The sequence below is a fragment of the Rattus norvegicus genome, chromosome 6, assembly GCF_021556685.1.
Source record: "Rattus norvegicus strain SHRSP/BbbUtx chromosome 6, alternate assembly SHRSP_T2T, whole genome shotgun sequence".
NCBI classification, from domain to species: domain Eukaryota; kingdom Metazoa; phylum Chordata; class Mammalia; order Rodentia; family Muridae; genus Rattus; species Rattus norvegicus.
This window is the reverse complement of record NC_141539.1, coordinates 83,143,550-83,268,974: the sequence shown is the minus strand read 5'-3', so window position 1 is coordinate 83,268,974 and position 125,425 is coordinate 83,143,550. Positions and strand designations below refer to the sequence as shown.

Sequence of the window (125,425 nt, the reverse complement as noted above, 5' to 3'; positions counted from 1 at the left end):
GAGACCTTGTCAAAAGAAAGCGAAAAGATACCGAACTGGTTAACAAAATCCCATGGTCCTATGCCTTTAGCATATGTTATTGATACTGCAAACTTCCTATTTTTAAAAGTTGCTTTATTAAGTGCAGAAATAATTGCCCCTGTTAAATACACTTGCTTAAGCCCCTATTATTGCTGTCTTAATTTAATCTCCATTCTTGGTCCTTGAACAGCGTTCATTCAAGGGAAAATAGTCTCTTTCTCTTTTCCATCCTCCTTTTATTGTTGTGGGCACTGACTCTTTGAGAACTGATCCCTCTTGGAGTCATCTAGTGTCCTTTGAGTCTTTTTCTTGAACATACCTGATGCCTATGAATCACTCAGCGTGTTTGTCTACATGGACCCGGGCGTGTGCAGAGAGAGTGACTTAGGAGCGATGATCAGCATCCCAGTGAAGAGTCAGGTGCTGACCTCAGAGGCTCTCGAGTTGTGGCTCTGCCTGCTTCAACACAAGCTGCCCTTTGTCAGTGTCCATATCTCTTGAGTAAGAAGGGAATTTGGTGTTGTATGCCTTTAATCCTAGCAGGCAGATCTCTGAGCTCCAGTCCAACCTGCTTTACAGAGCTTCCAGGACAGACCGCACTACACAGAGACATGCCGTTTCAATAAACCAAAAGAAAATAACAGGCAGAAATAGAGTAGGACTCGGTTATCTCATACTGCCCTTCCCTTTTTGAAAATCCCAGCTGCTTTTAGCTTGACAGCTTATAGACAAATAAGATCATCTTTAAAAAAATAAATATTGAAAATTTCAATATGGTACCCTGTTTCTTATTGGGCCGAGAATAAACCCTGTCGTGTGCAAAGGCCCTGCCTTCCGTCCCCAGCACCGCCAAAGGACAGTAACAACAGAGTGAATAAAGTCATTTTCCCACCATCCTGGGAATAAAGAAGTCAGGGAGCCACTGGGAAGTGAGGGTGGCTGGGAAAGACCTTGTGCTCATGGTTGAACACAAAGATGCAGAAACCAGCTTGCTTGGGCTTGTTACATGAATCAGTGGCTCTTTATGAAGCCAAGAACAACTGTGTTCCTGGAGTAGTATACAGACATGAATAATATGCAGGTACCACCCTACACTGTCACTGCTTCCCAAACTTTTTACACACTCTCACACAGAAAATACTATACAGGAAACTGATAAACACCGGAAAGAACTGGAATCCCTGCCCGCCCCCCATTAGCCTGTAACATTTGCATTTTCTTTATAATGACTAAATAAAATGTAATCTTTTTCTATACAACTTTTTTTGACATTAACTCTGTGCACCCGCCACCGGAAATGTGTGGAGGTCAGAGGACAATTTTCCCTGTGGGTCCCAAGGATCAAGCTCACATTGGAAGGCCTAGCAGCAGGTACCTTTAGCTTATACACTGAGAAATCTCCTGGCTCTGTAGATCTTTCAGATATAATCATGTCCATGGTCAACCTCTTCAGAAATTCAGTGCTGCCACCATGTCTGCTGCTGTCTCAGCTCACAGTCAGAGTGGAAGGTTATACCTAGTTAGCTGAGTCCCTCAATGATACCACCCTGAAGAGGCATTCCTACTTCCCTTTAGCTCGTAATTCAGATAAGCCTGTTAATTGTTCCTCAGTCTGCAGTGGATGAGAGCAGAGACTGGCATAGGGCCATGCACCTACAAGTAAGCACACACTGTTCATCGGTCCACTTCTGCAGAGCCCTGGAAGACTCCAGCATGCCTGCACCAAGGCTGAAATAAAGGGCCATGTGTGGTGCTTAAATCAGTAGAGAAATACTGCATTGTCTCTGATACCTTTTCACCCCTGTGACTTCAATACCCAACAGAAACAATGTGGTCTGGCCCACCGAAGTGCCTACTTCTGCCAACTAAGCCCCACTCTACCAAGTCCACACCCTCAGCTGGGGAATCGCTCTTCGGATCATTGGGCCACAGGCAGCTCGGTGGCAGTGCACTTAGCAAAGGCATGTGAGGCCCAGGTCCTATTCCTAGTACTACAACAAAAAATTCAAACATGAGCCTGTGGGGGATATTCAGATTTAAACCACAACAAAGAAACATTTACACACACGATGGCTTGAGTTTGTGTTTAAAAGAATGCCCTTAAGAATGAAGAAATTCTGGTAAGATTGACTAGAAGTGTCCTGGACGCCCACGCATTGTTTACTGTGTGTGAAGCACTGCTTTAAGTGCTGGAGTAAGTGTTTGCTTACTTAATTCTCACAGCAACCCTGGAGTCACTACCATCTCATCTCCATTGAATTAGGAAACTGAAACAATAATCTTGTCCAATTCCAAGGCCAATGAATTTCATTAATAAGAATGAGAACGTGCGCAGTCAGACGGGCCCCTATGTTATATGATCCCATCCTACCACTCAGTGTCTCACTGTGTAGCCCTGGCTAGCCTGAAACTTGCTGTGTAAACCCAAGCTGGCCTCCAACTCAGAGATCAGCTTGCCTCTGCCTCCTTGGTAATAAATCCTGCTGGGATTAAAGGCTTATGTACTCATGACACACACTCCTGGCCCCTTTCCGTCACTCTCCAGGCCTGCCATTACATCCCTGGTGAGAAGATTTTCCTGTCTTTCCACTTACTAAGTGTTAAACCGCACCTGTGTTCATATGCCAGTGTTCTCCAAGTGTCCTGAAGTGCATTGTCTGTGCCTGGTGTGATTGTATCGGTCTACTGAACTGCACGGCAAGAGAATGACTGTAGGGTGCATTAACTCAGCCCTACTACAGAGTGTTTATGAAGACAAAGTAGAAATGTAAATAGACTATATAGGCTTATAAACTTATTCTGGTTTTAATAAGAAAAGTCACGGCTGGTGTGTGGTCTGCCTGCTGGTAGGCAGCTGTAAAATTAGAAGGACAATACTTTGTAGTTGTTTTTCTGCACACTAAGAAGTATGCTCACCTGTGATGATGTCTTGTTGAAGATCGTTTCCCAGTACTGAAATAAAATGGAGGTTTATACTTTATGAGCATTTTCTTATATATACTTGGAAACCAGATAGATGGAAGCTATTTATCAAAAGCTGGCTGATCAAATTTGTTAACATACTAACATACTGCTCTTGTTCCCTTCTAAATTATTAAATAAATAAACTGTTCTGGCACCTTATGAGCTGTAGGCCATTATGTGACCCATTTCTCCAAAATAAGGAAATTAAATTCTTTTGACTTAGTGTAGTCCTTGACAACATGTTAATAACTAGACTTTAGTTTTCATTAAAATACTACATGGAGAAGTGAGACTTTGAGATTTCTTTGAGTTAATGCTAAAATAAAACAGTCTTGTGGGCAAACTATTTGAAAATGTAAGGTTGACACATTTAGGAGTTGGAGAAGTAATCAAGAGGGACTCAAATGCCAGGTCAGTAAAATGGGAATAGCCAATTGCTTCTGATGAATGGATTCGACGAGCTAGAGGAGGGAATGTGTCTGCTACTGAAAGCCCAGTCAGAAGACCACAGATGCTCATTCCACAAGAGTGAGTTCAAATCCGGTGCAGAAAACATGGCAGAAATCCGAAAGTCAGACATCCTAGGAATCAACTGTTATTCTGCTCAGTGGATCTTTGCCACACGAACATCAAACTGCTTTCCAGATAGTTATGTTTATATCCGTAGATTAGCACTGCTCTCTGCTCTGCTTAACGCGTCTCCCGTTTACCATGAGTAGCAGTAACTACAGAGACTCATAACCTGTCAGAGTGGTAAATGGACTGCCGAATGCTCAACCATTTATATCACCTCTTCCAAAACTTGGAACCTCATAGAAGGGTGGGAGGGGTAAGAGGCAGAGCGAGGAGTGGAATCAGGTGGAACGCTGTCTTCAGATCATGGCTGTCCTACCTAATCCTGACTTGAACTGAACTCACTTCGAGAGGTCTTCGAACTTTTCAGAGCTGATGATATAACACCGTACAAATTCCACATACATGAGACTACACGCCATGCCATCTGTTAGAGGGCAAAGCAGCCCGAATTCAGACAAATTAAGAGGTCATCTTAAGGCCTGTAGTCCCAAGCACTGCCTGGCCCCCATACTTTAGAGCATGCAGGTCATACGCAGCAACACTGATATTAATATTCTGGCTCACTGGAGAATTTTTTACAGCCTTCAAACTCGATATTTTTTTTTATTAACTTGAGTATTTCTTATATACATTTCGAGTGTTATTCCCTTTCCCGGTTTCCGGGCAAACATCCCCTTTCCCCCTCCCCTTTTTTATGGGTGTTCCCCTCCCCATCCTCTCCCCATTGCCGCCCTCCCCCCTTGCCGCCCTCCCCCCAACAGTCTAGTTCACTGGGGGTTCAGTCTTAGCAGGATCCAGGGCTTCCCCTTCCACTGGTGCTCTTACTAGGATATTCATTGCTACCTATGAGGTCAGAGTCCAGGGTCAGTCCATGTATAGTCTTTAGGTAGTGGCTTAGTCCCTGGAAGCTCTGGTTGCTTGGCATTGTTGTTCATATGGGGTCTCGAGCCCCTTCAAGCTCTTCCAGTTCTTTCTCTGATTCCTTCCACGGGGGTCCTATTCTCAGTTCAGTGGTTTGCTGCTGGCATTCGCCTCTGTATTTTCTGTATTCTGGCTGTGTCTCTCAGGAGAGATCTACATCCAGCTCCTGTCGGCCTGCACTTCTTTGCTTCATCCATCCTGTCTAATTGGATGGCTGTATGTGTATGGGCCACATGTCGGGCAGGCTCTGAATGGGTGTTCCTTCTGTGTCTGTTTTAATCTTTGCCTCTCTATTCCCTGCCAAGGGTATTCTTGTTCCCCTTTTAAAGAAGGAGTGAAGCATTCGCATTTTGATCATCCGTCTTGAGTTTCATTTGTTCTATGCATCTAGGGTAATTCAAGCATTTGGGCTAATAGCCACTTATCAATGAGTGCATACCATGCAAACACGATATTTTTAAGTAGTAACAAATGTGATCTTGCGGTTTTCAGTGGTTTGTGGTATTCCCCACATCCCCAGTTACCTTTGCCTCATGCTTATAAATCTAGCTGAAACAATGAAGTGGCTTTGGTTCAAGGTCAAGTACATCCTCTCGAGCTTCACTTTTGGTTCTAAAAAGCAGATTACAAGGCCCTGCTTCCTAAGGCTGAATCTAAAACAGAAACGAAAGCACCAGCTGTAACTGCTTTACAGAGTTATTTTGAAACATCAGATGCAAAGATGAGTCTCTCCTAACACCCAGAGGCCTAGAGGAGTCACCACCCCAGCTGTTACCACCCCAGCCTCCTGTTAAGCTTCTCTCCACAGTTAACCAGTGCCCCTGTGACCTCTGAGCTCCAGCAGGAAGAGGGCCGCTTCCCACTGCTGACTATTTGGATACAAAACAAACTCTCTAAAAGATCAACATCCATTTTCTCTAATTCATCAATACCTCTGCTTCACAGGTATGTGCATAAAGGAGCTACATCCTTTTCAGTACACTTGTAACCTACGATTTTCCCATGTTTTTCCAAATAAAGACTTTCTGATTTCCCCCCACTCCCCAAATAAAACGAATCACAAGGCTGGAGAGCTGACTCAGCATTTAAGAGCTCTCCCAGCTCTGGTAGGGAACTCCAGTTTGATTCCCAGCAGCCTTGTGACTCATAAATGCCTACAACTCCAGTTCCAGAGGATCCAACACCCTCTGGCCTCTGCAAGCACCAGCACATTCATGGTACACAAATCCACTCAAACAGATGTACACAGAAATAAAAAAATGTAAACAATAGTACTGTCAGTCACCGTGTGCATTTAACTGTCCTTTGGGGAAGAGTCCTAGGTCTGCCCAGTCACTCTACCCATTTATACATCCAAATACTGCCAGGAAAGCCAGAGCCAACCCTAGGCCTGCTAAAATTTAAAATAAAAATAAATGCTGGTGCTTGACATTATACAGACTAAATGCTGTGTGGCCTGAAGATGTGGTCCCTTCTTGAGAAAATAAGAAGCTTGAGGAGAGGACTTACAGAGGAGAACACGGTGAGGAGCTACCCAGGAGAGACCAGCTTCCGGTAATACACTTCATGCCACTACACACTGGAAAGCTTTGAAATTCTTATACAAAGTAATACTCCATTTATTTTTCTCAGACAAGGCTGAATCACATTTCTGTCTTACAATCAAGAGCTCCCTCCCTTCCCCCTCATCATAACACAGAGTAAGTTTACAGTCTTCAAAGCTTGTTTGGGGTGGGGGGTCTCTCAAATTAAAAAAAAAAAAACAATCCCCCCCAAAAGTTTTCTAAAACTCCTACCAAGTTCTACGAAAATAGCTATGAAAAAAACAGGTGGTTTAAGTTGCGAAAACTGAGTCTAAAGTTGTTTGTAAACAGGCTTATGGCGATCCTGGAACTACTACTGCAAATACAATTATCACCCAACAGACAGCTTTATAGTTTCCTAACCCTGTCTGTTGCAGGGTATTTGATTACACTGTGACCCCTGGGAATGTTTCTAGTTGTGTTCTATCTCAGCCTTGGCACACACCTTTAATCCCTCTGGCTGGAATACAGACTCACCCTTAGTAAACACCTTAAATCCCAAACAATGGAGGTAAAGTTAGTTTGTAAAAGGAAGCACCCATGCTTGAAAGTGATGTCTAATTGAGTGTCAGACAAAGTGATGAATCAGAGAAAGATTTGACAGAACAGGATATCCCCAACTCTCAAGAAGAGAGAGAAAAGAGGGGCTACTTAGGAGAAAAGAGCACAGAGAAAGAAAGGGAGAGAAGGCTATTTCACGGGCAAAGTTTTATAGAGACAGGTCACAGAGAGGACAGGCTAGGCACAGGTGAAAGACAGAAGGAGCCAGAGAATGAGAAGGCGCCAGAAGATCAGAACAGAGTGCCAGGGTTAGTTTGAGGCCAAGCAGAGCAAAGTCGGAGATTGAAAGAGAAGCCAGATTCAACCAGTCAGCTTTGAGAGGAGTTTGAGCCAGAGAAGCTGAGCTGAACCAGCCAGCCAGAGAACAGAAAGAACAAGAAAAGGAGGTCTCAGAGACCAAAAGCATCCTTAGCCTAGACAAGATAATACTGAGATTAGAAGGGCTGGGGATTTAGCTCAGTGGTAGAGCGCTTACCTAGGAAGCGCAAGGCCTGGGTTCGGTCCCCAGCTCCGAAAAAAAGAACCAAAAAAAAAAAAATGTAAATAAATAAGATTAGAAGCATCCCAGGCCAGCCCTAGTCAGCAGATTGCGGCAATAAGATTGGTTGTAGGTAAGCTGACATGGGCACTGAGAACCTAATTCAGGCTGTCTGCAAGTGCAGACTGCACCTTTAATACTTGAGCCATCTCTCCAGCCCTAGCTCCAAGAAAGGTTAGTTACAACTGCCTTCACAAACTAATGCCACACAACATGAAGCTTGTAAAGACTGTAGCAAAAACAATGTGCTAGACTATTTATACAAAAATATGTATTGATCTATATAAATATGTAATATGGATCTAAATACATGGATCTATATTCAAAATACATTTGAGCCTTCTGGTTTCTGTCTGCGCCCTCTTCTGAACCGGTCCCACAGCTCTCTGCACCCAAAACCCTTGGGGGAGAGAGCTGAACTCTCAGAAGTGTGCACAGGGGAGACCACCACTTCTGCTCACATTCCTGGCCCAAGAGGAACCCTCTGAACAGGATGGGTTTAGTGCAGAATTCTATCAGACCTTCAAAGAAGACCTAATACCAATATTGCTCAAACTATTTCACAAAATAAAAACAGATGGAGCACTACCCAATTCCTTCTACGATGCCCCAATTACTCTTATACCTTAAACCTCACAAAGACACAACAAAGAAAGAGAACTTCTGACCAATTTCCCTTATGAGTATCGACGCAAACATACTTAATAAAATTCTTGCAAACTGAACCCAAGAACACATCAAACCATCATCCATCATGATCAAGGTGGCTTCATCCCAGGGATGTAGGGATGGTTCAACATACAGAAATCCAACAACGTGATCCACTATATAAACAAACTCAAAGAAAAAAAAAAACACATGATCATCTCATTAGATGCTGAGAAAGCATTTGGCAAAATTCAACACCCCTTCATGTTCAAGTCTTGGAAAGATCAGGAATTCAAGGCCCATAACTAAACATAGTAACAGCCATATACAGCAAACCAGTGGGTAACATCAAACTAAATGGAGAGAAACTTGAAGAAATCCCACTAAAGTCAGGGACTAGACAAGGCTGCCCACTCTCCCTACTTATTCAATATAGTACTCAAATTTCTAGCCAGAGCAATTAGACAACAAAGGGAGGCAAAGGGGATACAAATTGGAAAGGAAGAAGTCAAAATATCACTATTTGCAGATGATATGATAGTACACTTAAGTGACCCCAAAAGTTCCACCAGAGAACTACTAAGCCTGATAAACAACTTCAGCAAAGTGGGCCAGGTATAAAATTAACTCAAACAAATTAACTCAAGCCTTCCTCTACTCAAAGGATAAACAGGCTGAGAAAGAAATTAGGGAAACAATACCCTTCACAATAGTCACAAATAACATAAAATACCATGGGAAGTCTTTCCATCTTCTGAGAGTTTCTTTAATTTCTTCCTTCAGAGACTTAAAGTTCTTGTCATACCAACTCAATTCTTCACAGAGTTAGAAAGGGTAAGCTGCAAATTAATTTGGAATAACAAAAAACCCACGAAAGCAAAAAACTATACTCAACAATAAAAGAACTTCTGGGGAAATCACCATCCCTGACTTCAAGCTGTATTACAGAGCAATAGTGATTTAAAAAAAAACAAAAAAACAAAAAACACTGTATGGTAGTAGCACAGAGACAGGCAGGTAGATCAATGGAATAGAATTGAAGACCCAGAAATGAACCCACACAACTATGATCCCATGATCTGTGACAATGGAGCTAAAACCATTTGTGGAAAAAAGATAGCATTTTCAACAAATGGCACTGGCTCAACTGGAGGTCAGCATGAAGAATGCAAATTGATCCATTCTTATTGCCCTGTACAAAGCTCAAGTCCAAGTGGATATAGAACCTCCACATAAAACCAGATACACTCAAACTAATGGAAGAAAATGTGGGAAAGAGCCTTGAACACATGGGCACTGGGGAAAATTTCCTGAACAAAACACCAATGGTTTATGCTCTAAGATCAAGATTCAACAAATGGGACCTCCTTTGCAACGCTTCTGTAAGGTAAAGGACACTGTCATTAGGACAAAATGGCAACCAACAGATTGGGAAAAGATCTTTACCAATCCTACATCTAATAGAGAGCTAATATCCAACATATACAAAGAACTCAAGAAGTTAGACTGCAGGGAGACAAATAACCCTATTAAAAAATGGGGTATAGAGCTAAACAAAGAATTATCAACTGAGGAATATAGAATGGCTGAGAAGTACCTAAAGAAATGTTCAACATCCTTAGTCATCAAGGAAATGCAAATCAAAACAAGCCTAAGATTCCACCTCACGCCAGTCAGAATGGCTAAGATTAAAAACTCAGGTGACAACAGATGCTGGCGAGGATGTGGAGAAAGAGGAACACTCCTCCATTGTTGGTGGGATTGCAAGCTGGTACAACCACTCTGGAAATCAGTCTGGAAGTTCCTCAGAATATTGAATATAGTACAACCTGAGGACCCAGCTATACCACTCCTGGGCATATACTCAAAAGATGCTCCAATATATAACATGGATACATACTCCACTATGTTCATAGCAGCCTTATTTATAATAGTCAGAAGCTGGAAAGAACCCAAATGTCCCTCAATAGAGGAATGGATACAAAAAATGTGGTACATCTACACAATGGAGTACTTACTACTCAACTACCCAAAACAATGTCTTCATGAAATTCATAGGCAAATGGATAAAAGTAGAAAATATCATCCTGAGTGAGGTAACCCAATCACAAAAATACACACATGGTATGCACTCACTCCTAAGTAGATATTAGCCCAAAACTCAGAGTACCCAAGATACAATCCATAGGCCACATGAAGCTCAAGAAGAACGACCAAAGTGCAGGTGCTTCATTCCTTAAAAGTGGGAACAAAAATATTCATAAGAGGAGATATGGAAAGAAAGTTTGGAGTAGAGACTGAAAGAATGGCCATTCAGAGCCTGCCCAACCTGGGGATCTAGTCCATATACATACAGCCACCAAACCCAGACAATATTGCTGATGCCAAGAAGTACATGCTGACAGGAGCCTGATATAGCTGTCTCCTGAGAGGCTCTGCCAGAGCATGACAAATACAGAGGGGAATGCTAGCAGCCAACCATTGAACTGAGAATGGGGTCCCCATTGGAGGAGTTAGAGAAAGGATTGAAGGAGCTGAAGGGGTTTCCAAATCCATAAGAACAATACCAACCAACCAGAGCTCCCAGGGACTAAACCACTATCCAAAGGGTACACATGGGCAGACCCATAGCTCCAGCTCCATATGTAGCAGAGGATGGCCTTGTTGGACACCAATGGGAGGAGAAGTCCTTGGTCTTGCCAAAGCTGGACCCCCCCACACCATTGTAGGGGAATCTTAGGGCAGGGAGGCAGGAAGGAGTAGGTGGTTGGGTGGGGGCAACACCCTCATAGAAGAAGGGTGAGGGGGCATGGGATAGGGGGGTTATGGATGAGAAACTGGGAAATAGTTTACATTTGAAATATAAATAAAAATATATCCAATAAAAAAATACATTTGAAGGATGAATGCCAGAAGGGAACATCACCTGAAGGGACAGAAATGCCACTTCCTAACAAATGCTTCAGTTGTTTCAGCCATTGTCTACCATTCTGCAAGGACAAATACATTCATTTTCGGTTTTGTTTTTCAGAGCAAAATTAATCAGAGAATTACACATGTAATTATACATTTACACTGGTCAAAATCATGCCTAATTCAATTTCTTGAGCTTTATCACTTCAATTAGTCTATGGATAAAGGAAACTAAAATGTGTCACTGTTTTAGGCTCTTGATGCTTAAGAACAAACAGGATTGGACGGAAAATTGTGTGTCACTGCGAGTCACAGAGAAGGGAACAGAAAATCATGCGTTTACTACTGTGCTGAATTAGCACTTACATGATAAATTTGATTTGACTTGCAAATTTTAGGTAAAATATAGAACTATGCATATATTTATATGCACAATAAAATTAATATCATATGTGAAAATATAAATGCATAGCTAACTGGTCCTGGGAGAGAAAGAAGAAAAGTAGGTTTAAACAGATTCAAAGATATTAAGATTACTAAGGTATCAATGTAAACCTTAAATGTGGCCAGGCAGTGGAATGTGATGGAGAGGTGGGAAAATGGAACAGCAGAACTGTGCATACACTATGGAGATGTGACAGCAGTGGCAGCTGTGGGTCTCCAGGTGGCTTGCAGTAGCCTGGAACTTATGCAGATTCACCCCACCCCCACTGTGCCCCAATACACTGCAACACCACAGGATCGCCCTGGCTCTGGGCAAGTACAAAGGCCTTTGATGAGGAAGGTTCACTTTCTGGATTTGATCACCTCGAAGGACCACCATGATCTGAGGTGCCACCAGAGGCCATGTTGGTGGTCCACGCTGCTGCTTCAGGCCGAGATGAAGCCCAAGATCCATATGGCCAGTAGTGACTGAAGCCTTGCTGATGTCCAGGGGGTAGGAGGGGATGTTGATGTGAGTGGCCTATGTAGCCACCCGAGGCCATGCTCAGGCACAAAATCCATGCTGCTGCTGCTGGATATGAGTCAGTCAGTAGTCCTGATAGATAGCCAGGAGCCATGCTGGTGTCTGTGGCTCTTGTTACTATCACACCATGGGGAGTCCATGATCTATTCCTCAGCATGAAGCCATGTTGATGCCCTTGGGCCATGCTGCTATATTGATCTGAGTGGCCTGCGCTGGCACCTAAGCCCATGTTAATGACCGCTGTCAGTCAGGGCTGTCTCTGAGAGCCTTGCCTTGGTTCACAGTCCTGCTGCAGCTGGGGGTTATTTTTGAGGTCTACAGTGTTGTCAGGAACCGTGTGACAGCCCATGGTCCATGCTGCCACTGACTATAAAGTACAAGGAAGCTACTTTTGCAGTGATATGGGTGACTGAAGATGGAAGGCTTCTGTGACAACCCTTATTTCACTCCACCCCACTCCCCAACAACCTAAACAGGAAACCATGGAAGTCTTAAAAAGTGTGGTAAGGGTGCTGAAGTGTAGCTCTCCACAATAGGTGGCAAGCCACTGAGAGTTTGAGCACCCTAAGGTGAGTATATAGATAAGACAAATTGGACTTGTTTCTGTTGGGAGGGGTCACAAGAGGGGGCAGATGTGGACTTGGAAGTGCTGTGATGAGGTGTGCATTGTAAAATTCAAAGTTGTACATTCTTACTTCACAGAAACAACACACAAACTGGTGAGTGTGCTCAATCACATAATAAAATGAGAATAATCACATAATAAAATGAGTAATAAAATGAGAATGAAGAGGAAGAAGTGTATGTTCTAACTAGAATCTGAATAGGGGAAATAGACACTCCATGCAAAGTCTTTCTCTCCAGTCCAGAGAGAACATTTGTGTTTCCAATAACACATGGGAATGTTCCAATCACGATCACACTGCTGTATTAGAGAATGTTTAAAGTGCTGACCTTTGACCCTGAAAGAGAAACCTAACTAAGTGAAAAGCACAGCTGACCACACCCCGTGTTAGGTCCCACTCTCCTTTCACTGGCATTCAAAGACTAAGAACTCAAACACAGAGCGTCTGAAGACACTTGAACCCCAGCTCAAAGTGCAGACAGATTGCCTCAACAGTAGTTACACTGTGGCAACTCTCTTAACACTACCCTCAGAAAAGTCACCATCTTACAAGTTAAGAGTAAAATGAGAGCCTGGCCCTTGCCTCTATTCCAGGATGCCTTTATTCGCATTCTAAAGCAAGAAGTAGGCATTATCTCTTATATTCAAGGCCAGTCTGGTCTACAGGCCAAGTTCCAAGGCAGTCAGTGCTGTTCAGAAACCCTCTCAAACTCACTAATGAAATAGTTATAGAGTGACAGAAAGACAAATTATATAAGAAAGTCAGTCAGTAGGGCCCACAAGGTACAGGGGAGAAAGTGCTTGCTCTGTGAGCCTGACAACCTGAGCTGTCTCCGGAACCTACAGTCGAAAGAGGTTAACCGTCCAGTGATCCTCTCACCATCTTCCATGCCCACGAGTGGATGCCTGTATACTGTCCCCCCCCACACATTGTTTTCAAACTGATAAAAAAGAAAATTAGTCAGTGGAGTAAGTTAAAAAAAAATTGAAATTCACCATTAGACAATATCTGGGCTTTTAAAAAAAGTAATCCATATTTTAAGTCTTTAATTTGTTTTGGGTCATTCATATCTAACTATAAGAACTAGGGTACATACTTTGCAAGATAATCAAATCAGAAAGACCATAAAATGCTTTACTTTTTAAAATGTAATTTCATGTGTGCAAGCATTTTCTCTATATGCATGTTCACATACTATAAGCATCCCTGGCCGTGTGGAGGTCAGAAGAGGCCACTGAGCCCCTGGAGCTGGAGTTACAGAGCGTTGTGAACTCCCCAACTCCCCAACTCGTGACCCAAACCCAAATCCTCTGGAAGAGCAGCCAGTGTTCTTAACCGTTGAGCCACCATCTCCCCAGCCTCAAATGCTTTACTTCTGAACCACTGACTTATTGGTACAGGTCAAAAGACTAATTTATGGAACCATACTATGGAAGACTAGTTTTATTATTATCAATACAAAACAAGACTTTAAATCAATTAAAATTTTATTTGATTAAACATAGTTACTTTTACATTGTCTACAACCATGGTGAACACATTCCCGGTATAAAGACACAGCCTTTCGAGTTTGAGATGTCCCCAACTATGAGATTACATATATAAAACCGCATAACTATAGATGAGGTAATCAAAGTAAGATAGTTACTATCTAAAATAAAATAAAATGGAAATAATTTACTCATAAGATTCATATTTAAATCATCTTTATTTACAAAATACTATCCTGAGAATTATAATTCCATTAAGCTTCAATTTGAGCAAAAATATAATCAGGTAAGTAACGGCAGTTACTTAAACTGAAAGTGAGAAGGCAATGACTGCCGACAGACCCAACACGGTCAGGTCTCCTGTGTTTCTGGAGGGTCAGCTGCAGGTTCTTTCGAAGGCGGACTCATGTCTGGCGGGAGCTCACTCCGATTTTCATGATGTGGAGGTGGGGGGAAGAACCCAGCTCTTGGGGGAAGGAAAGGTGGAAAGCCCCTTGGTGCGTACACAGTTCTCCCTGTTCAAAGAGATCAGTAAATTGGAAGTTTAAACTGAGTACCGCACACTTGTTAAACTACCAGCTCCAGTAGCTATTATGATATTCAGTCATTCATACCAGAATACTTGATCTCAAGAATTAATTTTGTCACTGAAAAATGTACTTCTTCAAAAACACAGGATTAATAAGAATATCATTAATTTCGGGTATGTTTGTCCTATCTTAGCAGCTATACAAGATTTTGATACACTCAAGACTTAAAACCTTGATATTCTACTAAAAATATTTCCTATATACCAAGGACCACCTTAAAACTTCCCAAACAAAATTCATTTTGATTCGCCTTAAACCTGAACTTTAAAACCAGTGATGAGGTCAGAGTGACTATCTAGGACACCTAAGCTGATTCTTGTCTAGTACTTGAAAACACGATTTACTGTGTAGAAATCTGGGGTTCCAAATGTTAAAGTATGCTGTAAAAGCAATAAATTACTTTTATTTTTAAAATGTAAGGGTATTAAGGAATTTCAGTAGGTTCTACAAATAGCCAAACATGATCACAGATTTTAAATAAATATGATCACTTAGGAACTGTTATGAAAAAGATCTTACAACATTTTAGTCGGCCACAATACATGTCTAACAAATGAAATACACATAATTTTAATCTTAAAACTGCTTGTAAATTCAGCGGTTTTCTGAACTATCACAATACAGTAAAATTAAAAGTTAGCTAAGGTGGATCGAGCCCTGGCTCCGTCTGATGTTGGGCTATAACCTGTGCGCTACAAACCCTTCCCTTCCCCCGAGGTGGCTCTGGTTAGTGTGTATCATAGCAGCAGGGACCAAACTAGAAGTAAAGCCCAGATAAACTGTCATATGCACAGACTATTAAAAAAGCCTACCTGGGAACGGAGGAAGTGGTGGTCCAGGGAAGTCCCTTGGTGGAAAATAATCTCGAGGAGCTGTATAGATGTTTCCTGGAGGAGGTGGGGGAAAAGAGGGGCCCCTTCTCATGAACTGGCTCCTTGGATCCACTGGAAACAATGGGGCTCTGACTGGGGGAAATGGTGGTGGGATGAAGCCTCGGCCAGCTGCTTCACTTTCAGTGGGGTGAGGAGAATCAGGCACATTAGAGTTCTGTAACAGAGTGACAACCAGCAGTCAGTAACGTGGCGCAATTCACAGCTCCTTTCCTGGGAACATTAGGCATAAAAGAGAGCTTGTAGGCACCTATGCCGAAAGTGGTCCATGACTCTAGAAAGCTGCACAGCAGACTCAGTTTCCACACCGGCATATGAGCTATGTGCTAACATGTCTTTACTAACTCAACAGAAAACTTTAATCATGGTAGTTAATAGTCTACCTAGCTCACCTAAAACTCAAGCATGGGTCAAGCATATCAAAACAGACACTTAAAAAGTTTAAAGACACTACTGTCAAACACATGTTAAAAGAAAAGGTTAAGATACTGATATTTTGGAGATGAGAAGGGGAACAAAGGGAGGATTGGGTGTAAGGAGAACCAGCCGAGTGAACAGAAATGGGGCTGGGAGAGCATCTCCAGGACCTGCCAGGGACCTGGGATAGAGATAGAGGAGGCTCCAGGGAGTCATGAAGATGACTCTAGCCGAGACTCCTAGCAGTGGAGGATACGGAGCCTGAAGTGGCCACTTCCTGTAGCCAGCCAGGACTCCCAGTGGAGGGATAAGGACATAAACCCACCCACAAAGCCTCTGACACAAAATGTGTCCTGCCTACAAGAAGTGCAGGGATTAAAATGGAGCAGAGGCTGAGGGAATGGTCAACTGATGACCAGTCCAACCTGAGACCCACCCATGGGCAAGCACCAACCCCTGACATTATTATTATTATTATTTTTTTTTTTGGTTCTTTTTTTTTCGGAGCTGGGGACCGAACCAACCCCTGTCATTATTAATGATACTTTGGTAGGTTTGCAGACAGGAACCGAGCATAACTGTCCTTGAGGGGCTCCACTCAACAGTGACTGAAACAGATGCAGAGATCCACAGCCAAACATTAGATGGAGCTCAAGAAGTCTTGTGGAAGAGTTGAAGGAAGGATTGAGGGACCCGGAGAGGATAGGGACTCCACAAGTGAACCAACCGAATCAACCAACCTGGACCCTTGAAGGCTCTCAGAAACTGATCCACCAACCAAAGAGCATGCCTGGGCTAGACCTACGCCTCCTCACACATGTGGCAGATGTGAGCTTGGACGTCACGTGGGTCGGAGTCAGGGCTTACCTGTCTCCTTCAGCCTGTCTGTGGATCCTGTACCCCTAACTGAACTGTCCTGTCTGGCCTCAATAAGAGAAGATGTACCTAGGTACCAGGGTGGGTTGGTGTCCAGTGGTGATCTCCACTTTCTCAGAGATGGGGGAGGGGGAGGACTAGGAGGAGAGGGGAGCTAGGTGATCAGGACATAAAGTGAATAAACTAATGGGAAAAAAAGATGCTGATAGTTTCAAAATGATCAAAATCAATGTTATGTTTTAAAACTAAAACATACTTTAAGATTCAAATAAGACTTTGTTCAGCAGTAAGGTGGCTTTAAAACCCATCTGAAATTCATGCTATTTTTTAAGGAGGGAGCTGTCAGGTCTCTTCTTGTTTGTTTTTTTAAAAATGTTTTGTTTATCACATGTGTATGAGTATTTTACCTGCATTCCATACATAGCCATGTACAATTATTGGAGGATAAGAATGGGGCTTCAGATCCCCTGGGACTGGAGTGGAGGATGGTTGTAAGCCATCATGCAGTTGGAAACCCAGGCCCTCTAGGAGAGCAGTCAGTGCTCCTAGCCTGTAAGCCATTTCTCCAGCCCATTATCTGGCTTTTTGAGACAACATCTCCTTATATAGCCCACACTGACTTTGGACTCACTATCCTCTTGCCTCGGTCTTCCAAAATGACAGGATTACATACACCACCAAAACCCGGCTTGTGATTTGTAATATTTCACCATAGGTGAAAGAAAACCATAGCTAGGAAGGAAACAGTGTTAATCCTAAGTAGAAGTATGTTTTAATAATATATTGATATCACAAAGTAGAATAGTTCTAGCCTTGTTCTAGTAAAACCAAGAAACTGGTTATGATACATGGGTAGGGTAGAATTTAATTTTCAATACTTACACCAAGATTATCTTTGGTATCGTTTCTACTGGATTCCATTTCTGAGGATACTGGCCCATCTAGACAGACAAAAAAAGGAAAAAAATTCATGAGTTCTTGCTTCCATTCCTGGACTATTTACAGAACCGGATGACACTGATGTGTTCCCCGCCCCTGCTGGCTCAAGAGAAGAACTTGACATGATTATTCCATATTAGGGTCCCAAGAGCAGCCTGAGGCCTGTGGAAATTTCAATAAAACAGACATTCTTTCGCAGTGTTGTGATGACCTTTCCGGCTAGTTCCTAAGCAATCTTCCTCAGGGAACTTCTTGGGGGACAGTACCTCAACTTCCCATCCTTCCTGTTTGCCCTCCATCCCCTTAGTATACAATATAAACTTTTGTTGTAAAAGTTCCTTATGGAACCCCATGACTGCACAATGAAAACTGAAATTTCTGAATTTTGTTCTTTCTTAATGTTGTGTGCTTTCTGCTACAGTAAATACACACATTTCCCACCTTCAGTGGGTGGTTCAGTGGTAGTCAAAGAGGTCCCAACAAACATCCATTGTCGTGTGGCCACCTAACATCCCTGAATGCAAAACAAGCTATATGTAAATGGACTGAAAACAATGAGACCTTAGCTATGGAACAGAGAAAAGTCTGTATCACAGGGAGAGGTAGCAAAACCCTTATCATGGTACCCAAACTAACCTTCAACACATACTTTTTTCTGCTTGCTATTTATTTTTAATTTAATTTTATTTTTTTTAACCTTTTCATTTATATGACATGCCTGTAATATGATACAACAAAGAAGGACTGGAAAGATGGCCAGCTGCTCTTCTACAGGACCTAGGTTCGATTCCTAGCACCCACAGCAGCATTCATCCATCTGTAACTCTAGTTCAGGGGAATCTGACGGCTTGTTCTGGCCTCCACGGGCATCAGGCATGCATGTGATGCACAGAAATAAATGCAGGCCAAACACCCTCACATAGAGCATAAAACTTTTTTTTTTTAAAAGACAATAAGAAATACAAACACAGGAAATCAGGAAATTCAGGAAAGAGATTTTGGCCTTCAGAGCTCTTTGACATAGTAACTGTATCAGCCTTCTGCTCAATTCCCAGTCCTCTAGACCATCACAATTTAATCATACACAAGCATACATTCACCCACACTCACAAGCAAACACACACGTAGTATTTCTTACCCACTTTATCCAAGGAAGGCATGTTATAGCTTCTGAGCTCCGCTGGCCCAGAGAGTCTACCAGAATTGGAATAAAATCTATCTTGCCTTTGTGGCACTGGATCAGAATATGGTTGGCCTAAAAAATAATTTTTTAAATGTCTTCATTAATTACTTATGCTTAGACATTTCCTCTACATCCAAAAATTAAAAACAAAAACTGTGAACCTATATTACAGGTAAGCACCTGTAATATATTAATTCTTAACAATTTAAGAAGTTATCCTGGCATACTCTGACATGTTAGAATTTGAATATTTCAATTACTGAATAAATGGAAGTTGAATCTGCACATGAAATGCTGAACAAGACAGAATCTGTGGAAACAACTTACTCATTTCACCTTCAAATTATTAACTACCTCAAGGAAACCACACCAACATGTCAAAGAAAGTGCTGAGCAGACCCTCAGTGAGAAGGAAGAGCAGAGTAGGAAATTCAGCACGAGAGTCACATTTGCCACCATGGCAAAAATACTGCAGACATCACGTGTGCTCAAACCTTCACTAACTTGAGAAATCTGGTTTCGCATTCTGTTGGATGGTTTTGTGCATTGTGTGTGTTTGCAGTCCAGGAAGATGGCATGGCCAAGTCTTAAAGTTATGTAAAAACTGCTTTCCATCACCTCTAATTGGTTACTAAAGAGCTGATCAGCCACTTAGCTGGGCAGAAGAGACAGAGTGGGACTTCTGATTCTAGTCAGGGTGCCCCAACGACGACGACCACAGAGTAGAAAAGGACCAGAGCTAAAAAAAGGGAAGAGAGCTGGACCTGGGGGATTTGCCATGAGGTCTGGATGAGAGAGCAGCCTGGGGACACACATGGAGCAGAACCAACCAGGGCAAACAGAGGGCATATAACAGGGCATTCTGCTGGGTGGTAGCAGCCTCGTTGGGTTAGCTCAGAACCTGCTCAGCTTAACGCCTGAAGCTTGTTAATAAAAAATAACAAGTCTTTCGTGTCTTTTATTCAGGAGCTAAAATGGACTACAATGGCATAAAACACCCCGGGGCGAAGGTAATCCCCTCAAAATTACATTTACAGCATTTATTCCAAACTGAAGGAAGGTGTGTCTCAACGGGTAGGCAGAAGGTGTCCGCTCAGACGAAGGGCATCTGCACACACGTTTGTGCACTAACTATAAAACGAGGGCCTCTGCGGCCAACTCTCCTTCAGTCACAGTCATGGTCACTGAAAGGGGAAATGAACCTCTTCATTCCTAGTGGAATTCAGCACTCTGGAAGAAACTACAAGGAGTCTTGGCAGGTGATGGGAGACTTACTGAGAATGCTATGAAGATATCAACTCCATACTCTTGAAACAAAGAAAGTGGGCTATGTAGTTCTCAGTTTGTGCCTGGTAATCTTGTGCCACCTTGACACAGCTAAAGTCATCTGAGGGGAGGGAACCTCAGTCAAGAAAATGCTTCCATAAGCTCTGACTGAAGGCAAAGCTTCAGGGCATTTTCTTAATTCTGTGATCAATGGAGGAGGGCCTAGACCACCATGTGTGCTGCCAACCCTGGCAGGTGTCCTGGAGAGCAAGCCAGTAAGCAGCACTCCTCCATGGCAGGGGTTCATAATGTGAAGTGCTAAACTCAGCATTAGTGTCACTCTTCTTCTGATGTCACCACATGAGACGACCTGGAACATCTCTCCTGCACAAAGCCAAGGAGAGCACTTAGATGAAACAGAGCCAATGGAGAAAACGGTATTTAATGAGCTCCCAAGAGTAAGGGGATGTGACTAAGGAGAAGCTCTAAAACTCACTTACACTACCTTTCAGATCTTAGCAAAGAGCTAATAGACAGCCTCATATGTAAACACAACACCCCCTTTTTCTTCAAACATGGGATTAATGAGACAGAAGAATTAAGTGGAGAAACCTGAAACAACTCGTTCTTAATCAGGTCTCAAGAGAACACATTAGTGTTTTGCTTCTAAGGTACATCAAAATATCAGAAACTCAGACTTTATTCCTTAACAAAATATAAACATTTTGCCCTCCATTAAGAAAAGCAATGTGTTCCTTAAATCTGGGGCCTATTGTGCGGCAATACATAGGTCTTAGTATACGCTCTTAGAGTTTAACTGCAATAGAAACCAATAAATATAATGTGGCTGATTACTTAAAACATTCATTATATTGTGTGTGCACGTGTGTACATATGCCATGGCATGAGTGTGGAGGTTCAAAAGACAGCTTTCAGGAGTCAGTTCTCGCCTTCTACCATGTGGGGTCCAAGGAATGAACTTGGGTTTTTCAGGCTTGTTGGCAAGCACCCTTACCTCCTGAGCCATGTCACTGCCTGTGTGATTGGTGTTTTAAGAAAGGTATATGCAAGGAACAAGAAAAGCCGATTATCAATTATAATGGGAGTAAAAATTAAGTGGGGTCAAAGGGCTTTACTGAACTTTGTTGCTATAGTAACAGCTAGGTCGCTGAAGAACACAGTTCTGCTGTGGGAAAGAGAGAACTCAAACTGACCTAGAAGCTTCTTCCCACAGGCTGGCTTTCACAGTGCCAGAAGGTGCCATGTAGTCCACTGGAGAAGAAAAGTCACCAATATAAGATGGCTTTTGCAGGCTACAGGAACAGCCGTCCAGGGAAGACACACCACTGGCCAAATAGCACCATAACTCTTTTGGGAATGACCAACCATTTCCTGATTGAACTTGAGGCCTGCTTTACAGAAGGGAATTAATGCAATGTACTGCTCAAAAGTTTGTGGCTGGGAAGTTCACGGTCCCTAGAGGGGAACCTACAGGTTGTTTTGCTAAATGGATAAGTTATCAAAAAGAAGCCAAGCCAAACATGGTTCCAGTCATATGGCTCTGGCAGGGTAAGGGAAGCAGAAGCTTCATCCAAAAGATTAGCCAGGTATCCCAGGTAAGAGGGGACTGACCATCTTAAATTAGGGCAGACCCACAGTGTTCACAAGACTCAAACAGAAATGCAGGTTTTGGGGAGTGATTCTTAAGCAGAAGTCGGCACTAGAAAGCAATCCTATCCTGTTCCTCTCTAATAATTTGGAGGGTGAAGGCTGAGCATTGTCTTGAAAGGGAAGCTATGTAAAACAGCTAACTGGGGGGCCAGAGATCAACCACAAATCGAGAAGCCTGGATTCAACCAGCCACAACCAGTGTTAGAAACCCCTAGGAAACAGCTCTGACAGCTGAACAGTGCAGAGAGCAAGAAGCTCGGTCGGGGAGGGCCACAGCAGAGGAAGATGAGGCTCTGGAACCCAGTCTGCTGTCACAGCTCTGTCCTTGCCATCCACAGACGACCCTGTCTACAGACAAGCCATACTTGGGATCTGCTCATATCTCAGTAAGGTGGTTGCTTCCCTCCTTCCCAAGTAGGAGACCCCTGCCCACCAGAACACCAGTCGCCTCAGAGAGTATCTTCTGGGCACCTTTCCAGGATGCAGAACTGAGAGTTCAAGCAGCAGCAGTAAGAGAATTTCAACAGCTATGTTTGTGGGGGGAAAAATATATGTATATATATTTTTTAATATAAATAAATATATATTTTTTTCATTCATTCATTCATTCATTCATTCATTCATTCATTCTGGGCAAGATGGTTAAGATTACAATGGAAACTTTTACTTTTTTTTTTTTCTTTTTTTTGGAGCTGGGGACCGAACCCAGGGCCTCTACCGCTGAGCTAAATCTCCAACCCCAAAATTTTTACTTTTTAGCTATACATCCCTACACTACTCATATTTTCAAAAATAAGCGTTATTACTTTTATAAGCAACAAAAACAATAAGGAAAAGCTTCTTCTAATGTAAACCATCACCTCCTAATATTCTTTTTTCTAGACTTATTCTTATTCCCAAAATGTATCTTGACTTTAAGATAGGACTGTTGTTTCACACACCTGGTGGTGGATGGGCTGTCATCCTGCGTTCTTGTTCCCATGGAGGTGACAGGGACCTGTCAGAAGGTGCTCTAGGAGCATCAGATAACCTGTCATAGCTTGAGTCTCCTCTTTCAGTGTTCATCTGATGGTCCAGAAGGTTCTCAGGGCCTCGTGAGCCTAAATAAAGAAAACACAAATCTAGTTTATCTCAAGAAGTGTCACAAAGGTGTCATAAAATCAAGACAGTTTTTAAAAGTAAATACTAATTCAAACAAAGCTTCTACCAAAACCATTTCTAAGAAACAGGAAAAATAATTTTACAATGTACATAAACAAATACTTGCTTATGAGCTGGTGTATAGCTCAGAGATTAGAGCATTGCTTAGCTAACACAAGGCTCTGGGGTCAACCCATGCATAAAACACATAAGTAAATAAATATCTAGCAACACTTGCCTATAAAATGCATCTTTAAGCATTATCACCATCAGCACTTTATAATTACATCCGGTGGTTAAATAAATAAATACTAAATCTGAAAAATAAGGCATGGAGAGTAAACTGTAAAAACTTGCACTAAGCAAAATGGCAGCAGTGAATGAGGAGGTTCTGTAGCTCAGGCCTGATGTGAACCAGCTGTCCTAGACCTCACACCTCCCAGCCACTCTGCTACTAATCATGCACTTTCAGACTTTGCAAGTATATTACACTGACATTAAGAGGCCAAAACTTGTACCACAAGTTGTAATCGAATTTCTAATTCTAACCTACTATGATTATACATTCTAGAAAATTCCCACATCTTTCCTTCTAGCTTTCTCCCCCTCATTGGTTCATGAGAAGACTAGGAAGGGAGAACACTCAGGAGTCCACTGGGCGGAGCGCATCTCCAATGAAGTGCACAGGCCTTAATGAAAGACTTCAAACGGCTCTCCTCAGCACTTGCTACCAGAGAACCAGAGTCACAGACTACCAGGTACACTGCAAACCTAAAAGTACAAGAGCTAAAGGGTTTTAAGAACAAGTTATATATAATCCACTCTCTAAAAATCCTTGTTTTCGTTATATACAATCTTATTCAAGCTTTCAAATTTCAAGATAACAAAAGGAAGTAGAAGGAGCCACTCTTTCCTTTCACTGGTCATAGGAAAAGTGATCCAAATCAAGATTTTAAGCCTGAAGGTACTTACCAAGAGCTTCTGTAACTTTTTGAATAGATAAGAAACAACCTTGCGAATAATCTAAACACACTGTCACTTAAAAGCGATTAAATAGAAAAGTACTTAAACAGGAAAGGAGAAAGGAAATGTAATTTTTACTCTAATTTCAAACAAGCATTTGACTACAAGCAATCCTTGACTTATACAATTCAGCTTCCAGTGAGTTACTTTAGCCAATTAGCCCTATTTCTAGGATAATATGCTGATAATAGCTAGCTGCTACCCATGTGTGCTATGCAAAATTAACTTTGTCTTAATGACTATTCTATTAATGAAATGTGGCAACATTGTACAGAAACATCACAAATCACTAAAGTGCAATGGCAAATATGTTATGTGGCAGCTATGTTGCTATAGGTATATAATGTGACATGACTTAGTTCTATAAGTTGAAGTGGAAACGGTGGTGGCACTGACTAACAGCCCTAAGCCCAAAGTTTAATGTAGACATGTAAACTTCAAAACAAAACCCCATTCTGAAGTATTCAATACAACCCCCTAGGGCTCTATGTCTGTGGCATAATCGCTTTCCCTCGAAGTTTCCAGTTCAAAACCCACACAAGCAAAGAAAGCTCTTTCTGAGGTGAGCCAGGGCTGGCACCCAACTCAGGAGCTGGGATGTGAAAACAACTCAGAAGAGCAAACTGAGGGCCAAGAAGGTAACAAAGAGGAAACACGCTGCTTCACCTGCAACAGTGAACCCCGGGGAGCCTGGGAAACTCATATCCTCACTGTGTGAAGCCAACTCCAAAGACTAAGGTTGGAAGAGACGTACAGTGGTGTTGGGTTCAACAGAAGGACCTGCTGCCTGGGAGACTCAGGAGAGGAGTGGACTCAGCGTGAGGTGTCTGCTTCATTTAGCTGGCTGTTTTACAGTCGCCTTTGTTTCTGCCTCACATTTAGTTTGTTAAATCACTTACATAAATGGTTAGAGACAGTCATTAGCAGTTCATGTACTTAATGTAGCTATGGAAATACAGAAAAAGCAAGCAACCCTGGCTTAGTTTCTCAAAGTATAAGTAAAAGTTAGGCCTCCTGAAATGGCCACATCAAAACTCTGTAGGAAACAACGCTTCTGACGTCTTTCATGATTCAAAAAGGAGAGTAAGGATTTCATGTTTTGATTTTCTACAATTAAAGAATGTTAATTTATATAATATGTATTATATATATTTAGATATATATTTAGAAAATTCTATATTCTGATCCTGTTTCATAAAAGCACATTTTATGCTGGTTACACTGCTATATAGTATGGGTTTTTTTGTTTTTTGTTTTTGTTTTTTTTTTTTTTTTTGACTTGTGACTACAAACCTTCAGGGATGACCATCATAAATCTAAAATCTGCAATATAAGATGCTTTAAAATTCACAACTTCTTAAGTACTATATACCCAAAGAGTCTGGCATTCAGAGCACTCTACAGAGTTGGGATGGCCACCTGTGCTACACTGCTTGTTAGAGTTGGGATGGTCACCTGCACTGAACTGCATGTCAGAGTTGAGAGGGCCACCTGCATTACACTGTGTGCCACAGTTGGGATGGCCACTGTAGTAGTTTGGGTATGCTTGGTCCAGGGAGAGGCACTATTAGGAGGTGCAGCCTTATCGGAGTGGGTGCAGCCTTGTTAGAGGAAGTATTTCACTGCTGGCACGGGCTTTCAGACCCGCTTCCTAGCTGCCTGGAAGACAGTCTTCTCCTGGCTGCTTTGGAGCAAGATGTAGAACTCTCAGCTCCTTCCCCAGCACCATGCCCGTACGGACGCTTCCCTGCTGCCACCTTGATGATAATGGACTGAACCTCTGAACTTGTAAGCCAGCCCTGATTAAATGTCCTTCAAAGACTTGCTTTGGTCATGGTGTCTGTTCACAGCAACAGAAACCCTAAGACAGCCACATGCAGTACACTGTAGTCAGAGTTGGGATGGTCACCTGCACTATACTGTGTACGAGAAAACATCAGAACAAGGTGCTACAGAGCCATGCTTTTGTTTGTTTTTTGAAGCAGAATCTTACTATGCAGAATTACTATTCTGAATCACTAATCTTACTATTCTGAATGGCCTGGAAACTACTATGTGTGCCATGCTGGTCTCAAACTCACAGAGATCCTCCTGCTTCTGCCTCCCAACTGCTAGGATTAAAGGTGTGTGCCACAATATCTGGTCAAATATCTTAGTTTAAAAAAAAAAGCAAATCTCTGATAAGTACAAGGAATGCCTGTATTTTCCAAATGTCTATTTACAGATTATTTCAAAGGTAAGATGAGATGAAAATATAAAGGAAGGAAGGAATTTATAGTAGTAAAAATGTTGAAACAAATATACCTCTTCCTCCTCCCCCTGGAAGCAAAGGGGAGAGTCTGAGTGGACCCTCCAACAACGTTGGAGGAGAGAGAAAAGCTCTCGTTTCAGATGGAGGTCGGCCCAATGGTGAGGGACCATATGGGGAGTGCTCTGGAATAATTAAAACAGCAGATATAAATGCATATCCAGTCAGCTGCATGGAAACATCAGCATCTTATTGAGCAACTGTCACCAGGTTACCCTCCTGTCAGCTTAAGTCTAATCTGTGCCCTGAACACTGCACAGGATTAAATAAATAGGAGGCCTGGTGCTTTTACAGCTTTTCAACAAATTAGATATTAGACAATTCAAAACATTAGATTGTATATATGAACACCCAGAACTTGAATTCTGTCACCTTTACACTTATATATACAGCTAAACATTATTCTGATGTTTTTAAAGGTAGTATTTTATTTTTAACTTTGCACATATGTGTTTGTCTATGTGTGGGTATGTACATGTAAGTGGCAGTAGTCTACAAGGCCAGAGGCAGTGGATCCCCTGGATGTGAAGTTAACAGGAACCATGAACTAGCTAGTTGACATGAGTGCTAGGAAGCAAACCCAAGTCCTCTGGAAGAGTTATCTGTGCAATGCTGAGGGCATGCCACAACTCCCAGAAAAACATTATGTGGTTAAATAAATGCAATTTTCAGAACACATGGTACATAAAAACCAACCAACAGACAAAAAAGTTCCAAACAAAACAAAAACATTAGCTTATAGTTAAGTAACAACATGGGTTAAACAAGGATGCGGGTGGTACTTAGGAGTTACAGAGTTAGGGAGCATGACATTGGTTTGCGTTTTTTGTTTGTTTTGTTGTTGTTTTGTTTTTTGAAACAGTCTCATTATGTGGCACTAGAATTGGATATGTAGAGCAGTTAGCCTCAGAGACCAGCCTGTCCTCTCCTCAGAGCACTAAAGGTGACTACACGCAGAGGGCTCAGGATTTTGATATTCCTTCCCAATATTTCAAATGGGAAGGTTTATAATACAGAAGTGCATGATTTATGTCAGAGCCAGACAGGCCATGTTAAACCATGAGAGGTTTTAGTCAGAGTCAGAATTTGAAAGTAAATAAATACATAAAATATTCCAAAGAATCAGAGCCAGATTTGTATCCGTGTAAGTGAAAGATTCAATTACACACTCTCATGGATCCAATAAATTTCTCTGTAACCTACATGACCAAGAGCTTAACCTTAATCATTTCCAATTTGTGGTTATGCTTCCAAAGGTCAAAAAACAGCGACACAAAAATGAACTTAAACCCCAAGAACGTCACACTTCAAGCACAGTAAGTCTTATAAGTGTACTTGTTACACCCAATAGTTTACAGAAAGATCACAGCATGGTTTATCCTCCTCAGACTCCTACACTGGGTCTATATTCAAATCCCCTCATACACTTGTCCACTCCAAACTCTGCTACTACCTCAAATCTACAATAATCTGATATTTTAGCTTGTAAGACATATTTACATTTTAATGAAAGTGGACTCTGAAAAGTGATTTGATGACTCCCAGAGGTTATTAAAGTAGATTCCACCTATAAAGATTCCTTTTTATAACAACAGGAGTTTAATTCTACTTCAACTAACATTACTCTGAAAATGTTTAACTCAGAAGTAAACGGGCAGAGATACCGACTGCGTCTTTAAAGGATCAGCCCTCCCTGGGGTATTATAGTAATGACACATTACACTAAGGTTGCCCTGACTCTAAGTCAATACCTAGGAATTTCTTGAAGAACTATGCTAATTCTCACTTTAACCAAACAAATTTCCAAGTATTAATAATATGTAAAGTCACATGCTATTCCACTTAAATATTTCTCATTCATTGTCTCAAAAATTAGCAAGCTGGAATTTTTATTAAGAGCACTGGGCTTTTCAAGGAATTGAGGACACTAAATCTCTGTCTTGAGATCTACTGAAAGGGGAAATACCAATCATTTTCATTGTTGCTAGGAAAACAAAACCGTGAAGCATAAGAGTTAATGAAATAGTTTCAAATAGAATACTGTCTACAAAATCCAAACTACTGTTAAATGGAAATGGTAACTTACACTAATGTATACTATACATACAATATATATAAGTTATATAATATGTATTTCAAACAAGGGGTTTAAAAAAAAAAAAGACTACCTCTGCCAAATGCTGTATTTGGAACATCAAGTGCATAAGGATCTTTTTCTAAAAGTTCAAATTTAAACTCTGTTTCAGTTAATCTGCAAACAAAGAACAAACATCTCTAAGTTACTTATCCAAGAGAAACACATTTTTAAAGCAAAGGCCACTTCCAAACCAGCTACTCTCACAAGCTCAACATCTGCAGAAAGAGAGGGCCTGACAGTGCTCTGGGCAGATGCCTGCCATAGCCCCACACTGACTTGGGATGACTGGCTTCTTGTTAGAGCACTGGTGTTTGGAATTATTTGGCTCTTTAAAATTAGACTGGTGAGTGCTACCTCACAGAGTCCACATTTCTGAAATAGGAGAACCATTCAAGATGAAACAATGCAAATATATCATTTGTTAACTGAGGAAACCGAGGCAGGCAGTTTAACCAACTCATTCTAAATAAAAAGACCAGGGCTACAACGCAGAACCCCTGCCCTGAATTACTATACTGCCCTTGTGAAATGAAAATCCCACTAAATGACTCTACTACTTTATTTCTAAACTTTGTATCTTTAAATGTCACATTTTAAAACAAATGTTATTTAGTTCCTGAGCCTTATACCTAGAATAAGACAACTGTTTGACTTTAATTTCTGACTACAAGCCAGCAGACAAAAACTAAGTTTCTAATGATGCTAAAAGTACAGTTTGGCAAGCAAGTCCAATACTCCAGAAGACTGCTACCACCTTGAGAAAAGCATTTACTTGTCCCTTTTCTTCTTCCTTTCACGTTCTTCCTGTTCAACCTGACACCCAACAACAGCAAGCTAGGGGCTGAGACAATAAACACTATCTCCCTGGCAGTGAAAATGGAGGGGTTCTAAGCATCACTGTGCCCAGGAGACACAGTCTTTCTTTCACCCACTATCTTTTCTGTCCACTCGTACTAGTTTACATTTTTTTTAAGTTACACTTTTTACAGTACAATTTGTAAAAGCTTCTTTAAAGTGCCACTGGAGTAGCCTAAGAAAACTATTTCAAACAAACAAAAAATAAATACAACTTCTCACCTAGTAAAACTAACTAGATATTTCCTAATAGATTCTGTGGGAACTACATTTTTATTTATTTTTATTCAAATATTATATAATGAAGAAAGTATTTCTGGCTTTTAAAGTATTCCCACAAAGACACTTACTTTTGTCTGTTGTGGGCATTCTCTTTTCTTAAATCATTGAGATTTCTTTCAAGAGTCCGAGCTGCCAGCTTGAAGAAAATAAAACACTTGAAAAATCTATCTAATTAAACTTAAATGAAAGAGCAGCATAAACATCAGCATATAGTGACAGCATATAATATCATAACTGAAACAGATACAAGTCCACATCTATTAAATTCAATGTAAAACATTTTAAATTTGGGGAATTAATTCAAAAGAGGAATGAGTTTCATGCCAGTCAAAAGCATAAGCCTAGAGTCTAACAGGTCCTTGTTAATGAACATTGCTATTTAGATAAAAGTCAGGGCCTACAATTATTTGAAGATGTGCGTATCCAATCATAAGAGGCATGCTGGCAGACAAGCTTAGGGCAAAGTCACTGGAAACACATGGCCATCATGTTTCCTGTCATTTCCCAGAATGCCAACAGAGGTCATGTTTCTAATAACTAAGTACCATCCATGCACACTGCACATCTATTAAGTACAGAACAATGTACAGATACTAAAGTATGGCGTGTGTGTGTGTGTGTGTGTGTGTGTGTGTGTGTGTGTTGGTAGGATATACATTAACAAAGGCTAGGTATATGCTGTTCTGCATGCTTTTCAGCCATTCTATGAACGCTACAGTTTAGCCACAGAATACCTAAAACATGAAATGGATCAAATGCAAACAGTGGCTTACCCAAATACAGGGTATAAAATAAGCTAATAGTCTATACCATCATCCATTTACAAGTAAATGAAACTCTTTCCATTTTGCTTTTACTTAAAACTGTGAATCATACATAAGAATTGATGTTAGCCAATGACAAACTAAACAGTCACAGGAAACAAAGCTAAAATATATTTAGTACTATCAAAGATTTTTGTGTAAATTATTTTCCAATATGTGATCATAAAATCAATTTTGAACAGAAACGATTACACCAATGTTACACCAATAACAACATTAGCTAGTAAATTGTAACAATTCACTTAGCTGTTTTTAAATTTTATTTAGTTCTATGTGCAGGAATATTCCGGTTGAAGGTGACAGAAGTGGAATTACTAGAATTACGCTCTGCTTGCTATGTGTGTGCACGCACGTAAGTGGACGTGCACAGAGAGCAGAAGAGGGCACTGGATCACCTGGACTAGCATTGCGGGCACTTGCGAGCCAGCTGACATGCTCAGAACCAAATGCAGCTCAGGCCCTCTGGGAGAGCAGCCGTGCTCTTAACTGCCGAGCCATCTCTCCAGCCCCCTGGGTTCCATTAAAAGAAATTTATAACTAAGTGCATTCAGAAAGAAAAGTACAAATAAAGTACAAATAAAAGATAATCACTTCTCAGCACAACCTGTGGTCTCTAATACTATTTTATCACTGGTAAAATTAATAAAATTAATAGGAAGTAATTATATTTTAAATACTGTCTGTATTTTTCCCTAATCTAAAATGCTAGTATATTCTCTGAAAGGAATTTAACAAAGGGCTTTAGGAGGACTTAAAACTTACCCAATTATCATGTGCTTTTTTTTCATGAGAAATAACCTAAAAAATAAAGTTATTAAAAAAATTTTAAGTTAAAAAAAAATTCATTCCCAACACTAAAATTTAGTGCACAAGCTATAAACTCAAGCTGCCCCAACATCCCTGAAGAAGCAGTTCAAGTATCTGAAAATACGCTTTCATACATACACGATCTATTCTGCTACTCTTAAACAAAAACTGAACGTAAGTTTTTGTAATGCCAACAAACCACATGTGATAACCTGAGCTCCCAAGGAGCAGATAATGGACCCAGCTGGGGCTGCAAAGGTGACATTTATTTTGACTGCATAATCCTCATACCCAAAGAAAGGAAAAAAGGTTCATAATCTTGATTTCAGAATCATTAGCTCCCTGGAACTGCATCAGCCTCTGACCTCCTCCATCAGTTACAGCCCTCCATCAGTTCTAGAGACTCAAACTGTTTTCATTGTGTACACAACAGAAGTCACACACGTACCTGCCCCTGGTAAGAATGAATTGTTCTCTCCAGTTCTTCTTCAAGGTCCTTGGCACGCTGCCTGTAAGGAACAATTATTATTCCACTAAGGTAACACGCAGTAAGAAATGAGAACACATGACTACGAAAGTATAAACAGAGATGGCAGTGCATGCCTTTGATCCCAGCCCTGGGGAGGCTGGCCTAGAACTAGAGATTCAATTGCTTCTGCCTCCCTTGGGCTGGGATCAAAGACATATGCCACCCCCAAAGCAAATTCCCTGCCTTAATTTTAACCTCAATTAAACCTATGAGTACCACTGCCTGGGTGTGGCTAAAACAAACTCACACAAAGATTTATACAACAAGCAAGGTCTCACCATGTATCCCTGCCTGACCTTGAGCAAATTTATACTTTCCTCTCTCTCCATCCCAAGTGCTGTAGTCACAGACACCATCCTGGTCCTCGGGTTTTTATTTTCAGGATGTAGAATACTGAGAGATTAATTCAGATGCCTGTAATCTTATTAGAGTCCCAGGATAGGAACTCTTAGAAGGCAAAATATGACTTACTGCCTTTATGAAACAGAGGTAATTTCTCTGTTAGACAAAATGCAAACTCTTCCCGGAGTAAAGAGAAGCCCCACTATGATTCGGAGCGCCACTTTGCTAGCCTCTTTCTGACTGACATCCTATGATTTCCTTAGATCCACTGAGGCCTGAACCAAAAACTACAGCTAAGCACTTGCTCAAATGCCGAGTGTGACCGGCTGGTTTCGTGGCACACTTACTGAATGTTATCTGTGTACATTCTCCCCATCTGAACAAAGCCATGTGAGCTTAAATTAACTGCTCTCTCCATTTTCCTTTTGCAAGACAGGGTCTCATGTAGGCCAAGCTGGCCTCAAACTCACTATTTAGCCAAGGCTGGCCTTGACCTTGTGACCCCAGGTGCTAGGACTGCAGGTGGGATTGCAGAACAGGATAATGTGCATGCCACCACACTCAGCATTAATAACTATTTACAAACTTCTCGACATTCACAGAAAATGTCTATATTCAATGTGAGACTTAAGTATCAAATCCTTGAAAAGAAAGATTTCTCTTCTTATATTTTCTGAATATTTGCAAAATACAAAGAAATCGGAATGAAAAGAAATGAAATAAAAATATAAGCCACTTTGCTGCTGCTGGTGGTGCCTGCATGTGGTACCAGCACTTGGGAGGCAGAGAAAGGCGAATCTCTGAGTTAGAGGTCAGCCTGGTGTATACGATGAATTCCAAGAAAGCCAGGGCTACAGAGAGAAACCCTGTCTCAAACAAACAAACGAACCAGCACCATCACTTTAGTTACTGCTTCCTGCTTCTGAGTTTGCCAACGAGAAGGAGCACTTCATACCTGTAGGTCTCCAGTTCCTCGGCCGCATGGCTGATTCTCTCATCTACTTTGGAAAGTTTTTCTTCTTTCTCTAATCGGTAATTTTCCTCTACTGTTAATTTCCTTAAAACAAAGTAAAACCAAAAATTATCAAATGAGATGGGGAAGAACACTGCATATTCATCAAAGAAAAAATCCACCAAGAGGAGGTCCAATTCTGAAAATCTATGCCCTAAATGCAAGGGCACCCATATTTGTAATAGAAACTTTACTAAAGAACAAAACATACATTGAGCCTCACACATTAATAGTGAAAGACTTTAACACCCCATTCTCAACCAACAGACAGATCATTGAAATAAAAAATAAACAGAGACACAGTGAAACTAACAGGAGTGATGGACCAAATGGATTGAACAGATATCCACAGAATATTTCACCCCAAAACAAGAGAATATGGAACCTCATGGAACTTTCTCCAAAAGTGTCCATATAATCAGACATGAAACAGGCCTCAACAGATACAAAAAGATTGGAATAATCCTATGCAATCTATCAGATCAACACGGACTAAGGCTGGTCTTCAATAACAACAAAAACGACAGAAAGCCCACACAGTCATGGAAACTGGGTAACTCTCTACTCAATGATAACTTGGTCAGGGAAGAAAGAAAGAAATCAAAGACTTTCTAAAATTCAATGAAAATGAAGACAGAACTTAGCCAAACGTATGGGACACAATGAAAGCATTCATAAAGAAGTGGAGAAATCCCATACAAACGACTTAATAGCACACCTGAAAGCTCTACAACAGAAAGAAGCAAATTCACCCAAGAGGAGTAGATGGCAGGAAACAGTCAAACTCAGGGCTGAAATCAACCAGTTAGAACCAAAGAGAACAATACAAAGAATCAACAAAACCAAGAACTGATTCTTTGAGAAAATCAACAAGATAGATAAACCCTTAGTCAAACTAAGTAAAGAAACAGGATACAAATTAACAAAATCAGAAATGAAAAGGGAGATATAACAGCAGAAACTGAGAAAAATGCAAAAAAAAAAATTATCAGATCCTACTACTAAAGCGTATATTCAACAAAACTGGAAAAATCTAGATGAAATGTATGATTTCATCTAGAAGGGGAAGGAGGAATGGGATGAGGAACTGTGGGAGGGAGGACTGGAAAGAGGGCAATGGCTGGAATGTAAATAAAATAATTTAAAAAACAAAAACCAAAGAGTATTTTATTTCTTTTAATGTATGTAATACATAAAACCACAACATTTTAGAAAAAAAATCATACCAGAACTGATGCATCCCGGAAAGCAATTGCCATACACTACTGCAAAGGTCACAAGCAAAAGGGTCTGTGTATTTCTGACATAAAATTTAATATTATAAAGCACTGTACTTTGCTCATTACAGTGCTACTGCTATTAACAGTCTCAAGTGTTTTATCCAATATAAATATTACTAAACACTTTTAGCAAGAGTCCCTGTGGTAAAGCATTACGTTGGCTAATAAGGAGCTAACAACTAAAACTATGGCTTTCAGTTTTGGTTTTTGTTGTTGTTTTTTAAGACAGGGTCTGAAACTCACTAGCTGGCCAGGAACTCACTGTGGAGACCTGGCCGGCCTCTGAATTCACACAGATCAGCGTGTCTCTGCTCCTGGGAGAGAGGATTAAAGGTCTGTGCACTCACACCTGCCCCTATATTTTTATTGGTAGATAAAAATGAAGAATTTGGTCTTATAATTATGCTAATAGAACAAAGATCACCAGCACAAGTACTAATTCTGTCACTCCTTATTTCTTCTACTAATAGTGGGTAACAGGTAACTCACACATTAGTGTGTGCCAAAAACTGTTGTTTGACTTTTCAGGGCCTTTAAGAAGTCAGCAGCTATACAGAAAGGACTATGTTTCCTGTGACAGAAAAAGGAAAACACAACACAGAGAAAACTAATACAGTCATATGCTCTGTGTCAACAGAGCTCTGAAACATGTACCAAGAAGCCACTTCCTTACTCTGTGGACATCAGGGTGTTCTTACACAGCCCAAGAGGACCAACAATCAGTGGGGTAGCAGTGTCATAAAAGCATTATTATATCTATGATTCACAGCTGGCCAACATGCCACCAAGTGTCACGTGACTGTCACCGGGAACAGGCCTTGGGAGCCTCTCCCTACTTCAGTATTCGCTGTCCTCACGCTTAGGACAGGACTACCCAGTTTCTGTGTTCCCCTTACCATCACAAGCTCTCCATGCCACCAGCCGCCCTGAGCACAATATTTTGTTTTTTGCTATGTTTTGTTTAGCATTTCAGTCATGGTGTTTTATCACAGCAACAGAAAAGTAACTAATACAGCCTTAAAGTTGAAAATGGCATTGTCAAATTTCCACTGGTAGAACTTTAAAGAATCATGTATTTAAAATAGTATACCAACTCCTAGGTTCTAATATTTTACTTCCCAATATTAACTTCAAAAAGTACAATCAACAAATGAATGTCATGAAAGACATCAAGAAAATACATTTTTTAAAATCACATCAGAATTGATGCATCCCACAAAGCAATTTCCGTACACTACTGCAAAGGTCGCATCCAAAAAGGGTCTGTATATTAAATCTGAATCTAAAAAAAGAAATCTAGAAAATTACTGAGCCTGTATTATATCCTATACAGGCAACAATCGAATCTAGCATTTTAACAGTTCCACCAACTTTCTCTTTCCTCCCTTGAAGAACCAGTGGTATAATCACCTTGAATAGTGAGTATCTTCAGAACAGAATTATAATATTTGGGGATACAAAAAGTTGTGCTAGTTAGGTTTTTGGTAACTTCTCACGAACTACAGACATTTGGGAAAAAGAACCTCACTTGAGAAAACACTTCCACAAGAGTAGGCTGTAGACAAGCCTGTGAGGCATCTTCTTGCTCAGTGATAGATGGGTCCATGTGAGTAAGTGCTGGAGTTGGGAGGGAATGAGAGTAACCAACAATCCACAGTCATAACTCAACAGAGCAGTAATATTCTCTACTCTTTTTTCAAATACAGAGAGTGGATTTTTGTTATCTGAACTCATTCTATTCGAAGTGACCATAAACTGTTAATTAGCAAATACGGGGGCCACTTTTCCTGGGAATAATGCAAGCTTACTGTTCTGTTAACCCCTCTTCACAATACTTACCAACTAAACAGTACACAACTTTGCTTTATGTATATTGTGTGATATTTAAAACTTGCCAGGGGCTAGAGATGGCTCGCTGCTCTTGCATAGGCCCAGGTTGTCCCCAGCACCCACATGGCGGCTCACGAACGTCTGTAACTCTAGTTTCAAGGGACCCAATGCCATCCTCTGCCCTTGGAGGGCACCAGGCACACATGTGTCCCATAGACACACATGTAGGAATTCACACATACACAGAAAATAGAAATAAATACTTATGGGCTAGAGAGAGAGTTCAGCAGGTTAAGAAAGCCCACACTGAACCCATGTCTACTGACTCATAACTGTATGTATCTGTCGTTCCAGGGGGAATCCAACATTTCTGGCTTCTGCAGGCACCAGTACCCACACACATATATACATAATTTAAAATAATACATTCTGTAAGAATAAATAAAAAACTACAATGGTGGCAAACACCTGTAATCTAAGCACTTGGGAGTGAAAGCAGGAAGATTAGGAGTTGAAGGTCATCGTTGACTATATATCAAGGTCAAGCCGGCATGAGTTACATGAAATAATCTCACAAAATAAAAAATGTCTTATTTTATATATATTGTAGATTTCCTAACATTAAACTCATAGACAACAGCACTGTAAGTTATGCCCAAACAAAATTAATCTGATACGAGGTTATTTCTGCACAAACTACATCGTGGTCTTCTTACCATGAGGAACCCTCACCAGCACTCAAGCATCGGCCTGGTCTGTGTGAACAGTTAAATCACCACACAAAACAGTTAAACCATCCAATAAACGCTCTCAATGCTGTGGCACTCGGTAACTGCAAGAAGGGTACTTGTTTACAGACAGAGAACGGAAAGAGGCTGCTGATTCGTCCTCCACTGGGAGGGCTCATGCTGGGAAACTCAAACCCTTTACCATTCTCCGAGTATTTATGAAAGGCCATGAAGGCTCTGTAAGACCAGGCCTTTAAGGTTACAAACAAACTGTTTTTTTTTTGTTTTGTTTTTTTTTTTTTTTTGGTTCTTTTTTTCGGAGCTGGGGACCGAACCCAGGGCCTTGCGCTTCCTAGGTAAGCGCTCTACCACTGAGCTAAATCCCCAGCCCCACAAACAAACTTTGTTAACAGACTAACTTTCCATCCAGAATGTACGAAGGATAAGAACTTCCAACTTTCATTAACTTCCTAAAAAGAAATGAAAGTCTGCTAGGTTTCATAAAAAAAATCTATGCTATAGTTTGTACTTGAAGATCTGCAGTCTCTGGGTCAGTACCTCGAGGTCTGCTCTCTATCTGGGTATCACTACGCGTAAGCACAGCCTAATGTCAACAGGTAAGCGCACTGAGGATCCGCATCTGTACGTTCAACAAACACTGACAGGAAACCTACCATTTCCTCCCAGTTTAGGCACTGGGCATGTAAACAAAAATTTCCCAGAGTTTAAATTTATTAGCAGGTGGAGGACACACTTGATGTTCAGGTATTGTTTTAGTTGGAGCACTCAAAAAGCATTTTAAGATAACACCCGGGTTGGGGATTTAGCTCAGTGGTAGAGCGCTTGCCTAGCAAGCGCAAGGCCCTGGGTTCACTCCCCAGCTCCGGAAAAAAAAAAAAAAGATAACACCCAAACCTAGACCCAAATAAATAAAGGATCAAACCATACAAACACAGACGGGGAACACCAACCACTGAAGGCAAAAGAAACATGCATAAAAGACCTTAAGATAAAGATATATTGGGGCTGGGGATTTAGCTCAGTGGTAGAGCGCTTACCTAGGAAGCGCAAGGCCCTGGGTTCTGTCCCCAGCTCCGAAAAAAAAAGAACCAAAAAAAAAAAAAAAAAAAAAAAGATAAAGATATATTTGACACATCAAAACTCAAGAAAGCCAGTGTCCACAGACAGCAACAAAGAAAAGAGAAATAGAAAAAGCTACAGAGATAGCAAGAAGGCAGGTTACAGAGGGCACTGATGGCAAGATAAAGTTTTGCATTAAATCTATTTAAATATACTTGGGGGGGTGGGGATCCAAGGACAAGAATATGGAACCACAATTCATGTTTTCACAGTTATTCTGTGATCACAGAGGAAAGACAGTGCAGGAAGTTAAGGTATAAAGATGACATTCATGAGACAAGCCAACTACTGCCAATGGCGCTTTAACCAGAGCAGTGACAGAGGTAAAATACCATCACACTCAGGACAGAAAGGCTGACAGGATGAATATGGGCTACAAGGAGGCACGTTAGGATGACCTGAGTAGCTGCCTTGAACACAAGAAAGAACACTGTCATTTGTTCACTAGGACAAGGAACACTGAGCAAGACTAATTTGCACAGGAGAAAGCAATCAGTTTTACAACACACATCAGATTCCCTGAACCCACTTATTAGTATTAGTCCAAGGCAATAAATAATCTGATAACTGTTTAGCAGACATTAAGGAAGAGCGTGTGAGGTAGCTTGGAAATTCAAACATCATTTACACTTTCTTCCATGAAGAAAAACGTGTCTCAAGATCAAATAACACTCTTAAAAGTGATAGTGCAGGGGTTGGGGATTTAGCTCAGTGGTAGAGCGCTTGCCTAGCAAACGCAAGGCCCTGGGTTCGGTCCCCAGCTCCGAAAAAAAGAAAAAAAAAAGTGATAGTGCAATACAGCGGATAACTTCCAATAATTGTAAGCCTTAATGTCATGAGTATAGAACCTTTAAGATTTATTTATTTTATATACAGCATTCTGCCTGCATATGTGACTACAGGCCAGAAGAGGGCACCAGATCTCATTACAGATGGTTGTGAGCCACCATGTGGTTGCTGGGAATTGAACTCATGACCTCTGGAAGAGCAGTCAGTGCTCTTAACTGCTGAGCCATCTCTCCAGCCCATAACCTTTATTTTAAAGCAGCAGTTCTCAACATGTGGACCATGACCCCATCTGGGGCCACTTATCAGAAACTTACATTATGATTCACAACAGTAGCCAAATGACAGTTATGAAGTAGAACAAACTAATTTGATGGCTGGGCTCAGCACACATGAGAACTGTATTCAAGGCCACGCACTGGGAAGGTTGAGAACCATTACTTTATAGCCATTCCACTTGCCATTCAACGGGACCGGCCAACACTGCTCACCTGTGAAGCTTCATCTCATTTTCTTGGTACAGCTCAGTTATGACTTTCAGTTTCTGCTGAAGTCTCTGGCTCTCACTTTCAAACTCTGTGTTTTCTGACTGCAAGGATGCTTGTTTAGACTCAAGACTTTTGATATGCTCTAAAGAAATTATTGAAAAGTCATTAAGGAATAAAACTAAAGGAATTTCATAAAAATAAAACCTGTTAAAAATAGACAAGACTGGACATTCCCCTGGGTGATTCGGCTGTAGACAATTACTAAAAATAATAACAAATCAAACTTCCTCCAGCAACAATAGAAAACCTATAATATGTTTTCTTTGCCCAATTGCTTTCCACTATTTAACTGAGATGCTACACACACTATTTTAAATAGTTAATACTATTAGTACAAAGATCTCCAAAATCTCTAGCATTCTAATTCTAGAATTTGATTTTCAGTCTGAGATAGTAGCTTCTAAAGGAAGGACGAGAGTTTCTAGGGCAAGCAGTTCCACTCAGCACTCCCTATTTCACTTGCTGAGTATCTGTGACAACCTAGTGAAAACGTCAGTTATACGGTAGCTCAGGCTGCTGCAGAGAGCTGAGTGGCAGAGCACATGCCTAGAATGTACAAAGCTGTGGTGTGTGCAATCACCAGTACCATAAACACCCAGCCCCACCGTTTAAGCCAAATTCTACATATGCCGTAATTCCACCCTAGCTGACAACAAGTGCTCATTTCCAGTGCCGTGAGAGACCGAGTCTCAATCAAGATCAAGCCTGGGAAGAATATAATGACTTTAACTTTGTTTCAACAGCTAAGCTACCTAAAAGAATGACCATGAAAATGGGGAGATGGCACATAGTAAAGTAGTGGCCACACGACCGTGAGGACCAGAGTTTGGATCCCCAGCACCCACATATAAGCAGGGTAACAAAATAAACCTGTAAGCCTTATTACTGTGCAAGGAGGCAAGCAGGATTCCTGGGGCTCACTGGCCGGCTGTTGTAGACAAATTAGCAAGCTCCAGGGTTGGGGAGAGACCCTTTCTTCAACAAACAAGGTGGAAAGCAGCAGAAGAAAACACTGTATGTCACCTTTGTCCTCCCTACGCAGTTGTGTAAATACAGACATACAAGAACATAGGCAAAAATGAAAAGGAACAAGCCAAGTAACTATATGTCCTGTATAAACTAGAACCCTACTATTCTTTCAATATAATTACTTCAACTCTGAACATCTCTAATATTAAGGGACCACGATGAGAACCTCAGTTCTAATCTCATCTAAGATCATTTCCCAAAACATGTGTAAATGTACTAGGCTTCAAAAGGGCAGGTCCAAAACTGTAACAAACATGGCAGTTTAGTAATTAAATGTAATGGTATGTAATTATTCTAAAACACCAGTTAATTGAATATATATACCATAAAACTTTATGTAAATACATTAATAGTAAATGGTACTTGTACCGAAAACTGTGAATTGTTATTTTTCTGAAAGTTTTTATATATCAGAAAAAACATCTCATACCAGAAAGAAAAAAGTCCATCTATGCTGTCAGCCAATTTCAAAAACAGTCACTGAGGAAAGAAATCAAGGTTGGATATTCTCTCTACTATAACTGACTCACAATACCAAAGAAACCTTATAAAACACCCCAAATTCTTTATTTTTATCTACTCTAGTTCATTTGTCTCATACTTTATTTTACTTAAAACTTTTAAAAAATTAGTGTGCTGGGGGTAGGGAGGAGGGAGAGATGTGTCTGCGTGGTCAAGCAGTCAAAGGTCAGAGGTCAACTAGCAGGGGTCAGGTGTCAGTTCTCTTCTTCCACTGGGAACTGCACTCAGTTCATCAGGCTCGGCAGCGAGGATTTTACCATTGAGCTGTCTCAGCAGCCCATATATTTTATTTTATAAGGATACTATACAGGCTAGGCATGGTAGTCATGAGCCTATATACACCCCATCACATGGGAGGCTCGGAGAGAAGGATCAGGACTTCAAGACAGCCTGGGGTTCCATAAAGACACAACTCCAATAGAAAGATTGTTGTAAATTATTTGAGTGAAGTAGAAGACTAGAGAAGGAGGATTAGAAGAAAATGTTTATATACAACAAAAATCAATTTGTGAAAGTTTTTATGATATGAGTAGTTGGATTCAGAGGAATATACACAGACTGTAGGAAACAATGGGATGACGGGTGACCTGGCCTTGCTACACTGGCACTCCCCACTAAGGCACACATATGGTAACATGCACCACAGGGCAAGTACCCCGACAACACCGTGCTTACTCCTCCATGGACCTTTCAGGCTGAGTACTAGTCTTTGCTGATAGCAGCTTTGGTTTACAGTTAGACTACCATTTTTTCAGGTCTAATGAAAATGCAACTACTACAATCATTATGTAGAGCAATGATCATTTCTTAGTAATTTTTTATATCCAGTAGTTCAATCTTTTTATACATTTTACTCATTTAAAAAAGCTTTCGAAAATCAGACAAGGACCCATTTTGTCCCTTCCTCATAAGATCTCCGTGCAAGTCTTGATGGCTGTAAAGGGACAAAAGAGTACACTGACACTGGCTCCCAGCGATGCAGTTTCCTATAGAGCACTGGTCCAGATTCAAACAGGTCTGGCTGCTCTGGGTTAAATAGAATAAGCTGAGAATTAGAGAGAAAAGCTCTGGGCAGCTGTAGCAATGGCTGACTAAAGGCTGGGTATTTCTTTCTTGCCCTCCTTGAGCAGGAGCTTTTGTTTGTTTCTGGTTTGTGCGTTTCCAGCTCTGTAACCAGTAAAGGCCGGTCAGCAATGATTGGTCTACAGTTAGAAACATGCACGAAGAGACCAGGCAGGGAAAGCAAAGCTCTGCAGGGACAAACTCGGCTCGTGCTGCACGATTTACACACATGCGCCTACACCAATAAAGACATTTTCAGCGAGTAAAAAGGAAAGAAAATGTAGATTAGAAGAAATAAAATAAAAAGTGCCTGCATTCAACACAGGTTTCTATATGTAGCCCTGACTGTCCTGGAATCAATTTGATACTTTTTTTTTTTTTTTTTTTTTTGGTTCTTTTTTTCGGAGCTGGGGACTGAACCCAGGGCCTTGCAATTTTTGATACTTTTTTTTTTTCTTTTTTTTTTTTTTTTTTTTTGGAGCTGGGGACCAAACCCAGGGCCTTGCGCTTGCTAGGCAAGCGCTCTACCACTGAGCCAAATCCCCAACCCTTTTGATACTTTTTAACAACTAAAACTATACCAAACATATAACATTATGTAGTGGTTTGAATGAAAATGGCCCCACAGGTCCACAAGCCCATAGAGTGGCACTATTAGGAGCTGTGGCCTTGTTGGAAGAAGTGTGTCACTGAGGGTGGGCTTCGAGGTTTCAAATGCTCAAGCCAATCCCACTGTCTCGGTCTCTTCCTGCTGCCTTCCAATCCAGAAGTAGAACTCTGGTTCTTTCTCCAGCACCATGTCTACCTGTGTGCTGCCATGCTTCTCACAGTGATCACAATGAGTTAAAACTCTGAACTCCAAGCCAGCCCAATTCAATGCTTTCCTTTATAAGAGTTGCCATGGTCATGGTGTCCCTTCACAGCAATGGAACACTGACTAAGACACACTGTAATCCACAATCTTACATGCTTTAAAAATTATTTTATAAGTATAAGAAGCTGAAAAGCCTTTATCAATAACAGAAAAACTCAGGAGTAATGCATTATCTTTAGGAGATACACTCATTGAGAAGAGCCTTACCTGTAAGGTCTTCTTTTATTTGATCCACTTCAGATAACTGAGTATAAATTTGATTTCTTTCTCCTTCCAGAGCTTTTAAAGAAGCATTTAACTTTAAAGAAAGGAAGAAAAAAGCAATAATCAATTACACAACATACACACATCTTCCCATATACCCCGCACTGCTCTTCAGCTGTGTTCATCAGAGCCGACGTAAGGCAGCCTTCACACTACATGATCTGGACTTCTCACACAGGTTACGTAAGAACAGGTACAAGGAATAAACCAGAAGAAAACAAAGCTATTATCTACTTTTCAAAATAGGACCTAGACCTATCAGGGTAAGAAAATAATAAAACCAGAAGAAAAACAAAGCACAAAGGGAACTGTGAAATAACTATGAAACGTTTTTAAATTATTTTTAACTGAAAGAGTTACTATAGAACTTGAAATTTTTTAAATTAAATTATGTGAATTTCTAAAGATAATATAAAAGCAAATGATAAAATTCTAATTTCTCAGATATCCTTATATGGAAAAAAATAAACCCAATCTTTAAATTAGTTAAAAAGGACATACAGATTTAATCCCTGCTATAGGGCCTCTTTCCCATCTTTGTATTTACATAAAAATACAAACCTTAGCTGCATAAATCAGCTTCTTCAAAGCTCCCTTTGGCTGATTATCTAAGTGAAAAACGAAACCATAATTACTGAAGACATCCAAACGGATTCATTATCCCCTCAGCTAATCTTATAACCCCTCTTCTTGCCACAATAAACAATTGGAGCCGAGTACCTCGTGCCTACAATCCCAACACTCCAAAGGCTGAGACAGGAGTCTTATAGTGAGTTTGAGGCCAGCCTAGGCTAACAAAGTTAATTCCAGGCCAGCCTGAGCTACAGTGAGACACTGTCTCAGAACAACATTAACTAAAATAAAAGTAATTCGTATAAGGTAGAGTGACCGTATAGCTTCTCGGGAAGCTAGACCTTAAAAGCAATCAGAGTACCAGCTACAGAGTCCCGACAAGACTCAATATTCACCTAAATGTTGGCCACAGACTTACCCACTCTTGGATACTAACGTATTAGTGAAATTACAGCTCCAAATAAAGTAATATTAAGCATAAATCCTATTAGAAAACTACTTTTCCATGATAAGGTGTACATGAAAAAGTATAAATACAACTTCATTATAGTTCCACTCGTCTGTTTTAGCAGCAGCCTGTGCAAAATTCTATCCACTCTCACCACCTCAAATAGCGACATTTTCTAGTAATCTTTCTTCACCTCTTGCTCCATTACAACTTTACACTACACAGCTATTACATGTCATTGTGAGCAGCATGAAGTCTTACCACTTTCTTCCTGAGACAGGCCACACTGTATCTGTTCATTCTCCCTTTGTAGACAACTCAATTAGACAACCTGTTCCAGCCCTGGGAGTAAGCAAAACCACACTCGTGGCTTCATAACAGTATATTGTCATAACTGTCCTGTTTTGTTATTGCTGCTCCAAGTCTCTTACTGTGGCTATGTAACAGTTAAACTTCTAAAGGTTATCTAAGGACAGGAGAGGGCACAGCAACAAGGTACAGTACAGGCCTCTACTAGACAACTTGAAACTGATCTCTGTGAAGACTACTTTATATAACAGGTTGGGGAGCCAATGGGGCAAATTACATCTGGAGTACATGGGACCTTCTTGTATTATTTTTATCATTATTCTGTAATTTTCTCAAATTAAACTCTAACAAGTCAAGAGAACTGGCTTAAAAATTCAATAAATGGCTAAAGGAACGTGAGTTTTCTGAATACTATAGCAAGCAATGGCAGTCAGTCTGTGGCAAACAAGACTAAAGCACCTTAACCGTCCAAAGCAGAAAGGCGTCGGGAATAAGTTATTCCAACACCTATACAATTAGCAAGAGAGACGGCGGGCATAAGTGGTTATGATCCAAATCCTAACGTGACTCCCAGGACAAAGCAGAAGGGGCTCCAACACTGAAGAGGGTAGGAAAGATTTACTAGGAAATCTAGCTGCATGCGATGGTGAGAGCAGACAGCTTTTCAGGCAGCTGAGCCCCATGTACAAGGAACACAGCACACATGCGCAATGCAGAGGAAGAAAGAAGCCACACCTAAGGAAGCAGTGTCTTCTAGGCCACTCTTCATATCCAGGTCCAGATTTCCATCATCTGCTGTGTCGTCTCCAAGCACAGCAGCCCAATCCTTCATCTTTAGCAGGCTTTTGATCAGAGACTGGACAGGGAACAAATAGGAAAACAAAGAGAGAAGGTATTACAATTTAGAAATGTGCAGCAGTCTAGCAATCAATCCCAGGCCCAAGTAATGGCTCAGCAGATAACAGCATCTGCTCCTACTGATGACATGTTTGAACCGGAGACCCGCCCACAAGGAAGAGAACGGACTCCCAAAGGTTGTCCTCTGAACTCCCCTATCGCACACAAACAAATTCGAAGATGTAATAAAAGAATTTTAAATCAATACACATAAGTAAGTCCTCATGTGCTCTAATTTTCTACCTACCATTAAGATATTTTAATGGTTTTGGGTTGTGTTTAGGGTTGTGTTTTGTTTTGAACTACAGCATTTATTGACTGTTAAACCTTAAAAAATACAAAACAAAACTTGCGGAGCATGGTACTACATCTTTAATACCAGCACTCAGAAGCAGAGGCAGACAGAGCTCAGCAAGCTTTGAGCCAGCCTGGTCTACAAGGTAAGTAGTCTGTTTAGCCAGGGCTATATAATTTAACTTTATATTTTAAAAAAGTGAGAGGGAGGGGAGAAGGGAGGGAGCAATAGGAAGGGGTGGGGGAAGGGAGAGAAAGAACAAAGAAACAAAGGAGAGAGAGAAAACTACTTCCTAAATCAACAGTATTTCACAATGGCCCGTTCTTACTAAACATCCCATATGACTGCAAACAGTAAAATCTTTTCTCCTGTGTGCATCACATGCTTGTGAGTACGCAGCTGCATATGCAGTCTAAGCTTCCTAAGTAGACTGTTTAGAGGGAGAAAAGCATCCACAGGGCACAATTCTCAGACTGGTTGAATTCAGAGAGGTAGAAAAGTTAGTCAACTATACAGCAAAATGTGAATAAAAGTAAACCTAGAGTCTCTCGAAAACATTTTTTCAATTACTTTCCACATTGACTTATTTAGGTAGGGAGCAACATTATGTATATGCGCCATGGCATATACACAAAGGTCAGAGGACAATTTACGAGTTAATTCTCTTTCCACCCTATGAACCCTAAGGAGCAAATGAACTCAGGCTGTCCAGATTGTACATCAAGCACTTCCACCCACGGAGTGCTCTCAATGGCCTATGGGAAGTCAAGCACTTCATTCCTACAATTAGAGTGAAGTTCCAATCAGTTCTGTGTGACCTGAGAGCCATATGTTCCTATGTATAGGATCAGGGACATATACCAAAACAAACCTTTGGAGTCAATCCTTTCCTTCCCAACTTGTTTGAGACAGGGGAAGCCAGGCTAGTTGGCCCTCGAGCTTATGGAAAGTCACTAGAAGCTGCCTCCGTCTCTCTACCACAGAGCACAGGCCTTAGATACTGTGCTACTGTGGCCAGCTTTTGCCTGGGTTCTAGGAATCTGAACTCACATCATCAGGCTTATAAAATACAGGCCTTTATCCAATGAGCCACCTCCCCAGACCAAATTTCAATTTTTTAAAAAGTTTTTATATAAGCGCATCTTCTCCCATTGAGGCCAGACAAAGCAGACCTCTGCTACATATGTGCCAGGGGCCTCAGACAAGCCCGTGTATCTCCTAGTTGGTGGCTCAGTCTCTGGGAGCTCTCTGGGGTCTGGGTTAGTTGAGACTGCTGGTCTTCCTATGGGGTCCTCCTCCCCTTCAGCTTCTTCAATCCTTCCCCTAATTCAACCATAGGGGTCCCTGACTTCAGTCCAAAGTTGGGTTTAAGTATTTGCTTCTGTCTCAGGGAGCTGCTGGTAGGGCCTCTCAGAGGACAGCCATGCCAGGCTCCCATCTGTAAGCACATCATAACATAGTAGTGTCAGGCCTTGAGGCCTCCCCCATGAGATGGATCCCAAGTTGGGCCTCTGATTGGACCTTCTTTCCTTTTCCTTTAGTCTTCATTTTTGTCCCTGCAACTCTTTTAGACAGGAACAATTCTGGGTCAGGAATTTTGAGGCCCCAGAAAAGGGGGAGGCCTAAGGGGGATGGGGGGAAACACCCTCTCAGAGGCAAGGGGAAGGAAGAATAGGATGAGGAATTATGAGAGGAAAGACTGAGGGAACTGATGACTGGAATATAAATAAATATTTTTTTAAAAGTTTTTATATAGATAAAAGCATTACCAACTTGTAGAGATACTAAGAATATTCAGTCAATTCATTAAAATAATAAACCCAATTTATCAAAGTCTTTTCAACATCTTCTTAGCAGGAGATGTCAGAATACTAAGAAAAAATAATACACCATTATTTTCTTATTTTTTTTTTTTTTCCCGGAGCTGAGGACTGAACCCAGGGCCTTGTGCTTGCTAGGCAAGCGCTCTACCACTGAGCTAAATCCCCAACCCCTATTTTCTTCTTTATTGATAAATACCAAGCTAAAACACTGGAGGGACACAGTCAGGGAACGCACATATCTGTGGATCTTCAAGGAGCACTTGAATGGTGACAGAGAAATGACAGCAGTGAAAGCTCCTAAAGTATCTGAATTTCTAAGTATAAAATGGCAGTCAAGCAGTCCCAAAGTGAAAGGCCATTACCTCAATCTGAGTTTCCTTCTCACTCAGAACTTGCTCTGCCTGTGCTCTGGACTCTTCCAATGTCACTTTCTGCTTATCGAGATCACTCACTTGTTCTTTCATTATTTCAGCTTCCTGTAAAAGCTGATGCAAAAACAGTAACAAAAGAGGTAAAAGTCAACATAACATTTAGATTTAAATACTTAGATGTATCATTAAGAGGTAGGGCTGCTACTTTTAAAAGGAAGCCAGGTGTGGCTCCCATTCATAAAGACCTTTTTTGTTTGGTTGGTAGGTTCTGGTTTTTCGAGACAGGGTTTGTCCATGTAGTCCTGGCTTTCCTGGAACTTGCTCTGTAGACCAGGCTGGCCTCAAATTCACAGAGATGAACCTGCCTCAACCTCCCACCCGCCCATAAAGAACTTTCACAACAGAAGAGTGTAAAATAACAAATAATCTTCAAAAGATTGCCAAAGTAAATTGTTATCCAATACGAGGTCTTTGACACATATCTGCTGCATCCAGTCAATTCTTTTTATCATTGAATCCCACAGAACATGCCACATCTCTCACTTACCTTAAGGATATTCTTTTAGTCACCAGGATGTTTTGTCCTGAAGATAGGTAACCTTTAAGAAGACTATTAGATAATTCCAGCCTGAACTACACTGTGAGTTCCAATCCAGCCTGGGCTACATAATAAGACTTTTACAGGGTGTAAGGAGGGGCACTTTTAATTATAGCATGGAAATTTCACAACTGGCATCACCACCATGTTCTCTAAAATCTGAGATGGTAGAACAACAATGAAAAAGGAAAAGACATCAACCCAGAAAGGAGAGAGAAAGAGGAGGAGGAGAAGAGATGAAGAAAAGGAAACTAGAGAAATAGAAAGAAGGCAGAGACGTGTGATAAAAGACTCCAAGGCAATGGAAGAAACCTAAGCAGAAAGGTAAAAAAAGACAATGTGACACAACCCAGAAAGGCTCACGGTTTGAAGGCAGTAATAACAGGAGGATGAGTGGAAACTAAAAGGGGAGACATGGGGGGCTGAAGAGACAGCTGAGCAGTTAAAAGCACTTGGTACTGCTCTAGGAGAGGATCCACACGCAGTTCCCAGCATCTGCACGGGTCCTGTTTTCCCTTCTTCCTTCCTGTTTCTGTTTTCTCCTAGAACATACATATACACATCCTCTCATTTTATGCCATTCATCTCTTATCTTGATTTTACACACACACACACACACACACACACACACACACACACACACACACACACACAGAGTCAAAAACAGTTATTCTTTGGAAAAATGGAACCTGAGGACCTGGGATGACTCGACCAGATGGGAAGTAGGAGTAACACACAGAGAAAATGTAAGTGCTGAGTCAGAAGGGGACTAGCTGAGCAATGAGATGCCGGTTCTCCTGACCTCACTGAGTTGCCAGACTGCTAGAAAAAGCTAACTCCTCTGAATGGAAACTGATGAAAATTACTTCTATGGAAACAATCTTCAAATACAACAACTAGGGAACCTCACAGAAACACCATAGCCATATCGAAATACAGAAAGAAACACCAAGGACACTCTCAAATCTTCCCACTGGATTCGGACTATTTCATAATTAAACAAACAGCCCCAAATATCTGAAAATAAAAAGTAAGCCTTTTAGGTAAAACAGAAAGTGAATGCAAAAGAAACAAGGCAACATAATGAACTGAAAAGCACTTGAAAAAAATTTCAATATCCTCAACAATGGAACGGGAGAAAAGCCTACCAAAACAAAAAATATATTAAGTCAGGCAGGCAGTGGTGATGCACACCTTTGTCCCAGTGCTCGGGAGCCAAATGCAGGTGGATCTCTGTGAGTTCCAGAGCAGCCACAGCTACAAAGAGAGATGGTGAGGGGGGGGCTTAGGGGGCCGTGTTAGTAGTTTGTGAAGCAAAAAGAGCAGGGACCAAAAAAAGCAGAAAAGACCCCATAGTCTACACAGCACTCAATCCTCAAAACCCAAAGTGGAAAGAAGACAACACAGCAATGTCAAACTTGCATAAAAAAGGAAAAGCAGCACTAACGAGGATCACCAAACTATCAGAAATGTGAACGGCAACCAGGAGCTTTGAGCAACTGCACAGTGCTTGAGGCCGCACTCTTCTCCAAGAGGCCCTGAGCTCTGTTCCCAACCCCGCATCGGGCTGCTGACAACTGCACAACTCTAACTCCAGAGGCTCCGACACCTTCTCCTGGTGTCTGAGGACACCCTAATCATGACCACAAATGCACACAAAGACAGGCGCACACATGTAATTAAAACAATAATGAATTTAAAAATAAATTTTTTAAAAGTGAAAGATAAGAATTTTCAGCTATAAATCTCTTAAAAATTACTTCTAGTACCTCTTTATCTGAAAGTTTAATCAAAACAACTACAAGAAAGCAAGTCTTTGATACAGGAAATAAAACATTTAAGACAAGGAAAAACAAGACTTCTTAGCAGCGGAGTGAAGTGATTCCTCAGAACAAAGGTCAGTTGTTCTACAGAACACCTTCTTACTAGACAAGAGGACCTACGCTCCCAAGAACCAGCTCCACAGAGACAATGAGCACAAGAGAGATGGCTCAGGGTTTGAGAGTGCCCTTGAAGGTGAGTGTTCTCACCCAGGACTGAAGCGGGGTTCCCCTCACATTATGTCAGTTGGCTCATAACTGCCTGTAACCCAACTTCTGTGAGGGATCTGATACCTCTGACCTCTTAAGGCCCCTGTACATGTGTGACTACATCCACACTCAAGACACACACATGAGCAAACAGAAGAGGAAGAGAAGAGGTAGCAGCAGGCATAGTACATGCCTATAAAGCCAGCAGTTAGGAGTGAGTTCTAGGCCACCCTAAACTACACTAGGAGACTGTCTCAGAAAAGAAGAGAAGAGAAAAGAAGAGGAGAGGAGAGGAGAGGAGAGGAGAGGAGAGAAGAGAAGAGAAGAGAAGAGAAGAGAAGAGAAGAGAAGAGAAGAGAAGAGAAGAGAAGAGAAGAGGTTGGAGATTTAGCTCAGTGGTAGAGCACTTGCCTAGCAAGTGCAAGGCCCTGGGTTAGGTCCCCAGCTCCGGAAAAAAAAGAAAGAAAGAAAAAGAAAAAAGAGAGAAGAGAGAAGAGAAAAGAGAAAAAGAAAAAAAAAAGAGAGAAGCTTAAATGATCAAATTAGCCAAAGCAGTCAACTGAATGACATTTCCATCTCTCAAACAGCATAGAAGAAAACATTACAAATATGTATTACAGAAAACCAAGCAATTATTAACAATAGGAAAAAGAAAATGTTGGTCAACACAGAATATATAATCAAGTCCCAGCATGTGGCTCAGAGACACTACTACTTAGAGAATGTTTTCACTATGCAGGGGGAGATGAGCAAAGGCACTTGCCATTGAGCATGAAGACCTGAGTTCAATTCCCCAGAACTCACATAAAATCCAGATGAACAACACAATATCTGTAATCCTAGTGCTCCTACGCAGAGATGGAAGGCAGACAAGCTAGAAGCTTGCAAACTAGCTACCGAGGCATATACAAAAGAAAACGGACAGAGACTCTGTCTCAAACAAGGTGAAGGCAAGGTCCAACACCAAGTCATAACATGTGCACACTCACAAACACACACACACACACACACACACACACACGCACATCATATGCATATCATAGAAAAGAAGGGAGAGAGACAGAGAGGGAAAGATTGGTGGAGAAGACAGACAGCAGACAAAACAGACAAGACAAAATTGTTTTAGGAGAACAGAAGAGAGGGTATATATGTAGGAGTACCTGGGGCAGAGGGAGGGGGAAGGTTAGATAAGAATGAAGCTAAATTTTCATTTTATGTGTCCCAGAACTGCTCCTTCCTTTAGGCCCAGACTGCTAATGTGTTAACTCTTACTAGTATTCTCTACTGAGGGTGGGTGTTAACTGCTGTTTCCTATGGTTATCAGAATGCTGACTGCCTTGGCTTATTTCTTTCATGGGAGAAAACAAAGACAAAAATACTTTTCAACCCTTTACCAGAGATACAAAGTATGCATGGGAGACTGCCCTGCCCTTGTGCTCTATAGCAAATGCCCCTCATGAATGTGACTCCATTCATGGATCATCTGAGTTTGCCCAGAACATTCAAAATCTATACCCAATATCTAAAAGAGACTGTACAGGCTACAAACCTGTTTCTGGCTTTCCTGAAGTTGAGAATTTTCATTCAAGGCATCTTTTATTGCTCCCCTGAGTCGCTCTTCATTGATTTCAAATATTCTAAAGGTCGTTTTGGCCTAAACAAAACAAACACACAGTTTATAATAACTCAACAGAACACCTCGGGTTTATACATTCTCCACAGACCACAGAATTTAAGCAAAGGCCAAAACATCTCACTATTAACAGCAGAGGCACATGATGAAGCAAACAAGGCTGGCCAAGACCAAGGACCTGGTCCTAGCCCTACCACTCATTCTCCAAGTAACTCTGGGCAAATTATTGAACTTTCCATATACTGTGCAGTCAATTCTATTACCTACTGAAGTAGAAAAGATAGGAGAATCCAATTATTAATACTGCTTTATTGACTTATTTAGTGTCTTACTTCCAGCATGGTTTGCACTGCCTATTTGCTAAGCACGACTTCACATGCTATCTGGGGGAGGAATGACCTGAATGTAGAATGATGTCATTGCACAGGTGAAGGCAGGTACAGGATAGGATGAGGCCTACCATTGGACGAATAGGAAGGATGGGTGGGAGAAAAGTTTTAGAGAGGGGGAGGAGACGGGAGTGAGGGGGAGAAGCAGCCGAGAGAACATGGAGGCTGATGTTAAGATTCCACTCTATGTATTTACAGGTTGTTATGAATGTTCTTAAGGGATGGATGTGTACAGACAGGGCTTTGTAGGCCTAGGTGGGCAATTATATCTTATCAACTGGATCAGAGGTTATTGTGCTGTGTGTTCTTTCATGTGGTGATTTAATTGAATTCAAGAAAGTGTGTGGTGGTGGAGACACTGGGCCGCCAGAGAACTGGCAGTGTGATGTGGGATGGAGCAGAGTGAGAGAGACGCTTTGCTGACTGAGATGAAGACTTCAACATGTCATGGAGCAGTAAGGTGCCGGACCTAGTGTGGGGTAAAAGACAGCATTTTATTTTAATTTTACAGCAACACCTGGAGAAATAGCTGAAACAATGGGTTGTTGCCCTTAACAACCTGCTGACCTGTGAAGTCTTGTTTAACTGCCCGCCCTACCTTGTGTTTTGAGGAGTATAAAATGAGAATACAGACTAGGCTTGGCATAGCAGCCTTTCCGCTGTCCTGGTTTCTGGTGACAGCTCTCTTCTGTACTCACTGCTGTTGGGGTGCTTATTCCAGAAAGAGAGCCACAATACTGCTTATCCTCTGTCTCCTCTCTTACACTTTGTATTGTAGGAGGCCATTAGTGTTTCCTATTAAATGCTATACAACTTCAAGAGTATTCACATATGGCCATAGTTTAAAGCTATCCAGTGAAAAATGAATTTCACTGAAGTAACTCAAGTTTAAAAAATGCATATTAAGATTCCCTTTATCTCAAATACTAACATAATATTTTACTACCTAATATGTTGGCTATTTTTGTTTGGTTTTGTTTTCCAAGATAGTGATTCTATATGTAGTCCTGCTGTCTTGGAACTTGCTCTGTAGACCAGGCTGGCCTTGAACTCACAGAGATCCACTGGCCTCTGCCTCTCAAGTGCTGAGATCAAAGGTGTGCACCACCACAGCCGAGCATGGTGGTTACTCCTGCTTATAAACTTAACTACAACTGTAACTAACTAAAACCCAAACAGGCTGGGTATACCTGTGACGAATTTTTCTTAATTAAATCATTTGAAGTGGGAAGAACCGCTTTTTTTTTTTTTTTTTTTTTTTTTTTAGTTCTTTTTTTTTTCAGAGCTGGGGACCAAACCCAGGGCCTTACGCTTCCTAGGTAAGCGCTCTACCACTGAGCTAAATCCCCAGCCCCAAGAACCGCTTTTAATACAGATCTTAGAGCTCCTATATCAGGATCCTTTGAGGTAGAAAGATCCACCTTTAATAAGGACCAAATCTTCTGGTGGCAGCCGATATATAAAAGACAGGGAAGAAGGAAATTTTTGCTCTTTGTCTGCTTGCTCTCACAGTCTCGCTGGCAAATCCATTCCTTCATTGGCATTAGAGCATAGTTCTTTAGGATTCTTATGTATACTGAAGACCAGGTTAGATATCCATCCTCATAGAATGAACTACGGGATTCTTGGACATTTCACTGGTAAAATGCCATTGTTGTTGGACTAGCTGGACCACAGCCTATAAAGCACTCTAATAAAGTCCCTTAGATACAGAGATGGATGGATAAATAAAGAGAGAAAGAAAGATGAACTATTAGTTCTGTTCCTCTAGAAAGCTCTAATACACCTAATAATAAAAATATCATGAAAATGTAAATAGTTTTCAAAAGTTACCAGACCAATTAGAGTCTTACTTACTTCAGCTACTTGTGATTTGAGAGACTTTGATTCATCTTCTAGGGACTGTATCCTTTTTGAAATATCAGCCATCTGGAAAGAGAGTGTCAGTCTATAAGTATTTAATAAGTCCCACTAGCTTCAACACATGTATTTGCTAGGTGTATTGTTAAATTACATCAATAAAAGAGCTCAGATGAGGGTGCTTAAGCAGCTTGCTTACCATCTGCTCAAGAAGAGTTTACACATCACATAATAGTACGTTTCTCAATTTCAATGTACCATAGCACTTTTCAGGTTCAAGATGAGTGCACTAATGTCATATTAAATCGCCTCACACACATCAAGATTTTCCTTACACCAGAATTTAAATTAGAAAGTTATATTTTTAACACATTTCTAAGATTTATTTATTTTATGTATATGAGCACACTGTAGCTGTCTTCAGACACACCAGAAGAGGGCATCAGATCTCATTACAGATGGTTGTGAGTCACCATGTGGTGCTGGGAATTGAACTCAGGACCTCTGGAAGAGCAGTCAGTGCTCTTAACCACTGAGCCATCTCTCCAGCCCAACACATTTCTAACTTGAAAAAAAAATATACTTTACTAAGTATATGATTACTCAAGTAACATAATTTATGTTACTTTTACAGCAAATATGGAAAATTTCTACATAAATGTACAAGAGAGTCAAGTGTGGGGGTGTACACACTTGTAATCCCAGCAGGTAGGAGGCGGAGGCAGGAAGATCATGAGCTTGAGGCCAGCCTGAGTGACACAGTTACACAGACTGGGCTACATAAAAACAGTAAGAAAAGAGCATGTAAAAAAGATCTATGGTGGGTTGGGGATTTAGCTCAGTGGTAGAGCGCTTGCCTAGGAAGCGCAAGGCCCTGGGTTCGGTCCCCAGCTCCGAAAAAAAAGAAAAAAAAAAAAAAAAAGATCTATGGTTACATGTAAAGAGTCAGAGCTGGGGTTGGGGATTTAGCTCAGTGGTAGAGCACTTGCCTAGCAAGCGCAAGGCCCTGGGTTCAGTCCCCAGCTCCAAAAAAAAAGAAAAAAAAAAAAAGAGTCAGAGCTAATATGAACGGTTAGAGCTGGAGACGCTGCCCTCTGTGTTTCTGTTTTGTTTTTTTTTTTTTGCTTTGGTTGGACTTATTGCTTGGTTTAGTGATTTTTGTTCACTACATGTTGAAAGACAGTGTCTCCTCTCCTTTAGCAGTCCTGGCCAGCTTGGAAGTCCCACCTCTTCTTCTCAAGTGCTGGCATCACCTTGTCACTATGGCTGGCATGCACATAATATTTTAATCAATGTCATGTAAATGTATAAAATTCAATAACCTTTACATAATTCTGTTGAATATACAAGACTTACCAACTCATCCTGTTCAGAATGTTTAACTCTCTCTTCTTCTAGCTTTTTCTCTAGGAGTAGTATTTCATCTTCAAGTTTAGATTTGGATCTTTCTAGATTTTCATAGGCTGCCTAAAACAGAAAGACAACTTTAAAAGCCAGGCATAAGAAATTTTAATTAGAGTAAAAATCAGTGAGTATAATCAAACAGGTTTATGACACTATATACATTTGCTTCTAATATTAAGATAAGAGCAGGTCTAGCAGTTGCCAGCAACTTCTATAAGAGTGTAAGTATTTCAGGCTCCCATCAGCTAACCGCAGCTAGAAACATAGGCCACCCCTAAAGTAATTAATACAGTTGCATTCCAATAAAAACAGAAAATCCACTAAGCACAGCTTGTCAACTTAGTTGTAAAGCATGTTTAAAAGCGTGTTACAGGGGGAAATGGCAAGGTCAATTTAATATAAAAAATAATTAAAAATCAAGACTACATCATATTTTCCATCATATTTTCTGTAATCTTGTTAATTTAAAATGATTAATTATTATTAATCATTATTATTATTTGGTTTAATTGATTTTAAATACTGTAATTAACATACCTCTGATATTTGTGATCCTTCAACAAACTTGTTAAAAAGAAGAACAAAACCAACATGCATTACAGTAGTTTAAGAGACTGTTTACCTACAATCTCCCCAAATTTGACTATTTCATTATAGGACTTCTGATTCCAATCAAAATTATTCTATTGGTTTGATTTTTATCTACAAAATCAACTGTTAAACTTTGTAAAACTTGTATTACCTTATAGTTTGCGTCCAACTACAATTACTATTCCTACAAATGTTTTCAACTACTAAAATTAACAGAGTATTTTCTAAGATATTCGGTTTGGCCAAATCTCAACTCATCTGACTCCTAATTCACATGAATCTGTTGTCATAACAACAAACTGCTGTGTTTATATTACCTGTAAGACCAAGCTGGAATAATGTTTGTCTTTGTTACCAAGTAACAATTTTTCTGTTACCATGCATGCAAAACACCTTTTAAAACTCTTCATGTGTTTTTGCTTTAACTGGTTTTGGGTGTTGTTTTTTGCTTCTCTGTTTAGTATAGACTTGGCAATCCTCCAGCATTGGCCTCCCAAATGCCAGGGTGGCAGGCATCCCTCACACCTGCCTAAATCCCCAAATTCTGTGAAACTAATACATTCCCATTGGGAATGCACTTACATCAGAGGCTCAGCAAAGAACACATAGCAACTAAAAATGTTCTTGAGGATATTCATAGGTAACAAATAAAGAAAAAGAAACTTAAGAAATGCATTTGGAGTCTTTAACTTCTTGTGAATTCTACAAGTGCATTCTAAATCATAAGACACAGACTTCCTACTGAGCACAGACAATGAGGTGACGGACTAGAATGACACATAAACCAAAGGCACAAGGTCGTCTTCTATGGTCTTATCTTTAGGGCCGGCTGCTTCTACCATGCAGGCTCACATTTTACAACACTTCTATCTGGAACTCACTCCATCACGTCCTAATCTGTCTGCTAGGCTGAAAATTACCATCACGCTAACTATGTATCTCTCCTAAACTCCCCATTCAGTGACATCACGTGAGTGACTGAAAACTGGCCATGATGGAGTATTTATAATACAAAACTCAGGAAATGGTCTGTACACAGGGAATAAACATCTACCAGCATACCACGATTTACAATGTAAACCTCTGGTTTAATCCTAGCTAATGCCTACTATCACCAGATGACAAAAAGGTTAACATGGACACAACTTACATAATTTATTGTCTCCTGCTATGCTTAAATTTGTGAGAGCTCTATTTCTCTTTCCTGGAGCAAACAATATCAAAAAATGAACCATCTCTTCAATACATTCTTAGAAACACAGAATAAAGGATTTCTTCCTATAAACCTATATAGTCTGATAAACTAATTATGTATCCCTCATAGCAAGTTAGCAATAAGAGAGCAAAGTGTTTTGTTTTATGCTACTACAAATATTCTATTTCCTCCAATTTTTCTGTAAGCTTTAAGATCCTGATATACCATTTCATATTTCTCTGAAATAATTATTTTTGAGAAGATAACATATTTTTAAAGTTTGCTATTTAATGAGAATCTTTTCCCTAGCTTTTAAATCATATTTTTTTTTACCTCCAAACTTTGTGCTTCTGTTGACTCCTTCTCAAAGCTGGCCTCCTTTAAAGATGACTCTAAGCCTTCATACTGAATGAAACAAGGCAACACGTAAGTAAAAACCTTGAACTGTATCCAAACTGTATCTCAACAGATACCTGGGGAACAAACTCTGAGCTTAGTTTTGCAATCTAACCACTGTGACAAGCAAAGCCAGAACCCCTAACAAGTCACAACCATGAGGTTGAACAACATATGAAGAACCTTACAGCTGTGACTAGCAAAGTAGACCCAAGTCAGCTGGGGTAAAAACGCAGGCATCAAGGCTAAAGAGCGTCAAAGACATGAGTTGTCTGTCATGCCCTGAACAAGTTAACAGTTTCTACAGCCTTTTCAGTAGGGCAGTGTGCAGTAACCAGCCATCGGACATTTATATCATATAACAAATAAGACAAGGAAGATAAAATTTTTAAAAGACAGAATATCAAGGGATGAAAACTAGGAATACTTAAATATAAAACATCACAAGATTAAATTGACTATGTTGCTTCCAATCAAGCTTCCTGCTGACTAACAGCTAAATAACACACCAAAAGACAGAATCTATCTGAAGGCCTCAGAGAACTATTTAAACAGTAAAGATTTAAGGGAGAAGAGAGACCTGCAGAAAGGCAAGCCCAGTGGTTCACACTTCTTTCTCCTTAAAAAGGAGACTCACTCACACAGGCAGGAAACTAGATAAGGATTTTAAGAGAAGTAGAAACCACAGAGAAACATATACTCAGGACCTGCTAAGTTTGATGAGCTATAGACCAGAATCCTATGCTTGCTTGAATATTTTTCAAAAGTATTGTTTTGGTAACTAAGCAAGACAAAGACACAAGAAAAAGAAAACAGGTCAATGTGTCTGGTAACTACTGCAAAATTCTAAGTACTTTTCTAACAAGTGGAACTTAATACTGGTCTCAAAAAAATTATATGCCTAATCACATGGGCTTCCCCCGGCACAGTCAACATGATCCACGGCTTCGCCAGACCATGCAAGCAAACAAATAACTCAAGCAGAGGTCTGAACAAAATTCAGCATCCTTTTTTGACCAAGACTTGCACAGACAAGAGGTCAGTCCCTCATCATGATAAAGTCCCTCATCGTTTATAAAAAGTCCAGCCAACGGGGAGGAGCTGAGAGCAGGGTAAGGGCATCCCCCCCACCCCGCCCAACAGCTGGCTGACACAGTGCTGAAGTCCTACTGAGAGCAGTTAGAAGAGGTTCCAACAGTAACCAGATCAAAAAAGATATTATCTCTATTTGAAGAATCTTGCTTATTAACCTGACTATATCTGTAATTAACTAAAACACAAGCAACTAGGTACCCCTTGATTTGAATGGATCATCTGAGATAGGAAGACACACCCTAACTCTAGGCCACACCTTCAGGTGGCTGTCCATATAAAAGGACATGGAAGAGGGAAGCTTTTGATTTTCGCCTGCTTGCCCTCACTCATCTGTGAGAGCAGATCCTTCACTAGTATTAGAACCTACGTCTTCAGGATTCCAAGGTATGTGGAAGACTCAGTCATCTGGCCCAGTGGACTGAAGAGCTATCAGATTTTGTGCTTTTCTGCTGGGAGACAGCTATTGTTGGACTAGCAGGACCACAGCCTATGAACCACTCTTAAGAAGATCCCCTTTCGATGTATATAGATTCATTTTATTAATTCTGTTCCTCTAGAAAACCCTAACTAATCTAGCATGTTAAATGTAGAGAAACCTCTAAGACTGCCCCAAAAACTACAAGTCCATCAAATGAATTCAATAAAGTAGCAGACAGTCCATGACAAATAATGAAGCAGCTCAAAAAGACACCAACAGCCTTGATTCATAGTAGTAGTTTAGAAGTGATGTTCGGGAGGCCAGGAATCAGGGTACAAGGAAGTCAGGATAATGATACAGAGGAATGAGAGCCACAGAAAGGAAAAACAAGACTACTTGGAATCTCTTGCAAAGGCACACCCAGTCACACCAGACAGCAGCAATGAATCCTGCCAGAAGGTGTCCATTAAAGATTGCAAGGAAACATCCAAATCCAAGGCTGGACTCAGTCAGGAGAGTAGACCACCACAGCCACACAGGGATAGGGAATCTGAGCGAGAGCCTTCCAAGGCTCACTACTCCATCTCCCTGCCTGTGCAGAGAGCAGGACGCAGACTCAGGACAGACCATGGGAAGCACTAGCTTGGAGGCTGAATCTACCAGCTCAGAAATCTGCTCAGCTAAAAGAGCCTAGCTCAGCAAATTATAGACAAGAAAGTGCCAAGATGGGGCATAGGACCCTAAAGAACTTCAAGAAACCTTCTCTCCAGCCCCTGCTACTGCCCCATGGAACAAGGATTTCCTTGGAACCAGGAAAGAGCCTGCAGAATTCAGAGCAGCATCCAGATGGGACCGACAGGCCCCAGCAGCACACTCTGGGGAGACAGCAGAAGCTAAGGGATTCCCGACACCCCAGCCCAGGCACACCAGCAAGAAGCTACACAAATCACACAACGCTTGGGTAGTGCTACTGTGCTGCAAGGAGCGCTGACCAAGAACACACCACCTCCAATTCATCTTATTCATTTGTGTTATTAATCTTTAATGTTTATTTTCCAATTATTTATACATAATTTTAAGTGTTAATGTTTTGTTACTATGAACACTTTTTTTTTTTTTCCGGAGCTGGGGACCGAACCCAGGGCCTTGTGCTTGCTAGGCAAGCGCTCTACCACTGAGCTAAATCCCCAACCCCATGAACACTTTACTTTAGGTATTTGGTTCCTATGTGGGAACTGGCATCTTGGTGGGAAAGGCTCCGTCCTTTTTTTTTACCTCTAAACCAAATACACAATATTTTCTCTATTTCTTTTCATACCTCTGATATATATGTTTTTCTGCTTTTCTGATGTTCCCCTCTGCCCTATTCCCCAGTCCCCTTTCACCCATTTCTTAAATACTGATACATAATATTTTCTCTATTCTTTTCATACTTCTAACTCCTTTAATCCCAGCACTTAAGAAGCAGAGGCAGGCAAATCTCTTTCAGTTCCAAACCAGCCAGGCTACATAGTGAGACCCTACCCCAAAAACAGGGCATTCATTTTCAGCAGTTTTGGGTATTTCCCGAGGAGTGCTGTCTGTATTTGTTTCGGTAGAACTGTCTCACTTCCACAGTGGTTGTGTCGCTTCACGTTTCTATTAGTAGGTGAGTGCTGAAGTTTCTCTGGGTCATCCTGAGCGTGTGCCGTGCTGTTGCCAGCGCACTGGCTGAGGACGTCACAGTCTTCACCAGCCTTTGCTTGGAAGCTGGTGACACTGAGTGTCTTTAAAGTTTATCTGCCACTTGCTGATAAAGTTTTTCTTCTCTGCAGCAAAGTTTATCCGGTTTACCTATTACATATATATTTATTTGTTTTTGAGACAGCCTTACCAGTATCCCAGGCTGCCCTCGAATTCTCCATCCTGCTTTATCATTCTGAATGCAGACATTATAGGTATATGCTGCCAGTTTTATACATCCTAGATACAGAGTCCTTACTAGATACATGGTAACATATACTCTGGTTGTCTCCTGCCTGCCTGCCTGCCTTTCTTCCTTCCTTTCTTTCTCTTTTGAAACAGTCTCCTATTACAGCCCAAGCTGTCCTTGAACTTGTAGCTAGCTCTCTTTCTGCCCCAGCCTCCTGAGTGCAGGAATTATTGGTGTGAGTCACTATAGGTAGCTATCTCCCTCTCCCTCTCCCTCTCCCTCCCCATCTCCTCTCCCTCTCTCTGCCCCTCTCCCTCTCCTGCCCAATCAATCTCAATCTCTCTCTCTCTCTCTCTCTCTCTCTCTCTCTCTCTCTCTCTCTCTCTCTGTTCTTGTTTGTTTGTTTTTTGGTTTGGGGGGGTTGTTTTTATTTTTTTGAGACAGGGTTTCTTTGTTCCTTTGTGAAAGACAGCCCTCCCATTTACTTTTTCCATTTGGGCTTTGTATTAGCTTGCTCGGACCGGTAAATCTCTTGTGAGCACAAGGCCAGCCTGGTCTACAAAGTGAGTTCCAGGACAGCCAAGGGCTACATAGAAAAATTCTGTTTTGGAGAAATGAAAAGAAGGGAAGGGAAGGGGAAGAAGGGAAGGGAAGGGAAGGGAAGGGAAGGGAAGGGAAGGGAAGGGAAGGGAAGGGAAGGGAAGGGAAGGGAAGGGAAGGGAAGGGAAGGGAAGGGAAGGGAAGGGAAGGGAAGGGAAGGGAAGGGAAGGGAAGGGAAGAAACATCTTGTAGAGACAGAAAGCATGAAAGTGTAAGTAACTATAACTATGTATAAAGTGGGAAAGTTGGGTGAAGAATAACAAAAATTTAGAAATGTTCAAAAGCTGATTGCTATTATGGATATCCAAATCTGTGAATATAACAAAAGTCATTTCACCATGAAGCCCAAGATAATCTGAAACTTGTAATTCTACTATAATCAAATTTGTAATGCTTTCAAAATGCTGGGATTGTGGTCATGTATCACCTCAGCTGACTCCCCTAGAAACTTCACATGGGCGAGCCAACTGTGCTGTAGAAACCGAATCCCAAAGAAGCTGTGGGCTGAAGGAATCCTAAGACTTGGGAGGTGGAGGCAGGAGGACCTAGAAGTCATTACCCTCAGCTACATAAGAGTTTGAGGCCAGTCTGGATTACATGAGACCTTGTCTTAACAAAAATGGGTAGGGAGAGCTATAGAGGTGGGTCAGTGGTTAAGAGCATGTATTACTTGCAGAAGACCTGAGTCTGATTCACGGCAACTACATTATGTAGCTCATAAATTCCTCTAACTCAGACTCCAGGGGTACCTTCTGGACTCTGTATTCACATGTACACACACACACACACACACAATTAGAAATAAATAATTTTTAAAAAAAGATATCTGGGAGTTGGGGATTTAGCTCAGTGGTAGGGCGCTTGCCTAACAAGCGCAAGGCCCTGGGTTCGGTCCTCAGCTCCAAAAAAAAAAAAAAAAAAAAAAAAAAGAAGATATCTGGGAGTAAATCTAAGAAAAAAATCTGTTGCCAGCTTCAAAGATAATATACTTTTAAAAGTGAAGGAGGGGCTGGAGAAATGTCTCATTGGTGGCTGTCTGTGACTCTAGTTCCAAGGGCTCTGATGCCTTCTTCTGGATTCTGGGGCACTACATGCACATATGGCAAAGACACATCCACACAATGTAATAAAGGGAAAGGAAAAGACTACCTCACATATGTTTACTGGGCAGTGGTGAGCACACCTTTACTCTCAGCACTTGGGAGTCAGAGGCAAGTGGATTTCTGAGTTCGAGGCCAGCCTGGTCTACAGAGTGAATTTCAGGACAGCCAGGGCTACAGAGAAACCCCGTCTCATGAAAACAACAACAACAAACTTTAAAAAGCACATACAAAAGAGTGGACTATAGTTCACAGATAAGAATTCAACATTATAAAAATGTTTACTCTGAAACTGGGTATGGTGACACATGTTTATAATCCCAACACTCAAGAGAGATCAGTCATGAATTTGAGGCCAGTGTCATCTACAGAGCTAGTTCAAGACATCCAGGACTACACAAAGAGAGCCCGTCTGTTAAGCCTCAACCCCTCTGAATGCGTGTGTTATTTGGTGACAAAGTCTTCAGATAGTAGCCGGTTAAAGTGAGGCAGTTAAGAAGAGCCTAACCTAATATGACTGGAATCCTAAGAGAACTGAGGACAGAGGGAGACACAGCGAGTGAGCAGGTCTATCCACAGATCAAGGGACAGGCCACAGAAGCAGAGGACACAGAGAGCTGAGGACAGAGGGAGACACAGCGAGTGAGCAGATCTATCCACAGGTTGAGGGACAGGCCACAGAAGCAGAGGACACAGAGAGCTGAGGAAAGAGGGAGACACAGCAAGTGAGCAGGTCTATCCACAGGTCGAGGGACAGGCCACAGAAGCAGCAAAGCCTGCCTACACCTTAACCTTTGACTGCTGTTTGCAGAGCTGTAAGGGAGTTCACTCCAGTTTGTAAAGTGGCATTTGGTCATAGCAGCCCTTGCAAGCTAACACGAATCCCAAATGAAAAAAATAAAGTATGTGATAACAAGCAAGGATAACTTTCCAGTCTTGACAGGCAAAAATCTCTTTATGCAGGAAGCACAAAAGAAAAACAAAAAACAAAGAACCAACAAATTATACTACATTAATTCTAAACCTATTTTCTTAGACACCAAACAAAATAAAAATATAAGTCGAAGATATCTGCATTCCATATATCTAACAAAACTCATATATAATAGATATAAAATGTGGGGCTGGAGAGATAGCTCAGTGGTTAAGAGCTCTTCCAGAGATCCTGAGTTCAATTCCCAGCAACCACATGTTGGCTCACAACCATCTGTAATGGGATCTGATGCCCTCCTCTGGTGTGTCTGAAGACAGCGACAGTGTACTCACATATAATAAATAAATAAATAGATAGATAAATCATTAAAAAAATAGATATAAAATGTTAATTTTTTTGATATTTTGTCTTTTTTTCCTTCCTGGAGTTGAGGACCGAACTAAATTCCCAACCCCAATATAAAATGTTAAAAAGAAAACAAAAACCCTGCTTCTATATGACATAAAGGGAAAAAGAGTGTAAGTGTCTTTAAAAAGGTAGAAATGGGCCAGCAAGACGGCTCGGGAATTAAGGACTTTGCTACCAAAACTGACAATCTGATTTCAATCTGTGGGATCCGGATGAGTGAGAAAAGGAGAGAAGTGACTCTTCCACCATCCTCCACACATGCACAAGCACAGGCACAAACAGACACATACGATAACAACAATGTAATTTTTTAACGGTGAAAGACTTAGAAAGGCAACTTCACAAAGACTATCTAAATGACCGATAAACAAATCGAGGTGCTACTTGGTTGTCAGAGAAGAGGTGGCTAAGTGACAGGGGTGAGGAGCCACAGAACTCGGCTCTGAATTCAGCAGCGCTCTGGAGGAATTAAGTAATCGTGGAGAACCACTAAGCTCCAGACTACCAGCAGTGCTGGCCTCAGACATGCCTTACCTCCTTTTGAACAAAGCTGACTTTTTCAAGTAGTTTGCATTTTTCTTCAATTAGTGCAGAAAGCTCAAGAGCAAGTTTTTTTTCTCTCCCTGAGAAAGAAAAAGAAAATTATTGTGACTAAACTATTTTAGGTTTTTTAATTACATACAACAATGAGCTCTCAAATAGAAAAATAACAACTTACCCACATAAAATCGGCTTCGAATCTGAAACAAATTTTTAACAAAGTATATTAAAACAAATATACGTTCAAGTAAATCTATTTGACTTCTACTCCCAACTTTAAGATAACAACTTCTTATGTCCTTGCCATGAGTGAATTACCCAGAGGCATTCTACTTCCGATAAAAGTGTGAAGACTCACATTTGTGTGTTACCATATGAAGGCTTGGAAGCAGCCTCAGTCTAAAGACGCCTGTTCCTTCACTCAGACCCATCTTTCCCACACACATATCTGTCCCTAACACGAAGTATTTTGAGAGCACTATCATTAAGACTCCTACTTAATAGCCAAAATAAAACAGTCTAAGAAATACCATGGGGCTCTAAAAATGAACCAACTCTAAAAAAAAAAAACCATTGGCCTTTCTTCTTTAAGCCTCAGCTCTTAGTGAAGGAAAGATAAACCCACTGTGACAGACCTAGGGCTAGAGTAAAAGGAAGATTTATACCACCTAGCAAAAACAGGGAAGAGAAAATCAAAAGGACAAGCTATTCTGAGATGTGTGTAAACCGGAAATATAGGAAAGGCAACACGGGGTAGAGGGACTCCTTCTAGAGGGCACTGGAAAACCATGAAGAAATCAGAAATGGAGTCAGAAGCACAAGGACCAACATCTAAAAAGAAGTCTCAGAAAGAAAAGGATATGGTAGGACTCCCTCTTTAAAAAAAAAAAAAGTTATCTATAGGAATAACTGATCAGGGTCTGGGACAGGGGTTCATCTACACAGCGGGGGGGGGGGGGGGGGGGATTAACCATCTCGTTATTAACTGAATGAGTGGCCATGTTTTTTATTCTAAATTGAAAGGTAGTCGTATCTGCTGGCTTTTTATACTGCTAAAAGTAAACACAGACCAAAAGGGGGTGGGTATGAAGAAGAGGAGCAGGGGAAGAGGAGGAAGATGAAGAGAAGGAGAAAGAAGAAACACAAGGAGGAGGAGGAGGAAGGGTGGGGTTTTGGAACTAGTGTATACTATCCCTACAAAGAAAATCCTCTAAGAATCCTTACATATAAAAACATTTCTCTGAATCTCTATTCAGTTTCTAATAACCAGACGTTACCCAGAACACTATGACCTAACTTATTTCCCTGAAATAGCAATGAAGTTTCTCCAATCCATTGTTTAGTCTAAACACAGAGTGAGGGATTACGAGCCCTTGTTCCTCTTGTAGAGGACCAGGGGTTCAACTCCCAACACCCATAGTAGTCACAACCCTCTGTAATTGTAGTTCCAGGGGACCCAATGCCCTCTTCTCACCTCCGTGTGTACCAGGCACACATAAAATAAACCTTAAAACAAAAAGCTTTAAACCCAGAATGAACATTCTCCTAGCATGCAGTAGGTACTTACTGATCGGAAGCCTCTCCACAGAAACAGGACAATTGCAAGCAGTCCAACGGTAAGCACACATATCGCCAATTCCAATGAAAAACCATTGGGATTGAAGTCTGCTCTCATATCTTCAGGCAATGCTGCCACAACCTTCAAGGAAAGGGAAGACAAGCGTATAAACACACACCTTCCACATCACTGCTACAAAGACAGGTACAAGTGGCTTAAGCCGACGCCATGAATGTGAAACATGCTGCCATACAGAATCAAGCATTTCTGCCTCTGACGGCTTTCTTCTGGCAACTTACAATTGCTCTCACGGGGTGAAGAGCAACAGTGTGGTGAAACACAATAGTTTTCACACCATTGAGGAACTATAAAGCGATTGTCAGAGCTTCACTCAGGAAGGAACAAGGATAGGGAGAGGGCCAAGAAAAGATTATCAGTGACCTGGGCTGGTAGTGTCCCTGACTACAAACTCAGATTTTATCTATATGCATTGGGGTAAAAGTAGCTTTCATTTGCTTGATATTACTGCCTCAGTCTGCAACCCTAGACCTAGTCCTGGAAGCTTCTAGCCTCCATACAATCTTATCCAGGCCTAGAATGTTTTCAGCCTCTGAGACTTGGCTGCTGAATAAGCTCACCCATTCCTAGTTCTTTCTGATCTCTGGTTTTCTGGTTCAACTCAGCTATTCTGGCTCCAAATTCCTCCCCAAGCTGACTGATTCAATCTGACTTCTCTCTCAGCCTCCAACTGAATTGCTCTGCTTGGCCTCAAACTAACTTTAGCAATACGCTCTAATCTTCTGGATCCTTCGTTCTCTGGCTTGTTCTGCCCTCCCGGGTATCTAGTTTGTTCTCTCTCTACAACCTGTCACTGTACAACTGTCCTGTAAAACTGCCTTCTTCACCTTTTTTTTTCCCTCTCTGAACTGCTTTCTCTTAAGTAGCTTCCATTTTCTCTCTCTTCTTGTGGGAGTTGGGCATATGCCATTCTGTCAAATCTTTCTCTGGTTCTTCACTTTGTCTGCCACTTAATTAGACATCACTTTCAAACATGAGTGTTTCCTTCTATAAACTAACTTTACTTTCATTGTTTAGGATTAAAGACGTACACTAAGAGCATGTCTATATTCCAGTCAGAGATTAAAGGGATGTGCTAAGGCTGAGCTGAACCACAACTAGAAACAGATTTTTTTCAGTGAATAAAAAAAAATATCCTGCAACACATTGAGTTTGACAAAAAAAAAAAAAAAAAAAAAAAAAAAAAACACAAAAAAAAACTTCCTTACAGGGGAGATACACAGATGTGGGAGTAGGGGAAATAGTTATAAAACAACTGATAGAGCTTTGAATTTGAGATATGAATCCTTCTCTCCTATCTCTCCTTACCTTGAATTAATGTAGTTTGATCACAAGGACAGATATTCAAAGCCCAAGACAATACAAGCCAAGCCTCACTACATTCCTTCTGAAAGGCTCTTCCACACCATGTATGGTTCTTTGAAAAAGAACCCATAGAACGACCAGGCTTGATTCTTTTCAGGCACCAGCACAGAACCAGCTAGAACTTCACAGCAATCTTCCCCTCGGGGGACTCTCTCTCTCTCTCTCTCTCTCTCTCTCTCTCTCTCTCTCTCTCTCTCTCACACACACACACACACACACACACACACACACACACACACAAACCCTCTAACGGTTACTCTCTTCAAAATCTATCTTTAGCTATTGTGTCTACAGACTCCTAGGTTGCTATTTAGTTTATTAACATAATATTAGAAAAGCATGGAATATTGTTTTTTTAATACTTATATCTTCATTCTTCTTTCTTCAACTGTGACTCCAGACAGGATCCAAAGAGGAGGAGTGGAGCCTCTTCTCTGGGTTTTATGGAGAGTTCCTTTACCCTTCTGTGTTAGCCTCTTAAGGTACAGTACCAACCTTAAAAGGGCACAGGAAAGGGTGAAAAACCTTTCATCCTACTTCTGCCTCTCTCCTTCACTTCAGACACCAATACACAGAAACATGGTCTCATGACCCCATGCAATGGTAAGGAGCATCTGTCTCCAGGATCACAAGGTAAGACACTCAGGAAAAGGCAACCCCTGCCATCATCCCTCCCAACAAAGACTACAATTCTGTAACCAAGACCGATTCATGAGGCTTCTCCTGAAACACTCTTCCACACCATGCAGCTGAAGGCTTGCAGCTGATTGCCTATTTCACCTCGCCCTGGGTCACCTCCAAACTCTTCCTCCCTCAGTGACCACAGATACCAACTGGTCATAAACCAGTGCAGAGACTTCTGTGACTTTAAGACAAAACCTGTTACTAAGAACAGAGAACAACATCCTGTGATGACAAAAGCTATCTCAGTCTTAAGAAAAAGGTTATACTTTACCCAACAGAAGAACCACAAAATGAAGTAAAGGAAAAAACAGACAATTCACCAATAGTCGTAGAGATTTCAAGATCTCACTTTCAATGAGTCAGCATAAAAAGACTTGGAACAACACTATAGCCAACCAGACCTTACATGCTAACAAAACACACCCAACAACCAGACCTTACATGCTAACCAGACCTTACATGCTAACAAAACACACCCAACAACCAGACCTTACATGCTAACCAGACCTTACATGCTAACAAAATACACACAACAACCAGACCTTACATACTAACCAGACCTTACATGCTAACAAAACACACACAACAACCAGACCTTACATGCTAACCAGACCTTACATGCTAACAAAATACACACAACAACCAGACCTTACATGCTAACAAAATACACTTAAGAGCAGAGAACACATTCTCAACTGCACACACAAGAGTCTTCAGAACAAATCCATACATCAAGCTAAAATAAACCTCAATATACTTTTTAAAACATAAAAGCTTGCAGCCCAGCCCAGAGAGGTGAGCGAGCAGTTAAGTACATTTACAGAGGACCAGAGTTCATGATGTTCCACTATCCCTATCAGGCAGTTCCTAACCGCCTGCCTTTAACTCCGGCTCTAGGGGATCTGATGTCCTCCCTCTTCTGGCCTCCTCAGACACCTGAACTGACATGCACATACACACAGAGACACATACACATATATATACATACATACATACATACATACATACATACATACATACATACATACATACACACACATAATTTAAAGTTTAAAATTAATTAAACAATTCAAATCTTGAAAAGTGTGTAATCTCTGATTACAATAAATTGAAATTAGCCATCAAAAACAGAAGGAGGGGCTGGTGAGCGGGCTCGGCAGTTAAAAGCATTGATTTGTCGTTCCTGTAGGCGGAACAAGTTTTGGTTCCTAGCATTCATATGGTGGTTCGCCACTATCCACAACTCCAATCCAGGATCCCTCTTCTGGCCTCCACCAGACCAGATACATAAGATACACGGTGTACAGACATGCATGCAAGTAAAATACTCAATACACATAAAATAGATCATTTTTACATTTTTTAAAGAAATCTGAAAGTTTTACAAATGTGGAAATTAATAATATACTACTAGATGGCCACAAATCAATGAAAAGCCACATTAGCACCACAGCCCATATGGTGAAGTCAGAGGACAACCTCAGGTTTTTGGTTCAGACCTACTTTGTTTGAGACTAGCTTCCTATGGTCCACTATCACATAGGCCAGGCTAGCTAGCCCAGAAACTTCTAAAGAGGCTCCAGCTCGCCCCCCCATAAACCAGTGGGATCAGCTAGGGTTAGAAATGTCTCTGCTGGGTCCAACATCTAATGTGGGTTTGGGGATCTACACTCAGGCCAGCAAGCTTGTGCTGTAGATGTCTTTACCTACTGAAGCATGCCTCCAGTCCAACTAGGGAAATCACAAAGTATTTCCAGGAGCCGTAGGGATGGTTCAGCAGTTAAGAATGCTGATTGTTCTTCCAGAGGACCCACGTTCAATTTCCAGCACCCACATGGTCCATAACTCAAGTCCCACGATATCTGACGCCTGGCATCTCTGGCAAACTGCTACGTAGTCATGTATGCAGGAGCAAACCATCCATACATGTAAAATAGTACTTTTTAAAATAAAAATAAAAGGCTTTCAGATTAAATTGAAAAAAAAAGTAGTATAACAAAACTTATAGTTTGCAGCTAATGCAGGGCATAATGGGAAAATTTATAATTGTGAAACATTTTTAAAAAGTTATTGGGCCAAGAAGATGATTCGCCCACCTAACAGGTGGTGTCGATAGAAAATTCACAGCTAGCACCACACTAAAGATAAGAGAAGAACTGTTCCCCAAAACCAGGAACAAAGATATCAACATAGCCCACTGAGCCCACAAAAAAGTGTGCAAACTCTGACATCTGCGTTCTCTCATGTCCCTCATGACCAACCTTATCAAAGCCAAATACTGGTAACTGTTCCCTGCGTGTGTGTTATACGTTTACATAGTGTGTGAACGCGCACTCGAACATGCAAAAAAGCCAGACGTTGACGTGGAAATGTCTTCCTTCATCTCACTCACTGAACCTAGAGCTCTCCCATTCTTTGCTGGTGACCCAGGAGCCCCTGGGATTGCCCTGCACACCTCCACCCAGTGCTAGGGTTAGAGGTCCCTGCAAGCCACCATTTAGTGTGTATGAGGACTCCAACGCCAGGTAACGCTTGCACAGCAAGCACTTGACCCACTGAGCGATCTCCCTGTGTGCTAATTGTTGAGTTCAGTGAAGGGAGATGTGTATGATTTGAAAGTATCTCTCATCTACAATATGATTCTCTTCCCATAAACCTCATCTCAGTAACTGACTCAGCCAGAAACTTAGGAGTATTCTAGGTTCTCCTCACAACCCACCCCTCTCCACATCCAATCAAGAAAGTTATACGCATTTCAGCGCTCCCTAGTTCCTCATTTAAACTAGTTCAAACTTCTGTTTCTTACTGTGGTCATTTCTCCTTCCTGTTTTGAGTTTTGTTCCCTGACATATGGGCTACATACATACTACTACCAGGAAAATCTATAGTAGCTGAAACACTGAAAAGCCTTCACGAGCTTTCCTGCACCACACAAACGTCCTCGAGAACCACTGTCCACACAGGCATCATTTCACATCACATCCTTGGCTCACTTTATACTCTGAGCAGCAGAGAGCCTGTATACACCGGTTTAGTTTTTTGCTCGGCCTGTTAAGACTTTCCCAACCTCCTAGGAATATACAATCTCTGTCTCCTTGCTTTGCATGTGTGCTTCTATAAGCTATCGGTTTCTACGACGGACTAATCTTGTGTCTTCTTTCCATTGAAAGACAACAGGATGCCAGTGGCAAAACCCTTAGTTCATTTAGGACCTCCACAGAACTTTTTCATTCACGGGCGTGTGCACTCACTACACTACAGTTGGATAAATAAATGAAACACGGACATGGCAACACTACTTTAAATTCACAGAAGAACATAACCCGAACGTGTTAATCAGAACAACCGCAATATTTAAATGGTCTTTTAAAAAACACCAGTTTTCAAAAACTGGGGTGTGTGTGTGTGTGTGTGTGTGTGTGTGTGTGTGTCTGCGCGCGAGCGCGCGCGCAAAGGGGGGTGTCCCGAAACCTAACAACAACAAAACACCTACAAACACTAAAGGAGAAAATCCTCCGCCACCTGATTACAAAATGAAACAGAAAAAAAAAACATACTTTGGATCCTGAACGTTCACTAACTGTAGAGTTTACAAGAACACCTTTTACATGAACAATGCAAAAAGGAGGAAGGACGCTATGGTTAAAGCATTTTAGAAGGGCATTCTTTACTGGGGAAAAATAATGTAGAATTAAAATCTCGTTCTGGCCCCAGCTCAGGCGATCGCTTAAGACAAGAAGTTTCATCACCAAGAAACTCCAGTTTCCGGCAGTCAGAAAAACCACGTGTAACTGATCCCTGTTCAAAATAAATGATGTTCAGGCAAATTGACTCCGGGGTCGGGAACAAAACCGGCTCCTTTGGGACGTCCACATTGCCTTCCCGATCCCCGGGCCTCTTTCCCCGAGGCAAGCAGTGGCTGAGAACAGGCCGGGCGGGTGCGCTTGAGCTCCGGCTTCCTTGCCGCAGCCGCCCGGCCCCGCCAGGCCCGCTGCTCCCGAGCCCAGGACTCACCCTGCGCAGCTGCTCCAGAACCTGCCGCGCGCAACCCGCCGCCGCCCCGGGCCCCGCCATCTCCGCGCCCACGGGCGGAGGCCTTGCAGCCGGCCCGCCGGCCAGCAGCAAGCCCGGCGCGATCAGCGCGGGTCTGGGATCGCGAATGCACTGGCGGCCGGCGCACACCATTGCGGCCCTGAGGGGGGAGCCCGCGTCGCACCCCCGGCCTTGGTCTCGCCGGCGCGGCGGAGACGCCCCCTCTACTGCACGAGCTCGACAGCCACGTCCTCGCTCAAGCTTAAAGGGCCCGTGCGCCGCTCCCCAGTCTTCAACCTCGTAGCACGAGGAATCCGAGCGTGGGGCAGCAGCCTTCCACCCCGAGGTCCGCGTTGCAGTCCCGGAGTGAAAAAAGTTCCGCCTCCCTCACCCTAGCTCCCAGCCTGCCCACGTCCCCTCCGCTAGAGCCTGAGCCCCACACCGTCGTACCCCTGGAGACTCCTCCGTCACAGAGACGCCGGCCTCCGCCATAATTCAGGCTAGAAAAACGGCCCGTGACGCGTGAGCCGGTGCGACCTGCTTTGTGAGTCCGCACTTCGGACTCTGGACACGAAGGCGTTCGGGTCAACTGTGTGGTCTGATCAGAGTTTAACCTCTCCTGGGCAAGCACACGTCGGTCCTCGGGCCAGCGTGCGGGTTCGCTCGCTCACCGTGTCCTCCTGATGGGCGCTGGCTAGGCGCCCCAGTCTTAAGACTGCATTAGCCCTAGGTACTCCCGGGAGTGCCACCAGATCAAGCCCGTGTGGACTCCTGCCGGACACGAGGAGTTCTCAGAAAAGAACTAAATGTAGCAACTTGCCCTCTAAATTTAGGGCCCTATTTTTAGAGCCATTGCGCGAAGTACTGGGAGAGACGATTTTAAACGTAAGGTTTAAAAGATAACCTGTCTCTAAAGTATTCCTTCTTTACCTACACCATCATTCTTATCCAAACTAACGCAAGTCGCCAGAGAAGAAACTAAAAAAGCTGCAGCCTCCCCAGAGAACTTGATAAAATCCTAAACCTTTGTAAATTTCCCTTAGAGTAAACACATCACTTTTCATGCCACAAGTACTCACACACAAAATCAGAAACAGCCACGGTGCAGCCTGTGATTTCTAAGACCAAACGGAGGCCTACTTTGTCGATACTCAAAACTCTTCTTTGCCACATCACCCTAGGGAGTTTCAGAAACTGCTACTATGAGGAGATAGCAGGAGTTGCTCAACACTCCCGTTTGAAGGTAGTACCCAACTTTTGTACATGTTGGACTGTGCTGAAATCAGCTTAAATGAATACTAAAGTCAGAAAAGCGTGCTTAAAACTTTTAAAAATTTCAGAGATGTTTAAGGTTCAGTTAGGATACTACCTTACTCAAATAAAAATTTTACAGTGAGTCTTGGCATATTTAACACACCAGAATCTTATCGGGCTTTTAGGATTTGTAAACGGAAAAGAGAAAAACTTGCTTTGCTCAGCCTATCTGTGCCCCCTTTCCAAAAGTCTGCAGGAGTTATCCCAAATGCTAAAAGCATAAATGAGACAAGTGAAGTTCTAAAAAGAAGAAAAAGCCGAAGCATACCTATAGCGAAGATTCCTCCATAACCAAAGAGTAAACTTGACAATCGCTGCAAATTCCCACATCTAACTTTTGAGTGCATTAGAGCAGTGTAGATACTCACCTCGTCACCCAGACCTTCCAATTCCATTTCTTAGGAAGTTCATGTTAACATACTAGAACATGTAAATACACCCCTCCTGAATACTTCATCTCCTTGAGAAAGAGTCCAGATTTAATACCTTCTGCACTCCTGTTTCCACACACTGTGTGATCCTGTTTTGACACTGTGGGTAGAGGGGTACTGTAGGTGGAGCTGCGACTACCAACCCGTAATCCAATTTCATGGACCTCGTAACTTGTTAAATATGTGTGCACACATGCCTGCACGTGTGTATTTTCTTAAATATTATACATATCACCCATTAAAATCCACAATTGGAAAGTAAAATCCAAAGATTGTAACTGCTGAAACACTATTTTATTCTAGTCTATTCATATAGAATTCATAATTTCTATCAAGGGAACAATTTTCAGAATGTTTTCCATAAGTAAACAGGAGATTTTATTATAAAGGACCTGCTTTCAAGGAAATGGACAGTGAATGTTATTAGTGTTCATAACAACTATGAGGAAACATCCAGGGACACTAGGCACTTGCTAACCAGAAAACCTAGAGCACTGCCTAGAAACTGCTCTCCCTTATGAAGGCCCTATGTCAAAGCTGTAAGGACTAGCTCCTCCCACTGGTGTTACACACATAAGCACTCCTCTCTGGGAAAGAAACCAACACTGTGGGGCCACATTGCTAGTCTCTGAATCTATGATGTCAGAGTTGTTCTCAGAATATACCGAATCAGGAGCTACCTGTTCAACAGGAGCTGGGCAGTTTCCCTGCTTATTACAAATGAAGCATTCAGGGGAGGAATAGATGCATGTTAGAACTTCAAGAGGAAGTTCCTTAGCTATAAGATAAAGTTGCTAAGAAGTTGTATGTACTTCTATTTCTCAAGTGATACAAGAAAGGTACGTCTACACATAATCTACCTGAAATACTCATTGCCTGAAACAATCACCTCAAACAATTAGGGAAGAAGAAAAGGAACCCCTTCCATTCAAAATTAGCTGGAAAATTGCTCCAATTTTTTTGTTTACTGAGGCCGTTCAGACCTGTGCTATATGTGCGTCAAAGCTGTGCCCAGATTGCTAGATTTCAGGTGTGTTAGAAACTCTTCAGAATGTCTAATCCCAATGACAGCCTGAGGGAAGGCAAGCTGTTGGAATCACAGAAAGTTGAACAGTACAAGTCTACATTCCTCTGCTTATCAGGTTGAGCTCAGGTTTATCATACTAGAGCTGTGTAGACTGCAATCTTTCAGTGTTCAAGAGAATCCAGAATTTTTAAATGAACTCACATTTTAGATATTGAAAGTTGACCTGAGGTGAAGAGAGGGAGGGGGGAGAGAGAGAGAGAGAGAGAGAGAGAGAGAGAATCTGTGTGTCTGTGTGTGTCTGTGCGTGTACTGTTTCTTGTCACCTGTTTTCAGTGCTGGGGAATTAAACCCATGGCCTTCTGTGACCCAAGCAAGTTTTCTCCTCCACTGAGCTACAACACCAGCCCAACAATAGCTTTTGAGATGTTTGTTTGTTTTTCAAGACAGGGTTTCCCTATGTAGTCCTGACTGTCCTGGAACTTGTTCTGTAGACCAGGATGGCCTCAGACTCAGAGGGACCTGCCTGCCTCGGTCTCCTGAGTGCTGGGGTTATAGTTGTGTGTCACTGCCACCCAGGCAAAGGTATTTCAACAGAGTACTCTAGTAAGTAAGTAGATTGAAGGCTTCATTCTGACTATTTAGTGATCATCATTAGCACTAATTTTTCTCCTAACCTGCTGACATTTGTAATCATCTTCAAGACTGAGTCATACCAAAAAAAATAATAATAATAATGATTTTTCTGGACCTTTTTATTTTATAATATCTACCTTCTGGAACCTAACAAAGAAAACTAAATGAGAAGGGGCTTCTTAAAGAAACTTGATGTAAGAAATACTTAAGTTAATAAAAAAAAAAGTAATTAAAAAAAACCTTAAAAAAAAAAAAAAAAAGAAACTTGATGAAGTCAGGCATGGTGGCTCATGCCTGTAATAACAGCATTGGAGAAGGAGGCAGGAGGATCTGACATAGCCACAGGTTTGAGAACAGCCTGAGCTACATAGAGCACTCCAGACTGGACTGAGACCCTGCCTCAACAAAGAAAGGAAGGAAGGAAAAAAGAAACGAAGGGAGGGAGAGAGGGAAGAGGGAGGGAGGAAGGATGGAGGAAGGGAAGGGAGGGAGGAAGGAAGGAAGGAAGGAAGGAAGGAAAGAAGGAAGGAAGGAAAGGTAGGTTCTAGGCGGTGGTAGCACATGGCTTTAATCCTAGTACTCAGAAGGGAAAGGCAGGTAATTCTGAGTTTGAGGCCAGTTTGGTCTACAGATCAAGTGGACAAGCAGGACTATGCAGAGAAACCTTGCCTCAAAAAACAAAAGATAAAACAAAACAAATATGAAAGAAAGAAAGAAAAAAGAAGGACACAGACAGACAGAGAAAAAGGAAGAAAGGAAAAATATTAGGTAGTTTCCATAAAGTTGTACAGTTAGTGGTATTACCATACACTTAGCTAGCTACACACATTGTTACTATCTCACTTTTCTTTTTAATTCTTGCTGTAACAAATCAGTTACTAAATCCAATAAACTGTATCTGTAATCCAATGAATGTATCTACAAGATCTATTCAAATGGTCCCTCCACTCATTTCAACCAACACCAACACCACATGTTGGTCCAGAGGTTTAAAAGTGTGCCTACTGGACCATGTACAGCTCATACACTGTTTTGTCAGACCGCTACAGCATTGTTTGTTTTAGGTAGAGTCCCACTTTGTAGCCGTGGCTAGCCTAGAACTCTGTAATTCACAGAACTCACAGAGATCCTCTTGCTTCTGCCTCCTAAGTGCTGTGATCAAGCGGGCATTAATTTTAAGATGAATGTTTGTCAGCACTGGGAAAAAAAATGAGGCAAAGGCCAGGCATGATAGCACATATCGTTAATCCCAGTACTGGAGAGGCAGGGACGAGTGGATTTCTAGGAGTTCCAGGTCAACCTCATCTACAGAGCGAGTTCTAGGACAGCCAGAGATATGTAAAGAGACCTTGTCTCAAAATAGCAAAAACTGAGAACAAAGTTAAACATTATAATGAAACTCTTCTTAATATGATTCTCATGTACCTATGACATCTTCCCTATTCCATCAAGATGAATCACCTATGTATAGTTCTCAAAGAAAGTCGTGTTCCCTTCCACTTCCTAAGTGTTAAAAAATGTTATTTCCACTACAATATGTCCACCTTTTCTTGCTCTTGCTAACTCTACTTTTCTTTCAGTATTAGGTCAAATATGCTCCCCTCTAGGGCACTTCCTAGCTTCCTTTTCCCACACTTTCTTCCTACCACACTACCTAAGCCACCTCCTGGGCAGACCCCGGGATAGCACCGTCTGACCATTATATTCCAGGATTACAATTACTCTTTCTCCTACCTACATTTTCCAACGAACTCCCAGAAAGCAACCTATAAAATAAATGAGCAGATAAAATGCCTCCTCTGTTAACTCGGAGGAAACAGTAAAGAAGTTTGCAAAAGATTTCTTATTGTGCTAAATAGGGTCTTGTTGGAAGGCTATATCTCATTTAGTAATCCGTTTCTGTTGTTGTTTTGGTTTGGTTTTTGCTTCGTTTCTGTGGACTGTTGTCTATATGCAGGTGAAGGGCAAGCACAACATAAGGCTAAAAGCCTGTGATGGGGGAGTGGATAGAGAACACGGGCTGAGAGTTTTAGAGACGGGACAGATAGGGCCACATGGACAGAGAAGGAAGACAGATGGAGGAAGAGAAGGACGAACCAGGACCCCGTGGCCTTAAATAGTAGCTAGAATTATCATAGAAGGGATGGATTAATATAGGACAATTTGTCCACTCTAGGCGGGCAGCTTATATCAATATCAATTGGCTCTGAGTTCATTGTGTGGGCATTTCGAGTGTTGAGAATTTGCTGCTATGAATCTGACTGATAAAGTACAAGCCTCTAGAGTTTTGATTTTACTGGGTTATGGGGATTTGTGACAGCTAGCCACAGGGGGCAGATGACTAGGAATGAGAGCAGGATCCACCACAACAAGAGAACACAAGTTGGGTGACCATGGAGACCTTGAGGATGGGGAAACCGAGTTACTAGAGAATAGTGCTATCGTATGTTCTTTTTTTACAGTTCATGCAACATGTTACGTTTTTGTTTTTTTGAGACAGGGTTTCTCTGTGTAGCCCTGGTGGTCCTGGAACTCAAGCTATAGACCAGGCTAGCCTCAAACCCACAAAGAACTGCCTGCCTCTGCCTCCCAAGTGTTGGGATTAAAGGTATGTGCCACAAGGCTAACATTTTTAAAGACATATTTATTTTTATTTTATGTGAGAGTTTTGCCTGCAAATATGTGTGTGCCTGGTGCCGGCACCAGAAGGGGGTACTGGATCCTCTGCAACTGGATTTGCAGTTGATTGTTGCTAAGGCCTAGCTGAAGTGTTAACTGTTAACTGTCTCGCCTCCCATCTTATGCTGTTACTAATGTCATAAGGAAACTCTCATATGCTGTTATTACTGTTACTTCTTCACTTCCAAGTTGATTGCATATTCTGTTGTATTCCGTGCCCCTGAACTTCACATCAGAAGTCAGTTAGAACTGCTTAGTATAGTTAACCACAATAAGCTTGAAACGGAACCACCCAGCCAGCAGCACTTCCTGCGCCTGTGAATAAGCTTTCAAGGTGTATGCTTTTATAAGCTGCTCCTGAGATGGATCCCAATAAGAGAGACACCTGCACCAATATAAGAAACTATTTGGGACAAGACTTCCATTTTGAGTAGGGGGTGAGTAAAGTTTAACTTCCCAAGACCTCCCTGGGAACAGACATCCTTCTTGGCAGAAAAAGACATGTGCGTGGGTAACTGACACTCTGGTTGATGAGTTAAGACATGGATGTTAGACAAGGCAAGTCCCCTGTCACAGTTGAATACCCCAACCAATGGGAGCAGGATATCTGTTCAACAAAGACGTGCTCCTAAGGAAATCCCCATCACTGAATAATGATTAGAGGGATAACTTGGCACAGACGTTTGTGGATTTTAGGTTTAAAAGTCCTGTAGGCGCTTGCCTAGCAAACACAAGGCCCTGAGTTCGGTCCCCAGCTCCGAAAAAAAAAAAAAAAAAAAAAAAGTCCTGTAGGATCTTAAGGTCATGGTTCAGCTCCTGAGTTGGACCTATGGCCCTGATCCATCAGTTCTGGGGTGTGTACTCAATAAACTATACGTCTCTGACTGAGATCAATGTTCTGATGGTTTGTGAAGGGACTCTTAAGCCCCAACAATTGAAACTTGACTGTGGGTGCCTGGAACTGAACCCAGGTCCCCTGAAAGAACAGCAAGTGCTTTTAACCACTGAGCCATCTCTTTAATGCCCCCTCTCTTTTCTGAGATGGAGTTTCAGTGTATAACACCAGTAACTCCACCTCACCATCCTCTTGCCTCTACTTCTCAAATGCTGGTATTGCAGGAATACAACCCCACATCTAGCTGATAATAGCATTAGCCACAAATGAGAAATGTGAGTAGAATTCAGAATTTTTGCTATAGTAAATTTAATTATTACAATACTAGTTGGTTTTGTATTCTTTTTTTTTTTTTTTTGGTTCTTTTTTTCGGAGCTGGGGATCGAACCCAGGGCCTTGCGCTTCCTAGGCAAGCGCTCTACCACTGAGCTAAATCCCCAACCCCTTGGTTTTGTATTCTTATTATACCACTTCATTTGGTACTAACAATTTACTCAAGACTCTCTAAGTCATACTGTTTCTAATTAACTCATTTAGTATAATTTCCCCAAAAGAACAGAAAACTATTATTCAAGATTAAAAAAAAAGATTAAAAAAAAATCCTGGTTGGGGTGTTGGGGATAGCACATGTCTTTAATTCCAGCATTCGAGGAGCAGAGGCAGGCAGCTCTCTGAGTTGGAGGCCAGAGTGGTCTGCAGAGTGAGTTTCCAGACAGCCAGGGCTACACAGAAACCCTGTGTCAGAAAGCAGAACAAACGAACCAACAACAACAACAAAATCCTAACAACATCCACTTTATCAGAGAACTCAGACATAAGACTTCATGGAAAGTGAGGAACTGAGAGGTTTATATAAGCAAGAGACACTCTAAGTCATTTCTATATTAGGTAAAATTATTGCAACAGATTTAAAAATCCATGGTGTGCTTTGAGATGGCTCATCTGTTAAAGGTGCTTGCTGCCAAGCCTAGCGGATTGGACCCCCAACACCCACATGGTGGGAGGAGAGAACAGACTCCAGCAAAGTCTCTTCTCACCTCACATTTGTATCACGGCACATGTGCGCGCGCGCGCGGACACACACACATACACACACACACAGAGACGCACGAAAGGAGACAAACAGGCAACAAGCACTAAAGAATGTAAATGAAAATTTAAAATCCAACTTACACTTTCTAAAAGAATTTCAATTGGTGAAAAAGCAGATCTCATGAAACCGTAGACATCGATGTGTAACAAATACTTCAGAAGCTGAAACTCTGCAGCACGCTCTGTTGTTTTAGAAATAAAACATATTACCACTTGATATAAAATCTGTTAAGTTAATTTATTCTTCACTTGATGACTTGAAACAAAAAAAAAAAAAAAACCAAAACCATTTCTTACCATTTGGAGAAACCAGCTGAGTCTCGAGCAAGGCACCTTCCAGAGACTCTGTTTGTGCCACAGAGAGCTCTTCAGGGTCCACCCATGATTTTGAATCTTCCTCATTCCTTTCAGAAGATGAGGATTTAAAATTTATTCCTTCGTGGACTCCCGTGGGTGACTCTGTTTCAGAGGCCACATCTACAAATACATAAAGAAAAATGTCTTTTCTAACATACTTACTTTGTCATCAGTTCCTTTTATTTTCTGAAGTTATTGTACGTCACTTCATTTGAGAAAAGGCACAAAACCTTAACTGTGACCCAGACAAGTTCCCATAGTAGTATGACAAATGACCGCAAGCTTTTGTCTTAAGTTACAGAATTCATTCTGTTAGACTTTTGGAAGTCAAAATCTTTTTTTAAAAGAAGGTGGTGGCGGCCACGCCTTTAATCCCCAGCACTCAGGAGATAGAGGTAGGCAGTTCTCTGAGTTCAAGGCCAGCCTGGACTACAGAGCAAGTTCCAGGACAGCCATAGCTACACAGAGAAATTCCGTCTCAAAACTAAACAAGCAAACCAAAACCTTTCCAGTAGGACAAACCCCAAACCACAGGTCTTCCCTCTGCCCTTGACCCAGTCCAGAACAGTGAGAAGTCAAATCTTAAAGCGATATTTGCTGAACTGTGTGCCTTCTGGAAACTTGGAGGAAAATTCAAATGCTGGCCTTCTGTAGCTTCCGGAAGCCTCCCACGTTCCTGGCTTTGTAGAGCCATTCTCCATTCACTAGCAGTGGCACAGCCTGTCACCTCTTATTTGAACTCTCCTGCTCTCTTCTCATGAGAAACCCTGAGGCTATATTGTAACCAAAGAACAGCTTCTGAATCCTTCCTGCTTGTGAAATAACATGCTCACAGGTTGGAGGTTAAGACAGGCTTGGAGGGGCCCCAGATGACCCCAGAGTGCTTGATACCTTGGCCAAGGAACACACACACACACACACACACACATACACACACACACACACACACACACACACACACACACACACACACACACCAAAAACAAAAACAAACCTGTACTCATTTAAGCAAGCATGCATATATATATATATATATGAAAAGATTCCAAACATGGTGACACAGGTCTGTAATCCCAACATTTTATAAACAGAGACAAGAGAGTCACAAATGCAACATCAGCCCAGTCTTAAAAAAAATAAAACTAGGAACAAATGCAACACCAACTTTCTTCTACTGTATAAGCTCATGACTAAGAATAATAAAAAGGTCCGGTTAAGATTTCGTTCCTGAGGATGACAAAATGACTCATCAGGTAAAGGTGAGTGCTGCCAAACATGGCAAGCAGAATTCAATCCCCAAGACCCACATGGTGGAGGAGGAGAACCAGCTCCTGCAACTTGTCTTCTGATTGTCGCACATACACCATGAAACTTGCATACAAATGCATACAGAGACATACACACATGTAAATAAAAATAAGTATTTTAAAAATGATAAATAAATAAATCACTCACTCATTCATTCATTCATTCCTGGGGTTGGATAGATGGTTCAGTGGTTAAGAGCACTTGACTTGCTACCTTGCAGGGGACACAGTTTCAATTCCCACCCACGGCTTTACAGCCACCTGTAACTGGAATCCAGGGGATCCAGTCTCAGTTTCTGGTGGTACACAAGTACATATACAGGTAAAAGGCTCACATTAATAAAATAATAAAGTTAACTTTTTAAACAAGATTTCAGCTAGGTGTGGTGGCACATGCCTCTGTTCCCACACTCCGGAGGCAGAAGCAGGCAGATCTCTGAGTTTGAGGCCACCCCGTGTGTACAGAGTGAATTCCAAGAGAGCTAGGACTACACAGAGAAACTCTGTCTGGAAAAAAATGAAAAAGCTTTTTTTTTCTGTTTGAAACATTTATCCAAAAAGATACAATATGTAGATATCACTCCATGAAACAGACTTTGCTTATTTTATCTGTTAGAGAACCAGACAATCAGAATGACAACAGTTATTTACAGTATCTGGAGGATGCTTAATATTGGTTGCTAATCCTAATGAATAAACAGAGCAGATAGTTACAGCAAGAAAAGTCATACTAGAGCTTACAGTGATTGATTTCCAAGTTCCAAACCTGATGGAACTGGATCTCACTGGACCGTGTGTATGTAATAATATAAACCATTAAATATAAAAGACCAAGGCTCCAAGGAATAAACACGAAAAGGATTGGCAGAGTTAAAGCCACAACATTTTGTAGTTCTGTGTTGGCTCTGTACATGACGTCATAGAAATATAAAAATAGCAACTATGAAATCCATGCCCCCATGAGTTTGCACACACAGATGCTTCTTTTCTCTTTCAAGCCAAGTACAGCACGAGGCTGTGCTGAGAAATTAAGTTAAAAGCAACACTAAGCTGTGTGTTAGATCATCTTGGCTACCAATGCCTAAAGCAAAGAAAAACTCTCACAAGATTACTGCTTCCTTTGGTGATTTCAGGTGGTTTACACGCTACTTCGGCAAAATAACAATGTCAAAATCCCGGAAGCAATCTCAGGAAATTATGAAACTTATCGCTACTTTTTCCTCTCAGAAATTAATTAGATCTGTTCAAATAAAAATGTGTGTTATCAACCAAGCGTGGTGGTGCAGCACCTATAATCAAGCCCTCCTGGTGATAAAGCAGGAGACTGAGTTCAAGGTCAGCCCAGACTACACAACCAAGCCCTGCCTCAAAATTAAAAAAAAAAAAAAAAAAGATTCCAGCGATGTGTCTGTTGAGGGAAAGGCTCTAACTGCTAAGCAAGAAAGCCTGAATCGGTCCCTAGGACTCGCACAGTGGAAAGAAAATAATCAATTTTCATACATTATCTTCTGACCTCTTAATGTATGCTATAGCACAGCTGTCCCCATACATACACGAAAAGATAAACACAAAATAAATAAGCAAATGAAAAGATAAAATTTCAGCAGAAAGGGGTGCTGTGGCGAGTTTAAGGAGAAAGAGGGAGTAGAGGAAGGTTTGATCAAGGTATGTTGCACGCAAGTATAAAACTGTCAGTCTAAAGTAAAAATATCTGAAAGCTTATTGCCCTCGGGATGGAAAGAACACTGAATGCTCTTCCAGAGGAAGGTTCAATTCCCAGTATCCACAGGGCAGTTCACAGTGAATCCAATGTCCTCTCCTGGCCTCCTCAGGCACCAGGCATGTATGTAACAGACAGAGACGCAGGCAAAAGTACATATACATAAAAATAAATTAATTAATTTTTAAAAGCATGTTATCTAACTGATAACAATTTTTATAGCATTAGGGAAATATTTCATATCTCAATGAAATAGTGATGATACAAATTTGTGCAAAATATTCCTAAACTTTCTGTTTTTATAATACCTTTTTTTTTAAAGAGTTTCACTCTGTAACCTGGGGTAGCCTTGGATTCTGGATTCCCTTCCCTAACCTCTTAAGGGTTAGGATTACAGATACGCCACCACACCTAATTCACAAGTACATTCTTTAAACACCACAGCATGCCTGAACCTCAGAATAAAATCATATGAGCACATCTATTGATAACCTACATTTTTAAAAGAAAAATAGCAGAGTGTATTGAAAAGCAAAGACAAGGGTTGGGGATTTAGCTCAGTGGTAGAGCGCTTGCCTAGGAAGCGCAAGGCCCTGGGTTCGGTCCCCAGCTCCGAAAAAAAGAACCAAAAAAAAAAAAAAGAAAGAAAAAGAAAAGAAAAGCAAAGACAAAAAATAAGCAAATAAATAAATAAATAAATAAATAAATAAATAAATAAATAAATAAAACGAATTGGCTTGGATTTTTATAAAAATTCCAGTTCTTGCCAAATTAAGCTGAGAATTGTGCAGGAAACCTACATTTTAAAGGGATTATCTGACCAGGCAGACGACAGCTCAGTAGGCAAGACCACTGCCATCAAGCCCCATAACCTGAGTTCCATCCCTGAAACAAACATTCTGCGAGGAGAAAACCAGCTCCAGAAAATTTCCCACTGACTCCCACTCAAGCACCATGGCGCGCGCGCGCGGTTTTAAATTTCCGATTTCAAACACAGGTAGGTCAAAACTACTATGCTTATAATGGTGCACTGTATAATTATGTCAATGACAGGTCCAAAGAGTCATCGGTTTACTTCAAGACTATCAGTGACGGGGTTAGCCAATAAGATGACTCAGCAGTAACGACACTTGCTGCACAAGCCCGACAACCTGAGTTCAAACCCTCAGTGAGAAGAAAAAGGACTCCCAACATTTGTCCTTTGGCCTCTACATATGAACCATTGCACATTCACACACACACACACACACACACACACACACACACACACACACACACACACTTCATATTGCATGCACAGTAACAATGAATATATTTTAAAAAAAAATAAAAGAGCTTGAGAGATGGCTCAGTGGTTAAGAACATTTGTTACTTTTGCAAAGCACCCATATGACAGTTCACAACTATCTCAAACTCTAGTTCCAAAGGATCTGACTCCCTCTTCTGGCCTACTCTGGCACCAGGCACTCAAGCCATACACATATACACATATAGACACTCTCATACACATAAAAAATTTTTTTTAATCTTTTTAAAAAGAAAAGAAAATTAATACAATTTACAAACATAGTTTAAATGGATAATTTGATTCGATCAAATGAAAAAATTTTTTAATGTTTTAACATGTCCTATGCTGAAGAACTATATTTAAGAGAACTGTGCAATCTACTTATATACTTAAGACAAAGTCTTAAAAGTGTCAGTGTGCTCCTAAAACAAATAGTAAGGACTAAGGGACACGTGCCACTACTGCCAGATGTGAATTATTTTTTTGCCTTAATGATTCCTAATAAAATACTTTGACAATGTTGTTCATTTAGCATTGTTTAAAGGCAAGATTCTTTTAAAGTGGCTGGAGGGAAGACTTAGCTGTTAAGACCACTGACTATGCTGGCTATGGTGGTGCACACCTCTAATTCCAGCGCTCAGGAGGCAGAGTCAGGCTGATCTAGTGAGTCTGGGGCCAGCCTGGCCTACACAGTGAGTTCCAGAACAGGGTAGGCTCCATAGTGAGACCCTGTCTCAAAACAAACAGAACCAAAAAGAAAGGGAAAGGAAAGGAAGAGGAAGAGGAAAAAGGAAAGAAAAGGAAAGGAAGAGGAAGAGGAGGGGAAGGGAAGGGGGAGGGGAAGGGGAAGGGGAGGGTGGAGGGGAGGGGAGGGAGGGGAGGGGGGAGGGGAGGGGAGGGGGGAGGGGAAGGGGAGGGGAGGGAGGGGAGGGGAGGGGAAGGGGAGGGGAGGGGAGGGAAGGGAAGGGAAGGGAAGGGGAGGGAGGGGAGGGGAGGGGAAGGGGAGGGGAGGGGAGGGAAGGGAAGGGAAGGGAAGGGAAGGGAAGGGAAGGGAAGGGAAGGGAAGGGAAGGGAAGGGAAGGGAAGGGAAGGGCTAGCCACTCCTCCAGACATGAAGGTTCCAGCACCTACACGGAGGCTCCAAATCCAGAGATCAAAAGCCCTTCCTCTGGTCTCCATGGGCACTGCACGAATGTAGCACAGGGCTCAGACAGACATGCAGACAAAACACCCATATGCAAAAAAAAATAGATGTTTAAAATAAAATTAAAGAACCAAAGTCCCCAGAGACTCACCATGTTACAGGTAATTTAACAACACCCCTGGGCATCGAAGGTAAAAAGTAGAGATCAGGTCGCATTCCTGGTTTGTTTTGTGTGCTGCTGGAGCTCCCTTTGCTCATTTGTTTTTAACAGGGTCTTTCTATGTTGCCCAAGCTTGTCTTGGACTCAAGGGGGCCTTCTGCTTCAGCCTCTGGGGTTCCAGGACTACATACACACACTGCCACATAAGCTCACTGACACTGATACAAATCCAGGACTCAAATGCTGATATACAATAATGGTTAACAGTATTCAAAGGAATATATCCAATAATTGTACTAAAATTTATATGTGATTATAGGTGTTGTTTTTCAAAATACTGTTTTAAACTTAATTTGAAATGAGTATATGCTAAGAAGAAGGGTGAATCCATATGGTATTTTCACATTTATAGCTTGGGGATGTTATCTTCACATGACTTAAATCTAATCTTTAAGATTTGCATTAGATATGAACACGAATTTCTCTTCATTACTAACAGAATTTTAAGTCAAGCACAGCAATACCTTTTAATTATAGTTTACAAAATCATTTAAATAAGCTCTGTTGGAGGCCTTTTATAAAACAGAACTTCCCTAGTTTATCTGTATTACAAATTCCTATATATTAGTTTTTCTAAACTCAAGTCTTAGCTTTTCTTAGACCATGATTTGGGATCACAATTCCTTTTCTTATATACCCGTTCTAATTAGCACAGTTTTTATTTGTTCCTAAGTTAGTGAAGTCATCTGGAAAAAAAATAATTGGCTATAAAGCTATTTCTTTAACACTCAAGACATAGGGTCTAGGGTTTTATCTAAATCCTTATCCTTCTTTTAAGGTTTTGGATTTTAGCTTGCTTATTTGCTTCTTTGTTTTAATGCAGAGCAAATATTTTGAGCTAGAGCTAATGGGTCAAGGCTGTCAGCCCAACTACCTTGGAGTCAGGAGTTTGAGCACAGCATTTGGTGCCTGGGAAATTGAAGGCAACGTAAGACCCTGCCTCAAAGACAAGAACTAACAGGATAATCTCTACACTCCGGAGGCAGAGGCAACTGCAGCTCTGTGAGATCAAAGCTAGCCGGGTCTAATAGTGGGCCCAGGTCAGCCAGGAGTACAAGGTTAGACCCTGTCTCAACAAACAAACACATAAAAACATAATAAATAACACCAAATATTAAAGTAATAAATGGTGGGAGCTATAACTCAATGGTAAAGTGCAAGCCAAATGAGCCCGGGTTCAACTTTTATTTGTAGTTTTTGGGTTTTTTTTTTTTTTTCGGAGCTGGGGACCGAACCCAGGGCCTTGCGCTTGATAGGCAAGCGCTCTACCACTGAGCTAAATCCCCAACCCTGGGTTCAACTTTTAATCACACACCCTGCTTTGTTTATGAGTGGAATATCTACTTCCTGAAACTTAAAAGAATTTCTGAATATTTTCATCATCAGAGTTTGTCGAAACTGCTTATAATTTGTACTTGACTAGTTGTCTTGGGCTCATTCTTTCTCTCTCTCTCTCTCTCTCTCTCTCTCTCTCTCTCTCTCTCTCTCTCTCTTTGGATATTGTAAGATAAGGTCTCATACAGCCCAGGCTAGCCTTACATTTGTTTGACCCCACATATCTGTAGCTTAAGTTGGCCTTGAACTCCTGATACTCTTACCTCCAACTCCAATTGCCAAGGTTGCAGGGGCAACTGGGGGGGAGAGGGAGGAGACATCACTATGCCCAGTGTGTCAAGCTTTCTTCTTTAGAAAATTTACCAGAATTGCTTTTTGAAATGATAAATAAAATTTAAAACACTAATTTTTCAAGATTTTTTGAAATCAAAAAGGTAATCTGTGACAAATTTTTATATATAGATCTTTTGAACAGTAAATAATTGTATTGAAGATTAGGCATAATCTGTCAGGACTCTCATTTTACATGAATGCTTTCTTCTCTTGAAAGTATTTTTTTCATCTATATTTGACAGTTTTATGCAAATATATACATTATGAACCTATTTACCCTGTCTCAGTTTTTTGGTTTTTTTTTTTTTTCGTTTTTTTTTTTTCTTTTTGGAGGTGGGGACCGAACCCAGGGCCTTGCGCTTGCTAGGCAAGCGCTCTACCACTGAGCTAAATCCCCAACCCCCTCAGTTTTTTTTTTAAATCATGTATGTTTCTAGATTTGATGCAAATATGTTTCCTTCTGACTTCTCAGTATATTTGGCTAGTTCTGAAAAGTTTTCTGTCACTCTAGAAACAAGTTATCTCTGTATTATTGATCAATATTTTCTGAAGGTTTTAAAAAATCTTTTATTTTTATTTATGTATACGTATGTGTGTCTTCTTCTCTATAAGTACATGCAGGATCCCAAGAGTCCAAACGACTGCCGTATCACCTGAAATTGGAGTTCTAACTGAACTGCCCAGTGTGGGTGCTGTGAACTGAACTCAGGGCCCCAGAACAGCATCAAGCGCTCTTTTTCTTTCTTTCTTTTTTTTTTTTTTTTTTTTTTTTTGGAGCTGGGGACTGAACCCAGGGCCTTGCGCTTGCTAGGCAAGCACTCTACCACTGAGCCAAATCTCCAACCCGCATCAAGCACTCTTAACCACTGAGCCATCTCTCCAATCCTTTTCTGGTTTCTGATCTATCCATCACAAGCAACACAATATGGCTGAGAGCAGCACAATTCAGATCTTCACTTAACATACAACCCATGAGGTCAGGTATGGTGCAAGCCTTTAATCCAAGCACTTAGGAGCCTGGTCTACAAAGCAAGTCCAGGATAGCCAAGACTATTACACAAAAAAACCCAGAAGAAGAAGGGAGAGGAGGAGGGGAGGAGGGGGAAGAGGAGGAGGAAGAAGAAGAGGAGGAGAAAAAGAAGAAAGGAGAAACTAAAAAAAAAAATGTGAGAGGTTTTGTTGTTGTTCTGTGGTTGTTTGTTTGTTGAAACAGAGTTTTTGTGTGTAGTCCTGGCTATCCTGGAACTCACTATGTAGACCAGGCTGGCCTCCATCTCACAGAGATCCACCTGTCCCTGTCTCTGCCTCCAAGTGCAGGGATAAAGGTATGCAGCACCACAACTGGCTCAACTCATGTGGTTTTAATCACAGAAGTGGTTAATAGATGGGCATCTAAATAGAAGCGTTTATTCTTTTTTTTTTTAATTGTTTTAAGGATTTATTTTTATTTACATGAGTACACTGTAGCTGTCTTCAGACACACCAGAAGAGGACATCAGATCCCATTACAAATGGTTGTGAGCCACCATGTGGTTTCCGGGAATTGAACTCAGGACCTCTGGAAGAGCAGTCGGTGCTCTTAACCTCTGAACCACCTCTTCAGCCCTTTTTTTTTTTTTTTTAAGGGTTTTATTTTTATTTTCTCTCTCTATATTTTTTTTTATTTATGAGCACACTGTGGCTGTCTTCAGACACACCAGAAGAGGGCATCAGATCCCATTACAGGTGGTTGTGAGCCACCATGTGGTTGCTGGGAATTGAACTCAGGACCTCTGGAAGAGTAGTCAGTGCTCTTAACCCCTGAGCCATCTCTCCAGCCGCGTTTATTCTGATATTCCCCCACTGTGTGGTCCTCTGGTGCACTCTCAGAAATAAGAAAATTGAAAATCTTTTGTAATTTTGTGATTAAAAAATTTAGTATCTTGTTTTTATTTTATATATCTAAGTTTTTGTATGCTTGCATATATGTGTGCCACATACATGACTGGTGCCTACAGAGGCCAAATAAAGCATTGTATTCCCTGGAACTGGAGTTCTGGGTGACTGTGAGCCATCTTGTGGATTCTGGGAATTGACCTAGAGAATCAGCAAGTGTTCTTAACTCTTGAGCCGTCTTCCTAACCCTACATGAAGTTCTCTAGGGCCTAGTACATTTAGAGAACACCTTTGTCATAGTGCTTCTCAGGAAGACAAAACAAAATATAACTGCAGATAGAATAAAATATTGTTTAAGAATCAAAACTAGCGGGATTGGGGATTTGGCTCAGTGGTAGAGCGCTTGCCTTGCTAGGCCCTGGGTTCGTTCCCTGCTCCAAAAAAAAAAAAAAGAATCAAAACTAGCTGGGTGTGGTAAAGCTCCCTTTCACTCCCAGTGCTGAGACAAAGGCAGGCACATCTGTGAGATCAAGGTCAGCCTCATCTACATAATGAGACCTTGCCTCAAAATAAATCTAGACTATTGAATTATTGAGGTTGCCTTTAGCTTAGGTTTCAAAGAAAACAATGCATGTATGATTCTATCAGGAATGCCTAAAAACTGATCATCAGTAAGTGAAATCTTTATCTACCACAATGAAAAGTCAGCAGACATTGGATAAAATAAATTAATCAAAGTAATATGATATAAAGATTTTATTTACAAAAATAAGAGGAAAAAGCCCTAAATGGACTTCAAAAACAAAAGCAAAAAGAAAAAAAAAAAAAAAGAAAACAAACCTAAGACCAATGGGACAAAGGTGAGACTAAAGATAGAACAGAAATTGCTGTCACTTTAAAAGGCCTTGACCATATTTATACTTTTAATTCTATTTACATACTATGGTTCTCTGGTAATTAAAATATACTATAAATATCTTAAAATTTTAGCAGAACACCAAGACAGTGCTAATCATTCTTTTCCTTAGGTTTTATTTTATAAGTTCCAGAGTAAACCAAACTCTTGGTAAGAATAGCTCTTGTTGGCCATTGACTATTTTCAAAAACACGGATTTTTTTCTTTTTAGAGCGTGTATTTATTTGGGTGTGTGTGAGTGTGTGCAAATGGGAGCCTGAATTGCCATCTTAGGTTGTCCTCCTCTTTACTGAAGCAGGATTTCTCAGTGAACCTGGAGTTCCACAGTTCCAGCTTGGCTGTTAGCCAGCTTTGCCCTGTAATCCTCTCTGCCTCCTGGGTGCTGCGGTCACAAGCTACCACCATGCCTGCCCTGCTTGATATGTGTTTGGGGAGAATGCCAGTTCATCCTTATGTCTCCCCGCCAGATCCTGAATCCCCTGAGCCATCTCCCAGTGCCAGCATGAATTTTTTCATCTGACTTGTACTTAGAAAATAAATTATCTTAACAAATATGTCGATAAGTCTTTTCATACTAACCTGACAGACTGTATCTGCTCCTCGACATCATGGAATCTCTCATGCTACCGGTGGGAGAATTTTCAGTGAGAAGTTCTTCAGTTTTGTCACTTCCTACTATGTCATCTTCATCTAGCCTCTGTTTGGAAAATGGTAATTCTGTGTCCTCCGGGCGATTCTGGAAGCCCCAAGGATTATCAAAGAACTTCTTCAGATACTGCATAGAACCAGAATCATCTATCTTCTCCAAGGTGCTTTCCTTGCCTGTTTGGTCTTCTGTTTTCCTTTTTTGTTCCTTTTCAGGGTCGAAGTCATTTTTTGTAGGATGTTTGAGGTCATCTACCTCACCGTCTTCGTTTTCCCCGTTGTCTGAAATAATTTTGTCTTCATCGGCATTTGTAAAGCCTAGCATACCAAAACCAAAGTAAAACCAGCTCGGACTGAGAACGGAGCTATCATTGACAACTGTATCTTCCTTGACTGTTGATGTTTCTCTGCATGGAGCTGGAGCATCTTCATCCGGTGAGACAGGACTGGGAACATCTTGTAATGGCAGATGACTTTCTTCAGACAATGGCTCAAGTTCGGCACCCTCATTTCCAAAACCTAAATAACTTGTAAATCCACCACCAAACCAGCCAGAGGCTTTCGGATTGGGTGCACTCTCCGACCCAGATGCCAGGTCATACTGTTCCTCTGGCGCTGAACTGAATTCTGATGTCTCCGAATCAAACTGTGATTTTGGCTCTTGCTCAAGTTCCCCTTGGGGCTCGCCATCATGTAGTTTCTCCAGGTCACTCTCCTCTTCTAGTGTTAATTTTCTGCTCTGAAATGAGCTTTCTTGTGTGGGTTCTGTATCTGGTTCAAAAGTCTTCTCTTCAGCTTCTTCTGTCCCCAGGCCAAACCATCCTTGCCTTTCCGGCGTACTGAGGGATGGCAAGGCTTGGTCGGGGTCTGGAGTGTAATCCTGCTCCCCTGTGCCCTCGCTTGCAGTCCCTTCCCAGTCCTTCCACTTACTGGAAAACCTAAAATCCTCAGCAGCTTCTGATGCTGAAATTTGGTCTTCCGGCAAAGACCCTTCAGAAGCTTCATAAAAGTCGTGTTCTGGCTGAAAATCATCTTCATATATGTTATAGTGTTGGTCTTCATCTTTTTCATATGGGTACATATGTTCTTCACCATCATCATCACTGATAAACTCACTCTGTTCACTTCCAAATATGTAGCCTTCTCCAAGAAGGCACAGAAAGTCAGACTCCTAAAGACAAAAAAAAAAAAAAAAAAAAAATCATCAATGTCTCCCCCTGAATATTTTAAGAGGGAGGACTATATCCAGATGTGTTGTTTCACACCTATAATCCCAGCATGTTGGACACTGTGTAGGGAGGATTGTGAATTGAGACCAGCTCATCTGTATAGAAAGACTTTACGGGGTTGGGGATTTAGCTCAGTGGTAGAGCGCTTACCTAGGAAGCACAAGGCCCTGGGTTCGGTCCCCAGCTCCGAAAAAAAGAACTAAAAAAAAAAAAAAAAAAAAAAAAAAGACTTTACCTTGGACTGGAGAATGGCTCTGCAGTTAGGAGCACTTGCTGCTTTCCCAGAGGACCTGAGCTCACTTGCTGCCTAAAACGTCAGTCCCAGAGCATCCAACCCCCTTTTCTTTCCTCCCAAAGCAACTGTATACATGTGGCATACATGTTCACAGATACACACAATGATGTGTAAATAAAAGTAAGTGTTTTTTTTAAAAAAGACTTACGCGTTTATTTCAAAAGGTAAAGTAAAGGATGACTTTAATTTTCCCAGAAATATACAACTAACTAGCTTAACCCCAGAGCACAAAGTAAAATCGGGTCTCAGAATCTCAGATAAATGCACCACAACTCACCTCTAAGGGTTAATGATATAGACGTAAAATCCTTAGAGTATGCTTCATTTGTTATCAAATATTTGAGAGGCGTAGATTACTTAATTGCATATCCCACAGATCAGTTGGGATGAGAGAGCACACACAGCTTCACCTCCTGAGAGTACCCAGGCGAGTGGATGCATCTGTGCAGCGGTCTGAGAGCATGGGCTATGTACATTAAATGTCTTCCCCCAAAAGCATACATTGGAAGCTTAGGAGATGGACCGTTATGGTCAGTGATTAGGTCATGATGTCAGTGTGGATGGATACAAACTGTTACCATAGGAGTGGGTGTGTCATTCCAGACAGGATTCTTCATCAAGGGATAGGCTCACCTCTAGCTCTGTTAAGCCGATTCCCACTCTCTTTCTTTCTGTCACAGAGTCATATAACAAGAATGTCCTCACCAAATGTCAGCAGTTGAGGGTAAACTTCCTAGCTTTCGTGGTTTGAATAAGAATGGTCCCTGTAGACTCATATATTTGAATTGTCCATTAGGTAAAAGTGCCTATCAACTAACTGTAGAAACTCACATAGTAGAAGGACAAAATCAACCCCAGCAAGTTGACCTCTGACCTCAACACACACATATACACACACATCTGCATATACAGGTGCACATGCCTGAAATGTGTATTTGAGCTCATGTATATCATGATGTTCATGTGGAGATGAGTGGGTTCTCTCCTTCCACTTTCTCATGAGTTCCAGGGATCAAACTCAGGCTGTCACACTTTATGGCAAGCTCTGTCACTGATGGTGCCCTCTTGCTGGCTCCCAGTTTTTTAAAACTGCAAACTAATTATATCATTTCCCCAATCTATATACAGTAGTAGTTGGCACACAAAAAAGACACACTGTAACTGCATCTAATTTGGTGAGTTTAGAGAAATCCACTGCTGTTGCCATCACAACAGTCTAGGGCAGCAGTTCTCATCCTTTGGGTCACGACCCCTTTGTGGGCTGAACAAATCCTTTTATAGGGGTTAGGTATTAGATATCCTGCGTATCGGATATTTACATTATGATTCATCGCAGTAGCAAAATCACAGTTGTGAAGGAACAATGAGATAATTCTATGATTGGGAGTCATTACAACATGAGGAACTGTATTAAAAAGGTCACAGCGTTGGGAAGGTTAGAAGCAGTGATCTAGGAGGATACCTGAGAGGCACTAATGTTTTAAGCTGGGGCATAAAGGGTAAGAGGAAAGTGCTAGATGAAAGGGGTGTGGGGTGCTCTCCCAGAGAAAGAGCCCCTTCAAGTCCCTGGGCTAGTAAAGAATTGGCACATCTAAGGGCAGTCAGTCCAAAAGTCAGTCTGTCCCGGGGGTGGGGGTGTTATGAAGAAGAGTGACACAGACAGGAAGAGCAGCGAGAACAGGACCTGGGAGGCCAGGATGGATTGGGTCTAGGCTGTACGCTAGGTTCAATAAAAATTAACAGAAGAAGTGATCTGGCCTGATCTTCTGGGCTGGTTTTAATAAGATCATTGCAGTTCAAAGGATCAACATGCAATCAAGCAGCTAGAGAGCTACTCATCCCAGTCAAGAGAGGACCATGACTGGCTACTGACCCAGATCCATGAGTAAAGGCTGTGAAGGCCTGGGTCCAATCCCTACAAGGGTGGAGGGAGAGAATTGAGTCTACAAAGCTGTCCTCTGATCTGCACAGGCTCTCCATGGCAATGCACTCTTGCCCTCAAGGTGCACACTAATGCCCAGTGATGATAACATAAGATTGTGACGAAGAGAGATAGATGGTTATGCCTAGGATAAGGTCTACAAGAGTGAAACTACAGAGAAGAGGATGTGCTACAGATAAAGTGCACAAAAGTGACCAGAGCCAAGTACCCTGCAGCAAGTGGACAGCTAATCCCAGTGCCAACAACAGATAGCATGTGGGAGCAAACAGTTTCATTTCACCATGTCCTGACTCGTGGTAAACCTGGAATCCGAATTAAAGTGGCAAGCCAAATTCATATATTAAAATATCACTTTCTGACGCCTTTATTTTTTTTAAGATATATTTATTTAATGTACATGAGTACACTGTAGCTGTCTTCAGACACACCAGAAGAGGGCATCAAATCCCATTACAGATGTTTGTGAACCACCATGTGAGCTGAGATTTGAGCTCAGGACCTCTGGAAGAGCAGTCAGTGCTCTTAACCACTAAGCCATCTCTCCAGCCCTCTGATGCCTTTATATTCCCAAGCTCAACATGATTTGAAATTCGTTTAGAATTCCAAGGGCAGCAAGGCAGTGATGGTACATGCCTTTAATCCCAGTAGAGGCCAGTGGGATGCACATGTGTATGTACACATACACACACACATACACACATGCACACACAAAGTAAAAAGTAAAGTTAATTTAAAAAAAAAAAAGGAATTCCAACAACAAGTAGCTGGAGAGATGGTTCGGGGTTTAAGGGCAGCAGCTGTTCTTGCAGAGGACCTAGATTCAATTTTCAGTACTCACATGGCTACTCACAGCTGTCTATAACTCCAGCTCCAGGGGGAAGGACACACTCTGCTAGCCTCTGCAGGCTCCAGGCATGCATGTGGTGCACAGACATACGTGCAGACAGACACACTCATACACATAAAATCATAACATTAATTAATTAAAAAAACAATAGCCAACGTGTTTGTACAGATGTGAGTCCTGGGAAAGGTGGAAGGAGAAACAACCTTTGGTCCTGGCAGGACAATGGTATGAGTAGCTGTGGCTAACGGTAGCTGCTGCGTCTGCTCTGTGGCCTTCGTATGCTCTACTCTCCTTCTGCCTGTCAGAGGTTGTGCTGTGTCGTGTACACTCACGACTCCTGTTTTTCAGGTGATAAAGTGTAAACATCCCTACAGCCTCAGTCAGCAGATGAGTGGGGCTTTAAACTTATACTTTCTCCAAAATTCGCACTTTTAACCACTGTACTCTTTTTGCCTATTAATTGTTCAAAAAGGAAAGTCTTTAACGGTCGTTAATTCTGTCTTATCTAATTATATTCACATGCCCAAACAATGCCAAGGACAAGTTCTTAACAATTATCACTTGCATTCACTAAAGTGAGGTACACAACCAATGAACATTTATACCAAGGAAACCATGTTTTTTGTTTGTTTGTTTTGTTTTTTTGTTTTGTTTTTTTTGTTTTTTTGTTTGTTTGTTTGCCAAAATCCTTTTTTTTTTTCTTCTTTTTTTCCAGAGCTGGGGACCGAACCCAGGGCCTTGCGCTTGCTAGGCAAGTGCTCTACCACTGAGCTAAATCCCCAACCCCTTGCCAAGAACTTTTAAGCTCAATTAATTGCTGAGAATGAATTTACTCACTTTAGTTGGCATTTCGACTTCTTCAGATATGAACACCTCTTCAATCTCGACTGCATCTCTGGGAAAAAATCCAAAGTCTTTTCCTTTCTATCAAAACAAAGAACAAAGACTTTAAGGGGAAAGTGATTGAAGTAGGAATAGCTACTGGGTCTCATCTTGTCCTGGGACCTTGGCTTTTAGCTATATTAAATCACAAAACATTAACTGGCTATTAAATACCACCTAAAAATGATGAGTGGGGACTGGGCATATAATTAAGTGGTAGAGTGCTTGCTCAGGTCCTGGGTTCGAGCCCCAGTAACAAACAAAGCTACAACAGTGGGATGAACATGAGTGAAGCCCCCCTGTTTTGTTCCTTGACAGAATGACGTTAACTTAAGGGCGTGAAGAGCTGAACTGTAAAACGCCACGGTTGCAAACTTGAAAACTGTACTATATACTCCTGTTATTGTCGCTCCCTCTGTCTCCACTCTATTTCTTTTAAATATGTTTATGCATGTGTGTGCATGCATGCATGCGCATGCATGCAAGTGTATTTCAAGACAGGGTTTCTCTTTGTAGCCTTGGCTGTCCTGAAAAATCACTGTGTAGACCAGGCTGGCATCGAACCCACAGAGATCCACCTGCCTCTGCCTCCCAAGTGCTGGGATTAAAGGCATGCAGCACCACTGCGCAGCAAGACTTATATAATTTTATTTTATGTGTATGGGTGTTTTTTTCTGTAGTGCCTGTGGATACCTGAAGGGACTGTCAGATCACCTAGAACTGGAATTATGGACAGTTGTGAGTGCCATGTGGTTACTGGGAACCAGGTCTTCTGGAAGTGTAGCTCTTACCCACCGGATCATTGGTCTAGCCCATCCCCAACCCTCACCCCAGTTTTCTAGGACCTTCTTTGCCTAGGTTATGCAGATTTACACTTTAGGTCTAAGGTATCAGAAAGTAACAACTCAGGTGACAGTTCAGGAAGACAGAACTATAGCAAACTCAGTTATCAAGATGTCACTTTCAAGAAAGGGATTTAGACTTCCAGAGTGGCAGATGGATTTCTCAAGGTAGTTAAGGTCCATGTGTCACCAAGGAACGATGCAGTTCCTTTTGGCTTTTCTGGGCCATCGTGGTAACAGATGTCTTGACCCAGTTCAAATAATTCTAGGATGTTCCCCATGAGTGAAATCAGCATTCAACCGCTCAGAGCCCCTCTTATTCCTACAAAGTTCTTCAATGGTTATGAGCACAGACTAACCATCTCTACTTCTGCTTAGCCAAAACGCAGAGAAGCAATTAGATTAAGCATTTAAGGTACCAAAAGTTACATGACCTTTCCTAAGGTTTTATCCGTTAAACACTGTTTTATGTAGAATTATAATTTTCGTACTTAGTAAACAAAAAATCAAAATTGTTTTCTTTGCTTTTTATGACATATACTCGGTCATTTTCTTACACCTGTGTCAGATTTCTGTGATGCATTCAAGACAGAGACGGGTATTTTAAAACCATTCTAGGCAATAAGGAGAAATCAAATCTGGCGTGGCAAAGGTTCAGTTACATATCCCCTTGTGGGAAGAGGAAGGTTTCAAATACAGTCTGCACCGTCAGACGGGCAGTACCGCACACCACCAGCAACATCAACACTCAGGAGGACCGGGCATTCAGACTCATCCCCAGCTACAGACAACGGGAGTTTATGGATGACCTAAGCCACATGAAACTGTCTCAAAACTGAAGTTGTTCATTCAGACAGTGATCACAGAGGCTACATTACAGAAGAATCTGATGTACACACAGTATGGGAACTATGTGAAAGGCTATCCAGCTGGCCACATCTATTCAGATTGGAAGTAAACTCATCTATCATAGCTTGCCAACATTATAAATCATAATACACACCAGAGATATAAATCTTTTCAACTGAAAACATGAATTATTATTCCAACAGATAGTCTGGGCTTCTTTTACTTTGGGCAAATAAAAGGATCTCCCAGTTATTATTTTATTTTCCATGAAAAATTATATGCCTCTTTTCCCTACCATACCAACCTTTCTGCTGACCTGACCAGCACACCTCGGTCCTCTCTCTTTTCAGACAGACATGCTTTGGAATCTGACAGACTAACTTCCTAGTCTCTCTCGAACTTGGCCACTGACAGTACAGAGAAATGCTGTGGTTGCCATGAAATATGCCAGCACTCCTAACAACCTTCTTAATAAACATGACCTCTAAGCTGAAAATTATGTGTTATGTAAAAAATAATTGCAATGCACTCCTTTAGTCCTCCATCTCAGGCTATCTCAAGCTGTCTTCCTCAAAAACCTCTTCTCCAGGAATTTTAGAGCAATCACTAAGTGCGATTGTCTGTCTTTTGCACCCCGGATAGTCTGTAGCTTGCTATATAAATCAGGCTGGCTCTGTACTACCAGAGACCCACCACTTCTGCCTCTCAAGGGTTTGAATTAAAGGCATGCATGTGATCATTTTTTTTTTGTTTGCTCAAATATGATGAGGGTGTTAGTGTTTATACAGAGCTTTGGAGTTGTTAAATAAGAGTTCCTTTCCATACTGACAGCGGGCATTCTTGTCTGAGTTGGACATTTATTCTGCATTTAGTTCTTAAAACTAAATAAATACTTACGCTTCCTGCCCACAGATCTTCTCTGTCTCCTCCGAGTTTCACATAAACAGATATCTCTTCTCCCGTAGTGAAGTTCAGGTACCGACAGTCAGGTCCTGTGTGATCTCTCAGGGCTAAGACTCTGGTGATCAAAGCTATACAGACACATAAAGAAGAGCTCACACTTTAAAATGTCATTGCTGGGGTTGGGGATTTAGCTCAGTGGTAGAGTGCTTGCCTAGCAAGCGCAAGACCCTGGGTTCGGTCCCCAGCTCCGAAGAAAAGAAAAAGGAAAAAAAATAAATAAAATGTCATTGTTTCTCATTTACTTATGTATAGACAAAGTCTTGCTGTGTATCCCAGACTGGCCCCAAACTTAAAATCTCCCTGCTTCAGCTTCTCCTGCTGCTGCGCCGAGATTATAGATATATACACCACCATAACATTGGACTTCTCCATCTATTTTGCCTTTCTTCAATCCATCCTTTAAATTCTGAAATGAGAGGTAGGGCTGATGGCTCACATTTGCAGTCACAGCACTCATTAAGCTGAGAACGATCCCAAGAGTTTGATACATTTCTGTAACAATAACGATGATGATCATAGTTGAAATCCTAGCTTACTAATATTGGTTAAGTTCTCAAAAACTAAAACAGACTTTCCACTGTATACAAATTCAAGCCCAGATTTTTTGGCATAGTATTGAAGATTATTATTCATAACCTGATCCCAGTTACCTATTTTACCTATTTTTTAAACTTAAATTGTGTGTGTGTGTGTGTGTGTGTGTGTGTGTGTGTTGCACATGTCCGAATACAACTTTTGGGAGTCAGTTCTCTCCTTCTGTCCTGTGAATCTTGGTTATCAAACTCAGGTTTTCAGGCAGCAAAAGCCTTTACCCTCTGACTCATCGCACAGGCTCTCCCTTATTTCATTTTACATTTTAAAGATGTTTTTTATTAAATTTTTACTTTATCTTATGTGTTTGAGTGTTTTGCTTACATGTATGTATGTGCACTGTATGTAAGCCGGGTGCCGGTGAAGTCCAGAGAGGGTGGTTGTCAGCTGCCACGTGGGTACTGGGAACTGAACCTGGATCCTCTGGAGAAGCAGTGAGCATGCTTAACTTCAGATTGCCCTCTGAAGTCCCTGCCCTTCCCTATTTTAAGCAATCACTCCTTCACACAGATTCAAGGCTCGCACACATTCCAGCTTGCAAATCTGCTGTTCTTGGAATAAAGCACGACTGTTCTCAGGTGTGTAGGAAACGCTGGCTTTCTTTCTGGTACCTTTACACTTCCAAATTATATTTTCATTCTGTTGAGTCCTCAGTGCACATCTATAGGGTAAATCACGCCATTTCTTTGTAACGATTGAGCCTTTAGCTAAGGTTTAGGGGGCTGATCATATAGCTCTGGGTGCCTAGCTCTGCCCTGAGATTTGTTTTCCTGAAACATTGCGGTCCTCCTAAGCTTCTATTTCTATTCTCCCCTCAGTCCAGAAAAAACCCACCTCTCTTCAAGCTTAACTCATATGCTGTTCTGTCTGAGTCTGAACCCAGCATCACCTGTCATTATTACAGTTTCATCACACTTGTTCCTCCATGATTTGTTTTGTCATTATTAAATAAGATGAAGATTCCTACAGAGAAGGAAATCACTTACATTTCATTTTATTGCTTTTAAAATGCATTGTATTAAAACACATACCTCCAGAGACATAGTAGGCCCTCAATAACTGAGTAAATCATGTATGACTGATTCATCCCTTCAATGCCTGAAGTAACATGCAATCACATAATTATTGTGGTACTAATGTGTAAAATTTTAAAACATACTGGTTAAATCCTTCAATAACAGTCAAAATTGCATTATAAGTTAATACAAAGTGGGAAAGAATAGTCCCTGCAAAGTACCATAACTTCTCTACATATTGAATGACTTTTTCAAAAGGTTAAGAGAAAAGGATTACGCGTAAAAATATCACTTGTGAAATCTTTACATTTCAGCTACTCATATTTCGCATTTTGAAACGCTGTCTTCTGGACATGATTGTTGCACTCACAAATTCAAGCAACTGTGGTTGCCTACCAAAGACTTCCGCAAGATCAAGCCATTGACATTCCAGAACAGATTGGGGAGGGGCTCACAAGTCCCCACAGCTATCGAAGGAGCAACTGAGTCCATCGCTCCCAACAGAGAATCATTTTCTCCACACCCACACGGTTCTTCAAAACTATCTGAAACTCCAACTCCAAGAGGGCTCCAATGTCTTCTTATGGCATCTGCCACCATCAGGCACGCATGTGGCATGCAGACATACATGCAGACAAAATACTCACAGACAACAGCACTTGGGAGGCAGAAGCAGGCAGAGCTCTGAGTTCATGGCCAGCCAGGTTTACAGAGTGAGTTCAAGGACAACCAGGGCTGCACGAAGAAACTCTGAGGGCAAAAACACTCACATATAAAATAAATAAATTTTCAAAAAGAACGTTATTTTAAAAAAATATTTAAAAATATATGAATTAGGAGAGAAGATGCTGCAGCACCTGTGGGTTGGAAGTGGGATATGGATAGACATGATCAGAACACATTGTTTAAAGGTATAGGGGCTGGGGATTTAGCTCAGTGGTAGAGCGCTTACCTAGGAAGCGCAAGGCCCTGGGTTCGGTCCCCAGCTCCGAAAAAAAGAACCAAAAAAACAAAAAAAACAAAAAAAAACAAAAACTAAAGGTATGAAGTTGCCAAAGAATGAATTAAAAATACTATGAAAATATGAAAAGCAGTTAATTGAGGAAAAATTAAAGGATTTTTACTATAAAATACCATGTTGTTGGCAGAGCATGCTGGTGCAACCCTTTAATCCCAGAACTTGGGAGGCAGGGGCGGGCAGATGTCTATGAGATTAAGGCCAGCCTGGTCTACATAAGGAGATTCAGGACAGCCCAGGCTATGTAGAGAAACAGTTTACAAAGAAAGAGAGGAAGAAAGAAAAAATGAAAGAAAGAAAAGAAAAGAAAAAACAAAAGAGAGAAAAATTAGTAAACTTAAATGTTTTAAATTGCTTCTACAAAAGGTTACAAAAATTTTTACTTATAAAAATATTACTAGGGCTGGAGAGATCACTCAGCATATGGAAACAGTGGCTGCTCTTCTAGAGGACCTGTGTTCAATTCCTAGCACCCACATTGTGGCTCATGGTCATCTGTGGCTCCAGTTTGTGGATTCAGAACTCTCCCTGGCCTCTGGGGCACCACGCACACACAATGCCTTTACATGCATGGAGGCAAACACTAATACGCATAAAATAGAGATAAACAAATCATTAAATATGCATATATGTCTTAGACATTTTTGTGTTTCATATAATAATATATTGTGTTTTAATTTACATTCTACAACATTATAAATAGTTTTCATGTTGGAAAGATAGGACTTTCAAGGAAACTCTAAGGATACAATATTTCTTTTTTCCCTGTTGTTATTGTTTTGAGACAAAGAACTCATTATGTAGACCAAGCTGGCTTGGAACTAGAGCTCTGTCTACTTCTGCCTCCTGGTACCATTATACCTGGCAGAATAAAATTAGTCTACAGTCATATGGATACCAAATAATTAAGTTCTTGGGGCTGGGGAGATGACAGAGTGGGTAAGAGCACTTAATGCTCTCTCAGCAGTAGACCCAGGTTCAGTTCTCAACACCATGTGGAAGCTCAGAACTGTTTGTAATTCACGTTCCAGGGAATCCAATGCCCTGTCCTGGATTCTGTGAGCACTAGGCACATAAGTGTTTACGAATGTTCATACATACATAAATGCATGCAGGCAAAATACCCTTATATATAAAATAAATATAAATACGTCTTTAAAGTGAATTCTTAAACAACAAACTAGAAATTAACTTCTTTTCATAGAGACTTAAGAAAGTTTAATATTAAATGTTATACATCATACACACACAAACATATTGGAATGCTTATTTTAGCATTTCTTTCTTTCTTTTTTTTTTTTTTTTTTTTGGTTCTTTTTTTTGGAGCTGGGGACCGAACCCAGGGCCTTGCGCTTCCTAGGTAAGCGCTCTACCACTGAGCTAAATCCCCAGCCCCTATTTTAGCATTTCTTACACAATAAATTGACACAAATGATTAGCATTTGATAAAATTTGGAAACGGCTTTCAAATATGACAGTTTAAAATAAAAACATTTTGGGAGAAGCTCACGAGAATCGGAAAGTTCTGGTTGTGGAACAGAAACTGAACCATAGAGGGTTCATCAACAGTGAGTTAACAGACTGCCTGAGAGCCTTCTAAACAACTCGGTTACCTTTAAAAAAATCCAAGACAGTAAAAGGCTGATTATTTAATTTTTGGCACATGAATTAATACCATCTCTGACATATTTCTTTTTTTTTTTTTTCTCTTTTTCTTTTTTTTTCGGAGCTGGGGACCGAACCCAGGGCCTTGCGCTCGCTAGGCAAGCACTCTACCACTGAGCTAAATCCCCAACCTCTCTGACATATTTCTATCAGACTTCTTTTTGCCTTTAACTTTATACTTATGTTAGATTATAAGTATTAAACATATTAACCGTGTTAAATTTATAATTTGCTGCCACAAAATGCCTTGCTTCTAGAATTCGCCTTTTCCCATCAAGCTTTGCTTTATAGTTCAAATATTTCTCAATACTTTTCATCACACAAGTCCACGGTAGGATTTAATGTGATTTTAGAACTCAGCGTGAGAGGGAAGAAGAAAAGCGAACTTACTTTCACATTCCAAGTCACCACACTTTTTAAGGTGTGCCAGCAACTTTGTACCCTCCAGACACTTTGCCAGAGAAATAACCAAAAGAAGGATTCTTTGAACACTGACTTCCGCCATGCTTAAACAAGCCACCAAGGATCCTGCACCAGCGTTAGAATGCACCAGGCATGCCAGAGAGAGTTGATGCTTTAGAGTTGATGCTTCCTTCCGTAGCGAGGAAAAAGCTGAGTGTTCTTCAATCCCTTTGTAGCTACATTTTCCTCACGGTGCGCTGGCTCAGCTTCAGGAACTAACACTCTCTGGTCTCAGTCTGCAGAGTCAGTTAGCCAGATGATACCGAAGGGCTTAATAATTAACGGGGATTTTCAGCTGGACCAATGTTGTATAAAGTAGCCCGTGTGAAACCGACTCACTTAAAGGCACCTTGCGCTCAGTAGGACAGTTCTTAAGCCGCCACAAAAAAGTACTAAATCTCTGACACAGTCTTCAGACAGAAGAGTCAACGAGTACAAACCAAATATTTACTGCATGCAGATTCTAACGTCAAAAGAGAAGGTATGGAGTCAAAAAACAGTTAATAAATACCTTTACCATGAAGCCCGATGACTCGAGTTTAATATTACCTAGGACCGGGGTTGGGGATTTGGCTCAGTGGCAGAGTGCTTGCCTAGGAAGCGCAAGGCCCTGGGTTCGGTCCCCAGCTCCGAAAAAAAAAGAACAAAAAAAAAAAAAAATTACCTAGGACCCACTTGGGAAAAAGTGGTAAAATGCCAAACCAGAAGGGGTAGTCTGACCTACACTCATTAACACAAACACACACACACACACACACACACACACACACACACACACACACACGGAGAGAGAGACAGACAGACAGACAGGGTATGTGTGTAAATAAATAATTAAATAAATGTAATTTTAAAAGTTAAATGCATAATCCAAAATGAATTTACTGTTTTTCTTTTAAAAAAAACTTCAAATATATAAATTAAACTAGAAACACTTACCATACATATGACATTAAAAAGAAGATACGTAGTTATACAAAAAGCATCATTAATTTATGTTAAAAGCATGGTTTTGAAATAATATGAGGTTGGGGATTTAGTTCAGTGGTAGAGTGCTTGCCCAGCAAGCGCAAGGCCCTGGGTTCGGTCCCCAGCTCCAAAAAAAAAAAAAAAAAAAAAAAAAAAAAAACTCCTCACTATGACCCACACAGTATCTGAAGCGCCTAGATAATGAGAATAGGTACTTGGAGTGGTCTCAACTTCATCCCAGCTCTCCAGGACAGGTGACGTTATCACCCTGATATTTGCATACGAGCCACCGTACAGACAGACTAAGCTGCCCAATGTCATGGAGTGAGTGAGGAATAAATCTAAATGTAGGTTCTGTGGTAAATCAACACACAAGCTACTGTGTGTTTTCAAGTCATCCGATGTGGAAAATTATTCCACACGTTTCAAATTACACGTGTATTTCTAAAAGGGGAGCGAAAGCGAGATGAGAGAGTTCTGAAAATGTTTCCTCAAAGAGTAGAAATTCGATCTCAGGACGTATTCTCCTTTAGAGATTTCCGTAGTAAAAGCCAGGAAACATCTGCCATTTAAAAATCAGCTATGAAAATGATTTTGTCATTTGAATGTTGCTGTTGCTTTAAAAGGATCAAAGTCCTATGTTGGGAAATTTTGTTTAAGGAACCAGATCTGAAAGTCCTTGGGTCCTAATGCAGCACATTCCACTCCAGAGCCAGACAGAAATAAAACAAACAGCCATTGCACCTATACCGTATGTCTGTAACTAAAGGAGCTTTGCTTTCAAACTCCTAACAGAGCAGAAGTGCACTGCCCGCTGGATTGTCTATCGGTGGGAAGTCTGCTCTCTCCCAGGTAGGGATTGTACATTCCTAAAAGAATCCAATAGAACGTGCACTTGAAGTCAGGTGGCTTGTGACAGAGCATTCCACAGTTGTACACACACACACACACACACACACAGAGAGACAGAGACAGAGACACAGAGAGAGACAGAGACAGACAGAGACAGAGAGAGACACACACGCACATACACACACACACAGTGTAGATCAGTTTCTCGAATACCTTCATGAGTCTGCAATATTATTGAAGATGAAATTTAAATATAAACCAGCTCCTGGGGGCCAGGTAAAACACAGGACTTTAATCTTGGCACACCAAGGAGACAGGATTTCTGTGAATTCCAGGTCAACCTGGTCTGCACAGAGAGCTTCAGATCACCAGAGAGTAACCAATTGTCAGAGGGGGGGCGGGGAGGGAGATCTTCAAGAAGTTATTTGCACAATTTATTTTATAGAAGTCAATATTAGAAGTTAAAGAAATGGCTCATCTGTGAAGAGCATGTACTGCTCTTACAGAGGACGCAGGTTGAGTTCCCAGTATCCAGAGGGATCCATCACCTATGGCCTCTGAGGACACCTGCCCCTCATGTGAACACATCTACACATAGTTACAAATAACACAAATAAGCCAGCAGTGGTGGCACATGTCTTTAATTCCGGCACTCAGGAGGCATAGATAGGCAGATCTCTGTGAATCTGAGACCAGCCTGGTCTACAAATCAAGTACCAGGACAGCCAGGGCTACACAGAAAAACCATGTCTCAAAAACAAACAAACAAACAAACATAAATAAATAAATAAATATAATAAAAATAAAATCTTGGGTTGGGGATTTAGCTCAGTGGTAGAGCGCTTGCCTAGGAAGCGCAAGGCCCTGGGTTCGGTCCCCAGTTCCGAAAAATAGAAAGAAAAAAATAAATAAAATCTTAAAAATCAAACCCAATAATAAATTGGGATCACTTAAGCGATTTTAAATATCATTGTTATTTATATTCAATTCTAAAGACTTCATTAGCGAGATCCAGAATTAATGATGTTCTAAATTAGCAATGAATCGGTGAGTGAGATGCCTCACTCAGCGAATGAGGTGCTTGTGCTGCAAACCCGATGGCCTATGTTTATAAAGGTGAAAGAAAAGAACTGACTCCATAAAGTCTGACCTCCACACATGTGCCATGACACGTGTGCATATCATGAAAGCATGTGTGGGCTGGAGAAATGGCTCAGTGGTGAAGAGTACTGGCTGATCTTCCAGAGGTCCTGAGTTCAAATCCCAGCAACCACATGGTGGCTCACAACCATCTGTAATGAGAACCGATGCCCTCTTCTGGTGTCTGAAGACAGCTACAGTGTACTCACATATATAAAATAAATAAATCTTAAAAAAAAGAAAGAAAGAAAGAAAGGAAGGAAGGAAGGAAGGAAGCCTGGCAGTGGTGATGCAACCTTTAATCCCAGTAGAGGCAAGCGGATCTGAGTTTGAGGCCAGCCTGATATATAGAGAGGGAGAGGATGGCTAGGGTCATGCACACAAAGAGATCCTGTCTTGGGGAAAAAATAACATAAGTAAGAGCCCAGCAAATTTTAAATTTGTCTTTGAACGCCATAGAAATGATATAAGCAGAGAAAACATTCAGAGAGGGATGGGTCTTCTAACCACGTGTACCCACTCTTGTCTCTCACTGCACTTGGTGATCTCAGCTTCTGCTGAGATTGTGATTTAAAGAAACCAGAAATTGTAGAATAATGTTGATTAATGATCTCCAGCAGAGCCAAGTGAAGAGGCAGAACACGGAGAGGACAAGAGGATTTAATTTAAGAAACTACTATAAATAACAGCTATATCAACTTAGTCAGATATGGCCTAACTGTTGATGTAGTATGTAGTTTAAATGTATCTATATTCACTTACAAAGCCAACACTGAGGAAGATGTCATGGTAACAAAATGCAGTCTTTGGAAGGAGGAGAACCTGCTGTCCAAAGCTAAAGGCTGAATCATCAAAGACACACATCATAGCCTACAGATAAAATTACAGAACAGCCTTCCATAAGAACATACAAGCATACTCCTAAGGGTTTGGTTTTCACTGGGTGGTTATATTATTGCCAGTTCTATACAGCATTGCCTCCTTTGTTAATATCTCAACGTTCCTAAAGTAAAAATGTATTTCCTTAAGCTATCCACCAGTCACTCTGGCAACTTATAAAGTAAGTTCAGTCAGGAGCTCCTCAGAGTTAGCAGAACTCAATAAAACAGTAGGGTTTTTACCAAGGTCCAGGCATGTGAACAGAGCTTCTGTATAAAGTCCCCATCGTGGGCCGGTACATAGTAAGAGAAAAGGCCTAGGAATGACTTAGAGATAAGCTGGTGTGGGAGACGCCACGGAGGCGGAGGCAAAGGCTCTGGTCTCCTTTCCTCCAGGTCAGATGCCCAGCTTCCTCGAGTCCTGTCAGCTGACAGTCTCCAGCAGGGTGCTAAGTCAAAGTCTGCCTGGCCTACAGGGAGTCACCTTAGCCAAGATTATCACCTCCCCCCAGGTATTCTAGAGCATCGAGGGATAAACAGGGTAGTAAAGGACGGGAGTCATTTTTCATCCAGTGCTTCCTGTTGACTAAGCCATTGCAGTTTGACGTCTGTTTTCCTGCTGTCTTCCCCTTCCTTTTGAGGAAGTGAATCCCTTGAGTTCCAGACTCCATCAGATGGTGATCTGTTTCTAGAAGACACAACCTTAGAACCCATGAGTCAGAGACAGAAAAAAGACAACAGTAAACATATACATTTTAGTCTGTCCTTTGTGTTAGTCACTCCATGCCTTCCTTGAGTGTTTACAGTGCTCCAGTCCGCAGTATAATTCTACTCACCTTTTTATGTGCCATTTCCATCAATAGGAGTTCTACCAGGAAACAAATGGACAGGCAGACCTAAGGGCTGATAGGAGGCGATGATTCTGAAGGGACAGTTCACAAAGGTATAGAGTGGATTAAAGGGAAGCAACAGGCATTTAACATCCTCAAGATGGAATTGTGGCTTGATGGGGAGAGCTACGGAGAGGCCTGCCCGGCAGGAACTTGAAGCCTTCAGTGACGTTCAATCATTAGTTCCTCATTCTTCTGTCCCCACTGACCCAAACTGGCAGAGGACAGCAAAGAAAGGAAGCCTTTGAAGCAGCTGTGAAAGTCTGCATACTGGAGGTATAAACACAATGACAATTGAAGAGTGGATTAAAAGGAACATTAGAAAACATAAATACTGGGGTTGGGGATTTAGCTCAGTGGTAGAGCGCTTGCCTAGGAAGCGCAAGGCCCTGGGTTCGGTCCCCGGCTCCGGAAAAAAAAGAACCAAAAAAAAAAAGAAAACATAAATACATAGTAAAGTATTGTCTAGACCTGACACAGACTTGAATTATGGCTAGTTTTTTGTTTTTTGTTTTTTTTTTTTTTGGTGTGCGTGCCTGCGTGCATGTGTGTATGCATGTAGAGGTCAGGACAACTTCCAGAAGTCTGTTCTCTCCTTGCACCATGACTTTCTGGGATCAAATCCAGGTGTTAGTTTTGTGTGGCAAGTACCTTTACCCCACTGAATCATTTAATTGATCCATTACTCATCTTTAACAGTGCCTCTCTCCCTACTTCTAGCTTGTAGACTAGGCCATGTACTATAAAATATACCCGTCTACCTCAAAAGTCTCTAAAAGTCAAAAAACGCACTTTGTTCTTGGACCTGAAGGGAAAAGGCAGACCTGAGGAGTCTGTGTCCCTTCGGAACTTCATTATGACTGTGACCCATCTCGTCTCTTCTAAAGGAGTAATCTGCTTTTCAAAAAAAGATTTATTTATCTGTATTTTATGTGTGTGAGTGTTTTTGAATGGATGGATGGATGTGCACCATGCGCATGCCTGTTGCCCACGGATTACAGAAGAGGACTTGGATTTCCTGGAACTTTGAGTTACAGAAGGTTATGAACCACCATGTGGGTGCTGGGAACCCTGGTCTTCTGTGAGAACAGCAACTGCTCTTAACCCCCGAGCCAGCTCTCCAATCTGCAAACCTGCTTCTCATTGTAAGCTCTACCTCTTAACATGCACAGGCTTGTCATTATCCTCAAAGGAATATTACACAGCAACTATCTTCACGACATTTATATTATAATTAATTTAGACATGATAAAGTGTATGAAAGGAGGGTATATGTAGATTGTAAATATTGTACCAGTTTATGTGTGGCTTATATGTAAACTATACTCTGTTGGAAAGGGAGGGTCATAGGACTGGTTCCAAGGGACTTTTGTATAATGGATAAATTTGAAGGTTGTGCTGGGGATATGGCTCAGTGGTAGAGCACTTACACAACATATACTAAGTCCTGAGTTTAGTTCAGGATAGCGAAGTCACACACATGCATACAGAGAAAGCACAAAGGTGGTGGAAAAGGCCAGGAAGTATATAAAAGCCAAGAGTAGTGCAGTCATAAAGTGATGATAGTGCGCTGCAGAAGGGTAGAGTGTGGGTGTTTTTTGATGTGGAGAAGGGAGCCATTCGAAGGTGTGAGGAAGGAGATATGCTTTGTTCTTTTTTTTTTTTTTTTTTTTTTTTTTTGGTTCTTTTTTTCGGAGCTGGGGATCGAACCCAGGGCCTTGCGCTTCCTAGGCAAGCGCTCTACCACTGAGCTAAATCCCCAACCCCTGTTCTTTTTTTCTTAATGGTTAATTTATTTTTATTTCATATGCATTGGTATTTTGTCTGCATGTTTGTCTGTATTGGATCCCTTGGAATTTGAGTTACAGACAGTTATGAGCTGCCGTGTGGTTGCTGGGAATTGAACCTGGGTCCTCTGGAAGAATAGCCAGTGCTCTTAACCACTGAGCCATCTCCCCAGCCCTGACCCCTGACCCCCATTTTCATATAACTGCTTTCCTAGACACTAGGAAATAGGACTCAAATAAAATCACATAAATATTAGCACTTAATTTTTTACTCAAATAATGCAAAGATGGATGAATAAATGAGTATATTACTTCCTGAGAGTAAGTCATAGCTCATGACTAAATAAAATTCTACATTCAGCTGGATGGCCCCCCTGCTGTTTCACAGTTTAAAAAAAAATCAAGTCCTCTTTTTACTTTTTACTTTTTACTTTTGTAAAACAAGTGAACAAGGACTGAGAGCACAGCTTAGTGTGAGAGCAATGCCTAACATCTGTGGGGTCCTGGGTTTCATCCCCAAAACCACTCACCAAAAAAAAAAAGAATTGTGTCAGTTTTTTTAATATTTGTCTTTGCTATTGTATTGATGGTAGCAGCAGCAGGGTGTGGGGGAAGTCTAAATATCCAGGAAGCAAAACTATTTTTTAAAAAAGCCCTCTGATGGGGTTGGGGATTTAGCTCAGTGGTAGAGCGCTTGCCTAGGAAGCGCAAGGCCCTGGGTTTGGTCCCCAGCTCCGAAAAAAAAGAACCAAAAAAAAAAAAAAAAGCCCTCTGATTTTCAAACACTGCAGTAGATGTGACGAAGGAGATGCAGGTGCTGGGGCACACAAGCCCACAGTCCTATTATTTGGGAAGCAGAGACAGGAGGATTATGAGTTCAAGGACAATCTGAGCTGTACAGTCTGAGATCCCCCTGGGCTGCATAAGAAACTACTTCAAAATGCAATCAATAGAAGAACAGGCCAGCAGCAAGGAGCAGCACTGAAGAAACTCTTCTATCATTCTCTCCAAATCACCTGCTTTATTTTCTGGTTTGTCCCCTTCTCCAATTATATACCTCACCACTAACAATTTTTGTAGTGCCCATGTATGTCTCAAGAACGCTAGTGCTGTGAGTGGTTCTCAATCCTCCTAAGATTGAGACCCTTTCATACAGCTCCTCAAAGTGGTGACCTCCAACCATAAAGTGAGTTGCTACTTTATAACTGTAATTCTGCTACTGTTATGAACCATAGTGTAAATATCTAATATGTGAACCCCAAAGGGGTTGTGACCCACAGGTTGAGAACCAGAGTTCTAGGGCTTCTTTGTGTGTGCACATGCACATATATGTACAGGCAGAAATCAACCACCTGTGTCATTTCTCATGAGCCACCTGTGTATTTTAACCTGATCTTATTTTTTTTATTATTATCAGGTGTGTGTGTGTGTGTGTGTGTGTGTGTGTGTGTAGAAGTGGATGTTTTTGAGGTAGTCTCATTTTTTTTAACCACTGGCATCAGAGACAGATCTCACACTTACATGGCAAAAGCTTTACTGACTACGTTACATCTTCAGCTCTTCACAGCTTTTTTAAGAAAAAAATTAACTGAGCTGGAGAGATGGTTCAGTGGTTAAGAGCACTGACTGCTCTTTCAGAGGTCCTGAGTTCAATTCCCAACAACCACATGGTGGCTCACAACCATCTGTAATGAGATCTGGTGCCCTCTTCTGGTGTGTCTGAAGACAGCTACAGTGTGCTCATCTACATAAAATAAATAAATCTTTTTAAAAAAATGAAAGAAAGAAATTAACTAAAAATAATAAGTCATTCCCTGCCACTTATACCTCCCAATAAGTACATATTTTTAATTTGTAAAATTTATTATTTTATACATATGGGTATTTTGCAGGCATGTATGTGTCTCTGTAACATGTGCGTGCCTATGGCCTGTGGAGGTTAGATCAGAATATCAGCTCCCTTGGAACTGGAGATATGAACGATTGTGAGCTTTCGTGAGGGTGCTGGAAATTAAACCTTGATCCACTGGAAGAGCAGCACTGCTCTGAACTACCAAGCCATATATCCAGGCCTTAAATTTTATTTATTTACACATTTATATATTCACTTATGTATTTGTTTGCCTGCATGTATACCTGTGTAACGCTTGTGTGCCTGGCACGTTCGGAGAGAAGGAAGGTGGCATCAGAAGAGAACATCAGATTCCTTGGAACTGTAGTTATAAATGGTTATGAACCAACATGGATGCTGGGAATGGCATCTAGATCTTTTTTTTTTTTTCTTTTTTCTTTTTTTTCGGAGCTGGGAACCGAACCCAGGGCCTTGCGCTTGCTAGGCAAGCGCTCTACCACTGAGCTGAATCCCCAACCCCCATCAAGATCTTTTGTAAGAACAGCAAGTGCCCTAAACTGCTAGGCCATCTCTTCAGGTCCCGTCAACATACTTTGAGAAAGGTCTCATGCATCCCATGTTGGCCAGAACTAAACATGTAACCAAAAGTAACCCTGAGCCTCTAATCCTCCTACTCCATTTCCCAAGTGCTGGGATTAGAGGCGTACACCAGCACTCCAGGTTCAGGAGGGGCTGGGGAGGGAATCCAGGCCTGCATGCGTGCTCACCTACACTCCACCAACCAAGCTATAACCTCAGCTGGAAAACCAATCACACTTCTAAAATCTTATCACCTAGGGAGTAGAGAGACGGCTCAGCAGTGTAGCACCAGAGAAGGACCTGGGTTCCATCCCTAGCAGCCACAGCTGTCTGTAACTCCAATCTGGGGATCTGATAACCTCTTCTGGCCTCCTGGGGATCAGGCACCCACATGGTACACATATGTACACGCAGGCAGACACCCATAATCATAAAATAAAAATAGAGACTGAAGGACCAGAAGTTCAAGTCAACGGGGCTACGGGAGACCTTACCTCAGAAAACTTTTAAGTGTTCTTTTTTAATTTTTATTTTGAAATAATTTTATAACATCCAAAAAGATCCAAATGTGTGTTCTCCATACTTCATCTACCTTCCCCTAATAATGTTTTCTATAACCATCCTATAGTTATCAGAAGAAATAAGCTAACACTATATTATAATTTGTTAACTGAACCACACACTGCATTATTAATTACTGAAGTTTAAGAATAATGTCACTCCTTTGTTTAAGAATTGGACTTGCCTGTAATCCCAACACACTTGGGATGCTGAGGCAGGAGAATCAAGAGTTTCAAGACAGACAAGGTTACATAGTGAGACCTTGTCTCAAAAATAGATAGATAGATAGATAGATAGATAGATAGATAGATAGATAGATAGATAGATAGATATAGGGCTAGAGAGATGGCTAAGCGGTTAAGAGCACTGACTGTTCTTTCAGAGGTTCTGAGTTCAATTCCCAGCAACCACATGGTGGCTCACAACCATCTGTCATGAGTCCCATGCCCTCTTCTGGTGTGTCTGAAGATGGCTCCGTGTATTCATATATATAAATTTTAAAAAATGAATCTTTAAAAAAATAGAACTGAGGATGGCACATTATATTGGCTGCTCTGCCTCCTTGATAGTCTGCCAAATGCATTTGGTCCACACTGATCTTTTTTTTTTTTTTTTTTTTTTTTTTTCCGGAGCTGGGGACCGAACCCAGGGTCCACTTGCTAGGCAAGCGCTCTACCACTGAGCTAAATCCCCAACCCCTGGTCCACACTGATCTTAACACTTTGGAATGTTCCTCACTTGGGGTTGCCTGGTACTTCCTAGGGAGAAATCACAGAACAGCATCTCAACGGTGACAAACAGTACCCACATCAAGTCAGTGGTATCTCTAGCCTTGATTACCTGACTGAAGTGGTGTCTTCCCCATATCTCCAAAGTAAAGTGACTGTCTCCTTCTCCTCCCATTCTCTTCGTGTGAGGAGAGTCACTAGGTCCAGCTCACATTCAAGAAAGAGAATTTTGCTTTACTCCTGGAGGATTATCACCAGAAGGTTCTCCAATGTAGGAAACCAAATCATTAGCTCCAAGATATTCACCTAGTTATCTTCCACTCTCTGAATAGTTTCAGAACTGATAGTCTTCGCCTGTACTGAACAAATCTACCAGTGAGGTTCACTGGCTTTCCTTTCTGTCCTTGCCTTCAATGTCTAACTGCATTTTCACAGAATGATGTAGGTCAGACCCCGCTTCTCCACCCTGGCAGAATGATTGTGCGGGGCATTTGTAATATTTGAATTTCCTTATCATAAGCAACATTCCATTTTGAGTTCCCCTGCTGCCTTGGATGATTTGTAGACAGTAAAATGAATTCATTGTGGTCTAACTATGTAGTTCTATGAATTTTGATGAATGCACAGCTGTACTGTACACCCGAAACCACTATTCTACAGACAACACAGTCCTTAGGCATGTTAAAGTTCTTAAGATGAGGTTTCATTTTATCTGAGTTATATAGTGAATTCTTAACTTTATCTATTCTGTTCACAAGGTATATGAATCTTTTAGCTGAGTCGAAAGATACTTATTGCATAAGATCGTTGAAAGCAAAATGAATATATCTTTGTCTCTTAATCTTGGCAAGATTAAAGTCCAATAAAGATTACCTTTGAGCCCTCGAATTAGTTCAAAGTTGAGAATGCTCCAACAGATATCTTTTGAGGCTTTTTGTCCTCAGGCAAGAGCCCAGACAATCCCGCAAGTGTGACACATTATACCTAATTGCTTAAATATATTATTTGTCCAAAAATAATTTTCATAACTCCATTCTTGTCTCCTAACACTACCAGGCAATGTACCTGCTCTTATGTCTTAGTCCTCCAGACAGCTTGGCTCCTAAATGGCAGTGGGAAAAGAGTGCAACAGGGGAGTTAGAAAGGAAAGCACCTAGGTACGTGCCACGCACCTGTGCTTCCCACTTCCGGGAAGACTGAGGCAGCCGTTTCGCTCAAGATGCAGAATAGCAAGAGAAGAACAATGGAAGACACATAGGCTCCAGTTGAAAGAGGCTCCTGGCCTCTCACTGCATAGTCTTTGAAAACAGAAGGTACCGGGAATTAACTGGATCCAGTAGAGGGCGCCCTTATTTAAGTACTGAAGCTGCTGTCTACAAGATAACACTAGCCAACTACATTGTTATATAGAAACCTAGTTGGTGTGTGTGTGTGTGTGTGTGTGTGTGTGTGTGTGTGTGTGTGTGTGTTTTAAAGACTCGCTTTTATTATTTTTAATTATATGTAACATGAATGTAGAGTGGGGCTGCGGTGAGGGTAAGCAATTTAGTGCTTGCACCTACAGAGGCCAGAGAAACCGGACCCTACTGAAGCTGGACTTAAAGATGGCTGTGAGCAGCCTGATGCAGGTTCTTCTTCAAGAACTGCTTGCTCTTACCCCTGAGCCATCTCTCCAGCACCATATGAGCCTATATACTAAAGAGAAACAAACAAGCAAACAGTCTGAATGTGGGACATAGACCAGCAGCTATTAACCTCAGCTTGCAGTGTGAGACAGGAGAGAGCAAGTTCCACGCCAGCTGGAACTACACCGCAGCAAGACGCTGTCTTGAAAATCAGAACAAAACAAAACAGTTATAGTTAGCCCAGCATGGAGGTGCATCTTTGTAAGTCCCAGCATGTTAGGTCGGACGGAGGCAAGAGGACTAGAGTATTGAGGCTGTCCTTGGCAATGTAGTGAGTCTGAGGAGACTTTAGGTTACAGAGGTATCTCAAATTCAAAATAAGAACTAGGGGTTGGGGATTTAGCTCAGTGATAGAGCGCTTGCCTAGCAAGCTCAAGGCCCTGGGTTCAGTCCTCAGCTCCGAGAAAAAAAAAAAAAAAAAAAAAAAAAAAAAAAAAAGAACGGGTTGGGGATTTAGCTCAGTGGTAGAGCGCTTGCCTAGGAAGCGCAAGGCCCTGGGTTCGGTCCCCAGCTCCGAAAAAAAGAACCAAAAAAAAAAAAAAAAAAAAAAAAAAGAACTAAAAATACACAAATAAATAAGGCTTCATTAACAAAATTAGCTTTGATCTATGATAGGAAATTTTAAAGGGGCAGAGCGGTTTCGCTTTGTGCTGGTTACTGTCCTGTTGCTATGATAAAATCACCGTGATTAAGGCAACTTACAGAAGAGTTCATTTCGGCATACAAAAGCAGAGAGTCCATCATGCTGCTGTGTCGTGACAGCACATGACAGGCAGGGGGTCAGGGACAGGGAGCTCAGAGTCCCCATCTTCCAAGGAAAAAGAGTGAACTGCAAGTGAGGTTACTTATCTCCAGTCAGCCTCCAACATCCGCCTTCTAGCAAGGCTCTGCTACCCGAAATGCCCCCAATGGCAGTAGCAACCGGGCACCAGATGTTCAACTACATGAGCCCAAGGGAGGGACTCTCTTTCAAACCATAACATACCTTATTCTTCTCATTCCCAAAATAGCAAAAGAAAAAAAAGTTTTCTTTTTGTGCTACTGGAGACTGAACCCAGAGGCCTGGTTCACCCTTGTTTTACCACTGAACTAATTACCCAGTCCCCATACCTTTTTCTGCTTTTTACTTTGAGGCAGGGTCTCGAAGAAGTTGCCCTAATTGATCTTAATCTTCCTCTGTAGCCCAGGCAATCTTTGAACCTGCAATCCTCCTGCCTCAGCCTCCTGAGTGACAGGAATTACAGGTTTGTACTGACCTTGCCTTAGAAATATTTTGATTGAACAAAGTGACTACCTGAGAGAACTTAAGAGCAGAGTAGTTTAAGACAGTCAAAATTCAGTTGAATGCTGTGTGTGTGTGTGTGTGTGTGTGTGTGTGTGTGTGTGTGTGTGTAGCCCTAGGATCACTATCAGCACTGCAAAAGCAGCCTATTTGTTTGATCTAAGTAGTCATTTCCCAATAAAGTACTTAACTACAGCTTCACGGAGCTTTGGCAAAACTGATTACTCCCTTTCAGTAACAATTTGTAAATTATCATCCTGGAGGGCACATGAATATTTCCAAATATAATTTTTGTTTGTTTGCTTGCTTCTTGCTTGCTTGCTTGCTTTGAGACAAGGTCTCACTCTTAACCCAGACTAGCCTAGATTTAACTATGTAGCCCACTTATCGTGGGACAACTTCAGTCTCCTAAGTGCTGGCATTATAGCCACGAGCCACCATATTTCCATAGATTCGAACCATCTGCTGACTGATAGATATGTGTATATTGCAAATCATAATGAACACATAGAATTGGACATAAACTTGCCTGAGTGGCTTCCACAATTAAACAACTCCTAAAAAGTCATTATTACACCAGGCATTGCAATTGCAGCACTCAGGAGTCAGGCAGACAAATCTCTGTGAGTTTAATGCAAACTTGATCTACATAGCTAATTCCAGGCTAGGCAAGACATCATAGAAAGATTCTGTCTCAAAAAAAAAGTCATTATTACTTTGAACTAGTAAGATATGTTATAGTAGTAAATAATCCACAAAACCTCTGTAATTAAAAAAAAAAAGTTTATCCTGTATTCCCTAAGTTAATCAGGGTGTTTTTCTCTGGTAACTTTCTTCTAGGTAGTAACCCCAAGATCCCAAATACTTCCAATTTGTGAGTGTGCATCCTAGATCATGTGGCCTCTGAAATCATCACAAAACTGAAAGAGAAAATGAAGAGAGCCTTGTGTGGACTTTCGTGGTCCAGCCTGAGAACATATCACTTTTACCCACAAACACTGCAGAACTTAATAAGAGGCCACAAGCTAACTGCCAGGTAGGGTAAGGTGAGTGTCCAGGAAAGAGAAATGCTCAGCCTTACTTAAACTAGCTTCTCTCGTTACCCTCTGCTGTATAGTTTCCAGCAGACATGCATTTCTAGTTCTGAACCAGTCCTCCTGAAATACGTGGAGCACTGGATGGCCTCAGAGTTTCATTAATAGTCACGTCAGGCAATGTGCCACACACCTTTCATCCCAGCACTTGGGAGGCAGAGGCAGACAGATCTCTGGGTCAAGGCCAGCCTGGTCTACAAAGTGAATTCCAGGACAGTAAGGGCTACACAGAGGAGCCTAGTCTTGAAGAACAAAAAACAAGCAAAATTTAAAATGATAAATACATAAGCATTACAGTGTAATCTTGTTCAAATTGGTTACAACTCTGAATAAAAGGTCATAATCCTAGATAATGTCTAGGACACACTGTTCCACCTTGCGTGCTCAGAGCTGAATCATATGATTTCAGTCTTAGCAGAAGGAAAGTCTGATAGATTCTCAGGAAAGCTGGAGAGTTCCAAAGGTTAAATGACTAATTAGGAAATTATCCTCCAGCCCCACCCTAAACATAAGTTGGAAAGGACCAAGGAGCTTGACATCTAGAAAAAGTAATTTTACTCCAGGATATAGAATTATCAAGCTATAGAGTTTTAACTTAGCATTATGAGGCTGGCAAGATGGCTCAATGGGTCAAACATGCTTGCTGACAAGTCTTAGGACCTGAGTTCAATTCCCGGGGTCAGATGGTAGAAAAAAGGGGACCAGTTCCAAAAGTTGTCCTCAGATCTTTACACGTGCTCCATAACACACATACCCATACACACACTAATAAATAAAACTTTAAAAGCAAGGAATGATAGAGACACCTGAAGTCAACTTCTTGCCTTCACACATGTATACATCCCCGACACAGGTGTACATGCATGAGTGAGTACACACACATACACTTGAACCCAGACACACACAAACACAAACATACAGACACAGACACAGACACAGACACACACACACACACACACACACACACACACACACACACACACACACACACAAGTTCAAAAATTATTCTCAGCTGCATAGTGAGCTTGAGGTCAGCCTGTGATTCTCAAAACATGATATTCTAAAAAGGGGGGAGGGGTCTTTGAAGTAGAAATCTCAGCTCGAGTCTGGACAAACCACACCAAGTCAACATGGTTCCATGTGGAAAGGTTTAGTGAGAGGACCAGACAAAGAGAGAGAAGTGGGGAGGAGAAAGGCCGGCTATGAGCATGTGGAGGGAAGTGGGGAGGGGGGAGAGAAAGGGCAAAGTGGAAGAGGGTAAGAGCAAGAGAGTGAGGAGGAGGCAAGCTGCCCCTTTTATAGTGTCAGGCATATCTGGCTGTTGTCAGGTAATTGTGGGGTGGAGCTTAGACAGAATGCTAGCAGGGTCTGTGTGTGCATGTATGTATTTGCACTGATGCATGACTGTTGTCCACAGAGGCCAGAAGAAGGTATCGGATCCCTTAGAACTAGAGTTACAGGTGGTTTTGAGCCACCATGTAGGTTCTAGGAACAGGATCCAAGGTCCTCTGCAAGAGCAGCAGTCACTCCTAACCACTGAGCTTTCCCCACAGCCCAAAGATTTTTTCTTATTTATACTAGAGTGGTGGATATGAAGTTAGCATAGAACAGCTAACCTTTGTCTAAGCCATCGAGAATCTGATGTGATGCATCCAGGTTTCTGTGCCAATGACAGAATAGACAGAAACTACAATTCAAGACCGTGCCTATGGATCTCTGAGTTTGTGTCTATATTTAAATAAACTAGGCATGCAATGAAAGCAGAACACTTCTATTTATAATACCAAACACATGTGAACTTTCTGAGGAACTTAATGAGAATGAAGAAAACCATCAAAGGCTTCATACGGTCTTTAGGTGACAGGATACATGGGGAACTGAATCTCTTTCTGTTAAGATTGATCCAACACGGGGCTGGGGATTTAGCTCAGTGGTAGAGCGCTTACCTAGGAAGCGCAAGGCCCTGGGTTTGGTCCCCAGCTCCCAGCTCCGAAAAAAAAAAAAAAAAAGAAACAAAAAAACAAAACAAAACAAGGGGGTTGGGGATTTAGCTCAGCGGTAGAGCTCTTGCCTAGTGAGTGCAAGGCCCTGGGTTCGGTTCCCAGCTCTGAAAAAAAAGAAAACAAAACAAAACAAAACAAAATAAAAGATTGGTCCAACATTCTAAAGATGCTAATTATTTGTGGGAAAACTGAAAATTAAGTTAAAGTCTGCCAGATAGTCTATGGGTTCAGAGCAATATGGAAGACTCCCTTCATTAGCGGGGCTTCTCCTTCTCCGACATTGTCTGGGAAATTCTTAACACCTACACAGGCCTTTACGTAAGGAATTTCAGAAGCCTCAATTAGATTACAGGATCAATTTCCTTTCTCCTGATAAAACCTTTTCGGCCAGCACCTGAGATCCCTGAAATGCTTCCCCATGCTAATGAGGCATTCCAGGTACCCTAACCTGACCCCCCAGCCAATGGCCTTTGCCCATCCTGGATGTTCCTACCCTCAGTACCCCTAAACTAACCCTTGAAGTAACTAACCCTTAAGTAATCTGCCTCCTGATGGCTGGTACAGTGCAGTCCTTCACCATACATATTCACAGGGCTACCAATCCCCATGTCTTTTCTCTGCCCTTGTGGGTTGAGTCAACTGTCCATCCACAAGAGCAGTGAGACCCACAATTATTACCAATAAAATTTAAAAATTAATACAAGCACAACCAAAGTTAAATATGAGTGATGGTGGCACAGGCCTTTAATCCCAGCACTCCAGAGGCAGAGGCAGGCAGATCGCTGAGTTCAAGGCAGCCTGGTCTATAGAGTGAGTTCTAGGATAGCCAGGGCTACACAGAGAAATCCTGTCTATAACAACCAGAATAAATAAATAAAAATAAATCTTGGGAGGGCTGAAGAGACGGCTCAGCAGTTAAGAGGACTGACTGCTCTTCTAGAGGTCCTGAGTTCAATTCCCAGCAACCACATGGTGGCTCACAACTATCTCATAATGAGATCTGATGCCCTCTTTTGGTGTGTCTGAAGACAACTACAGTGTACTCACACACATTAAATAAATAAATAAATAAATAAATACATACATACATAAATAAATCAAATCTTTTTGGTTTTGGGGAGATTATCCTAAAGTTTGCATTAAAGCTAAATGCAAGGGCTAGAGAGATGGCGTAGCAGTTAAGAATGCACACTGCTGGGGTTGGGGATTAGCTCAGGGGTAGAGCGCTTGCCTAGCAAGCGCAAGGCCCTGGGTTCGGTCCCCAGCTCTGAAAAAAAAAGAATGCACACTGCTCTTGCAGAGGACCAGAGTTTGGCAATCCTGTCAGATGGCACACAATCAACTGTAACTTACAGCTTCATAAGGATCTGACACTTCTGACTCCTTGAGCACTTGCACTCATGTATATATAGCTATATACAAGCACACAGACACACATAATTAAAAATATTTTTTTAAAAAACAAACATATGTTGGACTAAAGTCTTAGTGTAGAGGTGGAATGCCTGCCTAGCATGGAGAGCATTGTATATACACACACACACACACACACACACACACACACACACACACACACACAGAAGAAATGCACATCTCGAGCTATTTTTTTTAAATTATGTTTGTGTATAACATATATACATACGTGTGTGTGTGTGTGTGTGTGTGTGTGTGTGTGTGTGTGTATACATGGCACTTTTGTGGAGGTCAGAGGACAAGTTTTAGAAATCAGTTCTGTCCTTTGTTGAGGGTTTGTTATTACTGCTGAAAGGTGTTTACTCCAGGCTAATTGACCCTCAATCTTCCTGATAATTCTTCTGTCCCCTCCTCCTAATTCAGTGTAGGATATAATACTGTGACTATAGCTGCACACTGTAGCATGTTTCTCCTACTTGAATATGTTAGTTCAGGAGGTTGTCAGGTTGAATGTGTAGAAAGTGCTTTCTTTCACCTATTGAGCCATTTGCCAACCCAACTAATTGTTTTTTTTTTTAAAGATTTATTTTATGTATATAAGTACACTGTTGCTGTCTTCACACACACACCAGAGGAGGGCATCAAATCTCATCACAGATGGTTGTGAGCCACCATGTGGTTGCTGGGATTGAACTCAGGACCTCTGGAAGAGCAGTCAGTGCTCTTAACCCCTGAGCCATCTCTCCAACCTAATTGGGTTTTTTTTTTGTTTTTTGTTTTTGTTTTTTCGGAGCTGGGGACGGAACCCAGGGCCATGCGCTTACTAGGCAAGCGCTCTACCACTGAGCTAAATCTCCAACCCCCCTAATTGGTTTTTAACAAAGGCACTAAGATCAAACATTGTGTGGACAAACTACTGGGAATATGTAAAATAACAAAACTAGACCCTACTTCTTACCATATACAACTGGGCATGACTGTCTGCTTTCAATCAATTTGGGAGGCAGACAGGATGTACTGTGTGAATTCAAAGCCAGCCTTGTCAACATAGTTAATTTCATGCTAGCCCAGTGTACAGTGAGAATCTATCCCCGCCACCACCCATACACATACAAATAAATAAATAAATAAATAAATAAATAAATAAATAAATAAATAAAAAACACACACCCAAAACTACAAAAAACAAAACTCGATTCAAGGTGGATGAAAACTGAATAGAATTAACATCTAGAGTTCAGTAAGCAAAGGCTAGTAGAAGAGTTTGAATGTCCCCGACACAAATGTTTGAAATAGCTGATACACCATTTACCCTGAACTGCACTTCTAACACTTCTGTCTCCCATTCTGTGTTTAGGCATTAAAAGCACATATTATCACATCCAGTTCTATCTAGTGTGGGGATCAAATGCAGTGCTAGGCAAGCCCTCTACCAAGGGAGTGGTGTCCCTAAGCCCTATATTTTTTTTTAAGATTTTATTTATTTACTTATTGTATATAAGTACACTGTAGCTGTCTTCAGACACACCGGAAGAGGGCACCAGACCCCATTACAGATGGTTGTGAGCCACCATGTGGTTGCTGGGAATTGAACTCAGGACCTCTGGAAGAGCAGTCAAGTGCTCTTAACCACTGAGCCATCTCTCCAGCCCTAAGCCCTATATTTTTAAGATGTTTATTTCTACATTACAACATGCACACGAGTATAGGGGGAGAGCCCAGAAGCACTGGTCCCCCTGGAGCCAGTCATAAACCCTGGTGCTGGGAATCGAACTTGATCTTCTGGAAAAGGATCTTTTTTCTTTTTTTCGGACCGAACCCAGGGCCTTGCGCTTGCTAGGCAAGCGTTCTACCACTGAGCTAAATCCCCAACCCGAAAAGGATCTCTTAACTGTAGAGCCCTCTCTCTAGCACTTGTAAGACCTAATGAGTGTCTTCTACACCTCAAAAACTAAAAACACCAGGTTGGAAGGATATAAAAGCTAAAAGCAAAATCTGTTTACTAGGAATCTTTAAGTTTCCAATTTGCCTCAAATGTCTCTAGATTCATCAATTTTAGGTATATTTGAAAAGGGTATTTTTATGTTTGGACCATGATATATGCAAAGATTATCAAAGAACTGCAAACAATTTAGAAGCTAGTCTTAAAGCTATATGCTGCAAATAACCTTGACTAAGAATGACACAGCTGCAATCAGTTTATGGAGGCCCAAGAGAACGTGGATGGATCAGTTCCACGAGTTGCTTTGAGCTACTCTTCTCTACGATCTATGCTTATTGCTAGCAAATACATGCCACACTATTTGGTAAAAAAGGAAAAGTGGAGGGACAGTGTAACCTGGGAATTCACCCCTGGTTTCCACATTCCCATAATGGCCACAACTAGCTCCAAGGCACATGAGAAGTGTGACTTCTATATGGAGTGCCCTTGCATACCTAGAATTTAGGACTATCTACTAATAGAGAAGGGATTTCAAAGTCTTATTTTCCATGACAAGGACCATTGTAAAATTCCAGTCACTAAAGGTAGGTGGGTATGTATGTTATGTATGTATAGAGTTCAGAGGCTAAATACCTGCGTTTTAACATACTCGAAGTCCTGAGATTGGTCCCAGGCACTATGAAAGAGGGAAAGAGAGCACTGTTGTGTTTGACAGTGAAGGTTGCAAAAGTAGTATTCTACTTAAAATTGTGTATCTTACACATACTATGCTTTAAACTAAAAAACAATACTTAAATACACAAGATATTAAAATAACCAGAAATGAGAGCTTAATTTTTCTAGGATGGGTATGGTAGCACACACCTAGTACTTGGGACATATCAACAAAAAGGTTATGAGCTCATAGGGCTCCAGTGGAGGACCTAAGTTTGTTCCTCAGCATCCACAATGAGCAGAACCTAACTCTCACCCCAAGGGATTCAATGACTTCCAGTGTCCTTGGTGCCTACATATGCCCACAGAGACAAACATTTAAGTAAAAAGATGTTATTGAGTACGCCTTTCTTGGAGCCCCCTCCCCCATTCTCATCTTTCTGAATAAATCTATGTGTTAAATTAGCATTGGGAGGGCTGCTGCCATTTTTAATCTACTCATTCCTTCACCAATCTGTTTCATTGCATAGCACAAGGCCAAAGCATTTTGCCAAGCACCAGTTGTTGACTAAGCCCGTCTTGGTGTCACAGCATGCTTATGGATTCTTTTCACACTTGCTTTAACACATGGGTGGTACAGACACAAAACTGAATGAAGATTATTTGCTCATTTTTCACTCAAACCATTTACTTACAGATGATATACTGAATATTTAACGTCAGGCCAAAGCTACAATGTTAAAATAGCCACTCTCGTTTAAATGCTCTCATATCTCATATGCATCAAAACGTTAATACAAGTACTAATC

The 125,425-nt window shown here is 41.3% G+C and overlaps 1 protein-coding gene and 1 non-coding gene across 51 annotated transcripts; both read right to left on the bottom strand.

Moving 5' to 3' along the window:
* Positions 1–13,787: 13,787 nt before the first annotated feature.
* On the bottom strand, positions 13,788–104,905 carry Mia2 (MIA SH3 domain ER export factor 2). 50 transcript variants are annotated; one of them, NM_001371341.1, is given in 30 exon segments: positions 13,823–14,323; positions 15,211–15,445; positions 17,464–17,522; positions 18,659–18,775; positions 22,582–22,740; positions 26,108–26,236; positions 28,280–28,362; positions 29,454–29,521; positions 30,972–31,007; positions 31,465–31,525; positions 32,843–32,944; positions 39,155–39,293; positions 42,906–42,996; positions 43,524–43,570; positions 45,028–45,148; positions 47,670–47,792; positions 51,856–51,960; positions 54,186–54,257; positions 55,545–55,655; positions 56,130–56,156; positions 57,712–57,783; positions 64,776–64,864; positions 64,960–64,981; positions 66,349–66,480; positions 80,651–80,751; positions 80,867–81,046; positions 91,644–92,880; positions 96,860–96,946; positions 99,493–99,626; positions 104,239–104,566. In NM_001371341.1, coding segments are annotated over 30 exon segments (4,218 nt in total). In that variant the 5' UTR covers positions 104,354–104,566; the 3' UTR covers positions 13,823–14,159.
* Snora26l1 (small nucleolar RNA, H/ACA box 26 like 1) lies at positions 68,169–68,290 on the bottom strand. The gene has a single exon (XR_015623600.1). It is a non-coding gene; the product is annotated as a small nucleolar RNA SNORA26 (small nucleolar RNA).
* Positions 104,906–125,425: the final 20,520 nt, after the last annotated feature.

Bases quoted from the DNA above. Each gene is read 5' to 3' on its own strand.
- Mia2 (XM_087551908.1), bottom strand. From the start codon at position 104,353: ATGGCGGAAGTCAGTGTTCAAAGAATCCTTCTTTTGGTTATTTCTCTG. The intron at 43,571-45,027 runs GTGTGGCTTCTT...TTTTTCACTTAG, and splicing joins AGAAGACACTGCTTCCTTAG to ATAATCAGCCAAAGGGAGCT. The intron at 17,523-18,658 runs GTAAGAAATACT...TTGTCTGTCTAG, and splicing joins GCCTTCCTTGGATAAAGTGG to ATGGGCCAGTATCCTCAGAA.